The sequence below is a fragment of the Malaclemys terrapin genome, chromosome 8 (assembly GCF_027887155.1).
Source record: "Malaclemys terrapin pileata isolate rMalTer1 chromosome 8, rMalTer1.hap1, whole genome shotgun sequence".
In the NCBI taxonomy this organism is placed as follows: Eukaryota; Metazoa; Chordata; order Testudines; family Emydidae; genus Malaclemys; species Malaclemys terrapin.
Genome location: NC_071512.1, coordinates 72,858,097 through 72,989,501, shown reverse-complemented (window position 1 = coordinate 72,989,501; position 131,405 = coordinate 72,858,097). Strand labels below are relative to the sequence as shown.

The 131,405-nt window shown below is 41.7% G+C and overlaps 2 protein-coding genes across 3 annotated transcripts; both read left to right on the top strand.

Moving 5' to 3' along the window:
* The first annotated feature begins 22,493 nt into the window (after nucleotides 1-22,493).
* On the top strand, nucleotides 22,494-83,926 carry LOC128842461 (uncharacterized). Its single transcript, XM_054038484.1, has 30 exons — nucleotides 22,494-23,477; nucleotides 39,916-40,000; nucleotides 43,454-43,649; nucleotides 47,085-47,221; nucleotides 48,290-48,381; nucleotides 49,761-49,872; nucleotides 50,564-50,599; nucleotides 51,161-51,199; nucleotides 52,204-52,248; nucleotides 55,836-55,880; nucleotides 57,305-57,343; nucleotides 58,854-58,892; nucleotides 59,859-59,888; nucleotides 61,379-61,417; nucleotides 62,542-62,559; nucleotides 63,570-63,617; nucleotides 66,619-66,648; nucleotides 68,194-68,229; nucleotides 69,108-69,149; nucleotides 70,578-70,607; nucleotides 72,368-72,412; nucleotides 73,118-73,150; nucleotides 75,550-75,594; nucleotides 77,377-77,418; nucleotides 77,901-77,942; nucleotides 78,530-78,571; nucleotides 79,170-79,211; nucleotides 79,427-79,462; nucleotides 80,849-80,878; nucleotides 81,639-83,926. The coding sequence occupies exons 3-30, from the start codon at nucleotides 43,454-43,456 to the stop codon at nucleotides 81,735-81,737; spliced, it is 1,509 nt and encodes a 502-aa protein (XP_053894459.1). The 5' UTR covers nucleotides 22,494-23,477; nucleotides 39,916-40,000; the 3' UTR covers nucleotides 81,738-83,926.
* Nucleotides 83,927-88,784: 4,858 nt separating this feature from the next.
* SLC35A3 (solute carrier family 35 member A3) lies at nucleotides 88,785-122,624 on the top strand. Of its 2 annotated transcripts, none has more exons than XM_054037514.1 (8): nucleotides 88,785-89,039; nucleotides 111,401-111,605; nucleotides 112,737-112,891; nucleotides 112,972-113,094; nucleotides 113,763-113,934; nucleotides 116,790-116,908; nucleotides 118,375-118,508; nucleotides 121,949-122,624. In XM_054037514.1, exons 2-8 carry the CDS (start codon nucleotides 111,419-111,421, stop codon nucleotides 122,037-122,039), a joined length of 981 nt encoding a protein of 326 aa, XP_053893489.1. In that variant the 5' UTR covers nucleotides 88,785-89,039; nucleotides 111,401-111,418; the 3' UTR covers nucleotides 122,040-122,624. The 2 variants fall into 2 exon arrangements, with proteins under 2 accessions (XP_053893489.1, XP_053893488.1); XM_054037513.1 differs by lacking the exon at nucleotides 88,785-89,039 and adding an exon at nucleotides 107,295-107,924.
* Nucleotides 122,625-131,405: the final 8,781 nt, after the last annotated feature.

The following is a 131,405-nucleotide window of genomic DNA, read 5'->3' as shown; positions in this document are numbered from 1 at the left end:
AAACAAGCTTTTGAGTTTACACAGAGCTCTGGGTAAGGTTGAAAGCTTCTCTCTTACCAACAGAAGCTGGTCCAATAAAAGAAATTACCTCCCCCATCTTGTGTCTCCACCCCTGTATTATTTTTTTAGCCAAATAGTAGGTTTGTGGTGTTATCCAAATATCTAAAGAACAAGTTTATAATGTGTAATTCTTTAAAAACAAAAGCACTGTACTTCTAATTTCCATGCCAAGAAAACATGAATTTTTAAATGATCCCAAATGATGTTGCTTTATGCCTACAATCAGGGGAAAGGAATAGAACTATGAAGGTGACAGTGGCCTAAAATCTAAGAAGTAAGATGCCTTTCCACTACCCCAAATCTGAATTGAATGCAGCTGATCCCAAAGCTGAGTTCTCAGGAATACTAAACTATGGGACAGGTGCACATTTTCATCCACTTCTTTCTTACATGAAACACAGAATTATATTCAGTTTTTTCTTTGAGAATTCTGGTATTGTTTTGGGAGAAGTACAGATAGTAATTTTTCTACATATCCAGTAATCTGGCCCACATTTGCATGATATAGATGCGCTTGTCATGCCCCTCGTCTCAGACTTATGGCTACAGTTATAATTGCTGCTGTTTTTTCCATCCAGTTGTGGTACTCTATTTGAATGAATGATTGCAATAACCCATGCTGAGCCACACCTACTCATAGTCTGGACTGTGTAAGTCACCATTGTTTGATCCTTTGAAAATATAATAAGTGCCAAAACATCCTTAGATGTAGGCTATGCAAACAATACTATTATATTGTTGTGGCCAATGTGGTAACAAAATGTATTTTCTGGAGTTATTGCAATGGTTCCTAAACCCCTGGTCTGTGAATCACAGAGGGTCAACAGCATACTTGGTGGTGGTTGCCAGCTGGTCACTTGGGTTTTAGGTCTCCAACTTGTTTCCAGCTGCTAATTCTAATTAAAAGATGCATTAGTTATTTTCCTAATACTGTTTTTCAGTATAAGTTATTGCTGTGGTTACATTATGTACTCATGAATGGGAGGGGAGGTGTCCACAAATAACCTTTCTTTCATAGTGCAGATCGCATTAAAGTTTGAGCCATTGACCTGATGTATTAGATGAATAGTTGGTATGAAGTGCTCCATAAAAGGGTTTGATAAGCTTACCTCAGAATCAAGATGACCTGGCCACAACAGTCATCAAGGGGGTCATTCAGGGTACTGGGTGGAGTGCTTGTTACTTGTATTAATGGCCAAACCTATTGGCAAAAATATGTACAAAGGCCTTTATGTTGGATGGCTCTGACTAGGCTACATTGCTTGCCAGAACAATCCCCACTTTTGCTACCGCCATTTGAGCTCCCTGAATAAGCCCTGTTAGATACATGTTATCTAGACCTGCTCTGAATGGTATTCGATGGTATGGTGATATAATGGCAGCTTCTTGTTTACACTAGTTCAAGTCATAGTAACAGTAGGAAATTCAGGAGGAAAAGGCTAGTGCAGGCAGTGCCTTAAAGATTGACATGGGTCCTTCTTTGTCAGCAAGAGGACCTAGGCAGGGCCAGCTCCAGGGTTTTGACCGCCCCAAGCAGCCCAAAAAAAAAAGCCACGATCGCGATCTGCGGCGGCAATTCGGCAGGAGGTCCTTTGCTCCCAGCGGGAGTGAGGGACCGTCCACCAAATTGCCACCGAATATCTGGACCTGCCGCCCCTCTCCGGAGCGCACGCCCCAAGCATCTGCTTGCCAGGCTGGTGCCTGGAGCCGGCCCTGGACCTTAGGTGAACCAGCACTGACCTAGGAGAACTGGGAAAACCAACTTACGTAACGCATCCATGACCCTATGTGAAAATTAAGTGCTAGGCCAGATAGTTTCCTTAGCGTGTGTGTATTTGGTGGTGACTGAGATACAGACAAGTAAGACACAGGATCAAAAATATTGGAAGCAGGATCTAGACCCAGAATCAGATTGTGAAGCTGCTGATGAAGGGTTGGGATATAGGTGTTTTGGCTGGATTAGAAAGTAGAACAGCTGGTGTGCAGATTTGCTGCTGTTTGCCATCTTTGTGCAGGGTGAACAGAATGTGTTCATTATTTTTTTTAATAAGTGATGCCCAGACACAGGAGATTTCTTATCAGTCTCTGCCCTAAAGGACAGACCCATTGTAAAGTTCCACCTTCCACCCATGAAAATGAGATAGTGATTATTTTATTTGTATTATTAGCCTTTCTAAGGTTGTCAAGGCTCCTTCCCCACTCTGAACTTTAGGGTATAGATGTGGGGGCCTGCATGAAGACTTCTAAGCTTAACTACCAGCTTAGATCTGGTCTACTACCACCACTCCCAATGTGCTAATTCCCTTCCCTGAGTAGCCTTGAGAGACTCTTCACCAATTCCCTGGTGAATACAGATCTTAAAACAAGGAGAAATTAACCATCTCTTCCCCCCCCCCCTTCTCCTACCAACTCCTGGTGGATCAAGATCCAACCCCCTTGGATTTAAAACAAGGAAAAATCAATCAGGTTCTCAAAAAGAAGGCTTTTAATTAAAGAAAAAGGTAAAAATCCTCTGTAAAAATCAGGATGGAAAATAACTTTACAGACTAATCAAACTTAAAGAGCCCAGAGGACACCCCCCCCCCCCACACCTTAGGTTCAAAGTTACAGCAAACAGCGGTAAACACCCTAGTAAAAGGTACATTTACAAGCTGAGAAAGCAAAGATAAAGATAAACAAAGATAACACGCCTTGCCTGGCTGTTTACTTACAAGTTTGAAATATGAGAGACTTGTTCAGAAAGATTTGGAGAGCATGGATTGATGTCTAGTCCCTCTTAGTCCCAAGAGCGAACAACCACCAAAACAAAGAGCACAAACAAAAGCCTTCCCCCTACCAAGATTTGAAAGTATCTTGTCCCCTTATTGGTCCTTTGGGTTAGGTGTCAGCCAGGTTACCTGAGCTTTTTAACCCTTTACAGGTAAAAGGATTTTGGAGTCTCTGGCCAGGAGGGATTTTATAGTATTGTACACAGGAGGGCTGTTACCGTTCCCTTTATAGTTATGACAAAGGTGCCTACTGTCATAGTCTCAGGATAACTGCATGTGTATCACCCGGCCCCCTCCATGGTCCACTCCACAAATGCCATTCAGGTCTCCAGCATCACCTGTGTCTGGGCAGGGACCCTTGTCCCATTCCCTTCTAACTGGCTGCATATCACCTTGCCTTACACGGTGATATCCCCAGAAAGCCAGTCTACCTAACACCTAGTGCCTGTGCATTGCTTTCTATCTTGAAGGGCTATGACCAGTGTATTGCCAGAAGTCAGGAGTTACTAAGCAAGCATATTTATTCTTAAGGTAAAAGCGTTACACAGAAAACATAAAAACAATAAACAGATTTAAACACACACTCAACATAGCAAGAGTTGACCATCAGTCTTATGGGGGCCGAGTAGGCCAAAGTCTTTGCAACCTTTCCACAAGAAGGTACTATCCATTTGCTGGATTAGAAAGAAGGTCCTGAGTCAATTTAACTCCAGCCTTTTTATATCAAAATCCCTTTCTTTTTGTGTGGGTCTCCAGAAGACCCAATTTGAACCAGAATATGCAAGCCTTCCCAGGGATGGTACCTCTCTAGAGAGGAATACAACTTAAGCGATTCACCTTAATCATCCCCCCCACTGTTTTTGGTTCTTAGAGGAGCTGTGGTAACCCTCCCCGCTGGAACTGCATACAATCCCTGGCCCACAGTGATACATAAACCATTCATAAAGTGAATGCAATACAGTCCCCAAAGATATTGCACAGGGTTGCAATATCTGTCACACCTATATCAATGTGTGGAGGTACCATTACATAGCTTTAGAAAAACAACACTTCCTTATGGGGAGGGAAGCAACAAGTAACTATCATGGGGGTGTGTAGCATCCAGCCATGAGTTTACAAATATTAATCAGAAAATGGAAGGAAATCTTGGCTTGAGCAACTCTTCTGAGAATACCAAAGTCCACTCTAGAACACAGGACCTCAAGTGTGTTATGGGACGCAATTAACTTGTGCCAGTTACTGTCTTCATTATCTCATTATGTACAGCTCTTACAAACATTGTATGAGGGCTGTATGTATAACTCCTATAGCAGGGGGATGCTGTCATCTGGCTTTCAGATCTTGCCCTGCCGCTTTCTCTTCCCTTACCTATGGAGAGCTTTTCATTCCCCCACTCAATAGTTAGCAACATCTGGCTGCCTCTGTCTTCACTCTTCCAATAGGAATCTGCAGCTGGGCAAACTGTTCTCTCCTGTGCTGAGGACAGTAACAGCACCCAGCCATCTCCTCCTCCCTCTCCTCTGGCTAAACAGAGGAGGAGGGAGAAGGATTATTACCTGTGGAATGTAGCAGGTCAAACCTTCTGGTTTGGTAATAATTGCTGCATGCCAAGGAGGTTAGCAATAAAAGTTCCCTGGTGTGTGTTACTGTAGCACTGCTTGAAACAGGGTACCACCCTCCTGAATCTTCTGCAGTACTTTCCCCTTTCTTGGCATTATTACTAGTTGAGTAGTGCTCAAAAGCCCCACGCAGGATTGGTGCCCTGTTGTGCTAGACATTGTACAAAAACACAGGTAGATAGGCATCTTTTTTTTCATTTTAAATCTAAATAAATAAAATATGACATATGTCTTCTCAGACTGTAAGCTTTTTGGGCAAAGACCCTATCTAAGACTCAAGGCACCCAAACACATTCATTAATTATACAATTCAATTAATCCTAGTGTTATTCAAATAATAATGTCAACAGGAACCCGCCAGCCAGACACCTACAGAAATTCCCTTCTGCCCATTCATCCTGGTGGGGAGCACACCCTCAACCCTCTCCAAAAACCTATCAATCAGGTGTCTTTTGGAGCATGCCCAAATTCGGCCTACTTCAGAACAAGGGAGGTAGTTTGTTCCAGAATCTCAGAGCCCTCATAGAGACTATGAAGGGGTGTTCCCATTTATATAAAATATGTATATGTGAATCCTATGCACAAGTCTCTCCAACATTTTCTGATGGATTTCTTATAGGAATGATAAGAGAAGTGTGTCTTGGGCATAGGATTGCCAGGTGTCTGGTTTTTGACTGGAACGCCCAGTCAAAAAGGGACCTGGTGGTTCCAGTCAGCACAGCTGAGCGGGCTATTAAAAGTCTGGTCAGTGGTGCAGCAGGGCTAAGGCAGGCTCCGTGCTGCTCCCAGAAGCAGCGGCATGTACCCACTCTGGCTCCTATGTGGAGCGGCAGCCAGGGGACTCTGCCAATGGAACCATGGCCAATGGGAGCTGCAGGGGCAGTGCTGAGGATGGAGCAGTGCACACATCCACCTGGCCACGCCTCCGCATGTCGCTGTTTCCAGGAGCTGCTTGAGGTAAGTGCCTCCCAGAGCCTGCACCCCTGATCCCCTCCCATCCCCCATCCCCCAACCCCCTATCCCAGCCCTGATCCCCTGACAGCCCTCCGAACCCAGTCCGAGTCTGGAGCACCCTCCTGCACCTCAAACCCCTCATCCTCAGCCCCACTACAAAGCCCGCACCCCCAGCTAGAGCCCTCACCCCCTCCTACACCTCAACCCCCTGAGCCAGCCCAGTGAAAATGAGCGAGTGAGTGAGGGTGGGGACAACGAGCGACAGAGCGAGAGGGGGTGGGGCCTCGGACAAGGGGCTGGGCCTCAGGGGAGGGGCAGAGCAGGGGGCGGTGCAAGGTGTTTGGTTTTGTGCAAGTAGAAAGTTGGCAACCCTACTTGAGCAGGGATTTAAGGGAGGAGAGGTTAGTGGCTTAGGGCTCAATTCAGGGTTTGAGAGGGGTGAGGGTTGGGGAAGGAGGCATGAAGAGAGATGTGGGCAGGGCCGGCTTCCAAACAGGTGCTTGGGGCGGCAATCTACAAGGGGCGGCAGTCTGTGTGTTTTTGCTGCCCCAAGGAGTGCGCCAAATTGCCGCCGTGGACGGCAGGGGCAGTCCGTGTGCCATTAGGGCGGCACGTGCGTTTCCGCGGCGGTGGCAATTCGGCGGCAGCTTCTACGTTCAGCTGCCCACGGCGGCAATTCGGCAGCAGCTTCTGTCTTCCGGCTGTAGCTACAATTCACTGTTCATAAACATTTCCTTGTTCATTATAGGAAACATGTATCCATGGTTAAGCCACAGGACTGGAAATTAGGATGTCTATCATAGAATCATAGAATATCAGGGTTGGAAGGGACTCAGGAGGTCATCTGGTCCAACTCCCTGCTCAGAGCAGGACCTAATCCCCAACTAACTCATCCCAGCCAGGACTTTGTCAACCCTGACCTTAAAAACCTCTAAGGAAGGAGATTCCACCACCTCCCTAGGTAACCCATTTCAGTGCTTCACCACCCTCCTAGTGAAAAAGTTTTTCCTAATATCCAACCTAAACCTCCCCCACTGCAACTTGAGACCATTACTTCTTGTTCTATCATCTGGTACCACTGAGAACAATCTAGATCCATCCTCTTTGGAACCTCCTTTCAGGTAGTTGAAAGCAGCTATCAAATCCCCCCTCATTTTTCTCTTCTGCAGACTAAATAATCCCCGTTCCCTCAGCTTCTCCTCATAAGCGACCTGATGGCCTATCCTCCCTACACAATCTTCTCCAAAGACAAAATCACCCTGAGACCACATCCTAAATTTCTCCCTAAGGTGGTGTTCACCTTAACCAACCAATATACTTACCTACTTTCTATCCCAAACCTCACAAGACTCCGCACGAGACAACTCTGCATACTCTCGACATCAGGAGAGCAATCACCTTTTATTTAGACAGGACTAAACCATTTTGTAAGTCCCCATGACTCTTTGTCTCCATTACCAAAAGATCGAAAGGAACGGCTATTTCTAGGCAATGCCTGTCCAAGTGGATCTCTGACTGCATCAGATCCTGTTACCGCATCCAAAATATTCAACCGCCCGAAGGCATTAGAACTCATTCCACTCGAGCCATGTCAACATCCATTGCCTTCCTACATAACGTACCCATTCCTGACATCTGTAAAGCAGCTACATGGTCATCTGAACACGTTTGCCAAACACTATGCTATCACGCAGGATAACATGGCAGACACCATAGTAGGTCATACAGTACTCTCTATAGTACTCACTGCCGCATCTCCAAAGTCCCACCAACCATAGTGGGTACTGCTCCACATTCACCTAGAGTGGAGCACCCACAGGGACAGCACTTGAAGAAGAAGTGAAAGTTACTCACCTTGCAGTAACTGAGGTTCTTCAAGATGTGTGTCCCTGTGGGTGCTCCACTCCTCACCCTCCTCCCCTCTACTTTGAAGTACTAGTATGATTTCTCCACGGTAGAGAAGGAACTGAGGGGGGCGCGGGACACGTGCGCTCAGGCAGATTCTAACAAAACCGCGAGACACCAGCTGAGCGCATCCATCCCAACCAGGCACTGCTACCGAAGATCTCTGATCAACGGCGCCAGGACGCACCATCATGTAGAGTGGAGCACCCACAGGGACACACATCTCGAACAACCTCAGTTACTGCAAGGTGAGTAACTTTCTCTTCTTTCTACGCATCAGGATGGTTTGTTCCAGCAACCCCAATAAGAATTCTTTAAAATACAGCCAGCTCTCCTGGACTCCTTTCCCCTTCATGTTATTCGGCCAGGGGATCCTGCCCATCAGTTCCCTGAGGGAGTCAAAGTCTGCTTTTCTGAAGTCCAGAGTCCGTATTCTGCTGCTCTCCTTTCTTCCTTAACCCTGGTTCCCTTGTATGGGGCTTAAACACCATATGCATTTTATGCTTCCTGTATTATTTTACTTTTATTGACCAGTGTTGTTGGATAGCCAGAAAATGGCCTAATAACTGCAAGAGGGTAAGAGCAAAAGGAATTACAATCTTGAAACTAGGAGAGCAGGGGGTTTGCCTCATTAGAGTCTGAAAATTGGGAAGAGACGAGAAAGCCTGAGAAAAAAGCAGAATAAGAAGTTTCCTCCAAATCCGCTGTTGCACATTGGTAAGTATTAATTTGTCTTACACTGAGGTCACTGGTGAATACTCTTTGATTAAATACATTATTAGACATGGAGTCAGACAAGCCTTAACCTAAATTACTGTAAAATGAACAGCCCAATCAACTTAATATGTGAAGTGTCTCTTTGCCTCAGTCCATTAATTTATTTTAACTTGATGTGTTGGTTTGATCATGATTAGATCTAATTAGAAAATGGGTGTCTTTTCACAATTTTTTTGACTTGTTGAAAAACAAACTTTATGGCTGAAAATCAAAAGTTTGGGGCTGAAAGTTTTCAGTTATTGCCAAAAAAAAATTTATAGTCTTAATTTTTTAAACAAAAAAATTGGTTAAAAAACACTTTTAGTAAAAAATGTGTTGTTAAAAAACTATTTAGGTGGACATTTTTCACCCAGCCCTACAGTTAGGATCTTATTCTTATGTAGACCAACTTTGGGATGTAGTTGATATTATTCCTTTTTCCAGACAGTGATCAACAGCAGCCTTTTATTGAAGACCCAGAGGTGGTTTAAGCTCTTCTCCGCCTTCTCCAGGGATGGTTGGAACTTGAAGAAATTTTGCATTTTGGAAAGTTAAAAAATGTATGACTTTCTCTCTCTCCATCCTTAAAAGAGGAAGCAAACTTCAACAATGGGTGAGAATCCTCCAACTCATAACATACTAAAACAAGCAATTTACAGTGTCGTCGTAGCTGTGTTTGTCTCAGAATATGAGAGAGACAGGGTGGGTAGACCAACTGCAGTTGGTGGAAGGTACAAGCTTTTGAGGTAAACAGAGCTCTGGGAAAGGAAGCAGAGTGGCTGAGCTAAATACAAGATGATACATATTGTTAAGTAGAAGGGGTAACACATGTTGGAACTTGGAGGCAGTCACTTGAAATGAAGTGGGCAATTGGGGTCTATGCATAACATCTAACCCCCAATTTCCCACTTCATTTCAAGTGACCACCTCCAACATGTGTTACCCCTTCTGCTTCACAATGTGTCCCAACTTGCATTTAGCTCAGTTTCCTTCACCGGATCAGAAGAGCTCTGTGTAGCTCAGTAAAAGGTATTCCCTCACCTACTTTGTCTCTCTCTTCAAAACAAGTGATGACTTTAATTAGGTGATGAATTGTTGTTTCTCCCATCCCTAACTTTATACCAAGCAGAACAAGCATGTTAGAAGAAAACTGCATTAGCACAGAGACTAAACGATCTCTCTAGATGCTGAATATTTCTGTCATTTTTTTTATAGTAAATAAGTCTTTGACTATTTTTTCCGGTCCTATTATTCAGTGTGTCCCACTGAAAACTGTTTCCTTGAGGATACCGAAACTAGAGAGGTTTAACCATATCTACTGGAAATAATCAGAATACTACAGTAGTTAGGCTTTTTCTAGAAACATTGGCCTTTTCCAGAAGCTATCGTTTTTTGCTAAATAAACATATTAGCATGCCAAGGCTGGAATGTTTCTCTTACAGAAGGAACAACATAAAGTATTCATTTATATTTATGGTTTACTCAGTCCTTGTCTCTTATGTTTCCAGCTGTTCAGCTACCCAAATTGGCCTCTTAAAAGGGAGCAACACAGTGGACAGAAAAGGGAAATGGACAGCAGCCATGAAACAGAGGGCTCGCTGTTTGTCTATGTGATTTACCAGGAGACTGTGTACTCTACGTGGGGAATAGGTGTGACTTGGCAGGTAGGAATGGTGGAAAGAAACAAGAGTTTAAGGAAAACATAGATCTCCGCAATGCAACATAACACAACTTTATTCTGTATAGCCATACAATCCTGTATTCCAACGCATTTTGCAGAGTTAAATATAACAAGATTAAACAATAAATAAGGGCCAAGGGAACATGAGAAATACACAAGAAACATGTTTTTTTCAGGTAAGATTTGAAAAAATGAATCTAGTCAATAAGGTGGACTTATAAAGTTGATTAAATGAAAACAACAGATTGTTTTAAAAAATCCGCAGAAAAGTCCTGTATGAAATTGTGTAGAATCTTTCTAAGTGAATATAGTTGTAAGCTGAAATAGAAAAGGTTAAACAATACAACATACTTGTTCATTCACTATTATTTCAGTGCAGCATTTACTACATGGTGTAAGTTTGCTGTAGCTTCAACAGACATTGGTATGGCTAAACATCTAACCAAACTGCATAATTTGCAGATTTTCTTTAATACACATGCACACACGCACACTCCTGTTCTACCTCACTAAGAAAGCTTTTCGACTTTTTATAGAGGTGACTGAGGAAACTGTATAAGGGGTTCCTTGTTTAGTAGCTGGTAACGTCACATAACACTTTCCATTAACATATTTGAAATATTTGTACAGGGCTTCATTTAAATCAATGGGACTATTTGTGGAGTATGGGACTATTTAACCTGAAAATGGATGGCTCAATCTGGCCCATAATATTCTTCGGGGGATTGGGGGAGAGCCATTTTTATGTCAGACCAATACAGAATCAGCCAGGCAATGAGCTCCATGCATGACCAAATCTTATTTTATAATGATCTTAATATCAAATTATAGTGGTTCTTGGAAGGTCACACAGCCCATGCAGCTGATTCTATTTTGCACGCACAAGAAGCATATATTTCTTCTAAAGGATACTGCTATTGTTCAGCCATTCTACTTAATTGTCCAGCTCACAACAAGAGGAAGATCCAACCACGAACATCAAGGTATGGGACTGACTAATTACAAGGGCCAGATTTTCAAAGGTATTTAGTCATCCAAATATGTAGCTAAGCACTTCCCTGGATTTTCAAAAGAGCCTAAGCAGGTTAGGCCTCTAATGTCCATTGATTTTCATGGCAATCAGGTGCCGAACCAACTTAAGTGCTTTTGAAAATCCAAGTAGGCACCTAAATCCCTGTGACAATCTGGCCCTAAACAATCAGGGGAAGTTAATTTATTTTGAACAATGTACTTTTAACCTGCGGAGTTATTAATACTCAGAGAAGGTTTGTATGTGTATGAGGCCTGGTCTACACTACAGAGTTAGGTTGAAGGAAGCCGACTTAAGTTGACCTGTTAATGTATGTGTCTACTCAACACCATTGAAAATTATCCCTTTTGGTTTATGTACTCTTTGGCAAGGCGTTCTGGTGCCGAGATGGGGATATGCGTGCCATCTATCTCCCCACCGCAATTAGGGAACCCCATCATGGCAAAACCATCCACTATGTCCTGCACATTTCCCAGACTCTCTACCTTTCATAGCAGAAGTCGATTAAAAGCCCTGCCAACTTGGAGCACAGCAACTCCCACAGTTGATTTTACCTACTCCAAATTGATTCCCCACTGACCAGTAACTGTCTGGCATTGCAAGCTTCCAAATAGTGATTGCTACTCGCTTCTCCACTGTCAGAGCAGCTCTCAATATGGGGTTCCTGAACTGAAGGGAAAGGGAGAGCTCTGAATAAAGTTCCTGGAAGGTGGCCTTCCGCATTTGAAAGTTCTGCAACCACTGCTTCTTGTCATTCCATACCTGCAAAATGATGCCGTCCCACCAGTCAACGCTTGTTTCATAGAACCAGAAATGGCGCTTAACAGAGAGCAGCTGCTCTGTGACTGCCAGCAGCAACTAGGAATTGCTTTTTGCAATAGCTTGCAGCAGGGCTGTTCTCAGGACATTGCTACGTTCCATGCGGCAAACCCTACTTCAGCTCTGGAAATACTGCAGGAGAAGGCGCGAGGTGTTTGAGATGCTCACAGCAAGAGTGCACAACTGAGCAGGCTCCATGCTTCTGAGGTTATGGCGTTCACTTGGCAGTTTTAAGGCACGAAAACCACTGGGTTGTTTGCCATTGATATGAGGGAGGGAGGACAGTACATCATGGGATGCTGAAGCAAGGTTCCATTCTCCCCTGCGATGATGTTTTGTCCATGAGGCATTGCACAAACTTCCCAAAACACACTGCAGCAAGTTGCACTTTGGGATAGCTATCCATGATGTAGGTGCATCCAGGCAGGTGCTGCTAGTGAGGACACACTCCTTCAAGACAATAAGCATGGTGTATCCCTGCACAAATGACTTAATTAATTCGGAGGCTCAAGGTCGAATTAGACAAAGTCGACTTAATTTTGTAGTGTACACAAGCCCTTAGTCTAATTTTTTTAGAACTTTTTTTAGAACTCATGTCAGCAGGTAGCAAATTTCCAAATATCTTTGTGATTTCTGTCTTTTTTCCCCTGAGTTTGTATACTGAGTGTCAATTTTACTATGTTACTGGTATTGCGGTAGGGCCTAGGGGCCCCAGTAATGGACTAGGCCCCACTGTGCTGTCCAATTATAACCAGTTCGCGAATATTTGAATCTTAATGAACATTTGCTTGACTAAGTTGAGAACTTGGCCAGACTTTCTATGGGTATAGTTAGGGCCCTACCAAATCCGCGGCCATGAAAAACGCATCGCGGACCGTGAAATCTGGTCTCCCCCCGTGAAATCTGGTCTTTTGTGTGTTTTTACCCTATACTATACCAATTTCATGGAGGAGACCAGAGTCTTGACCCAAAAGGGAGTTGCATGGGTCACAAGGTTATTTGGGGGGGAGGGTTGTGTATTGCCACCCTCACTTCTGCTCTGCCTTCAGAACTGGGCAGCTGGAGAGCGGCAGCTGTTGGCCAGGCTCCCAGCTCTGTAGGCAGCACCCTGCCAGCAGTAGCACAGAAGTAAGGGTGGCAATACCATACCATGCCGCCCTTACTTCTATGCTGCTGCCTTCAGAGCTGGGTAGCCGGAGAGTGGTGACTACTGACTGAGGACCCAGCTCTGCAGGCAGCAGTGCATAAGTAAGGATGGCAATACCATACCATGCCATCTTTACTTCTGCGCTGCTGGTGGTGGTGGCTCTGCCTTCAGAGCTGGGTTCTTGGCCAGCAGCCACCGCTCTCCAGATGCCCAGCTCTGAAGGCAGCACCGCCGCATGCAGTAGTGCAGAAGTAAGGGTAGCAGTACCACAACTCCCCCACAATAACCTTGCGATCCCCTCACAATTCCTTTTTGGGTCAGGACCCCTACAATTACAACACTGTGAAATTTCAGATTTAAATAGCTGAAATCATGAAAATTACTATTTTTAAAATCCTATGACCATGAAATTGACCAAAATAGACATGAATTTGTTAGGGCCTTAGGTATAGTGTTTCAAGAACACACTTTTGAATTAACATGGTTTCTTAACAGAAGTGTAGACAGAAGAGTGCTGTCTGGAAATATAAGCTAAAATTAAATTCTATTATATGCCATTCATTGGCTATAAATAATCCCTAAAAATGTAATAATCAGTTATAAATAAACATAAGTGAAATTACAAAAGTTCAATTACATTTTAGTTCATTTAGCACCAAAAGGGTCTAAATCAAATTTACCAGCTATTGGCTTGATCCTCAATAACATCAATTGCTATAGTCTATTTTGTTACTTAATAGTTTCTCTGCATATTTCTCATACACAGGTCATCACAATAGGGGTGGAATGCCCCATGGCTCTTCCATGAAATATGCCATCTTGGTTCTCCTGTGAAATGACCAAATTACAGAAATGTTCAGGTGGCAGATAAGAGATAAGCAGTCACTGTATAAAATAATACTTGAAGGTAAGATACACCAGCAATAGCCATGGACTCCTCATCCTGATCTGACATTCCCAAAAGAACTTCAACCAAAAGAGTGAGCTTTCATAAGACATGAAATGTGATGACCATGCCAGTAAATCAGTATTCCTGGTACTGTAAGGTTATTGGAGAAGACAAAGCCTCCTAATATGGCAGCTTCCCTGTGGATAAACAAATGTATGAGTACTAAAAGAATTGTCCTTCCAGCAACCTAATAAATTCTGCCATCTCTGCAGGTAGCTAAATCTCATGGGAGCACCTATGATATAATCTGTGTAAAGTATGTATAGCCAGATTTATTTAATCCCATTAGATGCTTCTTTGTAACAACGATTCCAGGGGTGACCCAATAATAATTATTCTAAACCATTCAGAACTTCTAAAATATGTAAATGAATTGGCAAAGACAAGACACCAACCATCTTTTCTACTGCTGTCCCCACCAGGACAATGGATATTTGGGGATAGAGAGGATTATCATTTAGCTGTATAGCTGATTAGAGCACACATTCAGTTCTTTGATATACATAAGTAGCATTTGGTAATTTTTCAATAGAGAATACGTGCATTGTATGTTGTCATATGGTGCTACCTTTTGATTAGTTCCACCCTTTTTTCCCAGCACACCTCCATACCCTTTCTCCCCAGGCCTTTTCTCAAAAGTACAGTTCCTGCCCTTGTATAACTGCCAAGCTCTTTGAGATGAACTCTCTATTAGAAGCAGCAGAATATGACTTGGATGTGAAGTAGAAAACAAAGCCAAGAAAAGTGCTCCCACTGTGCAAAGCCCTTAGAAACAATGAGTTGCTATCACATAAGAGATTGCAAAATAGTCTGACAACCTATAGAGAGATAATAGGTATCATTAATGCCAGGCACACCCAACTTTTCATTTCACAGGCCAGGTGAATAAGATTCTTCTTTGCAACTGTAAGCAAAGCCACACCTCTACTATTCCATTTGAGTGTAGGAGGGGGCTTCCTTTTAGAAATATTACACCATATTTGGAAGCTGACACCCTCCTAATGATATGATTAGTCACTTAGAAATCCCAGTGTTGTTGTTGCTAGTTTCTAAGCTCCATTTTTAGGAATCTGGTCTTAGATGGTCCCAGAGACAAGAACTGCTTCAATCCTCAATTCAGTTTGTTTTCTCTCATCTTCTGTTTATTTTTACTTTCTTTTAATTTTATCAATTTTTATGCATAGTCTCATTATGGAATAACATTTCAAACATGTTTTTCTATCTCCTGAACTTCACTTATTCTTAAAAATTTTCTTTCTAGACTTTCTGAACTCATTTCACTGAGGTTTTATCACCAGCTACTTTCTTGTGTTTTTTAATCTCACTAATAAAAAATCCAGGTTAGGCCATTTTAGAGTTTGTATGTTGTGCTTTCCCTCCTGACTCAACTGTGGGGAATTAATTTTCTAAAATCCATTTGCTTTCTGTATGTTTGGCAGACAACTGCTTCAAAGAGTCCCCTTTGTGTGTGCATGGCTTTGGGGTGTTTTTGGATTAGGGTTCAAAGTTAAAAAACTGTAAATGGTTTAGGAAGTAACTCAGAGCCGCATAGTAGAGTCAAGTGTGTGTCTCAAGCTTGCTGCTTTGTTCAGTGGCTTGGGAATGCTGCAGACAGAGCCGGCTCCAGGCACCAGCTGAGCAAGCTGCTGCTTGGGGGAGCAGATTGGTGGAGGCGGCATTCCGCCCAATCCTAGGGCAGCACGGCCGCATTTTTTGTTGTTGTTGTTCTTGTTCCGCTCCGGCCGCCCTGTAGGGGGCGGCGGTGCAGAGAACCAGAGCACCCTGCAGGGCAGTCCTCTTCCTTCCCTCCCCACCGACCGAAGCGGAGCCCTCATGGTAGGCGGCAGGAGGCGGCGCAGCAGGATGGGCCGCGTAGCCCTAGCCACCCCCTTCTCTCTCTCTCTCTCCCGCCCGCTCCCCCCTCCCCCCGAGCCGGTCCCCCTGCACCCGCGCTCCGGCTGCGCTGCAGGGATTTTTTTTTTATTGTTTTTTTTGCTTGGGGCGGCCAAAAAGCCAGAGCCGGCCTTGGCTGCAGAACAGCTCTCCTCTGACCTTTGAGCAAACTTGAGGGTAGCTGGAAGAGGCTCAGGGCTCCATGGCTAGAAGAATTGTTGATTCAGTGTGGGGTTATTAAGAGCAAAATGGGGGAAAGAGTGAAAGAGTGAATATCCTTGGGGTGCTGTGAGATCTACTCCTAAAAATAATTATAGGTTAAGCCTGATGAAACAGTTCAAAACAGGATGTGCTGAAGCACAGCCTTCCCTCTGCAGCTCTCCCACATGTACCTGGTGTTTGGCAAAGCTCTATCTACACCTGCATCAGGATAAACAGCTGCAAGTCCTTGGTATGAGAACACCACAAATGCTACACATTCCTTTTTAGAGTCCAGTGGTGGTTGTCATTGTTCTAAATATTGGCTATTGAGAGTTATCGTGTGAGTGTGGTGTTTCTCTCTCTCTCTCTCTCTCTCTCATATCTCCATTCTCCTCTCCCCTGTAGGCCTATCAGTTGTGTACCCATAACCCTGGTAATTACACTCATGCAGTTGATAGGATAGTCAAATAACAGAAGTTAGCCCATTCTTTGAACTGAGTGTGAACTTTGCCCCCGCACTTCCTCTTTTAGTGGTTACCGGGGAAGAAATAATTATTTACTATTGTTAGCATTTCTAAAGCACTCATGGTCATAGTGTCTAGCACTATTATGTAACTTTAGGAAAGAGACAAGTTCTTTCACTTTCCCCCTTGAATTAAAGCTGTTTACTTTGGAGAAGTTAAGTCCAGGTTGTTATTTCCAGGAGTAGCATGGCCAGTTTGCAGCAATTTAATGGTTCATATTCAGGGCCGGCTCTAGGTTTTTTGCTGCCCCAAGGAAAAAGAAATTTGGCTCCCCTCCTACCCCCCCGCCCACCAGACACCCCCCCCCCACCCGCATTCCCTGCTGCCCCAGCACTGGGCTCTCCCCCCCCCCCCCACATCCCCAAATGTGGGATCCGCTACCAGCACACGGCGGCCGAGCCCTGGCCCAGCCACGACTCTGTCCCCATGCGGGTGGAGCTGCTGGGTGGCGTGGAGCAGGAGTACTTCCAGGTGGCGGTGCGGCTGTGGGGTGGTGCGGAGAACACGGCCCCCTCCCTGGGCTTCGCAGCGCTGCTGGTGGCCAAGGTGGATCAGTTCATGCTCACCGCCCTCACCCCCGACATGCTGGCGGCCGAGGACCTGGAGAGCCCCCGGACCTGCTGCTCTTCAGCCTCACTGCACCCTGGCCCAGCCCCGGTGGGTGGGAAGGCGAGGATCTCTGGCTGCGGGGCTACCTGCTCAGCACTGACGAGCCCAGCCAGCCGTTCACCTCCTCACACACTCCGGGAGCCCCTCTCACTGCCACAGCCCGGGCTCAGCTCCAGGGGACCCCACTTCCCTCCCTCCCCAGCTCTTCACACACTCTGGGAGTCCCTCTTGCCGCCACTGCAGCCTGGGCTCAGCTACAGGGACCCCGCTTCCCTCCCTCCCCGGCTCCTCACACACTCTGGGATCCCGGGTGCGGCGGCAGGGAGGGAGGAGGGGTCCTGCTGCCGCTCCAAGTCTCCCTAGGGCGGCACAGCATTTCCCCGAATGGGCTGTGCAGGGCGCCGCCAGGCTGGGCCGGGGGTGCGGATCCCGGCTTGCACTGACAGGGTGAGTGCCAGGGCCGGCTCCTGGCAATGCTGCCCCAAAATAAAAAATAAAAAAAGGGGGGCCGGAGTGCCACCCCTTAGAAAGTGCCGCCCCAAGCACATGTTTGGAGGGCTGGTGCCTAGAGCCAACCCTGTTCATATTCTAGGAGCAAGCCTGATGAATAAAGCCAGGGTGGCAAGAACTCTTGGTCAGCCTCAATTCTGTTGACAGTTTGTTACACAGCTGAGAACACTTTCCTTTTCTAACCACCAAAACAGCAGAGCTAGTTGCAGTGTTGCCAAACACAACATTCAAAAGTCATGAGATTAAAAAAAAAGCTCTTTTTCTTTGCCTTCTGGTTTCTGAGTCTTTAGGGTGCGCTCAGGTCAAATTTTCCAACTTGTCTTTGCAAGCATGAGGGCTAGAAACATACTGTTTTTAAAAATGAAAGCTGAGACTCTCGTATAACTGCTTGACTCTAGGATGTGGGGCTTAAAGAAAAGCACACGAAATGGTGAGATACCTGATTAAATCTTGAGAGCTGGCAACAGAGGTTTCCATTAAACAAGAGAACAGAGAAACTTGTGATGTGCACCAGCCAGGGCCATGATAAAATGGGAAACACCCAGATTCCCTACAGGTTCAAATCATCACCACATAGGTCTATGTCACACCTAGTTCCTCATGCTGCATGCCAGCAACAGTCCCCTGCAATTGCAGGTTTAACCGCACTGCTAGTCAGGGCTTGTCAAACAACGTACCATTAAAGAAGCTGCTCTCGCTGTCTTTCAAGCTGGCCCATTACAGGACCAGAGAGAACTCTCTCTATATATTTTGCAGGATGGAAGGACATGGGCTTTTGTGTATGTGTGGTGAGGGAGTGGGGTTGTGCTCATTTAGTGCAGCATCTTCACCATTCAGGTGGAGTAGAGTATCCAGGAATACCATATTTGATAGGAAACTTGAAGCCCCGACAACATAAAACCAGCTACCTCCCCCTAGATCCTCTAAGTGATCTTTAGATTCTGAATCATGATAACACTGTTTACTGGGCATAGGTACACACCAGGAAAGAAGTGGGGGGAAATGAAAGGGTAAGCCACAACCTTATACCTCAGTCATACAGCACACAATTGCTAAAAATTGCCCTGAACATCCCTCTTGCTGGGCACATGGGGTAAAAAAGGAACTTGAGCCCACATCCTTAAGAATTTCTTCTGGCCATTTTTGTGTGACAGGATATTACCACATGTCATGCAAGATAGAGGAGTGGGGAAGACATATGACATAGGAAAGCTGCCCTTGTACCCAGGCCTATTAAAACCATTCCCTTTCAAGGGGTAGGAGTTGTTTTCAGGGGACCACTAAGCATGCTGTCACAACAGGGCAGAGCTTTTGCCTCTCAATGGTAGAATATTGGACCTTGAAGGTGTATCACTGAGTCCCATCAAGTCCAATAAATTCACAGATACTTTGACTGATTGGATTTTCTCAAGGAGAAATCTTCTGCCAACAGTGATTTTAAATTCAGAATGAATAGGAGACTTTGGGAGAAACATGGAGTGAAGTTCTAATATCATCACTATCAACTCCAGACCAATTGGCTGATTTTCAAGGGGTTGGAATGATTAATAATATTTGAAATTATTAATATTAATATGGGAAACCACCAAACACTAATTTAACCATAAATTCCTTTATTAAATCCAAAGGCCAAATGGTACTTATACAATTGCTCTAAACATGCCTAAAAAGCCTAAATAATAAGCAATTTGCTACATCTAAACAGTAACAAAACATGTATAAGTATTTCATCAAACAAGTGATGTCATTGCCAATTACTGACCAGCTAAAAACCAATTTGAGACAGTTCACCCTTATTTCCAGTCTTAATCCAGATAAGACTTACAATTGTCTCTCTTCCCAAGGCCTTTCCTTCCTTCCTCCTTGCTGTCCAACAGTTTTCCATTGCACCTGGGGTCACGTAGGCTTTTACACTGGTGTGTGGGTTGGGAAAGGGCCGTGTTGGCTCATTTTAAGACACATTCTCATTGTTTCATTTAAAACCATCTGCAGGCACCCCTGTCGATCAGAGGCCTTGTTTTTAGAAACTTCCCTTTATCTCAATAGTTATTCTTTGAACCAGACATCCTCTCTACTTCATTCCTTCTGGCCTTATAACTTATTATTTCAAGGCCTGCCTTCTACTTACTAGTCAGGGCCTTTCTTTATAACATATGTATTTCTTTAACCAAACTTAAGCTAACTTTAATTCTTTAATTTTATACTTATCCTACACAAGTTTTCATTAAATCCTTTTGCAAACTTCACTAGAGCAGCACAGCAAATGGGATAAGTCATTCACAGCTATTTCTCACTGACCAAGGGTATGTCTACACGGCAATGTAAGCACACGATTAGGGGGATTTGAGTCAGCTGACCTGTATTAGAGAACCCGGGGCTTGAGAGTCTGCACTGATTCTTAACCCTACTTTAAAACTTTTCTAACCCGGGCTCAAACCTGGGACTCTGGAATCCATACTGCAGCATGCAGACCCAAGTGAAACCAATCATATCCCAGACTCCCTAGGACCGTCACAAAATATTGCTGCACTCTTCAAAATCTTTGTGGAGCCAGAGGTGAGCCATTTCCTCCTGGGTTCAGTGCTTGGGAGGGGCGGGGGCTTGATTGCCAGGCAATGTAGTTGTGAATGGTTTAGGAAAAGGAGGGCAGGCGTGATTCGCAGTAAGATTCATATAAGGAAGTGATTGAAGTGTGGATTGCTGTACCTTACTGTATAGAGCAATAGTATTTGCTTACTTATTCCTTATTATTGCAAATCATGATTGTAGGATAGCAAATTTTCTTGATGCTGACTGTGGCAGGCCTGGCACCGCAGCGCCTCTTTGTGGCAGGGGTAGAATGGGGTGTCGGCGGCTCACCACTCTCGAGTCCTTGCGTCCGCCTCTCTGCAGGCGGTCGGTTACGGCCTCTTGGCCTTCTTCCCCACTACCATCCCTGTCTGGCAGGGTAGCGCAGCCTAGCACCCCGAGTCCCTACAACCCCTCTCACGAGTGGGGTAGCGTGGCCTAGCAGCCGGGGTCCATATAACCCCCTTACGAGCGGGGTAGCGCAGCCTAACGGCCGGGGTCTCTACTATTCCTCACAGTTCAGGGGTGAGGTGGTAGGGGGACTCGGGCCCGCCCTCTCCACTGAGCCCCAACCCAGGGCCCTGGTAGTGGCAAGCTCCTCTCACCACTTGCTCGGCAGGGATCCGCCCGCAACATGTCGAGCGTCAATGCAGCTCTAATGCTGTTTGTCTATAAAGTTATACTTCCTATCATGAATGCCAGTTCATCTGCTGCGGGGGGTCCTCTGGTCTGTTCCCCTCCTGGGACATCCGCCGTCGGGGTCTCAGGGAGTGTCTCGGCTTGGCTGACTCCCGGATCCTGGCGCGCAGGTTCTCCCTCCTCCAGAGCTAGCAGCGTGTGTCCTCCTCCAGTGGTCAGCCCAGAGTGAGCTGGCCTGCAGGCTTTTATACCGGTTCTCCCCTTGGAGCATGCCCAGCAGAGCTTCCGGGGTGTGGCTTCCTCTGCTAGGAAGGAAGGGTTAACCCCAACGGTATCAGTGCGGGGCCACTCTGTCCCATCACTCTGATGTAAAAGACTTTATTTATAAACCTGTGTTAAAACAGTACAACAGTCACCTGTTGCCAGGCAGGCCAGCTGCCATCACAACAACCAAACACCGGCTACAAAAGAACATTTCCAAAACAAACAAAAGTGCATCAGCAAGTACAAACAAGACAGAAACCCCCTATCATTCATGTCCCCAGACCCCTCATTCTCCTTTCCCTTCCTTCCCCATTTTCTGTGCACTTCGCGGTTGGGGGTGGAGATATCCACTGGAAAGGAGGTCAAGGCAGAGGGTTGCATGGGGTTTAGTTATCCTGCCCAGACACTCAGAGGGTCTGATTGCATTGGCCACCCAGACATGGAGTTTTCCAAGCTGTTTCTGGACTGAGGGTACGTTGCAGGGGAATCAGGCTGCGGGGTGAAAGAGACAGCAGAATCTTGCAGCCATGATTGAGATGAGCTGCTCAAACAGTTCTCTCTTCAGAGCTCTGTCCTTCTCCCTGAGGCACCATTCCTGTCTAGGAACTCCCTAGCAAGGGCCTGCTCCCATGCTGAAACCTTGTCCTCCAGCTGTGCAGCAAGCCTTAGACTGCCCTCCTGCCTGTGAGCATGCCTTTCCTCCAGTCTTAAGTCTCTCTGCTCCTGGTACGGGACCTGCTTGTTGGCCTGCTCAAGAACCTCGACCATCAGTTCATCACAGAAACACTTCCTCTTGGAACAGTCTGTAAAGAAACATTGTGCCATGCCTGTGGCTGAATACATGGAAACTGGAGTGCAAATCACATGAATACCAAGGACTTAGGACATTAAACAGATGATCAGTCATGAAATCTTATAATACTAAATTATGAAGGAAAATTTGCCTCTTGTCTTTCTGTTTCTATCTTCTACATTGTAAGCCTTCTGGGACAAGGACTATTTTTATATTTGTATCTTGTACAGTGCTGAGTACAGGCTGTCACCTGACAAATAATAATAGCTGGCATAACTCAGCTAGGGTCACTGAGCCATCAAAAAGCCCCTGGCTTCACTAGTCCTAATTCTGAAACCAGATGGATACACCTGTTTTGTAGGGGTTACCATAAAAGGAATAGTCATTGTGGCAGATGCCTTTCCAATACCCAGAATAGATTATTTAAAGGAGAAGCAGGGGCTGGTCTAGAATGTGACCATAATTGACTTAACAAAGATAGGGGGACTGGCTAGAGTCTGCTATTGTAAAATTAAACTAGATCACATGGGTTCCTGATGTTGTCTGTCAGCATGAAGAATGCGCTAGCTACATTGTGGAGGCTGATTAATGGAGTGCTGACAGGTCTGGACAAATTTGCAGTGGCCTATAACAACAACATAGCCATGTACAGTCAGAGACTGGACGCTTTCTTACAACACACAAGGACAGTGCTTATCAGCAGGACTTGATGCTCAAGATAGAAAAACGTGAGTTTGGCATGGCTGAAATAGCACATATAGGACACACCGTGGGGAGTGGATAATCTAAACTGGAACCAGGAAAACTTTCCCATACCCACCACTAAATGCCAGATGAAGGTTTGCGCAGGGACAGCAGCTTCTACTGCAGTTTTGTGAGTAATGCTGTCTTTATTACTGCTCCTCAAATGTGAGGAAGAAGAAAATGCTCTACAAGTCTGGATGGAAGGACAAATATGAGCAAGCATTTAAAATCCTCAAAGAAGAACTTGCAGATTTCCAATGTTCATGCTCTCAAGTTTGATCTAGAGAAGTGTTCAGGTGGATGAAGAAAGGCAGAACATCCTATCTGCTAGCAGTCAGCTCGTTCTCAGCCCGGATTCCCAGGTTGATTGCTGTTCTCCCAGCCCAATTTGCATCCTTGTGGAATTATAAAGAAGATAGTAGCTACCTGAGTGTGCATCTTATGACATCCTCAGAACCTATGAGGCCAAAGTTTGTCTCAGAATTATTGTGTATCTCCTAAGCCGAACAAGCTATTAAGTCTGGTTAAGAAGGTGGAAACTGTGAAGCACATAACAGCTGAGTTGGGAATGGTGGTAGAGGTGGTAGGGAAGCTGTAGAACTCACAACTAGCCCAGTGCACTGAGGCCCAAGTGTGAGCAAGGAGCTACAGATGGAATGCAGCTCCTAATCAGTGTTTCCAAACTAGCAATACCCTTTAGGGACCACAGATTACCCTAGGTGGGGTGCAGAACCGAGAAAATCAGCCATTCTCCCTAATGCCTTCTCCCTTGCAGCTGTGGGTAAAGCATCAAGTGACTACCTGAAAGTCTCCTGCCTTCCATCCCTGCTCCTACAGAAGCCCCTAATGCAGCCAGCCACAGGAGCAGCTCACAGGTACTCGGTTGCAGGCTTATATAGCACAGCAGCCGTCAGTTTGAGCCCTCTGTTCCTGTAGCACTCAGCTCAGCCGCCAGGGCATATGTGATCTAGCCCAATGCTGCCACCAACAGATGCTCCAAATCCCAGTGGTGTGTAACCTTCTGCTATGCAGGAAACCGGGAGGGTGTCATAAAACAAGTCTATGTTCTCCAGGTCACAATTCTTTGCTTACCAGTGTCCCCCTTCTCCTTCAGGTGCCCCTGCTATTCTAGTCTATTTCACATAACTTCTAATTTATTTTAAGTGAGAAATAGGTACCTGCATCAATGGTCAATACCTAATTGGGTTGCGTAATGGGCAAATAGTTAATAATTGTAGTGTTGGTATTCTTTCATTATAAGTCATATGTGGAAATAACCTTGCAGGGCAGTGTTCATATACTTAGCTGCAAGGGCGCTGGAGTTTCATATGTTGGTAATTTATACTTTGAAATTATTTTAAGTCTTTTTTAATTACCTTGTGTGAATGGAAACATAAAGTGTTGTGTCCTGTGAGTCAATGTTATGGTTGTTTGGTGAATGCCTTGTATGCATTTGTATACATCTGGATTTATTTAAATACCAGCAAAGTAGGAATTGGATATTTTGGGCCAGATCCTCAGTTGGTGTCAATTGGCAGAGCTCTATTTACATCAGTTGATGATCTAGCCCAGTAATCTGAGGGAGCAGAAATAGATCAATGTGTTGTCGCTTGCTGTGTATATCATCCTAGAGGGTTCAGGGAAACAATGCGGGAGAGACCTGGGCACTTTATACAAATGAGACGGACATTATTGTGATAGAAACAGAAAATATTAAGCTCTCCCCTGAAAATAAACGAGTCTATAGGAGATGATCTTGACAGTGTTTATATATAATGTATATGTATATGTTAGGTTGGTGCTAGGGCTGTGTGACTAGTAGCTACATCGGTCAGGGGTGTGAAAACCTCCCATCCCAACCGACATAGCTCTGCTGACAAAACCCCCAGCAAAGACACAGCTATGCCTATGGCAGAGTGCTTCTGTGAACGTAGCTAACATCACTCAGGGAGGTGGTGTTCCTACACTGAGGCCTGGTCTACACTAGGAAATTAGGTCAGTATTACTATATCACTCAGGGGTATGAAAAATCCACACCCCTGAGCAATGCTGGAGACAGCGTTGGGAAAAATTCTCCTGTCAACCTACCTACAGCCTCTCGGGTAGGTGGAGTACCTACGCTGAGGGGAGAAGCCCTCCTGTCAGCGTAGGTAGCATTGTCACTGTGCCACCATAGCAGTTTATGGGTAGACAAGTCCTAACAGAAAAACTCCTGTTGGTGTACACTGCCTCTACACTGGGGGATACGCTGCAACAGCTATGCCAGAACAGGCTCTGTAATGTAGACGGAGCCATATACTCATTTAGGCTCACTCAATTTTAGTGAATTGAGGTCTATTTACACCTCTTGCAAACACATTTACTACAATGGGATTGCATAGGAAATAGGTCAGAACAGAATTTGGCCCTTAAAGTCCCACCCACTTGCCAACATAAAAGTTACATCCCCTTCCCCACCCGACACCTCTCTTGTCTGCATGAGGACATGCGGGAACATTAATCCAAATTAACTAAAGATGGGAATTTAAACTGGATTGGTTAAACTGCATTAAACCCCTGTGTGGACACCTCACTCAGAATTGAAGTGCTTTAAGTTGGTTTATTTTGCTTTGTTTCCACATAGGGGTTTAATGCGGTTTAATTAGTCCACTTTAAAAAATAATTTGGTTTAACTTTCCTGAGTGCTCCCAAGTAGAACAGCTTAATTGGGTGTAAGGAAGTCCAAATGTGTCCAAGCTGGTGTAACCACACACCAAGAGGCCAGAAGGGAGCAAAAGAAGCAACTCCTGGACCTAAAGCATGGTCTATGTGGGAACAGTTACCATCCAAGATGACCTAGAGTCTGAACACAGTTTAACAGTCAGTGTGGGCCAGGACAAATCATGTACATCATCATGTCAGCTAATTGTGGTCAGACTCTGAGATTTGCTGACATGATTTGTCCTGATACACAGTGTGCCCCTGAATTATCTAATATGATTATTGACAACTGTATTCAAATGTGTCAACAGTTCATAGAAGGGACCAGACCTTACATGCTTTTCTCTCTTCCTTTCTGGCCCCTTAGTATGTGCTTACATCAATTTAGATTCATTTTAGAGCATGCTTCACAAGTAGGTGTAGGAAGGTTCAAGTTAAAGTAGGCTGTACATTATTTAAACTTACATCATCATCCTGCTGCTTGGCCTATAGGTTATACCGTCTTGAACTCCCTTCCACTCACACTCTCATCAGTAAAAGGCTGCAAGGAGGATTAAGGGTATGTCTACACTTGCCGGTAGATCGGCACTGCTGAAATCAATGCAGCGAGTGTTGATTTAGCAGGTCTGGTGAAGACATGCTAAATCAATGGGAGAGCACTCTCCCATCTATTTGTGTACTCCACCTCCCTGAGAAAGCGTAAGGGATGTTTGCGTACGTTAGATTGATTTACTGTGGTAGTGTAGACCAGCCCTAAGGTACTAATTGTACAGAAGTCTGCATTATTGCATAGGCATCTAACTTGTGTATAACCTTTTATATCACCTCTGAAACTGAGCCAGTGAATCCAAAACCAAAACCAAATTCAAACCTAGTTTTAGTTTTACAAAAACATGCCCCGCCCAATGATGATCTGCAAAAACAGAAACATATCCAATGCTGACAATTTCAGATTCCCAAGTGATTGTGCTAGGGAGACATTTGCTTTACTCTCACATAGACAGAGGCAAAGAGGGAGGAGTCACTCATATACAGTGCCTTCATCCTAAAGTAGGCAGTGAGATACCTTTTTGCTGGCTATACTCTGATTATACATTGGGTAACTTGACTCATCTTTAGATAGCCAACTAGTTTACAGTCTCCTGGTCAGCCTCAAATGGGGGGTAGGAGTAAAACAGAATTGGATGCTTTTTTCTCTATATATCCAGGATCATAAAGGTGTCTGTGTACATAGACAGCAACCCATAGCAGAAAAGCATGGCACTACATTCCTGAACTGAAGGTACAGATACAATTCCCTTCTGAGCCTACAGAAGAAACCCTTTATACATGAGCATCACTTCTGTTTTGTCTGGACTTAATTTCAGACAGCTCCTTGCATCCAGGTCCAAACCTCTGTTAGGCACAGAGAAAGCACCAAAACAACAGAATCCATTATTCAGTAAAACTAAATTAGCATTAGGTTCAACATCTGCAGGGTCTCATGTAATTATAGGCCTACATAAATTGCTCCTTAGTTGCCCTTCTTTCTGAAATTGCCACATAATTGTGCTCCAGAATTTAATATTTAATGTATCAAAATGATTCTAGTCCTTATGGTGGCAAATAAAACCTATTAAAATGTGAATGATATCTGCCTGAGTCTGCAGATAGCCTGAAACAAGAACTCTAAGGATAGGAAGTGCCCCTTTCATCTCACTGGAGTGTTAAATCTGAAGCCTAATGATCCTAATTTAAATGTTAGCATTGACCATTTCACTGCTGATCATTTTAGAAAAAGCAATAAGCTAATGTGCTTCGCTACCATGGTTGGTGTGATGACAGAGCGTGAGGCAGGGTGACAGGTACTTGCTGTCAAATGTTGCTAGGTGCAGAAAGAAGAGAACCTTTCGCTGCTTTTTGTTTCTGTCATGGAGCAAAGCAGTCAGAAAGCAAGCTTCCCCAGATACTTGGGAATTCTTCTGGCATAAGAGAAATCTTGGGTGGCAGAGAACTAGCTACACTCCTCCTGATCCCTGGCACAAGAGGTATTCTGGGGAAAGGTACACAGTCAGGGCACCTGTCCACTCTGGTTTCCTTTGGCTGTTGGTTGGAATGGCCCCTTGGGGTTGTAGGCAGCCAGAAGTAGATTAGAGCAATGTTTGGGTGCTTTTTGTTTTGTTTTGTTTTGTTTTTTTACTCCAGGGACTGGAGCATTCCCAGCCAGTACCCAGATCCAGGGCCATAAAGCTCCCCTGTGTCTCCACAGGTCCTGCACTGAGCACAGCTGTGACAGACCAGAGGCTCTGGCTCAATGCTTTCATACCAAAGTATCTATTTTACTAGTTCACTGTCTGTGGCTCAATTATAGGAAAAATACAATGACACACCCTCTAGAGGTGCAGCTAGCAATTCCCAGAGCCTCCCTCTTCTCACATCCTGCGTCATCTTCCCGTTTTCTCAGGTCCTCCAGTGCCAAACACTTATTTTTAAAAGCAATAGCAATAATTACCCTAATATTGGAGCTTTAGTGGACTCTCTAGATATGGCTTGAGGGATGTTGTGAGGAAACCTCCCATGTGATTGCTTCCTGTAGTGTGTCTGTCCGGTGGCTTAAAAGAAGACTAACGTTACCTGAGCTGTCAGCCTAACCTCTTTCTGAAGCATTACATTCCATTTTAAAGAAAAAAGAGAAACATCTCCCTTTTTCATTGAACAGGGAGTGAGGTTTAGATGCAGGTGTGGAAGAAGAGATGATGCCACATTCTCTTCCGAATTAAAGCAATGGAAGCCCAAATAAAGTAAAACAAAGAGTGGGACCAGAGAAGGCAATGCTCATGAAAGCCAAAATTATCAAACTTGTGTGTCTGTAGGCACATACATCCATAAAGAGTGATCTGAAAAGTGCCCAGATTTGATGCTGAGATGCTGAGCAACTGCAGCTCCAAGTAATTTCATCGATCTCAGTAACTAAATGTGGTCATTCAAGTTTGACAATTTTGGGCGAAATCTCTAGGTTTGATGCCATACAGGGGCATGGGATTGACAGAGTTCCTTCAAGACCCAACATTTTCTGAAACAGTCATAAAAAAGGGCAACAGGGAAGTAACATCAATCTGTACTATGCTACCCACAATGAATCTGACTGTCCACAGGGAGGAGCATGTGATGCAAGGGGGCACAGCGCCCTATGCCAATGCTTGAAAATTCCACTATGGACTCCCATCCTTTTTGCATGGGAGCTTCCAGAGGAGAGAAAAAGTCCTCTAGGGAAGGTGCTAGGAGTTAAATCATCAGCCCAGAGACAGGAAGTGCCAATCTGAGGGTATGTCTATACTTGACACCAGGGCCTCCCCTCCCCCTCCTTTTTTGGCTTTTACACATGTTTGCACTTTGCAATGTTTTTTGCTTTGTTTTTCGTTTTGGCTCCCCAGGGATTCCACTCGCCCCCCAACCCAAACAAACAGGAGCCCCCCTTGTTCCTTTTTTGTCTCTCTTCAAGCTTCGCTCTGTGCTGGGAGGTAGGGGTGGGGGTACTCTGGAAGGGGGGGGGCAGAAGTGATGTGCCTGGGTCAGGGGCTGGGATTCTGGATCGGGGGTGTGCCTGGGGCGGAGGTCAGGACCCGACGAAGTGGGCATTCACCCACGAAGGCTTATGCTCCAATACATCTGTTAGTCTTAAAGGTGCCACAGGACTCTCTGTTGCTTTTTACAGATCCAGACTAACACGGCTACCCCTCTGATACTGGAGTAGCAAAGCAGTGGCACAGGCGAGCTGTAGCTCAACTCAAGGGATTCAAGCGGGTTTGTACTCAGGGCAGCTAGCCTGAGGCACTGCTTGCTGCTGCCCATGCTACCGTGGCTACATTACTATTTTTAGTGTGCTAGCTCAATGACAGCTAGCACGAGTATGTCTGTGCCAGCTGGGAATCTCACCCCTAGCTCTTAGCGTAGGCATAACCTTAGAAAGATGAAGGTATCACTTTCCACCGAGCTAGGTGTTTACCAGGGAGGGTGTGATGGGGTATGCTCCCCACACTGCCCTGCAAGAGTTCAGTTGGGCCACGTGGGCTGAATATCTAATTAGGCTGCAAAGAATGGGGGGAGCTTGAGGCTGTAGGCAGCTAATTAGATAGAGGCTCATCTGTGGGTGTTGGGCGGGGCTTCTACAAAAGACAGGACATTGGAAGTTGAGGGGCCTGCCGAGATGAGTTGCCTAAACTTGCTCCCTGGGAGGAGGGAATGAAGAGATTGGCAAACCCAGAGGAGTGAGGAGGGCCAGGAACAGTGCCTAATTTGTGCACCTCTAGGCTTGTCAGTTCATAGCCCCAGCACCTCTGGGCTTGCTGCATCAGGTATGAATGTAAAAAAATTGCTTGAGCTCTGGCACCTGTTTAATTACAAATTAAGGAGGTATGGCAGCAGCTCAGGAGAAGGCAGCAAGGTGCAAGGAATGGAGCATTAAAGCATCTCTGTGTAGAGGGTCCCTGAGCCAGAACCCAGAGTACAGGGTGGGCCTGGGTTCCCTTGCCAGCCACTGTGGGAATGGCAGTGAAGCAGAAGACTGCCGGAGGCTGCTGGAAAGCAGGAACCTTGATGCTCCCCTCCGGAAGGGGAAACCACAACAGTGACCTGGCCAGAGGGCTGAATCACGAAGAGGGAGCAGCAGTCATGGAGCAAGAGAGGGGCTGCAGACTGGCAGAGAGAGACAAAGTGATGGTGTGCAACCATGGGATGGGGTGTTGAGCTGGCAAGCTATTCCCCAGAGTGACCAGGAGGAGGTGCCATCCTAACAGTGAGAAGAGCATGGTGAAAAGAGGGAAAGTGTGTATAAATAACACAATTTATTTAAAACACAAACAAACCTTCATTTCTGGCTCAGTGACTAACCTGATTGACCAAGGGTATGTCTACACTACGAAATTAGGTCGAATTTATAGAAGTCAATTTTTTAGAAATTGTTTTTATACAGTCGATTGTGTGTGTCCCCATACAAAAAGCTCTAAGTGCATTAAGTCAGCAGACTGAGTCCACAGTACCGAGGCTAGTGTTGACTTACGGAGCGTTGCGCTGTGGGTAGCTACCCACAGTTCCCGCAGTCTCCACCGCCCATTGGAATTCTGGGTTGAGATCCCAATGCCTGATGGGGCAAAAACAGTATTGTGGGTGGTTCTGGGTACATGTCGTCAGGCCCCCCCTCCCTCCCTCTGTGAAAGCAAAGGCAGACAATCGTTTCGCACCTTTTTTCCTGGGTTACCTGTGCAGACGCCATACCACGGCAAGCATGGAACCCGCTCAGCTCACCGTCACCATACGTCTCCCGGGTGCTGGCAGACATGGGACTGCATTGCTACACAGCAGCAACTCATTGCCTTTTGGCAGCAGACGGTGCATTACGACTGGTATCCGTCATCGTCGTACTCCTGGGTGCTCTTTTAGCCAACCTCGGTGAGGTCGGTCAGGGGCACCTGGGCAGACATAGGAGTGACTCAGCCAGGTCATTCCCATCTTCTGCCAAGCACCCAGGAGATGACAATGGCTAGCAGTTGTAATGCAGCATCTTCTGCCGAGCACCCAGGAGATGACAATGGCTAGCAGTTATACTGCACCGTCTGCTGCCAGCCTAAGATGTAAGATAGATGGAGTGGATCAAAACAAGAAATAGACCCAATTTGTTTTGTATTCATTTGCTCCCCCCTCCATCCCTCCCTCCCTCCGTGAAATCAACGGCCTGCTAAATCCAGGGTTTTTAGTTCAATCCTTGAGGGGGCCATTCTGTGTGACAGTTGTTTGTGTTTCTCCTTGATGCAAAGCCACCCCCTTTGTTGATTTTAATTCCCTGTAAGCCATGTCGTCAATTGCCCCTCCCTCCATCAGAGCAACAGCAGACAATCGTTTTGCACCTTTTTTCAGCGCAGACGCCATAGGACTGGGATCATGGAGCCTGCTCAGTTCACCACGACAATTATGAGCACTGTAAACACCACGCGCATTATCCTGGAGTATATGCAGAACCAGAACCTGCAAAACCAAAGCCAAAACCAGGCGAGGATGCGACGGCAGCGTGGTGATGAGAGTGATGAGGACTTAGACATGGGCATAGACTTCTCACAAAGTACAGGCCCTGGCAATGTGCAAATCATGGTATTAATGGGGCAGGTTCATGCCATGGAACGCCAATTCTGGGCCCGGGAAACAAGCACAGACTGGTGGGACTGCATAGTGCTGCAGGTCTGGGACGATTCCCAGTGGCTGTGAAACTTCTGCATGCGTAAGGGCACTTTCATGGAACTTTGTGACTTGCTTTCCCCTGCCCTGAAGCACCAGAATACCAAGATGAGAACAGCCCTTACAGCTGAGAAGCGAATGGTGATAGCCCTCTGGAAGCTTGCAATGCCAGACAGCTACCAGTCAGTCAGGCATCAATTTGGAGTGGGCAAATATACTGTGGGGGCTGCTGTGATCCAAGTAGCCAACGCAATCAAAGAGCTGCCGATATCAAGGGTAGTGACACTGGGAAATGTGCAGGTCATAGCAGATGGCTTTGCTGCAATGGGATTCCTTAACTGTGGTGAGGCGATAGATGGAACCCATATCCCTATCTTGGCACCGGAGCACCAAGCCAGCAAGTACATAAATCGAAAGGGATACTTTTCAATGGTGCTGCAAGCCCTGGTGGATCACAAGGGACGTTTCACCAACATCAACGTGGAATGGCCGGGAAAGGTACATGACGCTCGCATCTTCAGGAACTCTGGTTTGTTTCAAAAGCTGCAGGAAGGGACCTTCTTCCCAGACCAGAAAATAACTGTTGGGGATGTTGAAATGTCTATAGTTATCCTTGGGGACCCAGCCTACCCCTTAATGCCATGGCTCATGAAGCCATACACAGGAAGCCTGGACAATAGTCAGGAGCTGTTCAACTATAGGCTGAGCAAGTGCAGAATGGTGGTAGAATGTGCATTTGGACGTTTAAAAGCACGCTGGTGCAGTTTACTGACTCGGATAGACCTCAGCGAAACCAAGAGAGTAAGGGGGAGAAGTTTATGGCGGGGTGGGAGGTTGAGGCAAATCGCCTGGCCACTGATTACGTGCAGCCAGACACCAGGGCGGTTAGAAGAGTACAGGAGGGTGCGGTGCGCATTAGAGAAGCTTTGAAAACCAGTTTCATGACTGGCCAGGCTACGGTGTGAAAGTTATTTGTTTCTCCTTGATGAACACACACACCCCTTGGTTCACTCTACTTTCCTGTAAGCTAACCACCCTTCCCTCCCCCCTTCGATCACCGCTTGCAGAGGCAATAAAGTCATTGTTGCTTCACATTCATGCATTCTTTATTAATTCATCACACAAATAGGGGGATAACTGCCAAGGTAGCCCGGGAGGGGTGGGGGAGGAGGGAAGCACTGGGTGGGGTGGGGGAGGAGGGAAGGACAAGGGCACACTGCACTTTAAAACTTTAAAACTTAAAATCTTTAAAACTTATTGAATGCCAGCCTTCTGTTGCTTGGACAATCCTCTGTGGTGGAGTGACTGGGTGGCCGGAGGCCCCGCCACTGCGTTTTTGGGCGTCTGGGTGAGGAGGCTATGGAACTTGGGGAGGAGGGCGGTTGGTTACACAGGGCTGTAGCGGCGGTCTGTGCTCTTGCTGCCTTTCCTGCAGCTCAACCATATGCTGGAGCATATGAGTTTGATGCTCCAGCAGCTTGACTTCTGCCTTCTGTCAGCAAGCTGATGCCACCTATCATCTTCAGCCCATCACTTACTCTCTTCAGCCTGCCACCTCTCCTCACATTCATATTGAGCTTTCCTGCACTCTGACATTGTCTGCCTCCATGCATTCTAATGTGCTCTGTCAGTGTGGGAGGACAGCATGAGCTCAGAGAACATTTCATCCCGACTGCATTTTTTCCACCTTCTAATCTTCGCTAACCTCTGGGAAGGAGAAACATATGCAGCTGGTGGAGGGAAAAAAAGGGAGAGTGGTAGTTAAAAAGACACATTTTATAGAACAATAGGTACATTCTTTCACGATAAACCTTGCTGTTAACATTACATAGCACATGTGTTTTGTTACAAGGTTGCATTTTGATGGCTTCACCCCTCCCCCCGTTGAGTGGCTAACAGAGGGGAACATTTCTGTTCAGCCACGGGCAAACAGCCCAGCAGGAACGGGCACCTCTGAATGTCCGCTTAATAAAACCACCCTATTTCAACCAGGTGACCATGATTGATATCACTCTCCTAAGGATAACACAGAGAGATAAAGAATGGATGTTGTTTGAATGCCAGCAAACACCGGAACCATACACTGCAAAGCTTTGTTCTGCAATGATTCCCGACTACGTGCTGCTGGCCTGGCGTGGTAAAGTGTCCTACCGTGGAGGACGGAATAAGGCTGCCCTCCCCAGAAAACTTTTACAAAGGCTTTGGGAGTACATCCAGGAGGGCTTTCTGGAGATGTCCCTGGAGGATTTCCGCTCCATCCCCAGACATGTTAACAGACTTTTTCCAGTAGTTGTACGGCCACGAATGCCAGAGCAAATTAATCATTAAACACGCTTGCTTTTACACCATGTTTACAAAGGTACACTCACCAGAGGTCCCTTCTCCGCCTGGCGGGTCTGGGAGGCAGCCTTGGGTGGGTTCGGGGGTTACTCAGGTCCAGGGTGAGAAACAGATCCTGGCTGTTGGGGAAACTGGTTTCTCTGCTTCCTTGCTGTGAGCTATCTTCAACCTCCTCCTCCTCATCTTCCTCGTCCCCAAAACCCGCTTCCGTGTTGCGTTCTACTCCATTAACGGAGTCAAAGCACAGGGTTAGGGTATTGGTGGCTGCATCCCCTAGAATGGCATCATCATAGAAGCGGCATGTTTGGGGCTGTGACCCAGAGCGGCCGTTTGCCTCTGGTTTTTTGGTAGGCTTGCCTGAGCTCCTTAATTTTCATGCGGCACTGCCGCGAGTCCCTGTTATAGCCTCTGTCCTTCATGCCCTTGGAGACTTTTTCAAATGTTTTGGCATTTTGTTTACTGGAACGGAGTTCAGCTAGCACGGATTCGTCTCCCCATACAGCGACGAGATCCCGTACCTCCCGTTCGGTCCATTCTGGAGTTCTTTTGTGATTCTGGGACTCCATGGTCACCTCTGCTGATGAGCTCTGCATGGTCACCTGTGCTGATCAGCTCGCCACGCTGGCCAAACAGGAAATGAAATTCAAAAGTTCGCGGGCCTTTTCCTGTCTACCTGACCAGTGCCTCTGAGTTGAGAGCGCTGTCCAGAGTAGTCACAATGGAGCACTCTGGGATTGCTCCCGGAGGACAATACCGTCGAATTGCATCCACACTACCCCAAATTCAATCCGGCAAAGCCGATTTCAGTGCTAATTCCCTTGTTGGAGGTGGAGTAAAGAAATCGATTTAAAGAGTCCTTTAAGTCGAAAAAAAAGAGCTTCGTCGTGTGGACGGGTCCAGGGTTAAATCGAGGTAACGCTGCTAAATTCGACCTAAAATCATAGTGTAGACTAGGCCCACGCTTCCCTGCATGATGCAGACAGGGCTGTGATAGTGATGCCACAGTGACTCTTCAAAAACCTTCACAGTCAACACAATAATCAGGCAATTACTGTGCACTCATACCTCACCTTCTATCTGAGGAGCTCAAGTACTTCACAACCAGTCATTAAGCCTCCCACCATTCTATGAGTTGGGTATGGATCATCATCCCTATTTTACAGATGAGGAAACTGAGGCACAGAGAGATTAAGTGACTTATCCCAACTCACCCCGGAAGTGGGTGGTAGAACAGGGAATAGAACTCCACTCCCTGACTCCCAGTCCTCCGTCTTAACCATAATACCATCTTTTCTCCCCATAACCATAATCACTACTGATGTCTGACCACCAACAGTAATGCCACATACTGAAAGAGGGAGACAGTTACTGAGTGGGATTTTCAAAAGTGCTAAGCATTAGCCAAATTCTGCTCCTGTTGAAGTCAGCTAATTCCTATTGACTTCAATGAGGTCAAAGTTAAGCCAGTTGAACACTGTTTAAAAATTCCACCTAAAATTTCCATCTCTGAATGAAAAAGAGCTTGTTTGGGTCTTTCTGTTTCATCTTTAGCTAGTAGCTTCCTTGCAGCCTCTCCCGTGTCCTCACAGGAATACTCCTGCAGTATTTTCCTTGTCTTCCTGCACTGTGTATTCCTCAGCTTTGAACTGCCTACAATGGAAAAAATCAAAGAGGAACATTTGGTGATCTAGGCACCCCTCTATGATGAGATATCTTCTTTGGCAGCTGGAACAAATATTTCTCTTGTCTTCTTTAGATATATTTCTTTCTCCTGCTGTAGAGCTAAATAGCAGAAACTGTACTAAAAGAGAATATGAGACTGGAGGATGAAAAATGTTTCTTGTTTTACATTGTCACAACACAGCTGCATCCTCTGGACCAAATTCAGAGATGATGTGTTAGACCTCCATACACCAACCTCATATGCCCCCTTCTGCTCAGAATCCCTTAGAGCAGGGGTCTCAAACATGCGGCCCGTGGAGCTCTTCCCTGCGGCCCGCCAAGCTCCCCACGCCCCCCCACCCCGTTACTTCCTGTCACCACCAAACTCCTCTCACCCCCACCCCTCCCGAGTTATTTTATGTGGCAGCTAAGCTTCCTGCTTGCTGCTCCCCAATGTTTGGGGCTGGGTCTCTCCCCCGGCCCCGCCTGTCACCCCCACACGCCTCCCAAGTGTCCCCCGGGCTCACTTGCTGCCCCCTCACAGCCCCGGAGCCTGCAGCTCACGCTGACTCCACTCTGCTCTGCCAGCTTCCGGCATCACCTGCTGCCGCAGGGTCCTAGTGCCCCCCTCCACTAGGGCCAGGGCAGGCTGCCCTTCCTCTGCCCTTCTGCCCTAGTCCTGATCCTCTCCAATGCCCCGAGCTCCTCATCACCAGCCCCACAGCCCTCACCCCTGCACCCCCTCCTATCCCCAAACTCCATCCCAGAGTCTGCACCCCCACTACCTGCCCCAGCCCAGAGCCTGCACTCAGCACCCAAATTCCCTCCCAGAGCCTGCACCCCAGACCCCCTCCCCCACCCAAACTCCCTCCCAGAGCCTTAGGCAGGTGGGGGCGGAGTTGGGGGGGGGCAGGTTCTGGGCACCACCAAAATTTCTACAAACCTGCCACCCCTGGAAGAGGCAGAGCAGGGGTGGAGTGGTGGTGCAGCCCAGAGCAGTGGGGGGGTTTTAACAGAAGTAAATCAAACTAAGTGCGTATTTTGTCCTTTGAGTGAGGTGCATTACTGAGTGTATATATTTTATTAAAACCGCTTGGAAATGACTTGTTGTAGGAGCAGCATTGATCTGTATGCTCTGTATAACGCTTAGCACTTTCCAGGAGGGAGGGGGGGAGGAGGTGGAGAAGAAATGGGGTAGGGGCGGGGCCTCATGGAAGGGGTGGAGTGGGGGCGGGGCGGGGCAGGGGCAGTCAGGGGGGGTGTCGGTGATGCGGCCCTCTGGCCAATGCACTAGTCCTCATGTGGCCCTCGTGGTCATTTGAGTTTGAGACTCCTGCCTTAGAGCTACTTATATCCACTCTACTGATCTCTAAAGGTGTGTAAATTGCCATAATTTGCAGGCTGAGGAGTCAAAAGAAAAGTGTATGCTAAGGTAGGTTGAGAGCTATTATTAAGTTAAACCTTCCACCACTTTCTTTCAGCTACACAGGATGCAAGTTACACCAACTAAACTCCCTTAAATATTGATACATTAGATGAAAAGAAGTCTACTTGAGTGTAAGGGGATCTAAGTTAATGGAAGGGGACCTAATTTACACATCACCTCTGAATTAGGACATCTGTCTTTACTGTCATGCAGGTGTCAACTATTAGAAACACAATATATCCATCATCACCACCTCCAAGTAATAATGTACTGCTTCCCACATTCTCATGTTACACATCTGGTCAGTTTAGTAAAGAATAGGTTTTAAATGCCTTTATAGTCTTCTTTCTTAGTAGTCATGCATAAGTCATGGGCATAACCAATTCTTCATTTCCATGACAATCTCTGGGTATATTCAGAGTATGCCTGCTTCCATTGTGAGCAGCATCTGTGTCAGCTACCCTGTTAACCGACACACCAATTGAACCAGAACTAAAAGCATAAACTGCTACAGATTGAGCTAAAGCCCCCTAACTGGGGGCCGAAACAACTCTGATCTAGCAGGCTACACATGCACATATACACTTTACATCAACATCATATACACAATTGTGTCTGAGTCCCCTTGGCCACAACACTGATTCAGCACTTGTGCTATTTTTCAAATGGCCTTTCCCACCCATACACTGTGGTTACAGTATCCTGGACATGATATAAAATACTTGCAAACACAAACATGCAGTGATTCTAATAGGTGTTTTGTGTAAGAAAAACCCTATAGATTGCCTATGAATGCAAAATTAATGATACCGTACGTCAATATTATGGCTTTCCTGTCTCATGGGTATAACCTTATAATCACATCCCAGTTCTGTTTCATACCCTGAGCATGGTGAATGGATGTTTAAATTGTGTATCTATGGATGGGTGTAAAATAATCTACTGTGGTGAGGCATGGTAAATCACCTGTAAATGGTAGTTAATTAGATGTGACTTTGCCTTGCAAGACATATTACATGTGCTAGCAGTTACACCCAAATACCTAGCTTAAAAGTATGCAGAAACTACGTCAGGTCTTGAGCTGCATTATATTGCACAATGCATAAGATAAAAATGAAACAAATATCATCACCCTTACACATGCTACTCATGTCCCTTGACATCTTAGGCAGCATGTAAATATACAGCAGCAATAAGCCACAGCAGGGTGTGGTTTGGAGGGATACTGATGCATATCTCAGGTGCACCCATAGCTTTCTCATGACGCTGTTAGCATAAATTATTCCTATTAGTGTATGGCTCCTTCATTTTCAATTTAATATTTTTAAACGTTTTTAAATGAATCTTCAGAGGAATTTGTGCAGTGTGCCTTTCTACTGGGGAAAGTATATTGCAGTAGAACTAACTGAGTGCATTGTCCATTTCTATTCATTCACACTTGTGTGAAAGTTCCACTGGCATGACCTGAGTAAGAACTTTAGGATGTGGCCCATTATTATTTATATAGTGCCATAGGTGTGCATAGCACTTTAGAGAGGGAAAAGAAGAGAAGAAATGAGGATTCAATCAGTTAGACTCCCATACATTATTATCATGCATTGGCCAAAGGACTTCACCTGTGCTTTGAGCTCTTTGAAAAAACACTAGGCTCCTTGAATCGATTAAGCAACATCAGCCGTAAAACCTTGTGACATCTGATCGGTTATCAAAGAATACTGCAGTTCATCTCCCACCACTGTCCTACTACCAAGGTCCTTTGTATTCCACAGAAAATAGGACCTAAATTTTGCTGCAAAGTCCCTAGATTATTTGGCGCTTTTCTGCTGTGGACTGAAAACTGAGTAGCAGCTTCATGTGGATACTAAACACTGATGTTTTTAAATGATAACCGCAGCTTTCGCCCTGTGTTTATTTTAAACAGAATTTATCTTATGCTTTCTGTTTTCAATTTTCAGTACACCAAAGATTATTTTTAATGGACAATACATGATAGCATCACAGAAGTTGTCAGAAGAATGCTGGAGGTTTTGGCAGTTGGGTTGGGGCTTTTGGCACCAGGAGCGGGGGAGGGAGAGTTTGGGAATGTATGGTAAGCACATTAGCTGGATATTTCTGCTAAAATGATCAGCAGTAACATAATTAAATGCTGACAGTTAAATTGTCATCTTTCATTAATAACCCAGTGAGAATGAAGAATTTCATGCCTCTCTTAGAACTTTTGTTTCAGACTCTCTGCAGACTCAGGAGGACAACACTATAGCAATTTACATTCTGTTTATGTTTTCAAGGTTGTCTGTACAAAGATCAGAAACAAAAAAACCCAAACCAAAAGCCTAGATTCTACATTTGGGGTGGAATACATGAAGGCCTGTCTATGACTCAGATCAAACACAAGTTCCTCTGAAATAAACCAGAAGAAGAGAGAGACAATATTCCTTATAGGATCAAGGTACTAGGTTTACAGTCACTGCCTCATGACCTAATGGCCTAAGTCTCCCCTAGCTGCCTTTGTACAATGTCTTACCAATATTATAGCAAACACAAACATGTGACTAGCCTTATCAGTATTGCTTTATAACTGATCGTGCACTGTAGTGACACTGCTAGCATTACAACTTCCCACAAAACTTTTTTAAAATATTAGATGGCACAATCCAGCTTCATTTGGCTCTTTGGGAGAAGGAGGATGCAAGGGGTACTTACTAGCATCCCCCCGATTTGAATGTTCCGTGCTGTAATACTGGGGTGAAACAGTAAAAAGCTGAACACAGGAGTCATGGAGCTAAAGTGAAATAGAATAGAATATACTGTACTTTCACTTGAGATCCTTATGAAATATTGATGTCTCTTGTATGTGTATTTTCCCATAGATTTTAGCCAATAAACATTGCTTTAAGCCATCACCCCTCAAAAGTTTTATGTATCCCAATAGCAATAATGGCTTTAAGGTCAGAGAAGGCATGACTCATTTGTGATCAGTATGCGTTGTTATTGCCCCATCTGGATGGGAGAATTCCATCTGTTGTGTCCTAATTTCCACAGTGGAGATGCCAGTGTCACTGATTGGCTGCTTGCCTTTCCCCACCCTGTCTGTGATTGGTGGATCCTCCCACTTCTGCCTTGATTTCTGTCTCTTTCCTTGCTCAGGTTCTTGCACTTCACAGCTGCAGCTGTTCTACACTGACCACAGAAGGACCAGGGGTTGCTCACTGATCAGGACTCAACCAATAAGGTACATTGCTGGGATTTTGGAGGGAAGATGTACTCTGATCAAATGCTATTTGTTCTCAAAGGCTTAAGAGCAGTGGTGGGCCACCTGTGGCCTACTACTGCTTTAGAGTGTATTTATGGCTAATGAACAGGATTTAGGACTAACAAGGGAAGGAGAAGGATGTTTGAAAAGAATGAATCTGTGAAGAGGGTGTCTGTTGGGTTTAGGGGATGCAGGATTTACCCCTAAATTGCAAGCATGGAAGGGGTCATCCAGGCTATATTTCAAAGGGAAATGTTTAGATTTAATTAAAGTGACATTGTTCATTTTATTTTAAGGCTTTGTTTTTAAACAATTTTAGTCTTCATTTAAGGGTTTGCCCAAGATTCTATGGGACAATGGGAATCAAGTCACCAAATTGTCTGTATCTGAACCCCCCCAGATTTAGGACAGGGGAAGGGTCAATACTGAAATAATTAAATATATCTACAAGAACTTATGTTAGTGTGAAGTTATGCTAAATTAAATGTGGCTGGAGGTTTTGAAGGCAAGGGATTAGAGACTACAGTGATGAGGGCCATGTAAGTATTTAGAAGAGAATGTATCCAGAATGGGGATAGCAAAGAAAAGAATTAGAACTTTGCCATTAGATATGCGCGGTATAGATCACTGCAATCAGTGGGGGCTGACTACATGTATCTGAAGGCACAGTTAATGTTTTGTATATTAAAAAATATAGAAGCACAAAAATAACATTTTTCCCTAAAAATTTTGCCTGTTTGCATTTGACAAATATTAATTTTTAGATTTGTATCAGAAGGATGTTTTCATGGAGAAAATTATAGCTTTATGCCAGCAAGAAATTATAATTACACTGGAATCTCTGTACTAAAACAAAATTTCCATGGGAGTTATTTTTTCTATTGGGATCTTCTGCACTTATCTCTATTCCAGACTCAAAATTTAATAAGGTGTTAAGATAGCCACCATTTTTGCTCATTTTTAACCTAGTTCCCCAAGATGCCATGTCACAGATATATCTCCTGGCCAGAATGAATGGACTTCCTTTCACAAGTTCTTTGCATTGCTTTTCATCTGAAGGATCAGAGGGCTGATGCAGACAGAAGTCCCTATCACTCATGGTTCAGCATGCTGCCTTTGGTCCTCTGTCTCCCTACCATCCAGAAATTGAGAACATAAGAAACTTAAGGCCAGTTTTCTTGCATGACAGACTAGAGTACATCTAACTACAAAATAGCTCCAGACAACAAATATTTTAGGGTGAATTTTCTAGTCTTAGCTAATTTAAATGCCAGGGATGCTATGCTTAAAAATAAAGCAACTAATTAGAAACCAAAACACTTCTACCTATGATATGAGTCAAACAGAAGAAGAAGACAAAGACTAGTGATTTAATAAGAACAGCTTATCGCAGCAGTTAATACAGTAGCACCACATGCTATACTTAAATTTTAATTAGAAGTGGGCTATGTCAAAATTTTCACAGGGAAGTTTGTAACCACACCCACCTGAACATAATATATGCCTATCTCATAGAACAGGAAGGAACCATGAAAGGTCATTGAGTCCAGCCCCCTGCCTTCACTAGCAGGACCAAGTACTGATTTTTTTTGCTCTAGATCCCTAAGTGGCCCCCTCAAGGATTGAGCTCACAACCCTGGGTTTAGCAGACCAATGCTCAAACCACTGAGCTATTCCTCCTCCCTTAACATAATACTTACAAGATTTCCATTTAAATGGCATTTTCCATGAGCGTTTTGGGGGAGAGAGTCTCTTCTTTAAAAGACATGGTTATTTGTTTAGACATCTTCCTGGTTGCTCACCACACTTATTGATTGTGGCATTTCACAAACGTTCATTGGCTTCTCCTCATGGGATGGATTATGATGCAGACCTCACAACTGTCCATTTTGTTATCTGCTGACGGTGCCTTGTTGGCAAGGCGTTCAATTTCAGTTCAAAGTTAACCCAGTATATTCTTGGTCCCTTGCACCAGCTTTTTATATTTTTCTTACATCTGATTCTGCCTTCCCCTTTTTACAAGGTAGTTTACTCTTTTTTACACACATGTACAAAATCAAATATTCCTCTATTCTAAATGTCGATGCAGAAATATGGCTCAATGGAAAAAGGACAGGCATCCCTAGTAGACAGTGTTAGAAGTCCTTTAAGAAATCTTGAGCCAATTTCTCCTTTTTGATTTATTCTGTAGCCTAACATGTCACCACAAGACAACCCACCAACAAGCAGACATGAAAAATAGGGAGGGCTTTTACATTCTGAAATCCCAAATAGTATTTATCAGCACAATTATTACTGGGACAAAGTAGAATATTCACAAGGTTTAATGACCTTATCTAATTATGTGGCGGCATGGCTCAATATTAAGATTGCTTAGACAGCTGGTCAATAAAATCTAATTTTACAGGCTTTAGCAAAACTTTGGAAAATGTCCTCTCTGTTCTTCAAGAGATTGTACCATTTGTGCCACCACTGGAGTGAATTACAAGAATACTTCCTTCTCCCTCAACTTTTTATCTCATTGAAGTTCTCTGCAGCATGGATGTATTTTCACTCATGCTTCCCATCATTATTTTTTGTGAAGTTGCACGTCTGAGTGACATTTAGTCTTAACTTATCTGAGATATACACAGTAACAAAAAATCAAGCTAAGAGTTTAACAGGGGATTTAACAATAAATTTCCTGGCAACCATTTGGCAGTGGAAGGGATGGGAAGAGCCCCCGCCAGTCATGATTTTTCTTAACAAGAAGCATGCTGAGGGACAGGGGCTTTTAAATTGACTATAGAGGGGCCTGAACCAAAACTCTGGACCCACAGACCTAGGGGTTTTATTAAATGCCTCTTTCTAGTTTTGAGAGGCCATCATGAAACCAAAGAATTGGAGCCTTCAATTGATGGAAGCTCATTGTTTAAGAAAAATATTGGTTAGGATCATTTACTGCACCTAAAAGGTTTGTTCTATTTTCTGGTCTGGGGAACAGGAACAAGTATGACAGCTGTTGATAAGGGCTGGTCTACAGTGAAAAGTTACATCAGCATAGCTACAGCTCTCAGGTGTGTGAAAAATCCACACCCCTGGAGAAGTAGTTAGGCCAGCCTAACCCCAGGTGTAGACAGCACTTAGGTTGACAAAAGAAGGGCTGGCCTGTGCTAGAAAATTAGATCACCCCAGCTACATTGCTCAGGGGTGTCAAAAATCCACTCCCCTAAGTGACATGGTTAAGCTGACCTAAGACCCTGTGTAGAATTCTTCCATTGATTTAGCTACTGCCTCTCTGGGAGGTGGACAATTACAGCGACGGGAGAACGTCTCCTGTTGCTCTTGTAAGTGTCTATGCTGAAGCGCTACAGTGGCACAGCTGCACCACTGTTCCATTTTAAGTGTAGATATAGCCATGGCAACTTCTCTATGCTTTCTGTTTTTCCACAGATGGACAGATATCCTTTCTTCGTGTTTGTGTTGTGTGGGGTATTTTTGCCAAGAATCCTTTGTTTTCCACATGAAAACTCTACAATAGATTGTGATACTATGCTACCGCACCATGGAGGTGAACCACAAAAATCCACTCCACCATATGTTATTGCTGTATCTTTTGATAAATATGATCCAGGAAACGAAATCCAAGGTAAACTATTTAACTCATTTAAAAACTGTCTCCGTGTAAAGGTGCAGGCAGTCCTTGAGCGCCCTCTTGCAGCCTGGTGTGGCCCTACAGGTGTGCCCTTCCTTAATTTCCCTAAGTGGAGCAGCAGTAGATTTCAGTTCAACAGCGCTGGGGCAAGGAGGAGCTGCCACAGATTAACAAAATGCCCTCGCATTTTAATCAGGTTTCAGGCCAGGAATCTTTACAACAAACAGTTCATCAGGACCCAGGTTCAGGGCATCCAAATTTATAGTCCTCTACACCCAAGTCTCTGAATCAGGTTAAACTTGTCTCCAAGTGCCTGAGAGAGAAACCACCAGCCAGCTTGCTTGTTTGCTGACTGTCCTGTTCCTGTTTATATGGCTCAGCCCTCAAGATGGGTAGGGCCTCCTTAATTATCCCCAGGCTGCAGGTTGTGGGCTCTTGCCAGTCAATTAAAGGGCTAGTACCCTTTTCCCCATACACTCTTTCACTCTCCTTCTCCTACTGAATTCAGGCTGCACCAAAATTCCACCTGGTTTCCTTCTGCAGCATCCCCAAATTATAGCCCTTTCTTTCATCCCCACTCATCCATACTCAGTTCATATCTTGCCTCTCCACGTGGGAAGATGTTTTTCCCTTGCCTATTGGGCAAATATGAATTCATCCCATTACACAATGTCTGTGATCAAACTAAAGTCAACTGGCAAAACTGAGCTATGCTATTATTTATTTGATTTCATTTCATTTCATTTGTTGAATACTGGTTGTGTGCTGAGCGCTGTACAGAAGAAAGGGGAACTACCCTCAACTTGCTGCACTACTGCAGGAGCGTAAAATTTGCCTACAAAACTCAATGTGTTAGAACTCCAAGGGTGGCTTTGTATGTTGTGCCTTTCAGAGGCTCAGCACAGAATTAGCAGCCTAGGCTTTACATCACCTTTGCACCTGCCCAGTCGTGGGCTGGGGCAGCCCCTGGTATAATTTACACATCCCTGTTTAGGATACAGCAGCTTCCTGCTGCCATGTGAACAACAGCACTGCTCAGATTCTCACTATTACCAGCCTGAAGCATTCAACACGCATGAGTCAGACTCCGAAATGTCATGAGATTGGATGAAAAGTCATGAGATTTCTAAGAATAATACATTTTGGGTGCTTTTTATTTGCCTTCTGGTTTCTGAGTCTCTAGATCATGCTCACTTCATGTTTTCAAGCTTTTCTGAGCAACTGTGAGAGGGCTAGAAATTTTCACTTAGTTGTGGTTTTTTTTTGTTTTTGTTTTTTTTTCTTTCTGAGAGTTGGCAACACAATGTCCACAGTTCTGCATGCTACAGCCCCACCCCAACACATTCTTCCCGCCACCATTCCTGACCTCAGCATACCTTCTATGCCGAGGTTTGAAAGGGGATCCTCAGAAGGAGCACAGTTCTGGCTCTTTCAAGGGGACAGAGCAGGGGTGAGACTCTCTCTCTGAAGCCACAAGAAGCTGGGGGCCCAACTTAACACATCTCAAGCCTGCTCCCCAGCGCTGATCTGTGGGCCCCTCTCAGCTTGGTGGCAAGGCTCCTAAAGCAACTTCATGACTATTGACTAACTCCAACAACAAGCCTGCAACAAGCCCCCACTAAGGTGAGCAGGCGGTGTGAAGGGGAGTTAGTCAGGTCAGTTTCCACTTTGAAATCCAGGCAGCTCAAAATGGAGAACAGAGCACCTGCTGTCCTACTGTGCCCCTAGAATGCCTTTGGAATCCCAGGGACTCAGTCCCATGGAGTTGAGATGGAGGGGCTTTCATGGGGGACAGGATACCAGGGGCAACATGTAGAAGAAGGGGAACATGTGGCTCATTGTGACTGGAAACATCAGGCAGAATCCATGAAGCTCTAAAAAGAGGTTTTGTTAATAGCTCTTCCAAAGATGGCAGGGCTGTTAGACTACTCAAAAGTGCTTGTGAGTTTTAAAATAATTCTCAACAACAAAATGATGGTGGATTTTAAAGGAACATTTAGGTGTGGGAGAACATTCCCATCACATTATAACATTAAGAAGGAGTAAAACAAGGAATGGGCCTTAGCAGCTACTAAGATCTTCCTTTCCTGTCTCTCTGGCCTTGCCCTTTGTTAAATCCTGCCACTGGCTCCCTATTTTCCATTACTTCAGGTTTTAAGGTTCCTACACTTGCCTTCAAGACCCTGCATAATTCTGCCTCTCCCTGCTCATCTGCTCTTATCTCTTTTTACATTGTCCCCAGCTCCACCAACGACATACTCTTTATCTGCTTCTTTTACATCCACTTCTGTGCCTTAGTCCACACTGCCCCCCCAGTGTATGGAATGCCTTCACCTGAACTGGCCTCTAGGCCACTACTCTTTCCTCCTTCAAATCCCTCTTCTACCATGACACCTACAAGAAAGTAGTTGACTAATTATGGGCAGGTTGAGGATTAATTGGAGATATAGTAGACTATGTTTTTTAATGTTTGCCCAAGTACAGTATTATCAATCACTACCTTAACCTGGACTTGTATGTTGTCCCCTGGGTCCTCTATCATTCCTCTGGCTATCTTTGTTTTTAAGACAAGTTCTTTGGGAAAGGGACCAGGCTTTCTATTATATTTGGGAAAACACCTAGTACTTTGTTGGCATTACCCAAATACATTTATTATAATAAAAACTTGTCTGTGTCCCTTTAAAGTATGGTTTCACGTTGCAAAGTGACTCTTCAAAAATGACATTGTGCAGTTCTCTGTTTACTGTCTCTCGATTCTTTCAATAAGAGTTAATGAGTAAATCAGTGTGTTTCCTAACTTGCAACTCTGCATACTCAGCAGCCTGGTATCTGAGAGCCAAGTTGGGTTTTTTCACTGAAAATAAGATTCTGCAGTTGGAACTTAGCTAACAAAACACCGGCCGCCCTACTTCTGGAACTCAGACAGAAGAGAAACCATCTCTCTCTCTCTCTCTCTCTCTCTCAATACCTCCTAGCCCCCTACACTGTAGGCTCTGCAGGCCTAACCATTAAAAGTAGAAAATCTTTGTCACTAAAGCCAGTATGTAGGACTCTGAATACACACAAGGAGCAGGTTGGATGAATAAGAAGATTTTGATTTTACAGTTCACTGTGTAGAGCATCTGTATTGCATTTTAAAGTTGTTCAAAGTTGTTTGTAAATTATATGGAGTGTTAAGTTACTTCACAAATGTATTTAGTAATTTGTCACACAGATGCCTATGCTACCTTTGTTTCTTTTCCTCCTTGTCAGTGTCAGTATCGCTAATAAAAACTGCAGTTAGCCATAACATTTAAATATATATATGGAGCATAAGGCATTTCTGTAGATGCAGGATGCTTTCATCCATGGGAAATGTGATGTTAAGTATTATTAAGACAGCTCCACAGCATGTGAAACTTACATTTCTTTAAATGACTGTTTTCTCAGTGACTCTAGAGGGAACTGCAGAGCGTGGTTTTCAAGGATTTCATCTACAGGCTCGAGAACTTGAAGGAGATACTCCTGTTGGTTCCTTTAAAATTACAGATCCAAGCACGCAAGCCCTTGCATGTCATAATGTTTCGGTATGTGCTCACTCGTTCAGATTAGTTACTTAGCTTGGTTAACTTTTACATACTTGTATTGATACTGATCAAAAGAAACATACATTTTTCATTTTGCAATACATGTAAAATTATATCAGAACTCCAGGGTTCTGGCTCACAGAAAGAAAAGGACTCTTGTTCAGACAAATCATTAGAACTGTTCACCTGTTTATGGCCTATGATTTCCAAGCCTGTTTGCTATATGATATGTCGGACTTCATAGTGACTAGAATTCAATGTCTAGAAGACACATTTGGATGCAGATCAGTACCCTTGGATTTTTATGCACAATATTGCAGAGGATCAACTGCAAAATCAGAGTAAAATGTTTGTGGTGCATGGCCCAATTCTTAGTACTGAACTAATGTTCCAGCATGGCGCTAGGGGGCTCTGCTGTGCTGCTAGATGTGCTGTCTTTTGGATGAAGTATAGATCAAAAGTCCTGACCTCTTGTGGTGGTGAAAGATCATTTGTCATGGCTTTTTTTTTTTGTTTTTTTTAAACAAAAATAATACAGCAGTCATGATAAATTTAGTAAAAAACCATGGGCTTAAGGGGAAATGGTGTGTAAAATCATGGGTATGGACAGAGAAGGGGGATGGATTCTGTGCACAACCCTGTGCACCAGGTCACCACGCCACTTACTCAAGTTTGGTCCGGCCACCCTCCATCATGACAGAGGGGCATCTGGGCCAAATCTGAGTGGAGCTGTGACCCCATGTACCAGGTCAGAAATCCTGGAGTGGGAAGCTAGGCCCAATCCTGCTGGATGGGAGCTGCTGCTGTGGGGTGAGTGCCAGTAGGGTTCACTCTCCAAACCTTCTTCTTCTCCCCACACCCTGGAGTCTCCCCTCTGTATGGGTGCTTTATTAAAATCATGGGCAGAAAGAAAAGTCATGGACAGAGAAATCACTCTATCTTTTCAACCACCGTGACAAATCTGCAGCCCTACCCATTGTGTCGTAGCCAAATTCCTTTACTAATATATGCAAGCACATATAGATAAAAAATGCTTTTGCATTTCATATTTTTTTTTTTTTATTACAGAATTCAGCAGTAAGCCACACAAATTCAGAGGTGAAGCACAAAGTTACAACAACTTGGATTGCACCTTCGGACACCAAGAGTATTCAATTTAGGTATATATTTGATTTTTTTGCTTTGATATTTTATTTTCATGAGACAGTTCAATATGGTTTCCTTGGGTGTACACTTTCATTCTGGCATAACCAGTCTATGCTCTCCATATATTTTCCCTGGTATTGTTTTGTTTCATTGTTTGCATTATCTTCACATTGTATTAGTATAATAAAACCACTACCATTTTTATGTAAACTTTGTTAAAAGTAACTACTGTATATGTTGCCCAGTCCTACAAACCTCTACTCACACAAATAGTTCCAAGAAGGTTCATAGCATTACTAGTGGACCTTGGCTCAGAAAGCAATTTTTACCCTTTAGGTCCCCATTCCTTATGCACATGAGAAGCCATATGCATATGAATAGTCCCATACATGAGAGAGGCCTTTTATTGATTTCAATTGGCTTTGCCTCAGGCCCTAATACAACACTGATAAAAATATTTGCTTTTTTAATAAAATAATTTCTTTCATATTGAGTATGGGGAAAAAATAATGATTAGAAGTGGGAATCCTTGAAGATTAATTTTTAAACATCACTTTATTTATTTGTTTGTTTATCTAATTCTGGCATTTTCATAACCTGTTCTCAGCAAATATTTTTTTCATGCTCTTTTGTGGAAATGGCACAAGACACACATTGATTGAGTGAAGAGAGCGGCTAAAGCCAAATGTATGCCATGTTTTATGTAACTTTAATTAGCCTGGCATATTACAAAGTTTTGATTAACAACAAAAATAACATCTGGGGCTAACAATATGTTTGCCAAGTGTTAGTCAAAATCCATTTGAAACAGCTGAGATATTCAACTTCTGAAATCTGAAGTTTACAGTAGAAAGGCCAAATCAGTAACTCCCTTAAGTCCTTACAAGTACAAAGAGGAGCAAAAAGACACAGAAATTGAGTAACTCTTCCACAGTATGATCATCTCCTCTCCCTGGTCCAATCAAAGCCATGCTTCAGCCATAGGTCGAGACTATATGAAAGTGAGAAGGTCTGCCAAGGCCTCTCCAACACTGGTGGATATTTGAGCAGATATCCACACAGGAGTCTAAGCTTCTCCAAGCAGCTTTCATTCCTCTTCCGTGCCTTCTAACCTTCTATTTTGTTGATCCTTGGCATGATGTTGGACATTAATATAGGAATTAGAAAATAAAAAAGTTTCTAAGATTTAATTACATACTCTTGAAACTTTTTTTTCTTACACCTTTTCTTGAAGGCTGCAACATGAATTCATACTGAAAATCATACATTTTCAAATAACTCTAACAAGCGTGAGTTTTCTTAGCTGAAAGAAATCTTGTGATTCTATTTCATAATATACTGAAATATAATTTGCTAGAGAAAGTAAATTGTACTGATCTTATTTTCCCTCTAGAGCAACATTTGTTCAAGATTCAAAGAACTTCTGGGTTGGAGTTCTCAGCAAAACTGTCACTCCTAGACCTTCTCAGTCAGCCAATGTCACAGAAAGAAGGAATAAGAAGAAGGTATGTTTTGAGTTTATTTTTGTCTGAGTAGTATAAATAAATGTGGAAGACAAAATATACTTCCATGACAATGGGCCCCATCTGAGGGGTTTCAAATTGGACATCTATAAACTGAGTCAGACAAAATCGGTGGCTGCTTTGGAAAATTTGACCCTACCTACTTACTGTAACTCAAGTATTGTGAGGATTAACCATTATTATCCCATCTGACAGTAAGGAAACTGAGTCATTCTAGCCAATGAATACCATACAAGGAACAGGAGAAGGGTTAAATTACAGAGCCAGGTGATCCAAGAGGCATAAGCCACATCATAGGCCCTGTCCTCCATGGCTACCCCAGGCCATAAGGATTGGGTGACTACACTGGATGTTCTTAGAAATGAAAGTTTAAGTATTCAGTTAATTTTCATTTTCAAAGAACTCCTCATACTAAACTTTCCCATAGTGTAGGGAGGTGAGGTGAAGGAAGAATAAACCAGGGACCAGATCTTTCGCTGATGTAAATCACCATTGTTCCATTGAGTTCAATGAAGCAATGCTGGTTTGCACCAGCTGCTGATCTAACCAAGAATGAACATCTTTCTCTGGCCCTTTATCTCACCAAGTAAATGGGAGTTTCTTTCCCAGGAAAAACATAATATTCAAACAAGCTCTTTTACAAAGTAATAACTGGCTTCTGTTTTCTTTATAGGCTTCACGGATTGTGATTGAGATGGAATGTACCAAGGTAAGAACTATTTCTCTACATTTTTCCAGTGTCTTTTTAATTTTTTAATTGCATTGGGTTATTATTTGTTTTGTGGGAGCATTTAAAAAAGAATATCATCATGTGCATAAATATTTTTCTCCTGAATGTTTGGTGTGGCTCTCACAGAAAATCTTAATAAGACAGATTGACTTTTGAAGGACTGGCATTAACTTGAGGCTTTAATTATCTCAACTTTAGAATTCCCATTCTTCATACTCCTCATCCAGTAAGTTCTGGTCCGTTCATTCTATTGACACTATAGTAGGACATGGACAATGCTATTCAAACACTTTCACAAAAAGTTGACACTGCCTGTGGTTTCTACTCAAATCTGAGTGCATCAGTATCTAGTTTGTTTTCGGGGAGATACCTATCATTTCTCATATCAGACCATTACATAGAGTAGGGTGATCGAATGGAAACAAATTCCTCTGGTTCTTCACTCAAACCAAGCAGGAAAAAGTGTTTATTTTCCTGAAACAATATGGTATTTATACAAGCTCTTTAAGAAGAAGTAACTGGATTCTGCTTTTCTTACAGAAAGGAGGAACTTACTCAAGTAGTGGTGGATGTATTCAGGTAAACATTCCTTCTCCAGAGAGCACTGATTCACTACTTGCCATCCACAAATGACAAGAATTGCTTACTTACAGTTTCTCTCTCTTAAATTTGAACTGGTTACAGCAAGGAGAAATGATTACTCCCCATTCATCAGAATTTCTAAGAATGTTTCTACTTGTGATATGCAAAGCTATCACAGAAACTGACCTATATCATGTAGTATCTCTAACTCAATTTCTTCTTTCCATTTGACAATTTGCCTTTCGGTGAATAAAATCTGCCAAAACTTCTAGATATCTATTTGTCATTCCTGCTATATCCTCCAGATGTTTCTCTCTAAGGTCAGATAAGCTGACAGCAGAAAGTCTTGAGCTTATTTCCTTTATCTTCACATTGCAGCCATAATGATTCCTTCAGGTTTTGTAGTTCCACCAATATCACTTACCTCACATATTCTGAAATCTTCCTTTCAGTATACAATAATTTCTGTATGAAACTGAATAAAATATGAATTTTGTTTAAGAAACAAAAAGGTGACAGCTCAGTGAAGATGTCTTTTTGTTTTGCCTTTCTTGCTCCCAGCAACTATGCTATGCATTTCATACACTCCAATGGTTGTGTAGTCAGATTACTAAATAGCTGCATACAATCATTTTTCATCTGAACATTACTTAGTTTGGAACACCTAAAAGAATTTACCAGCTCAGGCTCACTCCTAGTGCTGGGCATTAAATACGAGGCTGAAACTTCATATTTAGTAAGTAAATGGAATAATGCCAATATAAACCCACTGAAGATCTGGCCCAATATGTATATTTAGGTTTGTTTGTGTGGAGAGGGGAATAGGTTTAAGTTCTCTGTAGTAAAGTTTTTAATGGTGTAGTTTGGTGGAATGAAATGACCAAAAAATGTCCCCTGTGGTATTTCATTCCACAAGGTAGTTCTTTTTTTCCCCTGAAGCAGCAGTTTATATAGAACTAGTCCTTTGCAAAATTAATAATTGATTTCTGATTTGTTTACAGGGTGAATCCTCTGGTTCCTCTCAGACCAGCTATTCTATTGGTCAGGTAAGTACCCTAGTTCCTCTCTATTTATTTATAATTTTTCCCCAGTGTAGATTTTAGTATACTTGAGTATCCAAAATTATAGAGATAGAGACTGACTGATGTTATTCAACTCTGTGGTAAAATATGTCTCTGTCAGTAAGCTCAGGGATTCCAAACAGTTACTGATCCACAAATGCATGGTAATAGTCAATAATCATACAGGATCTAAGTCCTTGCAGGTTAACTTGTTGTTGCACTCAGAACTCACCATCCACATCCTCACAACAAACATGGCCACCTCTACTTTATTAACCAAGCATTAAGCTGATACTGTCAACAAAACAATAAATAAATCCTTGTTTCCTTATTTGTGGTGTTAATGCTATCTGGAATTATTTAAAAAATGAAATTATTCCACGTAGCTAACTTGTTGTTTCACCCCTTTAATAGTCACCTATTTTTTTCATTCCACTTGGACAATAAAAATAGAATGTGCAGTTACTCTTTTGTTTCTAGCCATTTTCATTTTTTCCTTTTAGTTCATTCACAAAATGTTAAAAAACTTTCTGACCTAACGTCCTTGACATTCACTTTAATTCAATAATATTTGCAACACCATCTCTAGTGCACAGCATATGACCCCTTCAATGTGGGACTACTTTTGTAATTGATTTCATTGTCTATTCCTATTGGCCTTTTTAAATTCCAAGTTATATATGTGTTGTTATGGAACAGTTTACATCTTTTTAATCCAAGTTGTTTTGGGCACAATTATATTTGCACTTAATTTCCTTCCTAATAGATATGGGCCTTTTTAAACCCACAGAGTCAAATTCATTCTTATTTTATCTCTGTTGGCTTGAACTGAGTTACGCTGTAGATGTACTTAGTGTATTTATTAGTGCGTTATATGGGAACAGTTTCCACTCCACATACCCCATCCCCAAACCTTGTTGATTCCAGTTTATGTCCAGCTATTGTGACACTCTCTGAATAGGTATTTCTTAAGCAATACTGTTACACAGCAAATATTCCTTAATCTTCAGTTTCAAGCAATAATTCTGTTTTCTTTCTTTTCACCATGTGTATGGACTGGGGTTTGGATTGGCATGCCTTGTGTATGGATCTTTTTCCTGGATTTTGCTTACACTTAGGAAATCTTACTAACTCAGACTGACTCCTGAAGGAGACTTATTAAACTGCTACAGCCCTAGGCAGGTCACTTTCATTAGAATTTCTCTCCTCCATACCCAAAGCTCACTGAAATCAATGAGTGTCTTTCCATTGACCTCATTCGGATTTGGATTAGGCTCCATATGACTAGTTCAGGTCAAATAGCCCCTCAGCATATGTAGTATTTTTTCAGTTCTGATGACTCTTCAGCAGAATCCTTCTGCTACCACTATATCAAGCCTTCACAGTGTAAAGCAATAGATAAAGGCAGACAAGTTGGAATGTGAAACTTCTGTTACCCTTCACCTTACCACACAGGAAATTATGGAATTAAGGAAGGTTATCTTTCTAAAAAGCTACTGTATTCTAACAAGTCCTTCTACAAATAAATGGCTGATTTATGGTTTCTTTACAGAGTGTGCAAGGTTCCTCATTGGCTGGCAGTAGCTATATGAGCTGTTTCTCCAGAGTATTAGAGTTCGTTTATTTATTTATATAGTTGATCAGCATTTAGCTCAGTAAGCGCCTGATACAAAGTGAATTGAAATCAATTGAAATACTCCCATTGATGTCAATGGGCTTTGGTTCAGGACCTCACTGCAATGATAGTTATCAGTTTCATTGGGTTCCTTACTTTTTGTTGTTGAGGCTCTTGCTGAAAGGTCCCATTATTACAGACCGAAAGCAAGAGAATCACAGTACCTCTTTTTCTCTTGTCATCCCAGTAAATTGTTTTCTTCTATTTGTTGCATTTCAGACCTCTTTGCAGTTTGCAAAGTCACCTCACTAAATTGCATGTACAATTGATTTTTCTCCTCACTTGCACTTCTTGGAAATTTTACTTACCTCAGTCTTGACTCCTGAAGGCTGAGTATGGAATTTTTGTGGGCTTACATACCTCACCCTCCATTTAAAATTTTCCTTCCCCTCCTTCATACTCCCTCATGTGATTAGCTCAGCTCACTGCATTTATTCCAAACCATGGACTATTTTCCATTTTCAGCACCTTTCAGACAAACAGAACTTTTTCTCCAGTAAAATGATACCTTTATAGTGTGGGCTTGATATCTCACTATATGTAGTTAATTTACTTTTATTTTCAAATAAATCTTTCCTTTACATCCCAATTTTATTTTTATGAATGTGTTCATTACAGTGGGTCCAGCGGGTCAACCAAGAGTAGGTCCCCATTGTGCTAGGCACTGTACAAACAGAAGTAGAAGATCCTTACTCCAAAGAGCTTACAGTCTAAAGAGACAAGACAGACACAGGATGGAGGAAGGGGTAGAGCACACAAGCAGAGTAATGTGATGGCAACAATTATTATGTTCCATGATTTTTTGTGGGGTGGTATTTAAGATGGGATCAACTACTTGGAAGGAAAAGGGAGGGGAAGGGGCAAGGGGGAGAGGACATGAGAGGAGAGGGTAAGAGAAGCAGGTGTGGAGTGAAGTTGAGGTGAAGAGACTATGAAGGAGGAGAGGGAAGGAAGGTTGGATGAACAGTCAGTCAATGCAAGGCAGAGAATATCCAGTCAAAACTGTAGAAAGTTCTTTGAATGTCTGAAGGACCAGAGGTCCCTGCTTCTGCCTATATTGGCTGGCAGCTCTGGCTGCTTAGTGTCTCCAGTTTTCTCCCAAGCCCCATGACAAGCGGGAGGGGAGGCACCGCATGGATCCTAGAGCCCCCAGAGTCAGTATGGGGGGGGGGGTCTCACCTTAACAGTGCTATATGCAGGAGGGTGCTGTGGGGAGGGGTGGTCCCAGCTAGGTCCATTTGACTGCCTCCCTGCCAGTGCTGCTTTTGGCTGCTTCTGCCCCTATCAGCTAGAATCTCAAATTGAAGGAGGGAAATTCTTTTGAGGTGAAGGGTAGGAGAATGGATGGAGACATCATGGAACGTGGAACCTGCTCTTGTCCTTCACCTCACCAGGGAGGTAGCCAGAGGGAGTTCTCTGTTCTTAAAACAGTAGCTTAGTTTAGCAAGCCATGTTGCAAGGAAATGTATTATTTCCAATTTCTTTATAATTTATCCACGTTTCACAGGACAGCAACAGCTATTCCCAAGTCAGCCTTTCTCTAGTTTGTAGAGGGTATCCCCATGATGCAACTTTTAGTAACTTCCCAGGAGGAGAATTAGTTCCCTACTTCTGTTGTGAGGGGTTTGATGAAGGGCTACATGCCTAAGGATAAAATGGTATGGAAAGTAAGAGGATGGCTGAGCTTATCCTACTGAAATGGAATTGTTCCAGGCAATCACAGCATATGTGTGTGCCACAGTTACTGACTCAAACGGTATAATAACGTCCACCTGTATATATCTCCAGTCTCCACATATGGCTGAATGGCAATGCAGACTTTTGGTGCTGTAAATTGCAGCTTTCTTTTCCCGTGTTTCATAAAGCATAGAAATAAGTGGCATCTTCTTTCTTTCAGGTTGGAGTCATTCCTCCAGGAGGCAGCCAGCGTGGATGTGTCTCAGTAAGCACTTTTCTCATCTTCACTGAATTTTGTCCCAGTGTGACTATTTTAACTACAATGCTTAGCTATCAGTTACATTAGTGTTAATGTAGGAGCTTTTGTTTTATAGCAAAAGTAATGTAGAAAAACTAAGAGATGATTTTGACAATGTACTATTCAAGTAGAATAGACTCAGCTAGACTCCGCTAATCAGAAAGCAAGGATGCTGCCCAGTTCATAGACTCATAACATAACTATGCCTGTCTGTGTATTCTAATTTGCTGCTGACCTCAGAATTCAGCAGCTGTAACTCCACAATAAATATCGCTACTTTCATTTTATATTCCTTCCTGTATTAAAGGAACAGTGTCAGGTTAAAAATCTTAGACAAGTAAATCCAATTATCTGGTAAAGCGCTAAGCACACTCAGTTTCTACTGAAGTCTGTGGGTTGAGAACAGTCAGCACCTCACAGGACTGAGTGCTTGGAGAACATCTGAAATGTTCATATCATGAGAGGCTGGAATAAATAAATAAAACTCACTTCTGTATGAATTTTGAATTCAGCAGAAAGAAACTAAAATTTAGTAATCAGTGTTTACCTTTATTTTGGAAAAAAACATCCTTGCTTCTGTTACTAATGACACATAAGATTGTTACTATTAAAAGAACTTTTAAAATGTACACTACTTTTCACCATTTATGCTGGTTCTTGACATTTTACATTTCATTCACTTTGAACAATGAAAATAGAAGGCTCCATATAACTCGTATTTCTATTCAGTTTAAGCTTTCTGTTTTACATGCACCAGCAAAATACTACAATGTTGGGCTGTGTAATGGGGTCTACAAACCCCATACTGAGCATAAACAGAAGGGAGAGGAGAGTCTCTCCTGTTTACAAGCGAGCAGTCAGAGAGGCAGGCACACACAGCCACAAAGGAAACAAGGCCTGCTATAAAGGGGAGAGTAAAGAGGAGGCAGAAAGGCCTGGGACAGCAAAGAGGCAACCTGCGCCAGGCTCCCTCCACGAACACAGCCAAGAGACTATGTCCAAGAACTGCCCTGACTGAGAGCAAACTAAGGAGGGCCAGTCAGGAGAAGCAGAAGTCCCTCAAAAGACCATACCAGGAGACAGTGGCGGGCTGCAAACACAATGTGGGTGCTTTTTAAAAGCAAATTTAAATTATTTTTCTATTAAATAATCTATTTACAAAATCTGTCAAACATTTCTGTTAATACCAGCATATATTAATTTATTTAGAGCCAGAATGTGCCTAGCTCTTTTGTGGAGGTACAGTGCAGAACTGGGGGGAGGCATCAGGATCTTTTGCATCTCCCAGACTTGAGGACCAGCCAGAGTTGAGGTTCTGTGTACTTGTGCTTACTCTCCTCTAGTAATTATAACAACAGTAACAAAATAAGTGCTTTCTGTTTCCTCTACAGGGCACTGGCGGCATATACAGCAAATATGGTTGTAAAGATGTAAGTATTTGTTTGCCTCTGTATTTGATGTTTTCTCCCAAAATGCAACTCAATAACTCAACAGTTTGTTGCAAATTGTATTAGTTCCATTAGTCATTGTGTTGCAGAGTTGGATTACTCTGGATAAAGATGAGGCAGGAGCTAGAGGATGTCTGAAGTTAGTTAGCATTATACTGGAACAAAATTGTCTCAGCTAACCAAGCACAAAGATGTTGTAGGGTTACTGACCCAAAAGTATATGCTAATTGTCAATAACCATTCCACTAATTTGTTAGTGGTCTGATATGTCAACATCCATATCTCTAAAACAAGAAAGGCAACCATAACTGTTAGTTTCTATCCCCAGTTCCATATTCCGCATAACTATTCCCTACCTTCATCTGAGATGATGCTCTTTGTATTATTCTTAGTCAATTACTGCCTGCTTTTAGGATTCCTCTTTTAAATATTGTCATCCACCCCATATTGTGTAGTATATCACACTCTCTGATCAATTTAGTCTTTCTTTTCTTGGTGGAGTTCCCTTTGCATGGCTGAAAAACATGTCCCATAATATCAGTTGATTCTTTTAGCAACACTTTTTTTTTTTTTTTTTTGGTATTAATCTAGAGAATGTATGTACTATCAACTTCCCTTCTTTCTTATAATTCTATTGAAATGACATTATTTTCTATTTCTATTTTGAATACCATAGAAACAAGCAAAATATTTTCACCAGAAAGGTGGCATTTTCTCTGATTTCTACTGAGCACTAAGGCCCTGATCTAGCAAAGCACTGTTTACAATGGGACTACTGCCATGCTGTGCTTAAAGTTAGGCTTATATTTACATGCTGTGCTGGATCATGACCTAAACATATGAGTGTCAACTTTAATTTCAAAAGAACACCATCCATTAAACTTACATATGATGTAATGTAGTTGAATGTTGGAAGAGTCTGATCTCTGGATTTACACCAAGGTTACTGAGTAATTTAACTGAAGTCAGAGGAGTTACTCTGAATTTATTCAGATGTAACTGAAATCAGAATTTAGCTTAATATTTGTACCTTCCCCTAGTCCTCCACACCACCCAACAAAGAATTCCATATAGCAGTGGTTCCCAAACTTGTTCCACCGCTTGCACAGGGAAAGCCCCTGGCGGGCCGGGCCAGTTTGTGTACCTGCCGCATCCGCAGGTTTGGCCGATCGTGGCTCCCAGTGGCCGCGGTTTGCTGCTCCAGGCCAATGGGGGTTGCTGAAAGCGGCGTGGGCCGAGGGATGTACCGGCCGCCACTTCCAGCAACACCCATTGGCCTGGAGCAGCAAACCACGGCCACTGGGAGCCGCGATCGGCCGAACCTGCAGACGTGGCAGGTACACAAACCAGCCCGGCCCGCTAGGGGCTTCCCCTGCACAAGTGTCAGAACAAGTTTGGGAACCACTGCCGTATAGGTTTCATTTCCAAAAATGGTATTTTTATTGAAACACGCCATCTTAGAAAGAAATAACTATCTGTGATTTGTTTACAGACTGCTGTCTCAATTAACACCGGCATGTCCTATGGCCAGGTAGGAACACATTCTCTACTGTATTTAGAGTTTAAACTTGCTATGCAACTCAGTAATTAAACAGGTAGGCCCAAATGTTGCCCTACTGTGGGGAAATCCATGGGAGGACCTCAGAGAGGGATGTCCTGAAATTATTAGGTAATATTACTAGCCAAAATGATTTCAGCAGATGAATGCTGTATTTATGAGGCATTACATGGCTCCACCTTGTTAGTTTCCTTCTTCCTGGTTAAACTGACCCTGGGTTAGTCATTTTTTTCTGCAAGTGGACAGCAGATATTTTCTATTTTGATTACTATTGTAAACAAACAAAATATTTTCACCAGAAAGGTTTTATCTGGTGGATACTCAGAACAAAAAGCAAAGCTCACACATAGGAGTTTCCTCTGATTCTGCTGTATGGGAAGTGTATGTGTGGGTCAGTGTGGTGGGAGGTTCCTGGAAATTGTTTTAAACTTCATAAAAGCATTTCTGTTCATATGGAGCACTCCATTGCTTCCAGCTGGCTCTGTTCCTACAGTCTTCTATGTTCTCCTGATGTTTCTACGTCTGATCAAGGGAATCAAGGTCTAACTTTCTACTATCAACGTATGACTTATTTTCCATTTCAAATAATCATTTCACTCTACCTAACATTCCACCTAGATTTGTTACTTCAACTATTTGAAACTTTCTTTTCAACATAAATTTGTTGTGTATGAAACTGGCAGAAATAACTGGGTATTGTGCTAGAAACAATGGCGACAATTGGGTTACAATAACTCTTTTCGCTCTTGTGTTCCCATTAATCTGTTCCCTGTGTTATTCATTAATTGCCTCACATAAGAATACTTTTCTTTCAAATGTTTCATGATTTGGCAATCCAAGAAGATCTTAGAGCTATTACTGTCTCCTGTCTGATAGGTACAGAATTAAATTTGGCAAACTCTTTTCTAAGTAAATAATTCGTTTCTGTATTCTTCACAGTCTGTCTCCACAGGCAGTGGTGTTAAAAAGGTAAGCACTACTTCTCTGTTGAATTTAAAGGGCCAGATTCTCTGCAGGTATAAATCGGTATAGCACCTTTAACTTGAATGAAGCTATACTAGTTTACACCAGCTGAGATGCTGGCCCAAAGCTGTTTCCCATATTATCTCTCAGTAACTGAATCTTGGTTTACTAGCTGTCAAATGCATTAAGTTCATTAGTTATATTATGGCAACTTTTCTTGACAGGTTGACTCTACTGTGGATAAAGTAGTATAGTTACAAAGCTGTCTATGCATTTATTTTTTTATTTTTTTTTTAGACATCCTAGGATGGAAGGCACTATAGTTATTGTTACAAAGGGAACTTTAGGATGAGATTGATCTAAACTCATCCCTGGTGTAAAGCCAGTGGAATTGGCACCAGGGATTAATTTGGCCCATAATATTGAAACCGAATAGTCTCAGACAAACAATTGGAGTACAAGGATGTTGTATAGGGACTGAGTCAGTATTGTATGGAAATGATCAATAAACACATAGTTGGCAAATCCCTACACTCAGATTTGTGACTGGTCAGACCTCTCCATCCAAATCACCATAACTATGGCCACTTCAATTTTCTATTTATTCCAGCATTAAAAGGATACTGTCAGGTTTTTTTAAATTACCTGTTTTTAAAATCAAACAACCCAGTCCTCCCTCTCATCAGAATTCCCTTGTATATGTGATTTAAAATCACTTCCTGTCACAGTAATTACTCCACTCAAGGATACGGGCTATTTTCCTTTTTTAATTCAGTCAAAACAAACTTTTCACCAGAAAAATAACATTATGATCAAAACAACATATTACTATTGAGCTTACTTTAATTTTCAAAGGATCTCCATATTGAATTTTCCCATAGAATAGGAGTGAATAAAAGGACACAAAACAGAGTGTGCTTTGGCCTTCCATCCAAAGGACCAGTGGATATGTGAGGATATGTCTACACTGCACAGCAGCCTGCATCAGCAAGTCTCAGAGTCCAAGTCTATAGATTCGGGTTTGAGGGGCTCATGCTATAACACTAAGAACAGCTATGTAGACCTTGCAACTAGGGCTGAAGTTCAGGTTCTGAAGCCCATCCTCCACCCTAGGCTTCAGATTCCAAGCTCCAGCCCAAGCCTGAACATCTACACAACTATTTTTAGCACTGTAGCACAAGCTCCTCCAGCCTGAGTCTGTGGGCCCGGGTTGTGAGACTCACTGTTGGGGGCTGCCACTTGCTTCCCAGTGACTCACTGTTGGCCTTGGGCAAGTCACTTAGCTCTGGGTGCTTCAGTTCACCCATCTGTAAAATGGGGATAATACTTTTTTGTAATGTGGTTTCAGATATATAAAAACGCTATATTGTGTAAGTGCTAGTCATTATTATTCCATCAGACTTTTAAGTGCAGAGAAGTTTCTTTTCATGAAACAATACTGCATTTTAAATAAACCCCCATTATGAGAAAATAACTTGTTTCTGGTTTCATTACAGCCAGTGTCCTATCCTGAAAGCAACCCCTACCCACCTGTGGTAAGAATCCTTTCTCCACAACTCTTAGAGTTATGAATCTAAGTGCTTCTGAATAGCCACATGCTTAGCTCTCAGATAGTTACAGCAGTCTGGTTGTTGGGCGGAAGCTTTTGTTGAGCGGGATTATATTACTGATGCAATTGTGCATAGAGAAAGAGGCTGACTAAACAACTAAAAGTTACATCCAGATCTAAGAGATCACTGCAATGATTTGATGTTATACAGAAATGAAATTGTCTCAGTCAGGTTACAGGAATGTTGTTATTGACTCACAAGTATGTGATTACGTTGTGTAATTGTATAGTGGTCTGATTCACTGCTGATCCCAGAACTCACTGTCCATTATATCTATCTCAAACAAGGCCACTTCATCTTCCTGTTTCTATTGCAACTTTCTTCTGTAAACTTACTTCAGTCTTTAGTTTCCAGCTGTTGTAGTTCTACTGTACCCATTCATTTTGAAATCTTTCTTTCAACCTAAAATAATTTCTGCCTAAAAGTGAATGAAATATTTAGGGCTTGTTTCAGAACGAAATGTGGCAAAAACCCCTTTTTTCCATTTGCCTCCAATAACCTTCCTTAGTACTAAATCCTTCAGATTCCTCTATTCTTGGTGTAGTCAGCTGACTGAAAAGCTGCACATATCTCACAAATGATGGGTGTTAAATGTATGGACACCTCACCATGCATCAGAATTATCCCCCACCCACCCCCCCACACACCTCCACACCCCCAGTATTCTAAGGTACAAAGAGACTCCAACAGACTTCCGGGCTTTGGAACAGACTCTGTGTACTCTATAGGAAGACATAGACTACTATAATTTTAGTTGCCATTCAAATGAACAGAACTCTTTCACTAGGGAACAAAAAGAGTCATAATTTCTAGTGTGTACTCAAAACCGAATGGAAAAGTATACACACTACTTTAATTTTCAGAGACTCATCATACATGGTAAACCTTTCCATAGTGTAGATGGTGCAAAATGAAGAGACACAAAATAGGCTGTGCACTTGCCTTTGGTCTTTCACTTCACCCAGGCAATAGGGTTTTTTTTCTGAAGCAGTATTCAATCTTAAACAAACCCTTACACAAAATAATCAGGTTTCTGGTTTCTTTTACAGCGTGAAACTTTCCCATCGGTAAGCATATATTTTTTTTCTTCTTCTGTATTTATAATGTGATGCTATTATGAGTGCAAATCCTATGCCTGGTTTCTCCCATATGGAAGGATGTCCATGATCCCCGCAGAAACCGTGGGCTCGATCTGTATGGAAGTGGCATAGGATTTTGGGTGGATTGCTGTTAGGAGGTGGAATGGAACTTCACCTGAAAATTTTCATTATGCTAGATAAATTGATCAAAGGACAGATACTATACATCCATATAAGGCCCAGGCAGAAAGGGTGAGGGAGCATAAAGGTTTGTCCCCAACCTATCATGGCCCACATAAAGGCGAGGCAGAGTTCCAGTTTGTTCAAGGGCAGCTCTATCCCTATTCACGTTGCAACAAGGCTCCAACCCCGTCTCAAGCACCAACAAGCTGAGCACTGTGGCCCTGTCAGCCACAAAGGGCTGTAGTAGCAGGCACTCTAAGGCTATGTTTACACTGTGAGCTAGGGTGTGATTCCCAGCTCATGTAGACATACTTGTGCTAGCTCTCATCATGTGGCAACACAGGCTAGCTGTGCCAAGTACAACCCCACCTGAAGCCTGTGAGGTACATACTCAGTATGACTAGCTTGTGCCACTGCCTGTGCTACCATGGCTATGCTTCTATTTTTAGCACACTAGCTCAATGAGAGCTAGTGTGAGAGTGTCTACATGAGCTGGGAATCCCGCCCCCTGCTCTGAGTGTAGACATACCCTAAGTTAAGCTAGGGACCTGCCAGCCTGCTTCCTGAGCATAGATGCAGAGCATAGATCAGCCACATCTGAATATCTAGCCCAGAATTATATCCAGTTCATTTTTAGTTTCAAAGAATCTCTATAGTAAACCTTTCCATAAGTATTGTGTGGTGGAAATGAGGAGACAAAATCAAATTTCACCTGCTGCTTTACTCCCTTAAGCAGGGAAGCACAAATCATTCTTTTCCTGAAAGTGTATTTCATTTAAACATGCCCAATTCAATAGCCCCTGGTTTCTTTACAGATCTTGGCCAATTCTGGACATGGCGTCAGCAGCATTATCTATTCACAAGTAAGCACGCTTTCCTGATTGTGTTTACAGTTTAATCCCAACATGTTTCTGAGTGAACTGAATGCTTATTCAGCTCCAGTGGATTAGTTGAATGGGAGTCTTAATTGAAAATGGACAAACTATGGACGGAGAGCTAGGGGATGTCTAAGAGTATCTGACAGTGGTCTCAGCAAGTCAAGGATGCTATAAACTAGTGACTCAGACTATGCTGTTATTTTTAGTAACAATACAATCCTGATTCTTTAGTACTCTCAATATCTACGTGACCTAAAGCATCTAGGCCTGCACATCTTCCAACGCCAGATCATTCACAAGGTGATGTAAACTGGCAAAGCTCCACTGGAGTCCATGAAGATAGATTGGTTTGTACCAGCTGAGGATTCTGGCCCTCCGTTTTATTCAGTATTAAAAAGATTTTGCAGGTTACAAGTCAATTGTAACCTGAGAGTTTACAAGCTCTTTTACATGTTAATAAGTAGTTTGATTTCTCTACAGACTTCTTCCTCATATGAGATGAAAGTCCATACTCAAATGAGCATTTTCCCTTCTGTACTTATAGTTTTGTGTCAGCATGTCTCTTTGTAACTGAACAATTATTTAATTAGCAATTAGATTATGTCCATTACTTTTATTGAAGGGTTACATCACTTTTATATCCTACAAGGAGATAAATGGCTTCTGGATTATACATAGTCTTACCCACGAGGCAAACAATCACCTGCCCTCCACTCTTCTTCCCTATTATAATCAGTAAGGCCATGGCCAGATTGTCAGTTTCACTGAAGTAGCTACACCAGTTTACACAAGCTGAGAATCTGGCCCAGTGTGTTTATGACTGTCATGGCAAAAAACAGTTACTTTAAGGATATTTTAATACATTTGCCAGCCCATTATGAAGAGAGATCCCTCCATGATTTTTTTTTATTTATTTTATTTTTTTGGTCTAATTTGGCTCTATAAATGGTCACTAGTGTGGATTATTTGGTTTCTGAAATGGTTTTAAACAATATTATGTTGTAAAGTGAAGAAGATTTTGTCTCATAATTGCACATGATTTTTATTTTAAAGTCGTATACCATGGCTTTTCCTTTTTTTAACAAAAAAAAAAAAAATCTACAATTAAAGGTTTGCATTTTGCATTTGGCCATGGCAAATCTGTATTAAGACAAATCTGTGTTTGATGAACAAGATTATTTGGACCCCTTGGAAATACTATAAAATCAAACAGAACTTATTCTATAAAATGACATTTTCTCTGAAAATATAACAACTGGCACTAGATAGAGTGGTGGAATAACAGGAGGGAAAACTGAACCTCGTCTAGTTTTTCGTACTACAAGTATAGTATGGTTTCTTTTCTTGAAACAATATACTATATGAACAGTTCCTCATCAAAAAGAAATTGGCTTCTGGGCTCTTTATAGAGTGGTCACTGTTTCTCGGGCAGCAGCAATATTTATGTAAGCAACACATTAAGAACTTTGCCATTGACTTGAGCAGGAACAGTAGAATTTTGAAACTGCTTCCCCAATATTTTATCCATTGTTTAATTCTATTTTAGGTTTCCCAGAACTTTTTAGATTTATTTATGGTTTTTTGTTTGGTTGGTTGGTTTTTGTTTTTGTTTTTTTTCTGAAAAATCATCTTTGTTCCCTAATAGATGCATGTAAAATGTCAGGGCCCCAAAACATCCTTTATCCATATTTTTGTGTGTGATAAGTAAAGGCAAATCAGTATATTTCACTCAGTAGAGGACATAGTCCACTTTCTCTTTGGAAAAATTACATAAATAACCAGAATTATCTTGCTGAAAGACTATGTTTTCTCTTACTTAGAAAGAACCCCCACATGAAAACTTCCTGTAGATGTTCTTTGTACAAACAGTATACTCTTTTAACAAACCCCGTTTCCAGGTGATAACTGGTTTCTGATTTATTTTAAAGAGATCACAAAAAAGCCAGACCTATGGCCGAGTAAGTCTCTCCCACCGCAGTTTTACTTCAATGTGCTGCTTTCTAACTAAACATGTGCTTACCATTTGATTATGGTTAATTGTTATGGTTGTTGGAGCCTTGCTTAAAGAATTAAATAAATGTGATTAAAAATTGAGAGAGGTGAGTGAGACTCTGGGAAAGCTCATCTAGCTAGCCAGTTTGGGATTCCCATGTCATGTAGAGCCAATATGGCCAGCACATCACCTTCTAGTATATGTAGAACGATGTAGTACATTACTTTGCCCCCAACTCCTAAGCCCAATGTAGTAGGTGTTGCAGGAAGAAGGAACATGGCCAAAACACTGCTGTGCTCTATCAATTGCCAACTATGGAACAGTCAACACCTTGCAGAGATTCAGGTGTTGTCTACACTAGATCTGACACTACCACCAGTGTGTTAGAATAGACAGGACTCGCCCATTTTTACCACAGTTTACTGATGTGGTGATAAAACCACTTGTGCCTGTTCTACAGTAGTGCATCATCTGGAACTAGCAGGAGGGTAGCACATCCCACTGGGAGTAACACATGAAAATTTCTAGTGTGGACATGGCTACAGTGGAGTCTTCTCCTTCCTCTAGTCTTTCCCTCCCACATATAGGCAAATAAAAATAGGTGTCTTTTTTGAGCAAGCAGTAAAATATTCAACATACAAACCCATTTACACGGAAATAAATGGTTTCTTCACAAGGTTGTCTTCATCACAGAGCAGCAATATCTTTGGTCAGGTAACCACCTTACAAACAAACAGATCCTATTTGACTAAAAATATTACATTTCTCAAAATGAAAATTGTCTTTGTATTCAATTTATTTAATATTTGGAGGAATCCCACCCATACTAAACCAATCCATAGTGCAGGGTGGATGAACAAAGGGAGGCAAACATGGAACCTCCTGTGGTCCTTCACTCCACCAAACAATTTATACGTTTCTTTTCTTGAAACAGTGTTGTATTTAAACAATCTATTTTACAAGGAAATGACTAGGTTTCTGGTTTCTTTACAGGGTGGACAGAGAGTCAATCCTTGTGATAAAGTGAGTATTCTCCCTTCCCTACTTCCTCCCACTGTATTTGTGTTTTTACCTAACTTGCCTCTTAGTCCAACTCGCAACAAAACATTTATTTACTACTTCCATTAATTGTTGTGTGGCAGCTTTTGTTGACAGGTAGCATTACTATGGCTAAAGTAATAGAGAAATCTAGAGGATGATGGTGGCTACTTAAATGATAAGTACAGGATTCTTCCTTTTTTATGAGGTAATAACAATATCCTGGGTTAAGTGAACTCTGAGGCTGAAAATCAAGGTGTATAGAAGGAAAACAACACCTTGGCCAGAGGTGGAGTTTACTAGCCAGTATATGATTTATTACCAAGTTGAAAGATTGTTCAATTATTATTATTTATTACACTGACATTTTGAATTTGTTTTTAAAGTTTCAATTAAATAGAAGAAAAAATACAAATTAAACCGGGCTGTAAAACTGCTGAGACACAAATTGTTTAAAAATTAATTTCCTACTCCATGTTCATATTTATTTATACTTTCCTTACCCAGCTCAATAAGGCATTTCTCCACAATATAACTCTAATATGTGTGTTTATATTGCATTGCAAGACTGAATTGGGGTGCTTGAAAGACCGGAATTTCCTCACTGTTTTAAAAAAAAATGGAGACAGGAGTAGTTGGCCCATTAGGGAGAAGATTGTTATCCAAACGTTGGATACATCCTCTGAGGAGTGACTTCAGGGCAGGAAACTTTCTATGTGGAAACCATATGTACCAAGGGGGAAATTTTCAAAGTAACATGGAATAGTTAGACTCCCATCTCTTATTGAAAGTCAGTGGTCACCTTACTCTTAAAAAATCTGCCCCAAAGTCCTCTAGGCACACAGGTTTCAAATTTTTATCTGAAGTAAGGCTCCTACAGAAAAGTGGCCTGATTTTTCCAGAGGTGCTGAGCACCCACCTCTCCTATAGACATGAGTGGTAGCTAGAGATGCTCATCACCTCTGAAAGTCATCAGTTTTATTTAGATGCCTATGATATGGATTTGGAGGCCTATCATTAGAGCCAGATATTGACCTTAGTACTTAGGTGCCACACTGCAGTTTATACAGGACATTTTGCAGAGCTAGACCACCATAGGGAGATTTTGGGAATTGTGCTGAAATTGTGCCTCCTAGAGCTCCCAGGGCTACAATCTACCCAGAGTGGGTCTGGAGAGAGGAGTGCAAGTTGGGACCATACCTTCTTTCCCCATTCTAAACACCAGGCAGTGTCAAAGCACTCTGGTTGTGACACATTCCCTCTGGCAATTTCTTCTAGATTGGTATGGCCTGACAGTGCCCTTCATATAGACCAATGTATAATTCACTAATTTGGCCCATAATTATCTGGGGTATTTTTGGTTTTGGTGTCCGGTGGTGATAAGTAGGAGCAAAATAAGGACTAGGCAACTCTCTGCAGGCTCTCCCCTAACTGTGTAGATAAATGCAAATCGTTTTCTTTTCCTGAAATGTGGTTGTATTCAAACAACCCTGCATACACAGAAGTAACTGTTGTTGGGTTTCTTTACAGAGTTCATCCTCCTACAACATCATTATCTGTAAACTGGTAAGCACAATCTTACCACTGTGTTTAAAGATTTGTCCTGATGTGCCTCTCACAGTAACCAGAGATGTAGGGCTAGATTCTGGATGGTCCTTACACAGGCATGCAGTGGGGTGGGGGGGAGAGAGAGAGAGAGAGAGTTTTGAAGGATTACCACAAAAAGAATGACCAGAATTGCTGCCCCTTCACAAAGGGGAGCACTGTACCCTGAAGGGGCAGATAGGAAGGAGCATAAGTTAACCATGGCTCTGCCCTCCCCATGGTGGGACATGTGTATGATGTACCCCTTTGTAGGGGTGTAGCAGTTTGCACCTCGCCCACTGCACTGGAGAAGTGTGGGAAGCTTTATGAGACAGAATGTGTCTTCACTGCTCACTATCAATGGTGAAAAGTAAAATAGGAGCTTATCCAACACTTTAACTCAAGCAAAACTCTCATCAGGTTAATATTCTGGCAAAACACTTCAGATTCCTTTGTAGTTAAATAACCTGTGTATACACATTTTTCTGACTTTCCTAGGAGATGCTATTAGCTCAGATTGACACCTAAAGAATGATCATTGAATATACACACACCTGGACACATCAATGTTCATTAGAATTTGCCTCTTCTATGCCTCTGTATAGATTCAAGGCCACTCAGTATATTTTCTCTGGAAGAGATTTGATTACCATTCAGTAAATGGTGCTCTTTCACCAGCTATGACACTTTCGTAGAAGTATACTCTCAACTTTCCATACTGTAGCCTAATGGAATAGAGACAAAGCTTGTACCCTTCTCTGTATATTCCTTCTGCCATCCAGATAAATACAGATGGAAACAGTATGGCATTTAATCAAGCCTTTTCACAACAAAATTACTGATTTATGGTTTCTTTACAGAGACAATCTTCTACCTCACAGAACAGCAATACCCAAGTCCAAGTATGTACTTTTATATCCATTCTATGGGGTTTTTTGTGTGTGTCTTTTGTTTTGCTTTTAGGCACGGCAAGCTTCTAAGCAGCCAAAATCTTAAAACACCAATTTGGTATATTGGTGCCATTGGTAGTGAGAGCTGTAAGGGAAAAAAACATTTTTTTTTATGTAACTACAGCAATCAAATTTACTTCTGTGAATATTCTAACAAAGCATGCACATTTGTGGTGAGCCAATACAAATGGTCCAAAGTCAAATAAAGAGCCATTGAGTTGACTGCAATTATTTGTGTTGCTCTTAAACAAGAGCAGAAGGATGCTGTGTAATTACTGACAATCAACTCTACATCCAAGTACTCCAACTCTATATCAGTTAACAGATGTATCCATGCAGTGGATAAATCCCTTTCTGGTGATTTGTTTCTCTCAGAACTCAATACATACAGATCAATAACAGCTAGAACCTCCATGGTTTCTTGTTTCTGTCTAACATTAATCTTAACTTAGATATGTATACAAATTGCTGAGGTTCATACAATTAATTTAAAAACCAAGGAACCATTTTTGACATCTCTGCTTATTCAGATTGTCCTCTTTTTACTCCTGTCCTAACTTTGTTTATTATTGAATAATTCTGGAACAGTTTCCACTTCCTCTGTTTCTTTTTCTTTCATCTTTTTGGCCTCTCCCAGTTTTTCCCAAATTAATTTCAGACCAGCACATTTTAAAAAGGAAACTCACCTATTTGCATTAGGGTCACTATTGCTTAGGGAAGCTGTCATATAGTTTCCAACCCTTTTGCAATTCTAGTCATGTCCTCTGTGTTGTTCAAATGCTAAGAATCATGCATAGTTAGATTCTTTCTTAAATGTTGTACGGACGCGATCATGTGTTTTATCCTTTCACAAAAAAATTACTGGCTTCTTTGTGAGGAGGACTGATTTCTCTAAAGCCAGGTAAACCATATTTATTTTTCTCTCAATTTTTTCCCTGAATGTTGCTTGCAGTAGTTGAGCACTCATAAGAAAACGTACTAGCTCAGACCAGCATCTAAAGGATGGTCATTCCATTGATGGGATCATGGATATCTCATACCTCATTAAAGGCTCAGGTGCACTTAACTACACAGACTCCATATATTCACATGAATACAATTTATGAATACAATTTAAATGAACAGCACTCTTCCATCTGAAAATCAAAACGGTCTCTGCGTGCTCAAAGCACAACATAACATCGCTTTAACTTCTGCAGGTCCCATATTAAATCAGTGGAGTGGAGTCAAAGGTCACTAATACAGTGTTTTCCACCTGTTCCTTTCCTTTCACAAGTAGGAAAATACCAATAGACATCCCTCGGACAAATAGTACAGTATTTAAATATGCTTTTTTTTTTTTTTTTACAATGAACTAAATGGCTTCTGCTTCCTTTGCAGGGTCAGTCCACTTTCTCACTGGGCAGCCAAGTAAGCAATCTATTCTCCTCACTCTTAGTTATCTTCTGAGTAATCAATCGCTTCCCTACTGTTTGGATTATGTCCTTTAGTTTTGGTATAATTTGTTGTTGCAGGGTTAAATTACTCTAGGTTAATATAGAGAGAGAGCTGATGGCAGGGGATACAGAATGCAGAAATCTGTTTGCAACTGGTCCTAACTAGAACCATCACAAGATAGGCAAATCACTGCACTCTTCTTCACTAATGCCATGAAATTATGTCAGAATCTATGGGCCAAATTCTCTACTGGAGTAAATTGGCACCACTCTATTGAAGTAAATGGTGCTATGACAATTTATATCACCAAAGAATTTGGCCTTATTTGTCTCTGTCAAACATGACTTCCTTGGCTTCTTGTTTCTTCCTGTTGAATGGCATTTAAAGATCTAGTAATGCATTTTCACCAGAAGAGCAGTGATAGCTGGTGAGCTTTGGGGCAAGTGGTGCAGAGCAGGGGGGGGGGGGGAAGTCTGGTCTCGTGAATAACCTACCTGGCCCCTGGAGTCTGCACAAGGGCATGTGAAGCTGGTCTCTGAAGTGTATATGTGGACTGGAGAAGAGTTAACTGTAGAGCGCTCTAAAACTGTTGCAAGCTAACTTCTCCATGTTGGCCCTGCTGGCGCACTCTAGATCAGTGGTTCTCAACTTATTTACCAGTGTGGGCCACTTTGCAGCTCTCTGTGTGTTGTGGGCTGCATCCACATACCATATATGTATGTATATGGCGTGTAGATATATATATCGCCCAGAGGATGTCACCTGGGCCGCAGCTGTGTGCTGATTGGGCCACAAGCGGCCCAAGGACCATGGGTTGAGAACCACTGCTCTAAAGGGTATCTAGAGCACGTTAACATAGTCCTGATTGAAAGGAGACTACATCAATGAGAACTAGGCATGTTTTAGTCCCCCAGCAGGGTTTAACATGGGTCAGTAAGATATGAACAGTTTAGTGACACTCTATAGTCACTGCAGCTTGTGGCTTGGGAAGTGAATCCAGTACCCTAAACCCCACTGAAAATCAGTGTTGGCTTCACCTTTGGTTAGACCTTAACTACACACGTGTCAGAAGAGTGGTGGTGGAGAACACCTTGCTACTAAATATGAATTACAAACACTGCAAATCTGTAGCAGGCTGCTATAGATTTGCTGTGTTTGCAATTCGTATTTAGTCACATCCGTGTGCTCTCTCTCGTTTTCTCTCTCTCTCTCATACATTCTGTATGTGTGGACTTGCATACTTCGAAGAGTAATATCTGTTTTCAGTGTATTCACGACCAAGGGTAGAATTTTCAGTCATCTGAGTGACTTAGGACCCTGACTCACATTTTCAAGAATTATTTAGACACTTAAGAGCCCAAATCCCATTGACTTTCAATGAGATTTAAGCTCTTAAAGTAACCTGAGTCTCTTTTGAAAATGGGAGTTAGTTTCCTAAGTCACTCAAGTGCTTCTGAAAATTTTATCCCAGGTCCAAACCTCATTGCAGTCAATGAGACTTTCCATTGACTTCAGTGGACATTGGCTCAGGCCCTAAATGTATAAGTACCTTCTTCACTTTCATTTTGAAAGGTAAATCTTTCCATAGTGTAGGATGGCAAGATAAAGGGAGGTAAGTTGGAGAACTTACTATCCTCTGGTGCTTCTCTCCTTCAGGCAGAACCATGTATATTTATCTGTTTGAAACATCATTTCTACAATGAAAATAAATTGTTGGGATTTTTTTTTCCCAGCAGGATGGATCGGCTTCCTCCGGTGTCAGTACGGGTTGTGGAGAGGTAAGTCCCTTTCCTCCTCTATATGTGAAGATTTGTCTCAATTTGCTACTTAGTATTAAAACATTTTTTATAAATTGGATTGTGCCCATTAACTGAAGTAGGAGCTTTTTGTTTCCATTGTTGTGCCTGAAATTATACAGTGCAGAGAACCAGAGAGACTGACCTTGGCTACTTTACTGAATAGGAATGGCCTCAGTTAGACACTAGTATATAAATAATAGGTACAGTTAATGACCCATCCATTTTGAGAATAATCATTAACCATATAGTTCATAAGTACCTGAATTTGGATTCTCTACTCCTCCTAAATCTCAAACAAGCACAGCCATGTGTGAATATTTCTCAACTAAATGTTGCTTCATTTAACACAACTACAATCGGAGATACTTTCTCAGGCGGACTCCTCAAGAATGAGAGTTGACTTAGTAGTTTCCTGGTCAAAGACAACCCTTCATTGGAATTTAATTTCCCCATGTGCACACTTGAAATGAGCTCAGGTTCAGTAACTCTGTACTGAATAGTGAGAACCTGGCTATGTGAGGAGAAAAAGGGAGTCAAATATGAGGTCAAAGTAGTGATAGCAAAACTAGGTAAAAGAATATAGTGGAGTTAATAATGAAAAAGACAGACTGAGACTAGAAGCTTCAGGAGGAAAGATAAGTTGTTTGCAAGGAAATGAATGATTTTGGGTGTCTTTTTACACAGGGTACTTCATACGACAGCAATCCCTGCCACCAGGTGAGTAACCTTTCTCCATTGTTTTTAAGGTTTGCCTTAAACTGGTTCTTAGTAATGGAATGTGTTGTCATAAATCTAATTTCTTGTTCTCAAACGGTGGAACAATGCTGCAAACAATTTCTCTGAAAAGTATGTACAAACTTCATTAGATTTAGTTTAAAAAAAAAAAAAAAGCGCACACACCCCTACATAACTTTAGAGAATTTGACTTGTCACTAAAGTGCCTAAATGATTTAGGGCAAAATTTGAAGAACACCTAACTTACTTGGCAGTTTCTTTTTAATTTAATTAAATTGTAGATCCAGATCATCCCCCCCCCCCCACCTGTAGGAGGAGGTGTGGAGAATCCTTTCACCGTGATCCCCCCTCCCCAACACCGTTACCCCTTTGAGGCAGTGAGTTTGGCCCCTTCTGCTGGACCCAAACCCAAACTTAGCTGTGTCTCTAGCCCCTGGCTCCCTGTCATTGTGACTACACTAAAGCCATACTCAACAGTATTTTTATATTTTGAAACTCGTGTTAAGCACAAGAAGAGAGGGACCCTCACTGTGCTGGGTGCTGGTGAAGAAGCAGCTCCTCAGCACCAGAGAACTGAAAGACAAGTGACCAGAGAATAGAACATTAGCAGAGACAGAGAATTCCAGGGCCCCATATTGGGAGTGGGTGTGTCCCCTAGCGGGGGGAGCACTAGCTCACAATTCCCCTTGTGGCTCATGTCTGTGGTCAGCATTAGGGGAACCCAGGCTCTCTCGCTCCACCAGATTCTTACCTGGGGCCCTGGAACTGTCAGTTCAGGCTAAAGTATCACCATCCCTGTTCCCTGGATCACTTCCTACAACATTCAGTCTCTTTGGAGGCCCAATGTGGGCCCAGCTGTCAATTCACAACATGCCCTCAACTGAGAGGGGTCCAGGAACTCAACTCCTTCTTCCATGGGCAGGCGTTCTGCTTTCTCTCTGGAGCTGGCCTGCAGCTCCCTATTGAGGTTTGTTCCAGGCAGCATGGGACTTCTGCTGTCCCCCCGCAGGAACTACTTGTGCAGGTCTACTCCCTTGCACTCACCACCCCGACTGACCTGTGCTGCACCCTTTTAAGCTCCACTTACCGCATGGAAATTTATTCCAACGTGCCTCTTGGTACTGGAACACTTCACTGTAATTTGCATTTTATCCATTAGCTGTTGAGTGGGAATTTTTGTTGAAGGATGAAGTTATATAGAAAATTAGAAGTTGAATTATATTATTTGCTACTAGAGAGACAAGGTGGATGATGTAATACCTTTTACTGGATCAATTTCTGTTGGTGGAAGAAACTTGAGCTTCACGGAGCTCTTCTTTAGAGAAGGTAAACAATGTCACAGCGAAATACAAGGTGGAACAGACTGTTAAGCATAAGATGAAGTGGGCAGTTAACACCTCTGCAGTCTTAGAACAAAGGAGAGTTAGGTTACAAATTGTTGTAATGAGCTATAAAATCAGTGTCTCTGCCAGTAACCAAACTATAACATAAGAACATAAAATCCTGGGCTCAATGAAATCAGTGGCAAAACTTCCATTGACCTCAATGGGGCCAGGATTTCACCCATTCTTTGTTATACATTTTGTATTTCCCTGTAGTTAGAAAAGTCATCTTGCTGTCTGACCCAGGTATGAGCCATTATCTCCTTGAAATGCCAAAACTGACTATTACTATTGTAGATCAGAGTTCCTCCTCATGGATGAATGTTGACCATCTTGGAACCTTCTCTTCAGACAATTCATTAAAATTAGCCTCCTTGAAGCTTCCAAGTTCCCATGTGACAAACTTATGGCCATTCACTATATTAATGCAATAGAAGGACATGGAGTGCTCCATTTTTAATGCCATCCACTTAAACTGAATTTTTACTGAAAAATGATACTTTCTGTGGAGACTGTTCAAAATTGGGCATCTGAGTGCAGTGTGGAGCATTTATAAAGGGATGTTTGTTGCTCCCCAGTATTTACCTTTTTACTATTTTCAGTTTACATTTAAGTCACATAATCATCAAGTCTGCAGTATTCACCATTTCCCTAATCCATCCTTCCCCTAAATAAATATCAATAGGGTTCTTTTCCTTAATAAAATCATAGTGAACCAATCCCTTTTACTAAGAAATAATTTATTTTTGGTTTACTTTGAAGACTGGATCATTGTCCTCACAGAACTATGGCAGTAGACACATAAATAGCTCTTCATTTTGCTTGTTAAGGTCTCATTTTACTCCTTATCACAAACCTTAGACTTTAGGGACTCTTTATACTACCAAAGCTTTCTATTTGTGTGACCTTAATTTCCAAGCTACAGGCCCCAAGATCTAGTCCATTGTATTTAAGCAATCCATTTTATGAGGAAATAACTGATTTCAGGTGTCTTTACAGGGTTCACAAAGTAATTCAGGCAGCAGTAACCGTGATTGTGATCAGGTGAGTACTTTTTTTCTCCAGTGTGTCTAAGTTTTTGTCCCAACTTGCCTCTTAGTACATGAGCACTAATTTATTTGTCATTCTATATATGCTCTCCTAATTTTCACCTTTCATTCAGCTGTGAAAACTACTAGCCAGGGTCACTTCTGTTTCTAGACACTACCACTTTTTTCCTCCGGCACTAGCACAGTGCTGCAGTGTCTTCATTGAAAACACCAAAGGGAATGTCTCTAAATCCCAAATAAAAACTCATGAAAATATTTGAATTAATATTGGAATTTCTAAACTATTATATATGTGACAACACTTTTATTATGTGATCTTTAACATTTATTTAATCATGGTCAAATGAAACCCTCATTAAAAAGCTTTCAGTGAAGCTACACCACTTTATGCCAGTAAAGAATTTTGGCTCAAAATGCACCAGTGTCCATTTTACTGTCATTTTCAATGATACCTCCCTGCAACTCTAGGAAGCCTTTCATTAGCCTAAGATGAGTGAATAACAGGAGACAAAATTGTGCCTGGTCCTCCCTGTTTTGCACATTGTTCAAAGAATGTACAATGCTAACAGATCAGAATGGTAAGATTTCAGATTCATTTGGAATCTATTTTACAGCAATATAAACGACTAGCCAAGATACAAGGCAGTAAAGAACCAGGCCCATGGTACGCAATCTCCTATGCTTTCATTGCACAAGAGGAGGCAAATTTCTGTAACTGTATTCTATTTAAATAAGTTCTTTAACACATAAATAATTGGTGTCTTTCCAGGTTGACTCCTTGTCATAAGGTGCTGGCCCCTTCATGGGAAGCCTGGTCCCAGAATCCTCTCAAAGAGTTAATTTCAATGGGAAGGAGCCTACCTAAGCATATAATTGAATAATAAGAAGCTAAGTTGGATAAAAGGTATCAGGGCCAAGCTGTAGGGAGATGCTCACAGAGAGACACTACCCTATGGAACAGGAACTCTCTGAGACTGTAGGCTCTAAGCAGTAGGGCTGTGTAGCCCTACAGCCAAGGAGTGAGACTTTATTTCAAGTTTATTTTAATTTAGTAAAATAAAATCCCAGCAAGGGAATTTTGCCTTACACTCTTTGAACTTGTGGAGTTCTTAACATGTCCTGGGGAAAGGGAAACTGAGGCACAGATTGCCTGCAGCACCATACTGGGTCAGGAGTGGGTGCTATGGGGCAGGCCACCCTGTGTCACTTCTCTATGTATGAAGTTAGTGGTCAAGTAAGCTCTTTCTTTCTCCATAGTATCGAAGTTCTTGTGATGAGGTGCTTCCTACTAACTGAATGCTTTAACATCAAAGATCTGGGCCAATAGTGTGGTGTATGGGTTTTTTACTGTTCATTTGATCATTTATATAAAGACTGAAGCTATTTGATCTGTATTGACCCCCTTCAACCAGCTTTTAATGCTGCTGCACAGTTGTTCAAAATATATAATACTTCAATTTTTAGTAATCATATAGTACTCAAACCCATGTACTCTGAATACTTCCCTGAGAACTCCCCCTCCATATGCACACAGCACATGTGCACCTCTTGTCACCCAGAGTTAGCATTCATTTAAATCTACATATATGCCATTTAAAAAAAAAAATAGTTCTCCTCTGACTGCATTTACCCCATTAGGGCTCTGCTCCTGGGCTTTCACCTAGTGGAAGCCAGGGTAAATCTAGGCAGAATCTGTCCCAGGGTTACCTTTGTGTAGGTGAATGGACCATCTTGTTACTTCTACAAGACAATAACTGTCTTCTGTTTTCTTTCACAGAGTTCATCCAATTGTGCAGGCAACAAGGTTATCGTTGCCCGGGTAAGCACACTTTCTTCATCATATTTAGAGTATTTGCTCTAGTATGCCTCTAAGAAAATGAACACTTGGTTTATATATTTGAAGAGTAATTTTACTGTAAAGAGAGTTAGTTTTAGGAGAAGACCTGATCTTGTAAGGTCTTGCTGTGGGGTTCGGGACACCCTCAGTTTCCATTCATCTTGCAGAATTGGGACATACTGAAATTAGTGGACATTAAACTGGAATAGAATTATTTCATCCAAGCAGTGCTCAGGAACGCTGTACAGTTGTTGCGATCAACAAACATGGGGGGGTGTGGACCGGGGAATTATGTACAAATAAGCATTTATATTATACTTATGTATTATACCATTTAATTTATAGGCCCAACGGTCTCTGGATATCAGAACAAATAAAAATATAGCCCAAAATGAGGCATTGTGCCTGAGTGTACATGTCAACATTTTCTTGGGTTACTAGCTCATTTCATTGTCTTTTCACAGGATACATCTCGTGCTCTAAGCAGAAGCAGTTACAATGGACAGGTAAAGCAACTCCTGTCATTTTTTTCCAGAATTTTGTCTGAGTAAAGCTGTTGTAATGCTAGCAGTTTTAAGGATAGACATACACTAGGGCTATGTCTACACTACCACATATGCTGGCAAAACTTACGTTGTTCAGAGTTGTGAATATTCCACCCCCTTGCTGTCACCTAAATTAGTGTCTAAAGACAGGGGTACAAGGTCACTGGACCATATTCACCTGTTTCCATAAGATGTCTCCTGGCAAGTAGTAGTTTTTCAGGATAAAAGACCCAAGGTGATATATGCCAAGAGAGTAGTATTCAGAGTCTCTTTTATGTGATGAACCCTCAGAACAGAATAAATATTGTTAGTGACCTGAAGAGCTCAGAGGCAGATCCATCCAGTGGAGACAGAGCACTTCCTGCTACAAGTGCATTCTAGATAGAATGTTATGTGTGTATATGCATGGAGAACCCAATATGCACTATTGGCAAACAAGAGTGCAAATCTGGCCTCTAAGCCCGTATAGTACTACATTTTTGGGGAAAACGTCCAGTAAAATTATGGTGATATAATTGTTCTCACACCATTTTTGTTTTCTTTTACAGAATGAATCCTCTAGCACAAACAGCAGTAGTGCCAATGTCCAGGTAATAACACATTCTCTACTGAATTTAAAATCTCCTCCCAAAATGCTTCCTAGTAAATGAACGTTCAAGTTTCAGAAATTACCTCCACTTGTGGTGTAGAGTGACCATGGTTACATAGGGATTGAAGTTATTTGATGATGAACTGATTTGGAATGTCACCTTCTGATCAGATCTAAACTCCTACATGAATTATCTCATCTTCCTTAGAATCTCCATCCTTCATACTTCCACAGTTGATAAAAGCCTGTCTAGTCATTATATTTACTCCATCGCAGGACATGAGCTGTCTTTCATTTTGGCTACTTTCAACAGAAAAACAAACATTCATTTTTCCTCCTGTTGTGGTGTAAATGGATCAACATCCACTGAATTTAAATTTTCAAAGAATCTTCATGTAAAGACTGCATAGTGTAAATTGCTGGAGTGAAATAATACAAAAGAGACTCTGCATTTTCTGCTTACCCTACACTTCACTAAGCAGTTAAGCACAGACTGGGGTCTTCTCTCTCTCTCTTTTTTTTTTTTTTACCCTGAATGAAGTTTGGCACTTAATCAAGTCTCTTCACAAGAAATTGACTCATTTCTGGTTTCTTTAAAGGGTGGAGCATTTATCTCATTGAACAACACTTCCAGTGGCCAGGTAAGACTACTTTAGGTTTCTCACTCTACTTTAGTGTGTTGTTCTAAGATAGGGTTGTGGAATGAAGGGAAACACAATAGTATTTTCACTCTCCTGTTTTTTGTTTTCATTCCATTAAGCAGGAAAGTACAAATAAAGTAAATATTTGTTCCTCAAACTGAACTATAGTTAAAGACACTTTTACACTAAAATAACTGGTTTGTACCTTTTTACAGGGATTACCTTCAGGAGGAAAGCAGTCTGGTGGAGACGTAAGTCCTGTTTTCCCCATAGTATTTACCACTTTCTTCCAGTAAAGTGAAAACATAGATATCGTTTGGATTAGCTCTGTCAGTTCTGATGTGAGAAATATGTTCAAGAATTACTTTACTCTGGATAAAAAATACATTAGAATACTGGATGTTCCTACTCTGTAATAGAGTAGTAGCACAAATGCTGCACATCACAATGGGGAGCCATTACAGTTTTAATCTATTCTGCCACTCAATAAATCAACACATGTGTAGCATAATGTAGTTTTCGCTCTCTCTCAAACTAGTCATGCATAATCACCAGAGGTTCTCATTTATGATGCAGGCACACTCCAGGTCTGCATGCTCAGTCTGTAGGCACCATCTTTTCATGTAACTAATAGAGTTGTGGTTAGAACTTTATATTCCTGGTATCAGTCTAAGTGCCTTAAGTACAGAGGCTGCAGCAAACTCATGAGATGATACCCTGAGGCACGGTTGTTGTTTGAATGGCACCTATTTAGTTGTGACATGGGATATTTCATTGAAGACTTCCTTCAATTTCAAACCATAATGACACAATAGTAATCCCATATAAGGAATCACATCTGACAGAAAATTTAGAGTCATTCAACAACTTCATTTTTCATTAACCAGAATGAAATAGCTTGGTCTCCTTGCAAAAAAATAAATAGTGGCTGCTATTTTAAAAATAGTTGGGTTTTTAATCTTACTGTAGCAGACTTTTGTGCTGTATTAAGACCACATAGCTCACAGTAGTTGGCTCATGTAATGGTGGAATTCAAACCAGTGCAGAGGACCAGCACAAATAAATTTTAGGTTGCTTTTCCTCACAGACCTATAATCACAGAAGTGTTTTTTTTTTGTTTGTTTGTTTTTTTTTAATACATTATACTTTTTTGTCTGCTAGACTGAAGATCCCTCAGTTACGAAATTTCTGTTCTTCGTGTAGGTACTTACAGATTGTGATCAAATCATTGATAAACTAAATAGATATTGAGCTCCTCGAGTCTTTCACTGTAAGGCATATTTTCTAATCTTTTAACCAGTCTCATGCCTCTTCTCTGAACCCTCTCAAAGTTTTTTTTTTCAACATCCTTCTTGAATTATGGACACCAGGCCTGTGTGTAATGTAAGGTAGCTGAATGAAAGGAAACAAAATAAATGTTCTTTCATTCCATTTAGCAAGGATTTTTAGATAAAGTAAGTGAGCCTGATTCACTGCTCCATTTTGTCACATTTTATGTCCATGCAACTTTGTCTTTGAGATTACAGCAGTTTCAATCCACTTTCTCAGAGTAGAGAGTCAAACCCTCATACCAGAAATTAAAAACCATTTTACATGTGGGGAAAAATAACTGTTTCCATTTTTTTTTTTTTAAACAGGGCTCACATTCCTCAGACGGTGGCCAAATAGTAAGCACTCTTTCCTTATAGCTTTTACTGTTTTCTTCCAATATGCAGCTTACATTGAAAATATGAATATAACTTTGATTAGGTCTGTTTGTGATATGAGAGCTCTATCAGAGTTCCTTTAGTCCATACAAATATCTGAGAATATTGGACATTATAGTGAAGTATAATAGTCTCATCAAATTTGAATAGAAGTATACAAAATACTGAATTTCCACTGTATTGCTTCGATTCAGCCTGCTACTTAGAAACTGAATGCATGGTTATTATTTAGATTAGGTCTAATAATTGGAATATTTCATTATTCAGAATCCTCTGCCTTTAAAGGACCACCAGTATTTCCTTTTCAGTACCAGGTAACTGAATAGGGCACCCCATTGAAACCCAGCATAAATGAGCACAACTCTACAGGAATCTCTGGCAGGCACCTCCTTAAACCAAGTCTGAATTTGATGCACAAATTCTGAGTTCTGCAGACAAGCCAAAAAGGCTAACTGTCACACACATTCCTCCCATACAGTATTTTTTGTTTACCCCACCACATAAATAACTTTATGTAACATACTAGCTAGCCATTACTTCTACCCAAACCACACAGTAAACATTTATTAATGAGAACAGATAAGTAGTACAGTTCTCTGGAATTTACCATGCTTTGAGAATCACAATGAATAAAATTATTCTTTGCTTCAGATTTATCAAATTGTTCCTCATTGCCTGGCTGTTTCTGAGAATGAATAACATGTCTTTCTGTTCTTTGTAGAGCTCTGCTGGGAAACAGTCCAGCCCTAGCCTTTTGCTGCTATTCAGTGTTTTGAGTGCCTTTGCCACCTCTTCAGTTGTGCCCAAGTGGTTTATATGAACATCTGAATACGTGACTGGAGACCACGAAGTGTATTCTGTAATAACAGATTAATTTTTTGTACAAAATTCTAATCAAAGTTGAATATATAATTTGTCGGTTTGTTGTAATGTCATTATGTAGGGCTAATATGCCACGCTTTTGATTAGTTCTACCTTTTTTAGTTTACAGTATATGCTGGTTTATTTTTCAGTATTTTAGGCATCATTTGAAAAGGAGATATTGTGCCCTAACTATATGAATTTTTATTTCTAACTGACATGATGAATACCTGATTTGAATCTGATCTAGTTGTGAATCCAACCACTCAGAAGATATCTGGAACCACATGACTATTAACCCAGGGAAAAATTAACAGCAGATTGTCATGTGTGCAAGCTGAAGGCTCTCACTTGTCATTACGTAAAATAAAGCCAATCCTGTAATTTTTTTATAAAAAAGCCTCAATGGAACAGAAAAGCAGTGTTGGAATATTACTCTTAATCTATTATAGTAATTAAATTAGAGTGAAGTGTAAATCTTGCAATACAGAAATTTCTTATTGCAGTGAAACTTTTGGATATTCCACCTCTTCCATAAAACGCCACTGAAGGCAGACATTCTAATACTTAGAATAGATCACCATGTGTCTCGACCAGCGGTTTTCAACCTTTTTTCACCTTTGGAAATCTTAGACATAGTCTGTGGACCACAGGTTGAAAACCACAGATCTAGGTACACTCCACCTAGAGCTTTAGTAGGGAGTGTAGCCCAGAAGAGGCTCTGGAGGGCTAATAACCTTGGAACTGATGAAAACCACCCACTCTGGGAATGTTTGAGAATTACTCCGGCTACTGAAACTGCTAGTATCTCTGTATCAGCTCTCTTTCAGCAAGTATTTTGCCTAAACTACAAGACCTGATTTATTGTCAAATTTAATTTCAAGAATGATATTGAGATCCATAAAATAGTATCGCTGTGCAGCAGACATAGTCCCAGAGAAACATCATCTTTGACTGGTAAGGATTTCAAGGAAACAAAGTTTCACATATAGCATCTTTTAACAGTGTTTTCCCTTGGAGATCTATTCAGAAGTGTTGCCTTTGAAAGGCTGGATATGTAATCTGGGAAGATGCAGATTACCCCCAGAAAATGCAAATGCTAATAGTTTTAAAATGTAACCTGTTCATACTCCCTTTCAATCAATAAATTCCTAGCAGCAGGTAAATGGTGTTTAATAAATTACATCTTTATCGTATAGTATTGTCTCTAACAGATGTGTACAACTGTCATTGTTCTACTAGCATGGTATGTTTTAAGATAGGTCAAATGTTAACCAAGTGCACCTAAAACACTTTAAAAAAAAATCACACAACTTCTATAGGTATTGGATTGTAGTCCTAAAGCACTTAAAACTATATTCACACTGTAAACCTCCTGGGGTAGGTACATGGATGAAATCCTGTCCCCATTGAAATTGATGGGAATTTTGACATTGACTTCAATAGGGCCAGGATTTCACTCATTGCTGTTTTTTTCCCCTATGTTCTATACAGAGCACACTGTCAGCACTCCATAAATTCTTAATATTCTCAAACCAAATCCTGAAGTCATTACTTATTCAAAATGAGTTTTGCTTGAATAAGAACTCCCAGATTTGACCCATCATGCTTATCTTTAAAACAGATTAATATATACAATAAAATAGCGATCTAAAATACAATATGCTGTGTAGTGTTCATTTGCATAACTTTATTGAAGCAGGGCAATATCTATCATTGGGTCCATACAATGTCTTGCCATTCATCACTTTTCTGAGGTATAAAAAAATTAGTTTTTAAACTGTTTTTGGCATAATACTGGTGTGCAGTTTTATGTGAGTTTCATAACACACCATAACTAAGTGTGGGGGAGTGAAAATGCAAGGATTATAGGTGTAAATAATGTGGACCTGAGAATTATGAGTTTGGGTGAAGTGATGTTTGAGAGAAAAATACCACCATTTTCCCTTATTACAAGTTGTGTTTTTGTTTTTGTTTTTTTTTTAAAGTATTCACTGTATGTCTTTGTCTCTAAATCAATAGGAGGAACAAAGGTAACATGGGATAGTTGGAATGAATCTTTTCAGTGAATTAATAAGAGAAAAAGAGGCTTTATATGTAATATTGTTTTTTTCCTTATTCTAATAAAACTTGTTCAACTATTAGAAATGTTCTGTCATTATTTTCCATTGGCACAAGACACCCACCAATAGATTTGATCTGAGCAGTTTCTATAGTGAGCTGGGAGTTTTGGGCTGCCACTTCTAGATCGGAAAGAAATTGAGTCAAAACTATTCTTTGGGTAAGATGAGCATCAAGAATGCAACTCTAACAACCTGAGTACATGTGTCATGAAGAAAGCTGTGGAAATCATGGGACTTCACCTTTGCTCCAAGCACTTGCCAGGATTATTGTTTTCTATAGCACTTTTCAGAAGCATTAAAGTGCTTTACAGAAGTATAGACAAAGCACATACTGTAGACATGATCATGTCATTAAATCCTCTTGTGAATAGAGTAGCCATAACCCCATACAGCAAAATTGCACAACACTTTTAGATTGGGAAGTGAAGACTATTGGATTCAATTTAAGTGAGGGGAAGTAGGTGGGCAAAAAGTAATTACCCAAACTGGAACTTGGCCATGACACCAGGGCTTATCTTTATTCTTGCAAAAACAAAACAAAAAAAGCTATGTGCTGTTTAACAAGTGGCCACATCCTTTGGTTTTGTGTCATCTGAAAAATGGCATTTTCTGTCGCTTAACACCATAGTAGGACATTTGCTCAGTACTACCTACCTGTTTGCCAATAGTGCATATTACAGAAAGTTTGCAAACCTTCCCCACTGTCTGACACTGAGAGCTTCAGTGTTGACTGGCTGTTTGCTGCTTCTTTCTAGTGTCCTCTAGTGTATGCTGTTAGAGAGATGGATTCTTAAAATGTCAGTATCAGCTGGCCCACAGTAGGAATGCCAACAGTGTTAATGCTGGTAGAACTGAATCACTACTAGCAACAGTGAGAAATCTTTCTAAAATCTCCTTTTAAAGTGCACACAACTAGAAGAAAAGTAATGCATCCGAAGAAGTGGGCTGTAGTCCACGAAAGCTTATGCTCTAATAAATTTGTTAGTCTCTAAGGTGCCACAAGTACTCCTGTTCTTCTTTTTGCAGATACAGACTAACACGGCTGCTACTCTGAAACCTAGAAGAAAAGTGTTAGCTTGAAATCTTAGGAAATCAGTCAGACTTTGATTGCATGAAGTTTAACTGATGGCTTATGGCTGATGTTTTAGGTGTTCTTCTTTCAGCCACTGTTTTATGATTTCTTCCCATTAAATCTACAGTTTGTTTCCTCTCTCCCCCCCCACCCACAAAAAAAAAAAAATAAAGGCTGGAACCAGGTTTGCCAAACTTGGCATGTTTGTGAGGCCAGACTGGTTTTTCCTGTTCAGCGTGGAATTTCAGTTCAGTAGCTCAGGTTTCAGAGTAGCAGCCATGTTAGTCGGTATCTGCAAAAGGAACGAGGAGTACTTGTGGCACCTTAGAGACTAACAAATTTATTAGAGCATAAACTTTCGTGGGCTACAGCCCACTTCATCGGATGCATATAGAATGGAACATATATTGAGGAGAGAGAGAGAGAGACACACACACACACACAGAGAGCATGAACAGGTGTGAGTTGTCTTACCAACTCTGAGAGGCCAATTAAGTAAGGGGGGGAAAAAAAACTTTTGAAGTGATAATCAAGCTAGCCCAGTACAGACAGTTTGATAAGAAGTGTGAGAATACTTACAAGGGGAGATAGATTCAATGTTTGTAATGGCTCAGCCATTCCCAGTCCTTATTCAATCCTAAATTGATTGTATCTAATTTGCAAATCAATTCCAGCTCAGCAGTCTCTCGTTGGAGTTTGTTTTTGAACTTTTTCTGTTGTAAGATAGCCACCCGCAGGTCTGTCATTGAATGGCCAGAGAGGTTGAAGTGTTCTCCCACTGGTTTTTGAGTATTATGATTCCTGATGTCAGATTTGTGTCCATTAATTCTTTTGCATAGAGACTGTCCGGTTTGGCCAATGTACATGGCAGAGGGGCATTGCTGGCACATGATGGCATATATCACATTGGTAGATGTGCAGGTGAATGAGCCCCTGATGGTATGGCTGATGTGATTAGGTCCTATAATGATGTAACTTGAATAGATATGTGAACAGAGTTGGCATCGGGCTTTGTTACAAGGATAGGTTCCTGGGTCAGTGGTTTTGTTCAGTGATGTGTGGTTGCTGGTGAGTATTTGCTTTAGGTTGGGGGGTTGTCTGTAAGCAAGGACAGGTCTGTCTCCCAAGATCTGTGAGAGTGAGGGATCATCTTTCAGGATAGGTTGTAGATCTTTGATGATGCGCTGGAGAGGTTTTAGTTGGGGGCTGAAGGTGACAGCTAGTGGTGTTCTGTTATTTTCTTTGTTGGGCCTGTCTTGTAGGAGGTGACTTCTGGGTACTCGTCTGGCTCTGTCAATCTGTTTTTTCACTTCAGCAGGTGGGTATTGTAGTTTTAAGAATGCTTGATAGAGATCTTGTAGGTGCTTGTCTCTGTCTGAGGGATTTCTTTAAAAAAAAAAAACATTTCACTCTTAGTCTTAGTTACACATTTACGAAGTCTGGGATTCTCTTCCTATGCAAAAGAGCCTGTTGCTAACTGTGCCTTCAATGCTAAACCTTATTTCCTTGAATTATGATGTTGAGCATGCATAAGCACCATGTATGTCACACTTTACACATGGGCAAGTGAATCATTTGAGATTATTCTGTTAAATGCTTGCTGCTGTGGAAAGCATACCAGAAACTATCGTTCCTAGGAACCGGAGGTTTCCATCCAAACAGATGAACCATACACGATAGACAGAGAGAGGAAGGCTCTTCCTTAGGTTGTATTTTTTCTTTTTCACTTTAACATACTGGGGCACTGCCAGGTCACTGCGTTTACAAAGCTCTTATTCAGGGGTGAAAGTAACACTCAACACTTACTGGTAGGGGGCTGGCTCCTGCAACCAGCCCATCTGTGCTGCCTGGCCTGCACCGCCAGGGGCTCCAGTGGCAATTTAAAACACTTTAAGCAGGGTCCTTTGCCACCACAGCGCTTTTAACATTGCTGCCCCTTTTGGACCCCCTCCCTGTCAGCAGCCCTGCCAGTAGGGACCTGGCAGGGCCGCAGATAGAGGGCGCAAAAGGGGTAGACACGTTAAAGCACAGCCAGCAGCGCTTTAATGTCAGCTGATATTGGTGGCCACTTTTCACCGGTATGCCGTACAGGCCCGTACTGGCTTACTTTCACCCCGATTTAAAAAAAAAAAAAAAAAAAATAGTGAACAGAGTTTGAGCATAGAAGTTTCTGGTTATCAGGGAATAACATACAGATTATAGGGGGTGCAAACTTTGGTTTAAGATAAGGTGGCATGAGGAATACATAATCTGCAATATCCCCGATTGGGGGTAAAAGGTTGATGGGTCAAAATACAGACATTGAGATATGAGGGTATGAAGTTCATAAAGTGGCTATGTGCGGGTGTGGATTATAATGAGTGGATATAATGATGAGGATGGATTGACCCTCATTTGGTGAGATTTAATGTTTAGGGAGTTTATGGTTCTAGTTCATATGATCCAACGGAGAAGGTCTCTTGGTCCCTTTCTCATAGTGGGAGAACGATGTCACTCTGGCTCACGCCCCCTGGTACTGGCGGTGGCTGGTGATGTGCTCGATGTAGATGTCCCTGGACCATCGGATGGCGTCTGAGACCATGAGGTGCCGCATGAGACGTGCGTAGCGTCGACCGATCACGCAGGTCCGCAGCACACGCTTGTTGCAGGGGTCCCAGGCGCCCAGGGCTCCGACAATCAGGGCGTCCATCTGCACCTCATAGCCCTTCACTCTCAGGGTGTCAGCCAGGGGGGCGTACTTTTCCAGCTTACGAACTTTTACAACGTGGGTTACATTTTCTCTCCTACTCGCTGACTTTCCATCATGCTCCCAAGCCACGACCTCCCCTCTCTGCAGGGCCGGCTCTAGGCACCAGCAAAACAGGCTGGTGCTTGGGGCGGCACATTTTTAGGGGCGGCATGGCCGGCGCCAGAATGCCTCCCCTAAAAATGTGCCTCGGCCACCCTAGCTCGCCACGGCGCGCGAAACAGCTGATTCGCTCGCTGCTACTCGCCCTCCCTCCTAGGCTCTCAAACCTGGGAGGGAGGGGGAGATCTCGAGCAGCCGTTTCGTGCGCTGCTGCTCCCCCTCCCTCCTTTCCTCCCTCCCACGCCTGGAAGGGAGGGGGAGAAGTGGCGCCCGCACCGCGGCCACTCGGAGTCTCCCCCTCCCTCCCAGGCTCTCAAACCTGGGGGGTGGGGGGGAGATTGCGAGTGGCCGCTGCGCACGCGCTGCTTCTCCCTCTCCTTTCCTCCCCTCTAGGGGGCTTGAGAGCCTGGGGGGAGGAGGCAGGGCTGGGGATTTGGGGAAGGGGCGGAGTTGAGGCGGGGTAGGGGGTGGGGTAATTAAAGAAGCGGGGGGGGGGGGGGGGGGGAGGATGGCCAAAATTGTTTTTGCTTTGGGCGGCAAAAATCCTAGAGCCGGCCCTGGCTCTGAGTATTGTTCCCCTGCAGTCTCTGACTCACTGGGTTTGGCACAGCATGTGTGTGCTTGGCCTGCCCCCTCCTTTCTTATTAGTACCTGTGGGGGAAGACAGATTGTATCACCATAATGATCATGCTGTCTCTTCCAGGCACTGCCCCACACCCTGCCCCAACCCCTGTTTGACTGCTGGGTACCGACCTCACACCCCATTGCCCCCCATCACCCCTAGATACCCTGTGCCCCAAACACCCCCACGTACACACCACGCTCCCAGCCCTTGCTCTTTTTTTCTTTTTTTTTTTTTTTTTGACGATGGGCAGCCCAGCCCAGCCCAGCCCAGCCCCTTCCCGCGGCGCGGCAGCCCAGCCCAGCCCAGCCCCTTCCCGCGGCGCACGAGGCCAAGCCGGGGGCCGCCGGGGGCGAGCGGGCTCAGAGCGAGCCGAGAGCTGAGCCAGCCTCGCTGCGCGCCGGGTCCTGGGAACGGAGCAGGCGGGGCAGCGGCTGCAGCCGGGGCCTTTGCGGAGCTGGACCGACCGGGACCGGGGCACCCGGAAGCGCCTGCACAGCGCCGAGCGGGCGGCTGCAGCGAGCGGGGCGCTGGGGACACCCCGAGCCGGCGGCGAGGGGCTGGCAGGGAGCGGGGCCGTGCTCCCAGCGAGGGAGGTGAGACGTTTCCTGGGGTCGGGGCAGGGGCTCAGCTCGGTCAGGACTGGCACTGGGAAGCCACGGGACTGAGGGGCCGGGCATGGGATTGGGACAGCCCCGGCGAGGGGTTGGGGTGGGGAGAGGGGGCTATATGGGGGCAGGATATAGGATTAGGGTGGCCCGGGGAGCAGAGGGGGGCTGTATGGGCAGGGGTCGGGGGGACAGGGTACGGGATTGGGGTAGTCGGGGGAGATCTTTGTGGGGCAAGATATAGGATTAGGGTGGCCCGGAGGAGGAGAGGGGGGCTGTATGGCGGGGGCACGGGATTGGGGTAGCCTCTGGGGGCTGTATGAGGGGCAAGGCACAGGATTGGGGTAGCCTGTGGGGGGGGGGAGGAGGGATATATGGGGGAGGGGGTGATGTGTGTGAGTGGGGGATAGGTTATGATATTGTGGTAGAAGATAAATGATGGTTTGAGGAACAGGGAGTTGTGTTGAAATAGCCAGGGAGAGGATGATGTGAGATCAGGAAGCAAAAAAACATGGACAGCAGATGTTTCTCAGTTCCGGATGATGAAATCCCAGTTGTCACTCACCTGCCTGGGATAGTTTCTCTGATTCACACCAATATAAAATACACACACAGCTCCTTCCAAATAGCACATAGATTAAACCATATTTAACACAGTACTAGGTATATTTTATAAGAAAAATGTTGTAACATTGGAACTTTGTGTGAGGCTTTTGAGATCAAAATTTTTACAATCTACATCAAGCAAACAAAATGAAGACAAAGGACACAGTAGGCAAGAGTAAACAAAGATACTGAGAATTGCATTGAATGAAGTTTATAATCAATATTTTAATTGAGAATGTGGCAGATCATGGTATATAGTATGGGAAGGGAGGTCACTTGAGGAAAGCAAGGGAAAAGCAGTGACTTTTGAGGAAGAATTTGGAGGAGACTGAGAACATTTGATACTCTGAAAGAAGGATGTCATTTTGAGCAATGTGGAAAACACGTACAACAGACCATTCAACAGTTAAGCTTCCACAACAATGTTAATTCATCTACATTGTACAGAAGTATAATTTCATTTGTAATTACTGTTTTTTGCTGATAAGCACCTGTGGGTTTGCCTTCATTGTGACAGCTAGCTCAAGTGAGAGTGGCCACACTGTGAAACAACACTCGAACTACACAGAATGGTTGTATTAGCAGTTATTTGTAGTTGCATCCCCATTACTAGCTCAGCCATCAGCAGCATTCATGATTCAACCCATAACCCTGCAAACTAGCTTGAGTTTAAAGCACAAATTAATTCAAATTGGAGGTTTGTGAATGCGGACAGGAGTTGGGATCGGGACAGTAGTTGAGTTATACTTGGGACTAACACTGTAGTGAAGACAAGCCCTATGTATGCGTTTATATTTGAGGTGGGGCCTGAACCAAAACCCAGAACTGAAGACCCTCAAATTTGGGGGAAATTCAGATTAGATCCGAATTTTGCAGCTCAGGCCTGCCTCTACAGTGATATGTACAACGAATAGTACAGTGTATGTACTGTTTTTTGTTTTTTTAAAAAGAGGGAGAGAGAAATTTGATACCATATGCCTTACTGCCTATGTTGGCATACAAGGTTTGGCTTGATAACTGTTATGTCAATATAAAACTTTTGCATCAGTATGCGTGTACAGTAACTCTTAATCTCATAAACACTATTGATACTAGATTCAACTCAATTACTTCCTCAATTTCCTACGTAAAGGAACACTAAATGTTTACAGGTTCAATATTTGATCTTGCTTATTGGTCATCTAACTTGTGAGATCTTATTTCTGGGTTCTACATTTGTGTGTAAGAGATGAGGTAGAGAAGGAGCCGCAGATTTAACTTTAAATATCTCATGCAATACTTGAGGTTTTCAATTTCAATTCTTGCTGTTCGTATATATGCATATAAGATTGTGGTATTTTTATTTATTTTTTTAAATAAAAGGTTTTCCAAGAGATTTTTCATTTGACAAATAAATAAAGATGATTTGTTTTGCAATAGCCCCTGAAAGCCCACAATCAGAATGGAGTCTCCTAAGTTCCCTGTAAGCTGCATGGCTACACAGCAGCCTATTTAGTGCTGTGCAGGAACTTAGGGAACCTGCCCTGCCAGGGCCAGGGGAAGGGTGCTGCAGGCGCCCCTCCCCGGCCCCAACTCAGCCCCAGACCTGCCGCAGCTGGGAGAGGGACACCTATCCTGCAGCCCCCGCCCTGGAGCCGCGGCGGGGAGAGGCGCCTCTCCCCGCTGAGCCCAGGTGCTGCAGCGCGGAGAGAGAGCTGGGGGGAGTCCTCTCTCCCCGCAGTAACCCTTGAGCACCTTTGTGCACCCCAGACCCCTCATCCCCAGCCCCACCCCAGAGCCTGCACCCCCAGCTGGAGTCCTCACACCCCTGCACCCCAACCCTCTGCTGCAGCCCTGAGTCCCCTCCCACACTCAGAACCCTTCAGCTCTACCCCCACCACATTAATTTTGTTATGTGCACCAATATGGAGGTGATGTGTCATACATCACCTCCATATTGGTGCACATAACAAAATTCATTCTGCACATGTGTGGGAAAAATTAGAAGGAACACTGGTCCCCACGCTGCTAGGTTTTCTACAAATACTGGAAGAGACAGCCGTTGCCCCAAAGAAGTTACAGTAGTATTTGAAACTAGACACAGGCAAGAGAGCATATCATTGGACTCCTTGTCAGACATCAGTGATATTGGAGTTTTCCACTTCGATGTGCCAGAGTGTCAGTGGCATACCATCCCTATCCTTGAAGGGGCCCTAACTCTTAGCCACAGAAGACTATCTAATTGAAGCAGAGTTGAGAAGGATTCATAGAGAGAGGGAATTTTTAGCAAATAAGTTTTCTTATGTAACTAGCCTGTGGAGAATATTTTAAAAATGCATTTTCTGACACTTAGTCATAGCAGCATGCTTGTAAATGGGAGAAATGTAGTATTGTGCTCTGAGAGTTCAGTAGCTGTGCTGGAACAATCATCATGTTTTTTGTACTGGATGCATTTTATATTCCCGTCATGAAAATATTCAGTTGCAGGTTGTTGTTTTTAAACTCCTTAACTGGATAGAAAAAGTAGAAAAGCTGCCCTTAGGAAAGCTCCTATTGAAAACAAAGCTTTGTTGACTGAGCAGGTTGTTCAGCTTCAACAAGTGGAGAGGGGAGAAACTTTGCTTGAGCATTTTTTATTTAATGTGAAAACATTGCTGAAGAAGGATGTACCAAGAGAAATACAACCTGTTTTACGGTATTGTCTGTAAAGTGCCTTACAAAGAGAATGAGTCACAAACAGAAGAACAAAAGAAGGTGACTAGGTGAGATTTGAAATGATAAAATGATTTAATGGCTTGGATGGAAGAGGTTCCAGCTGTATGAAGAGGTGCAGTTGAAAGTGTGCTTGACAACCATGGAGAGTTAATAGGAGGGGACAGAGGGGAAACCAATGTTAAAAGTGCGGTTTGAGAGAGGAGCTGGTCTGTGGAGAGGTTTTAAAACAAGAAGCATAGTAATTGGGATTAGTCCAAGTGAAATTATTTACAAAACAATTGTGACTTTGCACACACAGTGAAGAGAACAGGAGTACTTGTGGCACCTTAGACTACATATTGGAAAAAATGTCATTTTTCTGACTCTTACTATTTAGCAAAGCTTATGACATTTAGGAAGTGTTAGTGGATATCTAAATTCCAGCAGCACATAAACTAGTTCAACAATACTTTTTGGTAGACTTTTAGTTATTAAGAATTTCTGTGCATTCTAATTGCCATCTGTGTCCTGCTTCCCACTCACAGAATATTTTACTACCTTAGATATTCTTTAGGGCTGTTGATTAATTGCAGTTAACTCACGCAATTAACTAAAAAAAATTAACTGCGATTAAAAAATTAATCGCGATTAATCGCACTGTTAAACAATAGAATACCAATTGAAATTTATTAAATATTTTTGGATGTTTTTCTACATTTTCAAATATATTGAAAGACAGAATACAAAGCGTACAGTGCTCACTTTATATTATTTTTATTACAAATATTTGCACTGTAAAAATAATAAACAAAATAAATAGTATTTTTCAATTCACCTCATACACATACTGTAGTGCAATCTCTATCGTGAAAGTGTAACTTACAAATGTAGATTTTTCTTGTTGTATATTACTGCACTCAAAAACAAAACAATGGAAAACTTTAGAGCCTACAAGTCCACTCAGTCCTACTTCTTGTTCAGCCAATCGCTAAGACAAACAAGTTTGTTTACATTTATGGGAGATAATGCTGCCTTTTTCTTATTTACAATGTCACCTGAAAGTGAGAACAGGCATTCACATGGCATTTTTGTAGCCAGCGTTGCAAGGTATTTACGTGCCAGATACGCTAAACATTCATGTGGCCCTTCATGCTTCAGCCACCATTCCAGAGGACATGCTTCCATGCTGATGATGATCATTAAAAAAATTGTGTGTTAATTAAATTTGTGACTGAACTCCTTCGGGGAGAATTGTATGTCCCCTGCTCTGTTTTACCCACATTCTGCCATATATTTTATGTTATAGCAGTCTCGGATGATGACCCAGCACATGTTGTTTGATTTACGAACACTGTTACTACAGATTTGACAAAATGCAAAGAAGGTACCAATGTGAGATTTCTAAAAATAGATACAGCACTCGACCCAAGGTTTAAGACTCCGAAGTGCTGTCCAAAATCTGAGATGGACGAGTTGTGGAGCATGCTTTCAGAAGTCTTAAAAGAGCAACACTCAGATGCGGAAACTACAGAATCTGAACCACCAAAAAAGAAAATCAACCTTCTGCTGGTGGCATCTGACTCAGATGATGAAAATGAACATGCATCGGTCCGTTCTGCTTTGGATCGTTATTGAGCAGAACCCGTCATGAGCATGGATGCATATCCTCTGGAATGGTGGTTGAAGCATGAAGGGACATATGAATCTTTAGTGCATCTGGCACGTAAATATCTTGCCACGCCAGTTACAACAGTGCCATGCGAATGCCTGTTCTCACTTTCAGGTGACATTGTAAACAAGAGGTGGGCAGCATTATCTCCTACAAATGTAACCGAACTTGCTTGTCTGAGCAATTGGCTGAAGTAGGACCAAGTGGACTTGTAGGCTCTAAAGTTGTACGTTGTTTTATTTTTGAATGCAGTTATTTTTTTGTACATAGTTTGACATTTGTATGTTCAACTTTCATGATAAAAAGATTGCACTACAGTACTTCTATTAGGTGAATTGAAAATACTATTTTGTTTTTTACAGTGCAAATATTTGTAATCAAAAATAAATATAGTGAGCACTGTACACTTTGTAGTCTGTGTTGTAATTGAAATCAATATATTTGAAAATGGAGAAAACATCCAAACTATTTAAATAAATGGTATTGTATTATTGTTTAACAGTGCAATTAATCACGATTAATTTTTTTAATCACTTAACAGCCCTAATGTACTTTATTGAACCCTTAGATCTTGTGCAGAAAGACTTTCTGATACACTCAGCTGCTGAAAAAGATTTAAGGAATAGAACCATCATACGTAAAATTTTAGTTTTGTTATTTTAAATAGCCCGTATTCATGTTATCTAATATGGGCGGAAGAGTAAAATGTCAGAGTTGGACTGGAGTTTAGGAAGAAAGAGAAGGCACATATGACATTGTACAGAGAAATAGCATTTGAAAATGGATGCTTCAAACTGTATGTACCAGAAGCTTCATACTTTGTGCATTGCATCAGTTTTTAATAGAATTCAGATAGGTTTGCTTCCACTCAGTTTTTCTTCTTCTTTTTCCGTTCCTTGTTTGCCAAAGTCTTGTTAATAACATTTCCCTCTGTAGTATATTTGTCAACTGTGGCATTAAGAACTCAAACAACAAGGAGTCTGGTGGCACCTTAAAGACCAACAGATTTATTTGGGCATAAGCTTTCATGGGTAAAAAAAACCTCACTTCTTCTGTTGCATCTGAAGAAGTGAGGTTTTTTACCCACGAAAGCTTATGCTCAAATAAATCTGTTAGTCTTTAAGGTGCCACCGGACTCCTTGTTGTTAGTCTGTATCCGCAAAAACATGGCTACCCCCTGATTATTAACAACTCAGTTCGTGTACCTCTTTTGTCTTCCATTTTCCGGAAATGCAAACATAGATGGTATGCACAAACCTGTTTAACTTGAAAGAATTTACAAACTTTTTCGCCTTTTTTTATTAACTCTCTTTAATATCTTGTGGTGGGGTGCAGAACTTGAACCATAGTTAAACTTGCCCTCTGCTTTACTCAGGTCCTGAATCTGCAGTTCTCTACAATCTCACTTTTTGCAGACAATGCAGGTGTCTTGATTAAACGTTTTCCTGTTTGATATTTTTTCTGTGCAAAAACACACTGATAGTCAAATGCACTAACATTCCACTGGAGCAGAACATCTTGTCACTCAACGCTTATGTTCTAAAAGAGCCTCAACCCTGGAAATGTCAAATGAATTTAGTTTTTAGCCATCCTGAGTGCAGCAGATAATTGTCACTGTGAAGGCTGAAAATGTAACAATAGGAACAATTTGAGACTGTTTTATTTATTTTAAAATGTAACTTTCAGTAAAACAAAAAAGAAAAATAGATAGGATAGTAACAAAAGATATTTTCTTGCCAAACATTTTTGTGAATCAGTACGAAGTAGTTTAAACATTTACTCCAGCTCTCTGTTACGGCACATGAAACAGTGTTAACACACACTTTGTGTTTACTCTATGCTGTCGTTTGTGATCTACAGCCACAGACTAAGACCCTAATCTTGCAAGCTGTTACTGGTGGGCGAAAACGTGTAGCTGCATGGTGTCCCAGGTTCTGCCCACATGGTGTGTGTTGCAGGATTAGAGTCTAAAATGGAAATAAATATGCCTTCACTATTCTTTTTTTTTAAAATGTCCCTGGTTCAATCAATACTGGAGCATTTTGAGGATGCATCAGTGATTGCCAATGTTAAGTCCACCCTTATGTGTAGACAGAATTTTATGAAGATGTCACCAGCAGACTGAATTAGAGAGGTGCTGACCTACTGTAGTTTACATTGCCTGGGTCCCTAAGGACTTTATCCTCAAAAATAGAGTGTGGCTGCAATTCCTGAGGAGGCCTTTGTAAGATGTAGACTCTAAAATTGTGAATTATTATATATAAATCCGAGGGCCTGACAGAAAATTACAGTTAAAGGAACTGCAAATGGATGATAGTTAATAATAAAAGTAAGGAAATAATTATGTATTATAGGAAGAAGAAAGCAAGAATATTCATAATCTTTATAGGGCTGCTTTTGAGTACTGTATTAGTCATTTTATAACTGAGAACAAGACACTCAGATTCTTCTCAACTTGTAGTGATAATAGTCTCACTTTTACAAACCCTTAATATCAGAATGTGAAAATCACTGTTGCATTGGAATTTGTAACAAATTCATTATTTAAATCTACTTTTATAATGTTTTGGGGACTCAAGAATACAAAATAGAGTTACTGCTACTAAACCTACATGCTCTGTTTTGAGTTTTTCACAAATGCCACACAGGTTTTGTGTCTTTGTAATCTTGCTACATCCAATTTAATGTTTCTGATTTCAGTAAGACTATGACATTTTGTTACTTGGCTGAGAAAATATGTATCAATGGTAGTACAGTAACTTCTCACTTAACGTCCTCCCACTTAACGTCCTTTCAAAGTTACATCGCTGCTCCATTCGGGAACATGCTCGTTTAAAGTTGTGCAATGCTCCCTTAAAACGTTGCTTGGCTGCCTGCTCTGTCCACTGCTTGTAAGATTCTGTGGAAGAGTGGTGACTTTACAAGGGAGCATTGCACAAGTTCCTCTTAGGACTTGGGGCGGGGGGGGGAAGCAGGAATGTGGCTGCTCCAGAGTGGGGGTGGGAAGAGGTGGGCCTGGAATGGAGCGGGGACAGGAAGAGGTGGGCCTGGAGCATCCCCCGGCAAAGTTGGTGCCTGTTCTTCCCTGGGGAAGCTGCTGCTGCGAAAGTGTTTCCTAGCGTCCTTGCCTGCAGCGAGCTGTGCCTGTGTGGGGTAAGCCAGGGGCACTTCCCAACCACAGTACAATACAGTGCTGTACAGTATATAATGCCTTTTGTCTGCCCATAAAAAATTTCCTTGGAACCTAACCCTCCGCATTTACATTAAATCTTATGGGGAAAATGGATTTGTTTAACATCGTTTCACTTAAAGTTGCATTTTTCAGGAACATAACTACAACGTTAAGTGAGGAGTTACTGCAGTAGTATGATGTTTAGTGTTGGTAGCTCAGTTAATTGGCAGGAAACTTCATGGTAAATCAGTTAGTTTTATTTAGTGTTGTTATAGTCATTTGTAACTTTAACTGGCCCCTTTCTGCTTCCCACGACTTGTTAGCATGAGTGATTACTTGCATTGCACTTTGCCTGTTCATCTGTGTAATATAGAATCATAGAACTGGAAGGGACCTCGAGAGGTCATCTAGTCCAGTCCCCTGCTCTCAAGACAGGACTAAGTATTATCTAGACCAGGGGTCGGCAACGTTTGGCACGCTGCTCGCCAGGGTAAGCACCCTAGCAGGCTGGGCCAGTTTATTTACCTGCTGACGCGGCAGGTTCGGCTGATTGCGGCCCCCACTCGCCGTCCTGAGCCAATGGGGGCGGCGGGAAGCGGCACGGGCGAGGGATGTGCTGGCCGCGGCTTCCCACCGCCCCCATTGGCCCGGGACAGTGAACCATGGCCAGTGGGGGGCCGCGATCGGCCGAACCTGCCGCATCAGCAGGTAAATAAACTGGCCGGGCCTGCTAGGGTGCTTACCCTGGCGAGCCGCGTGCCAAACGTTGCCGACCCCTGATCTAGACCATCCCTGACATGTTTGTCCAACCTGCTCTTAAAAATCCCCAATGATGGAGATTCCACAACCTCCCCAGGCAATTTATTCCAGTGCTTAACCACTCTGACAGGAAGTTTTTCCTAATGTCCAACCTAAGCCGCCCTTGCTGCAATTTAAGCCCATTGCTTGTTGTCCTATTCTCAGAGGTTAAGAAGAACAATTTTTCTCCCTCCTCTTTGAAACAACCTTTTATGTACTTGAAAACTGTTATCATGTACCCCCTCAATCTTCTCTTCTCCAGACTAAACAAACCCAATTTTTTTCAATCTTCCATCATAGTTCATGTTTTCTAGACCTTTAATCATTTTTGTTGATCTTCTCTAGACTTTCTCCAATTTGTCCACCTCTTTCCTGAAATGTGGCGCCCAGAACTGGACACTTCAGTTGAGGTCTAATCAGTGCGGAGTAGAGCGGAAGTATTATTTTTCATCTTACTTACAATACTCCTGCTAAAACATCCCAGAATAATGTTTGCTTTTTTTGCAACAGTGTTACACTGTTGACTCATATTTAGCTTGTGATCCACTATGACCCCCAGATACCTTTCTGCAGTACTCCTTCCTAGGCAGTCATTTCCCATTTTGTATGTGTGCAACTGATTGTTCCTTCCTAAGTGGAGTACTTTGCATTTGTCCTTATTGAATTTCATCCTATTTACTTAGACCATTTCTCCAGATCATTTTGAATTTTAATCCTATCCTCCAAAGCACTTGCAACCCCTCCCAGCTTGGTATCGTCCACAAATTTTATAAGTATATGCTCTGTGCCATTATCTAAATCATTGATAAATATATTGAACAGAACCAGATCCAGAACTGATCCCTGTGGGACCCCGCTTGTTATGTCCTTCCAGCATGACTGCGAACCACTGATAACTACTCTCTCTAGGAATGATTTTCCAACCAGTTATGCACCCACCTTATAGTAGCTCCATCTAGGTTGTATTTCCCTAGTTTGTTTATGAGAAGGTCATGCGAGACAGTATCAAAAGCCTACTAAAATCAAGGTATACCACCACATCTACCACTTCCCCCCATCCACAAGGCTTGTTACCATGTCAAAGAAAGCTATCAGGTTGGTTTGATACAAACTGTTCTTGACAAATCCATGCTGACTGTTACTTATCGCCTCATTATCTTCTAGGTTTTTGAAAATTCATTTCTTAATTATTTGCTCCATTATCTTTCCGGGTGCAGAAGTTAAGCTGACTGGTCTATAATAGCTGGGGTTGTCTTTATTTCTCTTTTTATAGATGGGCACTATATTTGCCCTTTTCCGCTCTTCTGGAATCTCTCCCATCTTCCATGACTTTTCAAAGATAATTGCTAATGGCTCAGATATCTCCTCAGTCAGCTCCTTGAGTATTCTAAGATGCATTTCATCAGGCCCTGGTGATCTGAAGACATCTAACTTGTCTAAGTAATTTTTGACTTGTTCTTTCCCTATTTTAGACTCTGATCCTATCTTATTTTCACTGGTATTCACTATGTTAGACGTCCAATCGCCACCAACCTTCTTGGTGAAAACCAAAACGAAGTCATTAAGCACCTCTGCCATTTCCACATTTTCTGTTATTGACTTCTCCCCTCATTGAGTAATGGGCCTACTCTGTATTTGGTCTTCCTCTTCTAATGTATTTGTAAAATGTTTTCTTGTTACCCTTTATGTCCCTAGCTAGTTTGATCTCATTTTGTGACTTGGCTTTTCTAATTTTGTCCCTACATACTTGTGTTATTTGTTTATATTCATCCTTTGTAATTCGATGGAGTTTCCACTTTTTGTAGGACTCTTTTTTGAGTTTTAGATCATTGAAGATCTCCTGGTTAAGCCAGGGTGGTCTCTTGCCATACTTCCTATCTTTTGCAGTGGGATAGTTTGCTCTTGTGCCCTTAATAATGTCTCGTTAGAAAACTCAGGTAGTTGGTAGGTGAAATCCCACTGGAAGCAAGTCTAAAGGGAAAAACAATTGAAGACAGTTGGCAGTTTTTCAGAGTCTGCCCTCTTGAAATCCATTGTCTTTATTGTTCTGTTCTCCCTCCTACCATTCCTTAGAATCATGAACTCTACCATTTCGTGATCACTTTCACCCAATCCAAACAGCAAAAATTAAGATGTTTGTACACCAATGCGAAGAGCCTAGGTAACAAAATGGAGGAACTAGAGTTACTGGTGCAGGAAGTGAAACCAAATATTATAGGGATAACAGAAACATGGTGGAAAGTAGTCATGACTGGAGTACAGGTATTGAAGGGTATGTGCTGTTTAGGAAAGACGGAAATAAAGGCAAAGTTGGTGGAATAGCATTGTGTATATCAATGATGAGGTACACTGTAAAGAAATAAGAAGTGATGGAATGGATAAGACAGAGTCTGTCTGGGCAAAAATCACATTGGGGAAGAAAGCTACTAGGGCCTCCCCTGGGATAGTGCTTGGGGTGTGCTATAGACCACCGGAATCTGATTTGGATATGGATAGAGACCTCTTTAATGTTTTTAATGAAGTAAATACTAATGGGAATTGTGTGATCATGGGAGACTTTAACTTCCCAGATATAGACTGGAGGACAAATGCTAGTAATAATGATAGGGCTCAGATTTTCCCGGATGCGATAGCTGATGGATTCCTTCACCAAGTAGTTGCTGAACCAACAAGAGTGGATGACAACCTTGGTTCGAGCGATCATGAGCTAATTCAGTTCAAACTAAATGGAAGAATAAACAAAAATAGATCTGTGACTAGGGTTTTTGATTTCAAAAGGGCTAACTTTAAAAAATTAAGGAAATTAGTTAGGGAAGTGGATTGGACTGAAGGCGGAGGAGGCCTGGAATTAGTTCAAGTCAAAGTTGCAGAAACTACACCTCTACCCCGATATAACACGAATTTGGATATAAAGCAGTAAAGCAGCGCTCCGGGGGGGCGGGGCTGCACACTCCGGTGGATCAAGGCAAGTTCGATATAACGCGGTTTCACCTATAACGCAGTAAGATTTTTTGGCTCCCGAGGACAGTGTTATAATCGGGGTAGAGGTGCATCAGAAGCCTGCCTCCCAAGAAAGGGCGGAAAATTCATAGGAGTTGTAGACAAAGCTGGAGGAGCAAGCATCTCAGAGAGGTGATTAAGAAAAAGCAGAAAGCCTACAAGGAGTGGAAGATGAGAGGGATCAACCAGGAAAGCTACCTTATTGAGGTCAGAACATGTAGGGATAAAATGAGAAAGGCCAAAAGCCATGTAGAGTTGGACCTTGCAAAGGGAATTAAAACCAATCGTAAAAGGTTCTATAACCATATAAATAAGAAGAAAACAAAGAAAGAAGAAGTGGGACTGCTAAACCCTGAGGATGGAGTGAAGGTTAAGGATAATCTAGGCATGGCCCAATATCTAAACAAATACTTTGCCTCAGACTTTAATGAGGCTAATGAGGAGCTTAGGGATAATGGCAGGATGACAAATGGGAATAAGGATATGGAGGTAGATATTACCATATCCGAGGTAGAAGCTAAACTCGAACAGCTTAATGGGACTAAATCGGGGGCTCAGATAATCTTCATCCAAGAATATTAAATATTAAACATGAAATTGCAAGCCCATTAGCAAGATTTTTTAAATTAATTTGTAAACTCAGTGGTTGTATCGTATGACTGGAGAATTGCTAACAAAGTTTCTATTTTTAAGAAAGGGGAAAAAATTGATCTGAGTAACTACAGGCCTGTTACTTTGACATCTTTAGTATGCAAGGTCTTAGACAAATTTTTGAAGGAGAAAGTAGTTAAGGACGTTGAGGTCAATGGTAATTGGGACAAAATACAACATGGTTTTACAAAAGGAAGATTGTGCCAAACCAACCTGAGCTCCTTCTTTGAGAAGGTAACAGATTTTTTAGACAAAGGAAATGCTGTGGGTCTAATTTACCTCGATTTCAATAAGGCATTTGATACGGTTCCACATGGGGAATTACTAGTTAAATTGGAAAAGATGGGGATCAATATGAAAATAGAAAGGTGGATAAGGAACTGGTTAAAGGGGAGACTACAACGGGTCAAACTGAAAATGAACTGTCAGGCTGGAGAGAGGTTACTAGTGGAGTTCATCAGGGATCGGTTTGGGGATCAATCTTATTTAATCTTTTTATTACTGACCTTGGCACAAAAAGTAGGAGTGTGGTAATAAAGTTTGCGGATGACACAAAGCTGGGAAGTATTGCCAATACCGAGAAGGACCAGGATATCATACAGGAAGATCTGGATGACCTTGCACTTTTCACTATTAAATTACATCCTATTACTATTACTCCAATTTACAAGTTCATGCATTTAGGGATTAATAACAAGAATTTTTGTTATAAGCTGGGGACTCATCAGTTGGAAGTAACTGAGGAGGAGAAGGACCTCGGCGTATTGGTTGATCACAGGATGACTATGAGCTGCCACTGTGGTGTGGCTGTGAAAAAAGCTAATGCGGTCTTGGGATGCATCAGGCGAGGTATTTCCAGTAGGGATAGGGAGGTGTTAGTACCGTTATACAAGCCACTGGTGAGACCTCATCTGGAATACTGTGTGCAGTTCTGGTCTCCCGTGTTTAAGAAGGATGAATTCAAACTGGAACAGGTACAGAAAAGGGCTACTAGGATGATCCGAGGAATGGAAAACCTGTCTTATGAAAGGAGACTCAAAGAGCTTGGCTTGTTTAGCCTAACCAAAAGAAGGCTGAGGGGAGATATGATTGCTCTCTATAAATATGTCAGAGGGATAAATACCAGGGAGGGAGAGGAATTATTTAAGCTCAATACCAATGTGGACACAAGAACAAATGGATATAAACTGGCCATCAGGAAGTTTAGACTTGAAATTAGACAAAGGTTTCTAATCATTAGAGGAGTGAAGTTCTGGAACAGCCTTCCAAGGCGAGCAGTGTGGGCGAAAGACATATTTGGCTTCAAGACTAAGCTTGATAAGTTTATGGAGGGGATGGTATGATGGAATAGCCTAATTTTGGCAATTAATTGATCTTTGATTATTAGTGGTAAATATGCCCAATGGCCTGTGATGGGATGTTAGATGGGGTGGGATCTGAGTCACTACAGAGAATTCTTTCCTGGGTGTCTGGCTGGTGAGTCTTGCCCACATGCTCAGGGTTTAGCTGGGGTTTATTTGGGGTTGGGAAGGAATTTCCCTCCAGGGCAGATTGGCAGAGGCCCTGGAGTTTTTCGCCTTCCTCTGTAGCGTGGGGCACGGGTCACTTGCTGGAGGATTCTCTGCACCTTGAAGTCTTTAAACCAGGGGTCAGCAATCTTTCAGAAGTGGTGTGCCGAGTCTTCATTTATTCACTCTGATTTAAGGTTTTGTGTGCCAGTAATACATTTTAACATTTTTAGACAGTCTCTTTCTATAAGTCTATAATATATAACTATATAACTAAACTATTTTTGTATGTAAAGTAAATAAGTTTTTTTAAATGTTTAATAAGCTTTATTTAAAATTAAATTAAAATGCAGAGCCCCCCCTCCCTCCCCCCCGACTGGTGGTGAGGACCCAGGCAGTGTGAGTGCCACTGAAAATCAGCTCGTGTGCTGCCTTTGGCACGCGTGCCATAGGTTGCCTACCCCTGCTTTAAACTATGATTTGAGAATTTCAATAGCTGAGACATAGGTTAGGGGGTTATTACAGGAGTGCGTGGGTGAGATTTTGTGGCCTGCATTGTGCAGGAGGTCAGACTAGACGATCATGATGGTCCCTTCTGACCTTAAAGTCTATGAGTCTAAGTTGCCTTCCACTTTCAAATTCTCAACCAGTTCCTCCCTATTTGTCAAAATCAAATCAAGAACAGCCTCTCCCCTAATAGCTTTCTCCACCTTCTGAAATAAAAAATTGTCTCCAATACATTCCAAGAACTTGTTGGATAATCTGTGCCCTGCTGTATTATTTTCCCAACAGATGTCTGGGTAGTTGAAGTTCCCCATCACCACCAAGTCCTGTGTTTTGGATTATTTTGTTAGTTGTTTAAAAAAAGCCTCATCCACCTCTTCTTCCTGGTTTGGTGGTCTGTAGTAGACCCCCTACCACGACATCACCCTTGTTTTTTACCACTTTTATCCTTACCCAGAGACTTTCAACAAGTCTGTCTCTTATTCTGTCTCAACCTCAGTCCAAGTGTATACATTTTTAATATATAAGGCAACACCTTCTCCCTTTTTTTTCCCCCTTCCTGTCCTTCCTGAGCAAGCTGCACCCTTCTATACCACTATTCCAGTCATGCGTATAATTAGGGTTACCATATTTCAACAATCAAAAAAGAGGACGGGAGGAGCCCCGCCCCTGTCCTAGCCCCGCCCCTGTCCTGTCCTAGCCCCGCCCCTGCCCCGTCCACTCCCTCCCACTTCCTGCCCCCTCAGAACCCCCAACCCTCCCCCCCACGCCTTGTCCCCTGACTGCCCCCCAGGACTCCACCCCCTCCCTAAGCCTCCCTGCCTCTTGTCCCCTGACTGCCTCCTCCTGAGACCTTCCCCACATCCTAACTGGCCCCCTAGTACCCTACCCCCCTACCTGTCCCCTGACTGCCCCAACCCTTATCCACACCCCCACCCCCTGACAGCCCCCCCCAGAACTCCTGACCCATCTAAACCCTCTGCTCCCTGTCCCCTGACTGCCCCCTCCTGGGACCCCTGCTCCTAACTGCCCTCCAGAACCCTACCCCCTACCTAAGCCTCCCTGTTCCTTATCCCCTAACTGCCCCCCAGGACCCTACCCCCTACCTGTACCCTGACTGCCCAAAACCTTATCCACCCTGCCCCCAGAAAGCCCCCCCCGAACTCCCAACCCTCCCCCGCTCTCTGTCCCCTGACTGCCCCCTCCTGGGACCCCTGCTCCTAACTGCCCTCCAGAACCCCACCCCCTACCTAAGCCTCCCTGTTCCTTGTCCCCTAACTGCCCCTTCCTAAGACCCCTCTCCCTAACTGCCCCCCAGGACCCTACCCCCTACCTGTACCCTGACTGCCCAAAACCTTACACCCCCAACCCCCAGACAGCCCCCCCCAGAACTCCCAAACACCCCCCCGCTCCTTGTCCCCTAACTGCCCCCTCCTGAGACCCCCCACCTGTACCCTGACTACCCAAAACCTTACACCCCCAACCCCCAGACAGCCCCCCCCCGAACTCCCTGACCCATTCAACCCTCCCCCCTGCTCCCTGTCTCTTGACTACCCCCCCCCCCCGAACCTCCCTGCCGCTTCTCTGGCCCCCGGCCCCCTTACTGTGCTGCAGAGCAGCGTGCTCGACAGCGGGGGAGGGCAGCAGTGTCGGAGCCGGGGATCTGTGAGTGGAGGGAGGGAGAGGAGGGGGGGTGTCAAGTTTCAGGAGGGAGGAGGGGGAAGTGCAAGCAGGGCTCTGGCTCTGGCTGTCCGAGCTCTGGCTCTGGCTGTCGGAGCACTGGCTGCTTTGTAAGCGCGCGCACGCTCTGCATGGGAGGGGGAAGGAGGGGAAGTCCGGACATTGACAAATTCCCCCCGGACGCTATTTTTAACCCGAAAAAGCCGGACATGTCCGGGGGAATCCGGACGAATGGTAACCCTAGTATAATGTTGTCATGCGAATATAATGTTGTCACAATGCTTTCTCTTTTATCTTTTCATTTGGGCACTCCTTGTTTCAGTATTCTCTTCTTGCACTCACCACTTCTCTTTTTAATATTCCAGTGTTTCTCAGACTGTACAGCTGGCCTTTCTGGAGAAGTTTCACAAAATGATGTGTAGGTGAGCTGTAGTAGGTGTGGGAAGAGGAATACAACAATTCAGCTTGAACTATTCAAATCTAATGGAGGATATTGAATAATTTTGGATAATCAGAACACTGTCAGTGTGACTGATAGACACAGGAGCAAGGAGCCCAGAGTCAGATGACTGAAATTTGGATAATCATGGTCAACTGTAGTCGGTGTTTAGTTCTTGCCAAAAATAGAACCCAGGATTATTTTGTACTGACTCCTCCACATATGATATCTCTCTCCGTAGCGGCCCAATTGAAAATGACCCAGCAAAAAAGGATCAGCCTGCCTGCATTCACATCATTGAGATATATTTCCCAAAACAATTTATCTCCTAATTTCCCCCCACAAAATACTTATGTAACAATAAAAAACAGGTTTGCAGCAGGAGAGGCCTCACTACTTTTTCAGCGTTTCAGAAAGAAATGCTGTGAGAGCTAGCAGAGCTGAGCGCAGAGTATTGGGCTTCCTGATAGACAGTAGGCCAAATGTTTATTCCTGTGGAAAATGTAAGTAAATAAACTTTGTTTCGGGGGTTTTCTGTGACGATCAGGGTAGGACTGAATCTTATTCCTTCATAAGCTGTATAGCACCAGTGAAGGTGCTCACATTGCTACTGCAGCAACTGCCACAGCCTTTGCACTCTCCTCCAGTTGAAGTTGGCAAGTCATGGAATCCTTTCAAAATCCTTTGAGTGGTATGGTATGGGGAGTCATCACATATCATTGTTCTGTGGCACGCAGGAGGGACTAAGTTCTCCTGTGCAGCATCTCTGCAGCTGGGACTCGCACTCAGTGCTGGTTTAATGCTCTTGGAGCTTTCTGCAGATATTCTACAGGAATTGACCTTTAGTGAGCAAACAATGTATAGCTCACTAAAACTGGATAGAGTACATATAAAACACTTGATGAGGCCATACTACTCGGACATGAAACTGCTGCTGAGTCCCTCCTTCCTAAAGGATGTTGGGGGCCTTTTGAAGGGCCACTTCTGGGAAATTCTGTGGAGGATTCCAGCCTCTTGATGCTCCTGCAAAACGAGTTGCGGGAGTGGGTGGGGGGAGGGGAGGCTACTGAGATCAATGCAGTGTATGGCAAAGGAAGAAAGGTATGATTTTAACACTTGTTAAAATCCTAGTGTAGATAATGCATTTTTAGTTTTAGCATGTTCGTTGGTCGAGGTAAACCCTGGCGGGAGCCTGGTTTTCCTCAACCAGCTAACGTATGAAAATTGCAAATTGCCTTGTGTATGCTAGGATGTTACACAGGATTAAAAACACACTTTTCCCCTCATGAAGGCAAAGTATCTATGCCACCAAATTCCTAGCTTTGATTAGCCCCTCCCTCTGCCTTAGGTGCTGCTGGCAGCCACTGCTATTTTAATGTCTTGCAACTGAGCACTCTGGCTCCAGCCTAGCAACTCACCGACGCATATGCTTGACTCCAAGCATGTGAGTAGTTCCACTGAAGCCAATGAAACTTCAGATGCTCAAAAGTTCAGTACCCGTTTATGTGTTTCAATGGGTCCAAGTCCAAGTTTGCACTGAGTTGTACAAGTTGATATATGATCCTTCTGGAAAAAAGCAAGAAGAAAGACACAAAGCAAAGCTAATAAACTTACTGGGGAGTTGCAAAGGTGAATGAGTGGGTGATTTATTGGAATATGTAAGTTCAATTGTTACACAATTCCTGGCATGTGACTTATCTGATATACAGCACCAGCCCTACCTCCTAGAATTCAATGTGATTATTGTGTACAAACCTGTGTTGCTGAACACTGCTGAGGCCACTTTTCATGGAATCTATCCTAAATTCAACTCTTAACTCCGAGAACAATCTTTCCTCTACATCACTACAAAACTTAGGGGGTTTTTTTGTTTGTTTGTTTTTGTGTGCATCATTTGTAAAACTCTGTGGCTTCTTCAGGGAATTATGAAATGCAAATATGACGTTCTACTGCTACTACCTTTTTGAGGCATTTTATCCAGTTTAAAAATCTGCTTGGAAGGAGTGGGGTAGGGTGGGGGAGAGAGAGAATTGGTTGAAAAAAATAACGCAAGGATTTGTGACCAATTTTAAGGAGGCAAGCTTAAATAAATAATGTTACCATCTTAAAATTTCTGTCTTCCGGAATCATGGCAGCTAATGAACAGAAGATTGTACTACAAAACAACATTTCTGTATGTATTTTTCACATTTGTCTAGTGTATGTTTTGTTTTAATGGAAAAGCTTTTGTGATGGTATTTGTGATGCTGAATATTAACTTGACAATCATCATGGCTAAACCATTAGTGCTATTTTTAAATTACTTAATAAAATGATGTGTTTCAATAAATGGAAATGGGCAGTATTTACTGATACTATGACCCATTTTAAAGGTCATCTCAGAGCACTGTTCAAAACTCCATTTTTAGGGATGACCTATATTTTAATATTGCTTTGCTAGTTCCCAGAATACAGAATTTCTGCAAAGGTCTTTTATTCTAATTTATATGTATTTATTTCAAAGGAATTTGTTCAGAAGCATTTTGATTGTGAGTTTTAAAAGTTTTGAAAAAAAAACCTTATCTTTAAATGTATTTTAGGAGAAACACATATTCTCTTTAACTATCTAATGGTGATTGTGTAGCCAGATCCCAAATACACCTTGTTAAAAGAAAGGGTGGGTACGGTAGAAGGTAAGAGGAATTGTTTGGTGTGAATGAAAATGAGAATTGGCAAAACTCTCATATTAATATGCAAGATCACTTTCATCCAAAAAAAGAAGAAGAAAATATGGTGGCTTGGAATTCATACAATGTAATATGAAATTAATTTCATACAATACTACTGGGTTTCAGCCCTAAGATCTGCTGGCTGAAGAAGCAATCTAATACAACGTGGACACGCTGTAATCCCACACCTATGAAAATAAAAAGGGGAAATATTAGGTCTCTTCTATACTAGGAAAATTAGCACCTCTGTTTGTTTCACCATCAGTGTAGCTTCAGTATGCCAGCAACAGTGAAGGCTGTAGTGTAGACAGGAGTCAGGTGTTCGTCAACTGTATAGCCTCCACCATTGCTACCACAGGTGGAAAGTTATCCAAGTTTTCCTTGTGTAGACAGCCTAAGAATAATGTGCTTATCTCATGAACTCAAATGCTGCCTTCTACACCATTCCAGGTTATCAAAAACTCCAAGTGCAGAAATCTTCAGCTTTACCTTAACATCTTCTCTAAAATAGTACATCTCCAATGCATTGAAGATATAAAAATGTTCGAGTAGCATAAAACTGAATTTAATATAGAATTATGTAAATAAATGATATTGTAGTAACTATCATTCATTTTCATATTTAGTTAAATGCAAAAACTGAGTTATTTATCTAAAACTGCTAAAAAAATGTTCAGGCTACCGTACCCGACTGGCACAGCGTTGAGGTCAGACTTGCTGCAAAGAACATAGGGCTTTTATATTGCTCAATTCTGGTTGATGATCAACCAGATAATTTTCAACACCAGTAGTCTTGTATTACCTCTTACTCCAGAAGTTTTTCTACTTGATTTATTCTAGTAAATAGCACAAACAGTACAAATGGGCTTTTACAAAAATGTATGCAGACAGATACTACATGCTACAAATAATCTTAGCGCCCAGAGAACAGAAATGCAGTTAATCTCGATCTGTGGCTGAATGGTTACAAATCTTGTCAAATTTTTGTTGTTTCCTTAGGTACCCACATTTTATAGCCACTTTACATACTTACCGGGAAAAAATCTAAACTCTGAGACACCATATCTGTATAAGACAGAATTATATTAATAATACAGCTGTGCAGATCTGGGAAAGAATAACTAGTTTTATAAAATATATTTTGGCACAGAACTGCAGTCATTTTAAAATAGCTTTAATTTCAGGTGCAAATTTTCAAAGGTACTTGCATATTTTCTACATGTTCAGCTTTACACAGGATGCCTGATACTTGCAAGTCAAGATTTATATATCACCTGTGTGTGCATGTGAACCTCTCCACCTTGTGCATGCATTGGGCATTGCATATATCAAGCACAGAAACTTAAAAATGTGGACCAGAATGACTTATCTTGAATTTTACTCTGTGTTTATTCTACTTGTATGTTCATGGACTTCCCTTTTTAAAATCTTTTTTAAAGTATTATGATTTTGGTTCAATATACAAATAGTGAATGCTGTAATTGGTACATTTTCCATAGAATGTAAAGTTGATGTGTCTTCTGTATGAATCTATTTGTATGGTAAGCATTCATAACTAATAACTGGGAGGAGTAGAAGAAAATGAGGTAACTATCATGTACTTAATTCCAGTGATACTGTTCTGGATTTCCTTGTTAACACGAAGCATTTTGCTAGTTCTCCTAAAACAGGCCTAATCATTTCTCTTGCTTTCTGTACTAGGTGCTGCTTAGCTCAGATCTGATAAATACAGTGCTTAAAGTGATGGTAGTAGCCAGAGGCCTATATACTTTATGATTCCTGATGTTGATTCAGCTTCACTGGTATAATCAGTATTCGCTTCAGTGAATTTTCATACTTTAGACAGGGCATTTAGGCTTTGCCACTTGCTGATGTATTTGCAGAATTGGATTTTTGTTCTTTTCATCTTACTGATACGATGTAATTGAAGTTACACCTGTAGTTTCAGTGTTGGCCTTTCTCGAGGCTACATCATTTGACATTGTTTGACAAACAGATGAATTTTCAGTACAGGGATTAGGTTCATCAACACTGATTATAACTGGAGTTACTATAAATGTAGTTAGTAACTATTGTATTGTGAAACATGTTAAACGTGCATAAGTGTTGGCAGGTTTAGGGCCTCTCAACATTTCAAATGTTTCTAAAGTAGAAATATGAGGGACTATCTTAGCGACTACCATTTGGTCTCTTATTGGTAAATTAGAAGATATGTAGAAATGTACATGTACAGTGGGAGAACCTGCATTAATAGTTATCGTAAAGATGTCTGTGACATTTTTCATTACCCAGAGCAAATATAAGGAATATTTTATTTTAATACAATAATCAGCATATTGTTTCTGACATCACTGCAATGTTTGTTGTCAGATCTATATTCTTCTTATCTATAATTATGTATTATGAAAAGTATTTAAGGTTTTTAGGCTTTTATATCCCTTTTTATTAACATTGTCAAATTAGATTTATTTGTTTCAATAGATCTTTGAATGTGCAAAGAACCGTTTTATTCATGACTGCCATGTTACTATACTAAACCTTATTATGTGGAATATTTACTTTCCATAATCTCTTAAGTATCAAAGTCCTATTTAAACATGTTTATTCCACCCTTGACTAGAATGAAGTATTGCATAGTAATAATAAAAATTGAGTGAGAATCGAGAGCATTATTATTGCACGTGTTTCTTATGTAATAAGAATTATTCTTCCTAAAACTTTGATAGTATCACCATATGTTATTTTACTACATACAGCCCCCTGGAAATGAATTCATTCTTTACACCATTGTTTTCTGATTAGGGAATCGGATAGACAAACTCTCTCTTAATTCCCTTCAGTGACTATGTTCCCTAGATACCCTTTAAAAATGCTAATTCACAGAGAAACTGTCTGTTTTTGGTTTTAACTTTTAATTTTTTTCCTTTTTATTCTGTTTCAGAAAACTGAAAGTCAAGAAATGTCTACCAATTTAAAATACCTTTCCTTGGGGATCCTGGTCTTTCAGACCACTAGTTTAGTTTTGACTATGCGATATTCTCGGACATTGAAAGAGGAAGGACCTCGTTACTTATCCTCTACTGCAGTAGTTGTTGCTGAATTTTTGAAGATTATGGCCTGCATTTTATTGGTCTACAAAGACAGCAGTATGTTTCAGATTTTAATCTAGAAGTAGCTTTCCTATATTTTACCAATTGTTGTATTTCGGTGACAACTGCAAAAACAGGTGCTCGAATGCTGTGATGATAAGGAGCTATGCGAATGCCAAGATAGAACAAAAGATTGCCTTTCCCGCATCGAAATATGTGAAAAGAAGATCTAAAACCATTTCTATGAGAAAGTTAACCTACAAGCAGGGAAGACTTCTGTTTTGTACCTCATACTTAAGACACAATATAATCTTTTGTAAATTTTGTATAAATATATACCCAAAAGATTCCATTTGACGGGTCATGGATGTAGGGTAAGAATTGTTGTCCTGGTAACAGGTCTGCACCTTCTGTTCACCCAGAAAGCATCTCTAGAGAAGAACAAGTAGGAGTAGGAGAAAGGGAAGGTACAAAGCTATAAATGTGCTTGAAGCATAAGTGACAAGTGCATGAGCCACAGTGAGGTCATGCAAGCACGAAAGGAGAGAAGCTGTTTCAGTATTCTAGAAAGAACCACAATATTTAAGATAAAAATAACTTGCTGTATTTTCAAACTCACTTTAGTTCTCACATTGTATATTTTATATAGCACAATCATTTTCCTCTTTCCAGAATCTCAATATCTTGTCCTTAGTTTTCAACTCTCAACAAAAATCTTCACATTTGGTTCAAGTGACACATCCATAAAAACATAAGGGGTTTTCATAAGCTTGGTATAAATTTAAAGAAAAGATTGAGCTGCAAAATGAAGCGATGTTGAAGTTTCAAGTGGAAAGATTTCTACTTAATTGCTTTTTTCTTTTTTTTTAGGAAGCTTTATTAAATTCTTAGTCACAGAAATTGTAATCAACATAGGATTTGTGAACATTATTTTGGATAATTGTTTCAGCTTTAGTATTTTGGGCTAATGCGGACACTTTGTATGATAGCAAAGTATCAGGAATTGCATACCTTATAGAATCAATGTAAAAACCTGAGAAAGATCATACAGCATTTTGAGTTTTCTGAAGACAAAAGTTGTCCTAAAAAGTGTGTAGCAATCTAAAAAAAACTGTTACAATTTGTAGCCCTCCCGTTTTCCCTGTCTCTTTTTTTAATCTTTATCTCTTTTATTGTTTCTTTGAGTAGAGTGCAATTTACGGGCTCTGAACAGAGTGCTACATGATGAAATCCTTAACAAGCCTATGGAAACACTTAAACTTGCTATTCCATCAGGGATTTATACTCTCCAGAATAACTTGCTGTATGTAGCACTGTCAAATCTAGATGCAGCCACTTATCAGGTATTGTGTTTTTAGATTTTTCCATAATTGTACACACAAAAAACGGGTTGTATAGTAATAACTTTATTTTGTCTTTTCAGGTCACATATCAATTAAAAATTCTTACTACAGCATTATTTTCTGTGTCCATGCTAAGTAAGAAATTAGGTGTATACCAGTGGTTGTCATTAGTGATTTTGATGACGGGAGTTGCATTTGTACAGGTAAATATTAATAGTATGTGTCTAAGTTATTTGGGATTCCTTTTATTCTTTTTATTAAGGAACACAAGTATTAGAATGTAGGTAATTATATTGTGCCCCTGGAACTAATCGAGTCAAATACAAAGTTTCCAAAATTTCCAGGGTAGAATCATAGGATAGGAGAGTTTGCTGAGATGGATTAAATTATTTTTGTCTGCTCTGAAGTTTGAGAGTTACTTTTTATTTTTTTAACCTCTTACAGGTCTTAAGAAACTTTAATATGCCTTTGCCTACAGCCTTGCATCATTTTTGTAAAATAATAAACATCATACACACAAACACTATATATAATATCTAGCCTGCCATTCATAAGATATCTTGGGTGAAATCCTGGACCTGTAGAAGCTAATGAGAGTTTTTCTGTTAATTTCAGTGAGCACAGAATTTCATCCCTTATTCAACAAGATATAAAGGAAACAAATTTTACGGTAGATTTGGCTGAAATTTTCAAAAATATGTGATAGAATACAAGACTTTACAATTGTGCAATAAACCTCTCTGCATTTATCAGCAGTATAGACCCTTTATAGGAAACAAACGTGTATTCTATAAACATTAAAACTTAATTTTATGAAATAATTTGTATCATTTTTTAAAATGTACATACATTCTTTTGTTTTTACACTTAGTGGCCCTCAGATTCTCAAGCAACAACTACTAAAGAGTTGTCAGCAGGATCTCAATTTGTTGGTCTTATAGCAGTCCTTATAGCCTGCTTTTCAAGTGGATTTGCTGGGGTTTATTTTGAGAAAATTTTAAAAGAAACCAAACAGTCTGTCTGGATCAGAAACATTCAACTTGGTAAGTCCAGTTTTGGCCATTTAAAAAAGAGATACTGCATTCAGATGAACAGTGAACAAAATTCCCATGTACAGTAAAATAAGGGCTGGTCTACACTGTGCGGGGAGGATCGATCTAAGATACGCAACTTCAACTACTCTATTCGCGTAGCTGAAGTCGAAGTATCTTAGTTCGACTTACCTGGCCCGTCCTCACGGCGGCAAGTCGACCGCCGCGGCTCCCCCATCCACTCCGCTTACTCCTCCTGCCGAGGTGGAGTACGGGCGTTGATTCGGGGATCGATTTGTCGCATCTAGACGAGACGCGATAAATCAATTCCCCAATAGATCAATTACTGCCCGCCGATTCGGCGGTTAGCGTAGATGTGGCCTAAGTATAATCATATTTTATCATGCTGTGGATAATCAAATATTACATAAACATTTAGCAAGTTTGATATGTATTTTGCTAACAGGAACACCAGGAGTTGCATCCTGCTCTAAACTCACTTATTGTATTTAACTTGCTAATTCAACATTTGTAAGTCTGTTTACTTTGATTTAAAATGGAGACTAATGGGTTCTAGAGAACAGCTGGAATATTGCCAGTTGAATTTGGACTGTGGAGCATTTGAAATAAGGGTATCCTATGTGACTTATTTGAAAGATGGTGTGATTGTCTTATAAAGTAATTAAGTAATATGAATCCAACACGTTTCATAAAGACTGAATTGATTTTAAAAGTATTGACACTATCTAACGAGGTTTTTATAGAATTTAGACATACAGTAGAACAAAATAAATGTTTAAAGCTATATTTGTGTAAGAATTTAAAAATAAACATAACTCTCATCTCTGACTATAGGGATTATAGATTGACATTTTTAAAGACACAGTGAATTCCTTCATTACCCACATTTGTTCACATGGATGAACTTTGATCCTAGCTCTTGGTGCTAGGATCATGATTTTCTACCATTTCACTATCCTCATCTACTGCATGCTCTATCTCTCTCACACCAACCATCTCAAAAGTGGTTCTGAATCCCCTGGAAACTGGCTTTTGAAGATGACCGGCACAATCTATTCTGAACTAGCTTCCACTCCCTTTGAAACCAGTTTCCTCACGTAGGTGGAAAAAAGCAATACCTCCCCTTGTTCTCCTGCCTCTTTACTGGTCGTGGAAAGAGACACCCTTCTTCTAGTAGGCAGAGGATGGACATATAATCTCCATCTATTGCAACTGTAGTCTACGTATTTACATTTAAGTAAATGCCTCCAGCAGGATTTGAACTTTTATTTTTCCTTTGAGCTCTCTTTTTGCAATGAAGTGAACTAAAATTATTCATAATTTGACTAGAATATAGAGAAGAGTGTTATAAGATCTGAATACACTTTGAAAAGATATTTTAATTTAGGGAACTGTTTATATTACTCTTTCAAGATAGAGGGAAAATTAATGCACCTGTTTACTTATGGTTACTTATTGTTGTATATATTTGAACAATCTTCTTAATCTATTTTCTGGTTCCTTTCCTCCTGCTTAACAGGAAAACAGGATTCACTATACTTCTAACTGTCTACGCACACACGTCAGGTCTGAATACATTAGTTATGCTTACTATCTCTAAAGGTCCCACAGATTTGATCTCACCCACCCTTTTCATGGCATAGAATTTGGGTAGAGGGTGAGAAACTTGCATGAATCCTGGGTTTTCAGACGTGGACCACAATCATAATCCAAGTACTTTGTAGGGGAACCCAAGTTTATTTGAACAAGGCCAAGTCTAAAATTTAACTAAAACTCTGGAGTCATCCTCACTGTAAGGATCTAACACACTTGAAATGATTGCAAAGTAAATATTCATAACTATGTTGAAAAGTGATGATTCTTTGATAAATTGTTCTTCAGATTTTCTTTACAGTGCAGAAAGGAATCTACAAAAACAGACAAGTTTATCAGTTTGATGTTGTCCCTGATCTCTCCTCCCCCCCCCCCCCCCATCCCCCAATGTTCCATTACTTGGTATATAAGAACAATTACGTTCTCAAAACAGGGTTTTAAAGTGACTGTATGGGGTAATGGTACATTGAGCTATAAGTTTAAATTTGAGGTTTATAATAGTGAAAGGCATGTCAGCTTTTTCAGAAAAATATTTAACATTTTCAGTTATTTTAACTTAAGCTGATGCAATAGTTTGAGTAATGTCTGTTTCATTATGTTAAATGTTTAGAAAGTTTTTAAGTTTTCTATTCAGAAATTAAAGGAATATTAGTCACAATTTCCTTTTTAAATCTTTTTCTAAAATTTGTATAATACAGGATCACGATCTAATAGATTTTTTCCCCCATCATTTATTTTTGTAGTAGAAGTAATGCTCTAGCACTTCCAACTCCAATACCAACACAACATTCAGGAGAAATTCTGTAACAACAAACGAGTTTATGAAATAGAACTTTTAAAAAAATATAAGGAAACAGATTTTAAGCTTCTTAAAGGTTCATTATAAACTGCAAATAATTTTTAAAATAAAAAAATCCTTTGAAAGTATCTTTTTTTAAAATTATATCCATACACCAGAGTTATCTGCCTATCTGTAAAGCAACGTAAGCCAAGAATACGTCAGTCTTATAACTGAAATGATCAAAATCTGTTATATGAGGAAAAACTATTTAAAAAAAAAAAAAAAAGTTCCTGTCAGATCCACTGGTTTGGTTTAAACAAGGTTATTATATTGCAAACCAAAGCCTGATCTTGAAACTTGATTTACGTGGGCTGACCCCAGTAGTCATGCAGATCCAGTTATAGGAAAGGGGACCCTCCCCCCCCTTTTTTTTATTCGTTTCAAGCTTTCAAGTCTGTCTTTTATCTTTTAGGATTTTTTGGTAGCATATTTGGATTGATGGGTGTGTACATATATGATGGAGAACTTCTGTCAAAGAATGGATTTTTTCAAGGATATAACAAACTTACCTGGATAGTTGTAGTTCTACAGGTAATGTATCTAAACCCATATGCTTACATAAAAGACACTTGGAATCTATTCCCCCATAAATGCTTGGGGAAATTACACTGGTAGTTCCCATTAATGCTAATAGGAATTTTGCAAGTAAATGTCTCTTCCAAAAGTGGCAAAATTGACCTCTAAATAGAGAAATTGCAAATTATTAGCAATCCAAGCATTGAGTTATCAAACATTCTGCACAATAAAATTCTATAACGATATTGATTTTGTAATATTAAAAACAGATTAATAAAGAAAATAAAGCCTACCAGCAATTATACAGCCCACCTTCATAACCAACTTTATGAGCCAAAAATGTACACCCACTAACTAGTAATGTCCTCTTGATAATATAATCAATGATCTCTATTCTACAGAAAGAGTTCTGTTGTCAATTGCTTTCATCCACCATATCTACAACAGCATAAAATATACCCAGTGCCTTTATACATATCTTTACACACATTTCTTAAAAAGTTTTTAGCTATTAAAATAGATGTTACCACTGAAATCATCAATTACATATTACAATTTCAGGTAACAGCACCTTTAATTCCTGTCTGTGGTCTTCTGAAGGAATGCCCGCTCAGGTCTCAGGCCTTTAGCTTCAGCTCTCCTCTGATCAGGGACTGCATCCCCACTATCTTTTGACCAGGATTTTAGGCTGCAGTTGCCTGTAGTTGCATTGTGATTCTCTGCAAGCATGTCTGACCAGTGTCTAGCTCTTGCTTCTGCTTTCTCAATAAGGACAGTGTCCTTATCAGTGGCTAGTGTTCTTAGGTTACAAGTTACCACACAGCTCTTTCAAAGCAGAGCACATTCAATCTAGGATAAAAAACGTTGAGAAAATTTATAAAACGAAAACAGGATCTCAAGCACTTGGCCGTAGCTCCCCATCAGTCCTGTGGAGACCCTGACAGACTCCAGTCTTCAACTGCAACCCTTCAACATGGTTGGGTCCTCCCTTGTAGAAAAGGTCATGTCCTTTTGCCGAATCAAAAAGAAAACCTTTGAGTCTGTTTAGCCTTTTGTCTCCAAGCCTCACAAAAACAGGTAAAACCACGCATTGCCCCTTCCTCTTCAGGCAGCCCAAGCCTCAAGAGGCTGGGACTCCACATAGCCAGCTTTGGGATTTTACAGTAATTGCCCCCTAATAATTTCAGAATCCAAAGGAAGAGTTCCCCCCCCCCCCCCCCCCCATGAGTTAGGAACATACAAATACATATAGCATGTATTGATACAAAGGTCTATAAATATTCCACTGGCTCATATCTTCTTGCCCATCTCATTATAATGGTCTTTGAAATTTTCATGTTTTCAGTGCTCAAACACACTGATTAACATTTCATAACTTTGAATACAATAATCTGAAGATAGGCCTGTGTTTGCCATATCTCTCATTTTAAAAAATATCTAAAATATGTGCGAATCTTAAATGTGTTTCAAACTTTTTGCAGGCACTGGGGGGCCTTGTGATTGCTGCTGTTATAAAATATGCAGACAATATTTTAAAAGGATTTGCAACATCTTTGTCAATTATATTGTCAACATTGATCTCCTATTTCTGGCTGCAAGATTTTGTCCCAACCAGGTGAGCGTTATTGTCCATGCATACGTGAATATAAAAGTTGCTGAAAAATTAGGTACTTAGTGAATATTGGTATATATAGAAGAATGGTTGAAATTATTTTTGAAGGGATTAGATGGATTCCTAAGCTAAAATACAGAGTTAAGGATTCTGAACTTCATTTAATAACATGATAGTTCATTACATTTTGCTCAAGTATTGAAGTATAGGTGACAATATTATGTTTTCTCTGAGAGCTCTCCAACCAGAGCCCAGGAAGTGATGTAGAAATCAGGGCCGGCACCAGCCCAGCAAGCAGGTGCTTGGAGCGGCCAACGGAGAGGGGCGGCATGTCCGGATCTTCGGCGGCAATTCAGCGACGGGTCCCTCAGTCCCTCTCTGAGGGAAGGACCTGCCGCCGAATTGCCGCTGAGGAATTAAGCGGCACGGTAGAGCTGCCGCCGATCGCCGCTTTCCCCTCCGCCCTGCCCCCCCACCTCCCACCCCCCGCAGCTTGGGGCAACAAAATCCCTGGAGCTGGCCCTGGTAGAAATGAACTTCCTTCTTCTGTTTTTCTCGAAGTACTCTGCCCTGATTGCTCCCAATTCCCAACCCACATGCTTTTTAACTTGCTCTTTTCCTTCCTCTCTCTTGCCTGTTTGCCACCCCCTGTTATTTCAGCATCTCCAAACCTTTGTTCATGTATGTGGTTTCTCTCTGCCTGTCCTCCCACCCCCTTTTTTTAGTTTGTCCTTTCTTTATCTTATCTTTATCTTGTTCCACTTTTTTGTTTGTTTTTCTCTTTAGCTGGTTCTATCCTACCAGGTCCTCAGTTTTTATCTTATCCCTCCAAAATGTCTGTCCTTTCCCCATTCCCAATTTTACACTTTACTTCTACCGCTTACTTTTCTCCAGGGCCTGGGACTTCTCTGAACTTAGTAGCCTATATGCCAGGGGTCGGCAACGTTCAGCACGCTGCTCGCCAGGGTAAGCACCCTGGCGGGCCGGACCAGTTTTATTTACCTGCTGACGCAGCAGGTTCGGCCAATCGCGGCCCCCACTGGCCGCGGTTCACTGTCCCAGGCCAATGGGGGAGTCAAGAAGCAGTGCAGGCGAGCGATGTGTTGGCCGCGGCTTCTCGCCGCCCCCATTGGCCCGGGACGGCGAACCGTGGCCAGTGGGGGCCGCGATCGACCGAACCTGCCGTGTCAGCAGATAAATAAAACTGGCCCGGCCCACCTGGGTGCTTACCTTGGCGAGCTGCGTGCCGAACGTTGCCGACCCCTGCTCTGTGCATTGCAGCACCAATGTCCAAACTGTGCTCCTCGATGGCGGTTCTTCACTCTCCCCGGTTCTTCAGACTGACTACTGTTGCCTCTCCATGCTCGGTGTCGCTTTTGTTCCCCTTTAGAGCAGCATACCAATCCCCAAGATTGTCACAACAGTATTACCTGTCCTCCCCCCTTCATTGGCTATATCTCAAGTTCCTTGGGATAAGATGAGTCATGGTTTAGTAATAATACCTAGTTCTTACATAGTGCTTTACAAAGGAGGTAAGTACCATTATCCCCATTATACAGATGGGGAACCTGGGACATGGGATGGTGAAATGACTTACCCAAGGCCAGTGGCAGAGCCAGGAATAATCCAGGTCTCCTGAGTTTCTTTTTGTTTGTTGATTATTTTTTTTCCAAAAACAATATTGTGTGTTTTAATGCAGAATTTTATTTAAAAAAAGACACAAATTCCAAGACCCTCTAGACTTAATACAATGTAATTTGACCTTATGATTCTTCAGATTTTGTAAGGTCTTGTATACTGCCCTTCTTGTACATTGATAAATTGTGCTATAATGGCTTTTAATACTGCAACACATCATTGTGGCAATATTCCGCCAAATTTCAGTTAAGTTAATGGGACTTTGCACATATTTGTAATGGATCTACATTATTCAGAATGGACTAAAGATTCTGAGTGGAAAATAGTTTTGAAAAGTAGTTGTTTGCGATGTGCAGAAGTTTCTTTCAAAAGCAAACTAGAATTATTTGTAATGTTTAAAAAGGTAAGTTGCATTCTGTTGTTAATATTTTCCAAAATGTCTAAAAATGAAATAAGGCAATTATAAGGCCACAAAAAACAACCAAACCAAACTCTTGCACATTTTAGAGTTTTGCTATCAATTTATAAGAAGCTGACACTTATTTTACCAAATAAAAACAAATTTTAAAATGTAGTCAGAGGACTGATATGTTAAGTTTCAGCCAGAAATACATTTTAATAGTTAACTTATCAGATCTTGACAAATGTGGTTTATAATGGAAACTTGAGTAAATAATTAAATGCAATTCAGCCCATAAGCAGGATTCAAAACTTCAGTTGTAAGCCAGTGTTTGTCTTTATTATGTTGCTGGTTGGGTGCCAAATACTATACATCTCTGAGGAGAAATTTTTAGGTGGTTTCTCCATTTTCTGTGAACATTTCTAAGTGGGATAATGGTGTAAAGTACATAACTGTGTATGCCTATCAGCAGGCTAAATAAATTATTAGCTGGACTGTAATGTAGTGCACCACTGTAATTTGAAGTGCACTGCCAAAATACTACATAATTTGATTTTTCTGAACATATTATCAAAATTTTACACATCTCCAAGGTAATATTTTTTAAATATTTATATATTATCTTTGAGCTTAGATACTGCATTTCAAACATTTATCTAGAAAATTGTAAAGTCTCCCTATAGTATTTGAGTACCAGTACTTCATAAAAAAGATGTCTGTCTGTCTGTATATGTAATATAAAATATATAGTGGGTATGTTTACATAAACACCATATTACAACAGTTAACCCCTATCTACCCAAGAGCCAGTTTAAATGTAACAACAACAATCTGGTTGCTGCTCATCTGTGTTCTGATATGATTCGGCACATTGTCTCCCATAACAGGGTTTAAAATAAACATATCCTAGCTTAGGTCTCTAATACAGAAAAACTTTAACACTGTTTGACACATTGCACAAGGACTGGCAAAACTATGTTAAAACATGGTTGGACAGCAAACAAATATAACTACTGTGGTTAGTTTTGCATGCTTATGTATTGTAGATGGGGAGACAAAAGGGACTAAGAATATGCAGCTAGACTGATTATCCTTTGGCAATTGCTTCATGAAAAGACAATACTGTTTAATCTTTGGCATACTTCAGTGAAATATCATGTTTTTGACTTCACTGTTGATAGGTTCAGGCTTCTTAGTTCCTTTCCATCTCTCCCTATTCTCATAGTTTAAAAATAATAGATGAGTAAGTTGCCAGTTCATTACAAATTGAAGAAACATATTTTCCCCCACTAGAAATAATGTAGAGAATGAATGTCATTTCTTCTGACTAGATAACATAAATACAATTGTACTGACTGAAAAGGGTTACTTTCCTTCCCCCCCCCCCCCCACCTGTTCCATTCAGTGTCTTTTTCTTTGGAGCCATTCTTGTGATAGCAGCTACATTCCTATATGGTTATGATCCAAAACCTGCAGGAAATCCTATCAAGGCATAGCAGATTTCGTTATCAGCCTGTTTCTCAAGACTGTGCATTAGGGACCTCAACAAGAATTCTGTATGGAAGATTTCATCATGCACTGGAAGGAAAGGATCACTACACTGAATCTGAGCAAGAACATGTTAATGGTTTTGGAGAACCAAAGGTTTTAAAGACAGAAAATAATGTATGTAAAGCTGATAAAAAAAATTAAAGGGGAAAGCCTAGTGCAAGTTGCTAATAAAAACTTGAAAGGAACAAAAGTTTCCAAGTAACTACAATTAGGAATGTTTACAGCTTGAACTTGAGTTAATATTAGATGATTTTACTGTTTTGATTGCTGCAGAAATATATCCTATGCACTCTTTGCAAGAGCACATGACAATATTTGTCAGACTGTATCTGTTTTTGCAAATTGATTATATTTAATGTTAGTAAATGTTTTTAACTGTTTGTCTATAGAGATCAAATTGAATATAATGGTTTTGATTAGGGGTTCCTTATTAAAGCTGTGAAGACTGTGATTGAAATACATTTTCACACATATCCAAGATTTTTATATTTATGGAAGGCTGATTTTAATAAACAGAAATCTGAATTCTGTTGCTTAACTATATAAAGTTCTTATAAGATCAAGGTTCTGACCTAAATCTGTAAAAGAAAGAAATTCAGTTAGGGCTATACATTCCAACCTTAACTAAGGTGGTCACTAGTATTATAAGCCATCTAATAACTCTACATGAACACACACCATAGATTCCAGCAATTACCCGGCACAACAGCATTGGTGTTAAAGATGGAGTGCTTGCTTGGATAACATTCATTCCTTTATCCCTATTGATATAAATCAACTTCTTAGTATTACCTTAAAGTAGGTTTTATGGTTTGTTTCCTTTGGAGATTTTTTTTAAATTGTGATTTTTTAAATTTTTTTTTTAAACCTTAACAAATAAATGTTTTAAATTATTGTTATCTTTTACAACTTGTTTTAGATCCATTATGGTATATAATGTATATACTGTAATGTACCATATTACAAAGGTTTTTTTAAATCGGTGTTAACTCATAAGAACTCTTCCAAGGCTATTTCAGTACATTTGTATATAATGGCTTGCTTAGAGATTTTTTTTTGTTTCCGGTGTGTCTGAATCAATAGACTAAATGAGTCTTCTGTAGCTATTCAGTCTAGTGTTAGAATTACATAATTAGGAAACATGCTAATTATAGTAAACAAGAAAATCCCGGGGAATAGTTATTGTGTAATAGATAAATAACATATTATCCTTTTTTACCTAAAAATACCAAAAGCAATTAGACCATGTTATGGACAAATCTCTTGCTAAATTATTTACATATACCTATTTGTTCCACTCATACTGTTCCCCCCCCCTCCCAAGTCTCCCCCCCCCAAAGGCTTAAAAATAAATTGTTTTCATAAGATCTCTTATGACAAGTATTAATGTGGAGTGACTCCTCATCTAAGTATTATACTTGTGAAAGTATAAATTTTTAATAGAAATGTTGACAGTCCCTTACCTGTAGCATCACAGATAGTGAAAATCAAAGTATTTAATGTCACACATGTACGGGTCAGCAGATTTTAAAATTGTTATGACAGAAGAGTTTTTAAAAATGTTTACCAAAGTATTGCAACCAGTTTTCCAAAATGTTTTAGTGATGGACTAATAGAGAATTTCACAGAAAATGCTGTAAAATGCCATGAGATTTTAAAGTAAACTATTATAATGGAGAGGGCAAAAATCATTCTTATTTCCAGCAGGTAAGAATAATGCTTTTTTCTAGGTAATGATATGGATTTGACTTTAATCGAACTTTTGTATTTACTACTAGGGAAATAGAATAGAGCAGCGGCTCTCAAACTTTTTTACTGGTGACCCCTTTCACATAGCAAGTCTCTGAGTGCAACACCCCCTTATAAATTAAAAATACTTTTTTATATATTTAACACCATTATAAATGCTGAAGGCAAAGCGAGGTTTGGGGTGGAGATTGACAGCTCGCAACTCCCCATGGAATAATCTTGCGACCCCCTGAGGGGTCCTGACCCCCAGTTTGAGAACCCCTGGAATAGAGGACTCCCAAAATGTATGCAAGTGGTTGAACTAGAGATACTATCGGCTCTAAGATCTATGGATAATTGTTATGCTCTCTGATCTCCAGATCAAGGAATATCATACCTTCAAGACCTATCTTATAGTTTATCATAAAGTGATTTACAAACTGGATCACTTCACTGAAATACACTGCTGAGGTAAAGGGTGGTAACTAACTGTGCACAGCAATACTTACATAGCAGTTTAGGACAGGAAGTGAAGGATGCCTTATCTTCTTGAAACCACATAAGAAATTTATGTAGTTGGAATACAGTTACCTGAATTGGAACTTGGCCAGGACAATAATATCCTCAATTTCATGATATTTTTAGCAGTTGTAATTAGCAAGTGACTACTGTTGAGAATCCATTGAGAAACTTCTTTCAATTTCAAGAAAAGCAAGGGAAAGTGTATTGGGGGAGGAACTGGAGTCAAAAGGCCCTGCGTTGTCATACCGACAGTGATTGGCAGGGTCTGTTGTAAGAAATCCAGTCTTGCTCTTTCACCCAGGGCTGGACCAATATCACAACAAGCATCAGTTTAAAGGGAGGAACAGACACATATGACACTGTGAATAAAATAGGTCACCTCCAGGCTTTGGAAAACATCTCTCTGGTGCATTAAGGGGCATATCCTGTTCCTGAGATACATGGAACTAATGTGGTTGCTGTGGAAAGGAATAGGGGAGGATTTTCTGAGGTTACACAGGTTGTCTGCATCTCGTGTGTGAAGCAATGCTGTCTGGAGGGCACAGTTACACTTTCTCACAGGAATAGTTTCAGAGCCAGGTAGGATGACATGCAACTGTGGATCCACTGGCCAACCATTCCTGTGGAGAAAGTACAGGAATTGCAGAACCATGGCCATTGCAGAGCATTCAGAAGCCTGGAATGTAGCAGGGACATGGTGTGCTTTACATGTATCCCAAAGCTAATTTTTAGCACACAGACTAGCTTTCCAGGTCTAAGACAGACTCTGACCCATCTTTTCATTCTTTAGAATAGTTGATTAATTAATTTAGTTTGTATATTTAGGTAGCTTATAGATCAGGATTACTTGTGGCACCTTAGAGACTAACAAATTTATTTGAGCATAAGCTTTCGTGGGCTACAGCCCACTTCTTTGGATGCATAGAATGGAACATATATTGAGGAGATATATATACATATACAGAGAGCATGAAAAGGTGGGAGTTGTCTTACCAACTCTGAGAGACCAATTAAGTAAGAGAAAAAAACTTTTGAAGTGATAATCAAGATAGCCCAGTACAGACAGTTTGATAAGAAGTGTGAGAATACTTACATGGGGAGATAGATTCAATGTTTGTAATGGCTCAGCCATTCCCAGTCTCTAGTCAAGCCTAAGTTGATTGTATCTAGTTTGCATATCTATTCAAGCTCAGCAGTTTCTCGTTGGAGTCTGTTTCTGAAGCTTTTCTGTTGCAAAATTGCCTCCCGCAAGTCTGTCATTGAATGACCAGACAGGTTAAAGTGTTCTCCTACTGGTTTTTGAATGTTATGATTCCTGATGTCAGATTTGTGTCCATTAATTCTTTTGCGTAGAGACTGTCCAGTTTGGCCAATGTACATGGCAGAGGGGCATTGCTGGCACATGATGGCATATATCACATTGGTAGATGTGCAGGTGAATGAGCCCCTGATGGCATGGCTGATGTGATTGGGTCCTATGATGATGTCACTTGAATAGATATGTGGTAGCTTATGTATACTTAGTACCAAGCTTTTATTTTAATATTTATAAAGTGACAGCATAGTATTCATTTACAACAACATGAATGTGTGATCATTTGTTTTTTGAAAGGCACACATTATGGAATTACTAGTATTTTATTTAATACTGTATTTGGAAATCACCTTAGGACCTCTAGCATGTGCAGCAACAGTAAACTGTCAGGCCAGCTAGAACAAAATAAAAGCATCATAGCTTAAAACTACTGATATATGGAATTTATCCTGCAAGTTAAATAAACCAGCAACTCAGTGGTGGGAAAAACATGTGAGGTAAAAAAAAATATTTTCTTCACAAATTGACATAATCTATCCACAAGTGCCCATTAAAACTGCTATATCACAGAGAATTCAAATAAGTTTGCTTGTAGCTTTATTAAACTTATTTGTTTTTGACAAAGTACAACACAGACAGACAGAGACAAACACCTACAAGATCTTTATCAAGCATTCGTAAAACTACAATACCCACCTGGGGAAGTGAGGAAACAGATTGACAGAGCAAGACGGGTACCCAGAAATCACCTACTGCAGGACAGGCCCAACAAGGACAATAACAGAACATCACTGGCCATCACATACAGCCCCCAGCTAAAACCTCTCTAGCGCATTATCCACGATCTACAACCTATCCTGGAAAATGATCCCTCACTCTCACAGACCTTGGGAGGCAGGCCAGTCCTCGCTTACAGACAACCCCCCAACCTGAAGCAAATACTCACCAGCAACTACACACCACACCACAGAAACACCAACCCAGGAACCTATCCCTGTAGCAAACCTCGTTGCCTACTCTGTCCCCACATCTACTCTGGCAACAGCATCAGAGGACCCAACCACATCAGCCACACCATCAGGGGCTCATTCACCTGCACATCCACTAATGTCATATATGCCATCATGTGCCAGCAATGCCCCTCTGCCATGTACATTGGCCAAACCGGACAGACCCTCCGCAAAAGAATAAATGGACACAAATCGGACATCAGGAATGGTAACGTACATAAGCCAGTAAGTGAACACTTCAATCTCCCTGGTCATTCTATTACAGATTTAAAAGTCACTATCATTGAACAAAAAAACTTCAGAAACAGACTTCAAAGAGAAACAGCAGAACTAAAATTCATTTGCAAATTCAACACCATTAATCTGGGCTTGAATAGGGACTGGGAGTGGCTGGCTCACTACAGAAGCAGCTTTTCCTCTCCTGGAATTGACACCTCCTCATCTATTATTGGGAGTGGACTACATCCACCCTGATTGAATTGGCCCTGTCAACACTGGTTCTCCACTTGTGAAGTAACTCCCTGCTCTCCATGTGTCAGTATATAATGCCTGCATCTGTAACTTTCACTCTATGCATCCAAAGAAGTGAGGTTTTTACTCACGAAAGCTTATGCCCAAATAAATCTGTTAGTCTTTAAGGTGCCACCAGACTCCTTGTTGTTAAAGTACAACACAGTTGCTCTGTCACCAAGAATTTTGAAACCTGTGGGTAGATCGTTAGATTAGTGTTCTAGTTCTTAATTTTATAAAATAACTTGTTTCCTGTGTTTTTTATCTTTTTGTTCCTTTCTCTTCATGAAATGGATCTTGTGTTTTGGCATTATACTTGCTTTTCAGTTACTTAGACCAGTGGTTCTCAACCAGGGATACGTGTACACCTGGGGCTACGCAGAGGGAGTACATCAACTCACCTAGGTATTTGCCTAGTTTTACAACAGGCTACATAAAAAGCACTAGCGAAGTCAATACAAACTGAAATTTCATACAATCACTTGTTTAAACTGCTCTGTATATTATACACTGAAATGTAAGTGCAATATTTATATTTCATGATAAAAATGAGAAAGTAAGCAATTTTTCAGTAATAGTTTGCTGTGACATATTTGCATTTTTATGTTTGATTTTGTAAGCAAGTACTTTTCAACTCAGGTAAAACGTGGGGGTACACAAGACAAACAGACTCCTGAAAAAGGGGTACAGTAGCCTGGAAATGTCAAGATCCCCTGACTTAGACGTCCTTTCTTTGGTTTGGGGAACATGTAATTGTTTGGTGGTTTTAAACTTATTTTCATGCGTATAATTTAGAAGAATTTAATTGGTTTGCTTTTTTTGTTCAACTGTTTTTCAATTGACAGATCAATCTGGCATTTGTTATGCCACTGGTTCTCAAGCTTTAACAATCCGAGGACCCCCATTTTGATTTAAAAATTTTCACGGACCTCTGGCTTGGCTTCTAATTTTCCCTGGGGGTGCTTAACCCCTGCTCAGCCCCCAGCCCCGCCCCCATTGCTCCTCTTCCACCAAGGCCCCATCCCTGCCCCACCTCTTCCCGCCCCTGTTCCACCCCTGCCCCTCCTTTTCCCTGCCTATTTCCACCCCGTACCCCAAGCGTTGCCCCATCCCCACTCCTCCCCCTCCCTCCCAGTGCCTCCTTCATGCCTCAGAACAGCAGGAGGGAGGGGGTGCTGAGAGGGAGGGGGAGGAATTGATCAGTGGGGCCAGTGGCCCCAGACATGACTCACGGACCCCCTGGAGTACCCTTGTGAACCCGCAGGGGTCCACAGACCCCAGTTTGAGAACTGCTGTGTTATGCTATTAATGTATTGCTTATTTATCAAGAGTTTTAATATTATTTCCTGATCAGCCATTCATGCTCTACTCCCTTGTAGTCAGATTATTCCCTGATTAGTCACTGTGTCCAACATTGCTCATGATTAATTTTGCTTGTGTATTACTGATATTATTTCCAGCCTAACATTATTGAGAAAGGGGTTATAATATTCCTTTTTCCTCCCTCCTAAATTAGGTATTTTCCTGTAATAATGATAAATATAACGTTACAAATCAAACTGCTTGTGTTACAGAAAGTTAATGTAAAATAAGTGTCTGTGGCACTCAGTTATTGTGTGAAGATCCAAGGAATAGTCCTAGACCTTTGTTTAACTGTCCTGTTGTAATGTTAATTTTTTTCTATAGTAAGTCAATCCAGAACTAAGGAATTCCACTCTTTCCAGGTGAACACATTGTGTGTATTCATGCATACAGGGGCGCTGGTGCCTGGAGCGGCCGCTGCATGCATACATAAGTGCCTGAGAATCAAAAGACATTAGTGGGAAAGATAGAGGGAGAAGTAAGCAAAATACACGGGTTCATACTGGATGACCTAAATGGTCTCTTCTGAACCGTCTCTTTTTCAGCCAAATTCTGTTCTTGTGCAATGCGACACCCATTCCTCAATGAGTGCTCCAGGTATACATCCAAGGGCAGAATTTACTAGCACCATCATATGCTATGATGATGATAGTTTTAAAGGAAAAGGTGCAAAAAGCTTTGGCCTTTGAACCTGCCTGTCACATTCAAATACTAACCTGTGTGTGAAAGGCTTTTCAGAGCTGATTACGATTCCAAATGCCTGAGCCAGCCAGTCCTCCAAGATGTGTAATTGAATGCGGTGGGAATCCCAGCAGGTAACCAGGCAAAGTTCTCCGTCACTTCGACACATCATGACCCAAAAGCTGGTTTTGAGCATAGCCTAAAGAATCCTACTACTGATTCAGAAACACCATTTTTGGTTTGGTCATTGAGGAATCCACCCCCTCCCCTAGGGCCCCTGCTCTTTGGAGATGGCTACAATTGTGATGGGACAGTGTGATGCCAGAGGCTAGAGCCACGGCTGCTCAGTGAATCAGATTGAAGGGGATGTACATATGACCAGCCGTCCCCAACCCCATGGAGACCAAGTGCCATAACTCTACTTTCATAAGGCGCTAGCAAGAGACCCAGTTCACCTCTTGACTCAGGTAGCTCCCAAGCTGCCAAACTGATGCTATTTTTAAAACGTTCCCATACAGATTAATTTCAAATGAAACAGTTCAAGGGCAGCATTTTGTTAAGGAAAAATGGCAAATAAAAATGACAACATGATAATTTCCACATCCCTTTCATCCTAAAACGTGCAAGTAGATTATTGCAGCTTCAGTTAAAGTCAAAAGTCCTCTCTCCAAGTTATAGAAACCAATGGCTTTTCTCTTCACTGTTGTCTAATGTGTAAAAAACGGTTCTATTTTTGCTCTTTGACTCCGTTCTTTCCCATGCATTCTGGTTATTCTACCACTCTCTCCCACGCCACCTCTTTATTTCTTTTCCAGATCATTAAAGTCTTTACTGCAAGTTTCTACGCCTAGTAAAAGCATTTATTGTGTATGCTCAGGGGATTTAGATGAGGCTGTTTGTACTGAGTGGCTGGTGGAAGACTGACATGCACATGATAAATAAGAAACTAAGCGACAAATCCTTAATCCATGGATATATAAATGGGGTGAGAGAGGTGATTTTACCTCTGTGTGCAGCACTGGTGAGACCAATACTAGAATACCGCATCCAGTTCTGGGGTCCACATTTTAAAAAGGATGTTGATAAATGGAAAAGGTGCAGAAAAGAGCCAAAAAATTATTCAAGAGCTGAAGAAAATTCTTTAGTGAGAAACTTGAAGAGCACAATCTGTTTAGCTCACCAAAGAGAAAACTGAGAGGTGACTTGATTACTGTGTATCAGTGCCTTCACAGGGAGAAAATACGGGGGACAAAAGGGCTCTTTAAACTAAGGGAGGAAGGCATAACAAAAACCACTGGCTGTAAGCTGAAGCCAGACCAATTCAAATGAAAAATAATACACAATTTTTTAACAGTGCAATTAACCATTGGAACAGACCACCAAGGGAAAGGAGGGATTTGTGATCTTTTGATGTGTTCACATCAGGACAAGAGGCATTTCTGGAAGACATTCTTTAATTGAACATAAGTCACCAGGCTCAATCCAGGGATAACTATGCTATACAAGAGGTTAGACTAGTTGATCTAATGCTTCCTTCTAGCCTTAAAATCTCTTTTTAAAGTCCTGCTTTGTGGGTGTGGAGAGCCCTTAGTAATGGAAGTACAGTGGGAGTGGTTCTGTAGGGGAGGGAGAATCTGGTGTGTCGACTGCATGGTCCTGAGGGAAGAACTCTAAGAGCAGCCGAAGCTGGAAGAAAGGTCTGATCGTTATTATTTTATTGCTATTTTGTCAATGAAGCCAAACCCCAGATCCACGTTTGTGGAGCAGTTTTCGAAAGGTGTCTGCTCACACATGGCTTCTGAAAAACCTAGGGTCCCTACCTGCCACTCAGAAAGCAGGTCTACGGTATTACAAATGTGGCTGAGGCAAGAATCATAATAATCATGATTTTTCTGAAGGCAATTATGGGGTGGAGCTGGAATGCCACTCTTAGAGTGGCAAAATTGTAAATTTAATAATGTATTAATTCATTAAGCGGCAGGATGACAGTGCACACCATGCTCCTCTTGTGCTCCATCTCAGTCACACAACTAAGTGTCCCCTTTGCTTCCTTTGCCCACTCTTGTCTCTGTGCCATCTTCTCTGATGCTCCCTATTACTGGAACTCCCCTTCCTCTCCTTGCCCAGTATGTCTCTACCCTTTTCTGCACATCTTTCCTTAAAACACATTTTCCATGATCCTA

What these genes read in the sequence shown, in the direction of transcription:
- SLC35A3 (XM_054037513.1), top strand. Translation starts at nt 107,880, where the DNA reads ATGGCAGCTAATGAACAGAAGATTGTACTACAAAACAACATTTCT. An exon ending in TACTACAAAACAACATTTCT is followed by an intron (nt 107,925 to 111,400) that starts GTATGTATTTTT and finishes ATTCTGTTTCAG; the next exon opens with AAAACTGAAAGTCAAGAAAT. An exon ending in CGGGAGTTGCATTTGTACAG is followed by an intron (nt 113,095 to 113,762) that starts GTAAATATTAAT and finishes TTTTACACTTAG; the next exon opens with TGGCCCTCAGATTCTCAAGC.
- LOC128842461 (XM_054038484.1), top strand. Translation starts at nt 43,454, where the DNA reads ATGGACAGATATCCTTTCTTCGTGTTTGTGTTGTGTGGGGTATTTTTG. An exon ending in TCAGTACGGGTTGTGGAGAG is followed by an intron (nt 72,413 to 73,117) that starts GTAAGTCCCTTT and finishes CTTTTTACACAG; the next exon opens with GGTACTTCATACGACAGCAA. An exon ending in GCAGTAGTGCCAATGTCCAG is followed by an intron (nt 78,572 to 79,169) that starts GTAATAACACAT and finishes GTTTCTTTAAAG; the next exon opens with GGTGGAGCATTTATCTCATT.